The 123,656-nt window shown below is 48.4% G+C and overlaps 4 protein-coding genes across 5 annotated transcripts; 2 read left to right on the top strand and 2 right to left on the bottom strand.

Annotated features, from left to right (window-relative positions):
- Nucleotides 1-2,008: 2,008 nt before the first annotated feature.
- LOC133343449 (dipeptidase 1-like) lies at nucleotides 2,009-24,082 on the bottom strand. Of its 2 annotated transcripts, none has more exons than XM_061553077.1 (11): nucleotides 23,988-24,082; nucleotides 23,126-23,358; nucleotides 21,825-21,951; nucleotides 19,740-19,872; nucleotides 18,111-18,261; nucleotides 15,423-15,492; nucleotides 14,578-14,754; nucleotides 11,329-11,413; nucleotides 7,323-7,398; nucleotides 5,297-5,432; nucleotides 2,009-3,554 (listed from the first exon to the last, which is right to left on the bottom strand). In XM_061553077.1, exons 2-11 carry the CDS (start codon nucleotides 23,248-23,250, stop codon nucleotides 3,369-3,371), a joined length of 1,266 nt encoding a protein of 421 aa, XP_061409061.1. In that variant the 5' UTR covers nucleotides 23,251-23,358; nucleotides 23,988-24,082; the 3' UTR covers nucleotides 2,009-3,368. The 2 variants fall into 2 exon arrangements, with proteins under 2 accessions (XP_061409061.1, XP_061409070.1); XM_061553086.1 differs by having other exon boundaries at nucleotides 23,126-23,275; nucleotides 23,988-24,080.
- A 12,181-nt stretch (nucleotides 24,083-36,263) lies between these two features.
- LOC133343123 (calcium-transporting ATPase type 2C member 1-like) lies at nucleotides 36,264-96,478 on the top strand. Its single transcript, XM_061552628.1, is given in 28 exon segments — nucleotides 36,264-36,595; nucleotides 59,451-59,579; nucleotides 60,122-60,238; nucleotides 62,667-62,756; nucleotides 63,872-63,907; nucleotides 66,002-66,063; nucleotides 68,093-68,201; nucleotides 68,976-69,149; nucleotides 69,874-69,942; nucleotides 71,340-71,415; nucleotides 73,148-73,214; nucleotides 75,307-75,431; nucleotides 76,341-76,438; nucleotides 78,080-78,175; nucleotides 79,654-79,713; nucleotides 79,715-79,744; nucleotides 81,292-81,396; nucleotides 82,460-82,616; nucleotides 83,568-83,738; nucleotides 84,873-84,970; nucleotides 86,232-86,282; nucleotides 86,960-87,126; nucleotides 87,954-88,022; nucleotides 88,818-88,934; nucleotides 90,052-90,199; nucleotides 91,056-91,151; nucleotides 92,429-92,570; nucleotides 93,464-96,478. Coding segments are annotated over 28 exon segments (3,027 nt in total). The 5' UTR covers nucleotides 36,264-36,493; the 3' UTR covers nucleotides 93,730-96,478.
- An 11,818-nt stretch (nucleotides 96,479-108,296) lies between these two features.
- On the top strand, nucleotides 108,297-109,346 carry LOC133343540 (trace amine-associated receptor 9-like). The gene has a single exon (XM_061553220.1). The coding sequence runs from the start codon at nucleotides 108,297-108,299 to the stop codon at nucleotides 109,344-109,346; it is 1,050 nt and encodes a 349-aa protein (XP_061409204.1).
- Nucleotides 109,347-114,190: 4,844 nt separating this feature from the next.
- Nucleotides 114,191-120,046, bottom strand: LOC133341808 (histamine H2 receptor-like). The gene is made up of 3 exons (XM_061550560.1): nucleotides 120,029-120,046; nucleotides 118,941-118,950; nucleotides 114,191-115,197 (listed from the first exon to the last, which is right to left on the bottom strand). The coding sequence occupies exons 1-3, from the start codon at nucleotides 120,044-120,046 to the stop codon at nucleotides 114,191-114,193; spliced, it is 1,035 nt and encodes a 344-aa protein (XP_061406544.1).
- Nucleotides 120,047-123,656: the final 3,610 nt, after the last annotated feature.

Genomic DNA, 123,656 nt, shown 5'->3' with positions numbered 1-123,656 from the left:
AAAGAACTAAGAGTATGTTTGACCATACTTCGCCACGCTGGTCAGTGCGGGTCGGCGAAGAGTGGTGAGAGAAGGCCGAGGAGCGGCTCGGATGCCACCCGTTGTTGGCCGTGGACAGGTATCGAACTCGGGTCGCCCAGTTCACAGCGGTGGTGTGTTTCAATCACCGCACTAACCCCGCACCCACACAACAAAATGCTTGCGTAGGTATGAAGAAGTAATTTTCACCATCGCAGCTGATTAAAAGTGAAAATTGAGCGAGTTGTGTGGGAGTTGAATCGCAGAAAATTGAGATGAACGGCTTGGACTCAGCCACGATGACGAGACGTCATCTCCCTCACCTTTGCCTGTATATTTGGAGTTTGCGTGTCTCCCCGTGGTCGCGTGGATTTTCCCCCTCCGGCTCCTGTTTTTACCTCCACGTTCAGAAACATGCCTTTAGAATATTTGGCTGCAATAAATGTCCACGTGATAACCCACACTCCGTTGAGCTATCTTTTGTGGCCAAGTCGCTTCTGAAAAAGAGCTTTTTTTAGCTCAGTGGACCTTACCTGGTAAAATAAACATTTTCGACAGGTCTCTCTCCATGACCGAGCCATCGCGATGTTCTTTTCTGCGTGTTGCATAAACAAAAAAAATTACGTGCATTTGTAAAACGAGTTGGATTTTGAAATGGGTGAAAAATAAAATGTAGTTGCGTTCGCAAGCTGTTACGAATGTTGGCGTTGGATTGTGACCGTTTCGTCGATTCTGGCGACAATGTTGACAACAGCTTCACTCGTACGTTGGCAGAAAGTAAAAAGACTGTTTTGTGAAAACCGTACCGAGTTGCATTCAAATTCTTGCCCAGCGTGTGTCTGTGTGAAAACTGAATTTACTTCTTGAAAACGAATTTCTTTAGAACTGCTTTTTGTTTTTGGTTTGTTGTCCTTTCACCCCCCCCCCCCCACCAATTATCACAGTTGGCTACGTACGGCGCGAAAGAAGTTCAACATAAATAAGTACGTGTGTGGACGGTAAACACTTCAGAGCAAATTCAAGCTGTGCACCACGCCCAAATACTGCACTGGGTGTGGGCGGTTAATTGGTCGCGTCGGATATGTGACGACCGGATACGAGACGTTCTACTACTGTGTTAAATATATCGTTGAGAAAGATCTTTAAGCATAAGAATACAACTTAAAGGGAAGACTTTTTTCCCCCCACCACGTGTACGGTGCCGAGAAACCCACGAATTATTGCCCTTCGATGAAACCAAGCGAAGAAGCAACCGATAACCACTGCCTATGGATTAAATTGACCGGTGATTGACATCTTGGTTCTTTCGGTAAAGTCACGTAGAATGGAAATAATTAAATAATAACAATAAAACAATACAATAATTCTCGCGACGTTTCGGCCACAACGCAAGCAGCCGTCCTCAGGTGGAGAACAGGTCTGTCGAGAAGAAAGAGTCTGAATGACACACCCCAGGCTTGGAGCGTCTATTTAAGCTGGGATGATTGACAATTTACATGCTTTTTGTCGTGCGCAACTCCCCAAATGAACCGTCTCGCTCGGAATTGGAATATTAATACTGCAGGAGGAATCCGATGAGCCATGAAGCTCTTTTGCACAGGCGTCCACTGGTGCTCCTGAATCAGTTGTGGAAATTCCACCTTCCCTTGGGGTGGGTGGGTGACCATTGCCTCCATTGACCAACCACCGTCGCGACTTTTCACAAAGTGATGCGCGTCAAACCCACAGATTCACACAACGCACAGCGGAGTCTCTTCCTGTCACTGCAAGGGGCTACAAATGTAGCAAGTGGGAGAATTAGAATCGCAGTTTTTGTTTGCCGGGTCAAAAACATCGCCCCTCTAGGACCCGATCAGAGTGTGGTGGCTGAGACGCACGCAGTGACGGAGGGTGCGTTTTGCGTATCGGCCCCTCCTGGGCAGGTCCTCGTGTCGTCACGAGTGCTGTGTTCGTCGGCCTCTTTAAACACGCAACGATTCGAGAGTCAATCATCTGAAAATCTTTTTTATTTTTGATCAAAACACGTGCGATTACGTATTTATTAACCGATTCTACGTTTTTAAGATTAGTAATTTACCACCATCGCAGTCTACGTATGCAGAGTAAATACAGTACCCATCTTCTTGGTTCTTTCGGTAAAGTCACGTAGAAGGGAAATAATAAAATAATAAAAATAAAACATAAAATTATTCTCACGGCGACTGCTTGCGTTGTGGCCGAAGCGTCGTGAGAATTATCTTATTATTTTTTATTCTTATTATTTTATTTCTCTTCTACGTGACTTTACCGAATGAACCAAGAAGATGAATTCCTGCAGTCACGAAAGCTTTAAATTGAAATTTACTGTACCCATGTTTTAAAACAAATGTTCACCCTCTTTTATTTGTAACTATTGTAGAGATAACAAAAAAACATTTACTTTGTCTCTTTTACCCAGTTTAAAGTTAACCCGATATATATATTTTTAAAATTCTCAGAGCTGGTATTTAGACAAATTAAATACATAAGCAGAATTAACGTGGTGGTGGTGTTTTTTTCTTGTGCCGTCATTGGTGACCGGGCTGAGACCACCAAACTCGATGCACTCAAGGACCCAGGCAGGTTCACAGGTGGCTGAAACCTGGATTCAAACCTAGGCCCTTCGAGCCACCCGTGCCACCTCGGGACAGACATCAAATCACGGAGAATCACTCGTGGGGAGAACACATCGAGAGGACGGGATGACGGAGCGGTAGTGACGGAATGGAATGCGTTTGAGAGGATGTAGGTTGCTGGGGTGGGGGATTAGGGGGTTGTTGAACCGCGGGACCGTGAGAGATCGTGGCATCTTGGGGAGGCCCCCATCCAGCAGCGTGGCCGATGACGATGGTTAAGATGCATTCACCTGTGTGGTGGATGGACATGCCATCCCACGGAGCGATGGAATCGGACCGCTGGTGCAGCTTCTGAGCGTCGCAGGGTCATGAGCAGGTGGCGGCGTGGGCTGGGTGCAGGCCACTCGTCGACCGTCGGACGAGATTCGCGGCCGAGCGAGCGACATCGGGCCGTGGAGACGGAGCGATGGAATCGTGCACGCGGCGCAAGGAGGAGCGGCATGGATCGTTGCCTCATCGCAAGACCGTGGGATGGGGGCGAGGCGCGGTGGTGGTGACGGATTGGGAAGACCTCTATCCAGCGGTGGATCGAGTGGAGCTGATGATATCGACGATGACGATTGTACGTGCGTCGAACTTCTTTCGCGCCGTGCTAATCGGAGGTACGGCGGGATGGGTGGGAGGGGACAAACACGCACAGAGAAGCAGTTCGGTTCGTGCAGGGCCCGTGCGACGCGCCGCCCGTGCGACCTTCGCTCACTGCACGAGACGCGACAGCGCCGACAGAGCGAGCGAAACAGGGACGAGGAGGGGGGCTGCGTCTCGGAGGGGCGCCGACGATTCGCTCTTCAATTCGATGTCGGTTCTGCACCCGGTTTCAAGCAGTTCCTCTTCTGGAATCCGGCTGTCGTCCGGCAGTTTGCTCTTCTGAGAATCCCTCACCTGCAGAGCGGAGAGCACCGGAGACGTTGCTTAAGACACGGCGCAGATCAACGCCAACCAACAACCACAGCCGCCATTCGCCACCAAGTGGCAGGTGGCAATCGCAACAGGGGTGCACTTGTGCCATGCCACGTGGCCACAGCTGGTGAATCTGCCAGGCATCTCAGTCGGTCAACCCATTAACACCTAGGGCTGTCCTGTGACATCCTGCACCTAGCCTGGTACTGTGGGGAGCACAGGGGGTGCATCACGCATTATCTAACCAGAGGAATGTGGAATTTCCACTACCGGCTCTGGGGCTGTTAACCGGTGATGCGCACTGCCTTCTCAGTGCTAATTGGGTGCCACGGTGGCGAGGAGATGTTAACTACCTCGCCTGGTATACAGGAGGCCGTGGCTTCGATCCCGACCCTGACACCTGCTGCTGTATATTCTGAGTTTGCGTGTCTCCTCTCCCCGTGGAAGCGTGGATTTTTCTCCTGGTCACGTTTAAAATAAACATCACGCGTTTATGGAGTATTTGGCTGCTGTACATTTCCACACGACAATGAAAATCCACTTCGTTGAGCTATCATTTGTAAGTGGGTCGCATCTGAAAAAATTAACCCGTAAAAACAAAGTTTTTCACTATAAATCCTTTATATGCGTGGCGGCTAGAGTCCTCTCGTCCTCTGGCTTGAGATGGCTGCCACCTATGGGTTAGATGATTGCCTGCCACCATTAAGCAATTGGTAATTAAATTTTTTTTTTTAAATCCTCAAAAGTGTAAAGTTATGGAAATTTTTTCACGCAAATAAATTGTCACGCACAACGAGTCTGTGTGCAAAATGTCAGCTCGATTGGATCACGGGAAGTGGGTTAAAAAACGACCGAAAGATTTGCACGATCGTAAGCGCGCAAGCAAGCAAGTGAACTTAATATAAAGGATTTAAAAAGAGCTATACAGCTCAGTGGGCCTTGCCTGGGAAGATAAAAAAAATCGTAGAGTTTAATCAGCATCAAGCTTGCTTAGATTCTGAGATCTGATCGGATGCGTCCCTTGGTGATCGTATCTCGCGTCGCTGGGACCTGTGACTTGGTCCGAGGATGCTCGGACGAAAGGACACAAGATCGTGGGTGATGACGGGATTGTAGAAGATTTCATCCAGCAGTGGAACAGCGCATGGCTGCTGCTGACGATGACGATGAGTGCAATGGACATTGCTTATTAAGGCCTAATTCAGGTGTAAGTCATGAACATGAGAATCGAGGTGATACGGCGCCTTTCAGCTCGGAGGGGCGATGATTGTTGCGTGGTCTAGCCTAGGGGACCCCCCCCCCAGTGGCAGCTGCCCCTGTGTGGTAGAAGGCGACTTAGCAACTGGCCTGCAAGTGGGCATTAGTCCGTGTCAAATTCTGACTTTAAACTTTCGTGACTGCAGGAATTCATATTCTTTGGTTCTTTGGGTAAAGTCACGAAGATAGAAAAATAAAAAAATATAAAGTAAATAAAAATAAAATAATGAAAAATTAAACGATTTATTTTATTCTTTTTATTTGTATTCACTTTATTTTTTTATTATTATTTTTCTATCTACGTGACTTAACCGAAAGAATCAAAGACTATTACTCTGTCAGTCGGGGGCTATTATTGCTTTGAGGTCTCGCCTCGGGGACCACGGTGGCTCAGCACCTGGCGTGCGAGCAGTAGGGGGCCGTGATTTCCACCGCTGCTGCCGCTGCTGCTGTGTGTGTGTAACCACCTGCTCCACGGCCTTCATGACTCGCAGCAGATTTCCACCCAGCGCCAACTTCACTTCCGCCTCGGTCCAGTTCCTGTTCAGGAGCTCGGCCACCAGGTGTGGATATTTGGAAACGTCCTCCAGTCCCGTGGGCACCCTGACAAAGACAAGGATCACCCCACCCCGTATAGACTTTAACAGACCTTTGGGGAAAGTGCGGTTAGCGAGGAGCATCTTCTGAAGGCCACTATGTATGTGTGTTGAATTTCGTTTGGCACCGTACGTCAGGGGTCCCCAACCCCCGGGCCGTGGACCGGTACCGGTCACGTGGCCTGTTCGGAACCGGGCCGCACAGCAGGAGGTGAGCGGTGAGTCCGCGGGTGGGCCGTCCATTATTTTAATTACCGTCCGTGCCTCTTTCCTGCACTGCGCACTTGGCTCAGCAGTCACAGTGTTGGTAAGCCCACAAGCTGCTAACCTCTAGCCACAATGAGTAAAAAAGCAAACGTCGCTGGAGAGCTTCTTTGAAAGGGGGGAAAGATTTAGATTTAAAGCTTTCGTGACTGCAGGGATTCATATTCTTGGTTCTTTCGATAAAGTCACGTAGAAGGGAAATAAATAATATAAATATAAAACAATAAAAATTCTCACATTTCGACTGCAACACAAGCAATCATTATTACCAAGAAAATGCTCTTGCTGTGGATTTCACACCTGATGACGATTGCTTGTGTTGCAGTCGAAACGTCGTGAGAATTTTTATTGTTATATATCAATATTGTTTTATTATTTCCTTTCTATGTGACTTTACCGAAAGAACCAAGAATAAGGGGGAAAGACCCAATGATGAAACCCCCCCCACCCCGGTCCGTGAAAAAATTGTCTTCCACGAAACGGGTCCCTGGTGTCAAAAATGTTGGGGGCCGCTGACGTACGTAGCCAACCGTGCCAAGTCGTGGTGCTACCCAGGCAAAGTGGTGGGTGGCCCAACACCGCGCCTGACCGCCTTGTGCTCCCCATTGCTGATGTTTACACACAGCACCAGGTGCTCGTTTAAGGCCGAGTCGACCTAGGGGAGGCCCACGACCGGTCTCGCATCTCCCGGTTCGTAGCGCAGCGCGCTGAACAATGCGCCGCCGCTCCTCGACATCCAAAGACAAAGATCCCCCGTTTAGCCTTAGCAGACTAACCACGTAGATACTCTTTGGTTCTTTCGGTAAAGTCACGTAGGTATAAAATAAAATAAATCACGACGTTTCTGGCGCAGCGCAAGCGACGTGACTTTACCGAAAGAACCAACGAGTACGGTCCTGCAGTCACGAAAGCTTCAAATCAAGATTTAACCACGTAGACTTTCGCGACCAATATTATTCGCAATAAAGGTTTTTGGGTTCGATCGCGTAAGTATAAATGTGTCGTGACCCTCCACCACCCGACACGGCCAATCGGTAAGGGATTTGTCACGTAAACAAAACGCCGAATAGTCACCCCTTCAGCCCACCGGTGTGTTGAAGAGTGAATCCGCAACATTTACAATCTGAGTACGACGTTTCGCTGGTAAATTCCATCAACCAGCATCATTGGGCAATTTGCCAGAATAGTGAAGCAATCCACCTGCTTCCGGTCTTAAATAGAGCAGGATGACGTCATCACTGAACCCAATTAGGTGCAGAGATCAGATCTTAAATTTGGAGCTTTCGTGACTGCAGGAATTACTCTTTGGTTCTTTCGGTAAAGTCACGTATAAAGATAAAATAATAAATTAAATAATAGCATACGACGTTTCGATTGCAACACAAGCAATAATCATCAGGTATAAATGAAATAGCAACAAAAATCTAACCAGAAAACTATAGACAAGACATATAAGCAGACAGATATCATCAAGATACATAGAGAGAGAGTAACACATAGGCACACAGAGAGGGAGATCGTCTCTGTGGCGAGGCCTTAAATAGACAGAGGAGGCGGGGGCGGAGAGAGAGATCAGATCTGACTCCTCTTTATTTTTTTAGGTGCGTGACGTCATTTATGGACGGCCCCTTACCTCGGCACTCCGTCGTAATCCCCTCCAAAGCCCACCGACTCGTTTCCAGCGATTTTCTTGATGTGGTCAAAGTGGTCTAAGAGCGAACAGAAGGGACACACGTTGTGTTCAATCGCGATGCGTGCCATTCAGACTCTGCCTTCTCGACAGACCTGTTCTCTTTTTTTTCATTAACCGACTAGAAAAAATTGTAATCCTGCATAATGCACGGGCATAATATGACTTTGAAACCCCCCGCCCACCTCCTGCGCATTCCACAAGTAGTACTAATCCCATATCTGCATTTACCATAAATATGCTAAATTCCTCTTGATATGCAAATTATTTTGTCAAGGCGCTCTTCCCCTTCCAACCCAGCTTAAATATACGCTCCAAGCGTGGTGGTGTTTCATTCAGACGCTGTCTCCCCGATAGACCTGGTCTTCACCTGAGGACGGCTGCTTGCGTTGTGGCCGAAACGTCGTGAGAATAATTTTATTATGTTTTATTTTTATTATTTTCCTTCTACGTGACTTTACCGAAAAAACCAAGAACATGAACCCTTTGTTAATCCATTGCTGGATGACGACAGCCTCCCCCCCTCCCCCGCGCCGTTTCATATCGCGTTGCGGTGGTTTGACCATACTTCACCACACTCGTCAGCGCGACTATTGTATGTAGGGTGTGTAGGTATATATAGAGTCAATAGATACTACTGAGTCTATTGTATGTAGGGTGTGTAGGTATATATAGAGTCAGTAGATACTACTGAGTCTATTGTATGTAGGGTGTGTAGGTATATATAGAGTCAGTAGATACTACTGAGTCTATTGTATGTAGGGTGTGTAGGTATATATAGAGTGAGTAGATACTACGGAGTCTATTGTATGTAGGGTGTGTAGGTATATATAGAGTCAGTAGATACTACTGACTCTATTGTATGTAGGGTGTGCAGGTATATATAGAGTCAGTAGATACTACTGAGTCTATTGTATGTAGGGTGTGTAGGTATATATAGAGTCAGTAGATACTACTGACTCTATTGTATGTAGGGTGTGTAGGCATATATAGAGTCAATAGATACTACTGACTCTATTGTATGTAGGGTGTGTAGGTATATATAGAGTGAGTAGATACTACTGAGTCTATTGTATGTAGGGTGTGTAGGTATATATAGAGTCAATAGATACTACTGAGTCTATTGTATGTAGGGTGTGCAGGTATATATAGAGTCAATAGATACTACTGACTCTATTGTATGTAGGGTGTGTAGGCATATATAGAGTCAGTAGATACTACTGACTCTATTGTATGTAGGGTGTGTAAGCATATATAGAGTCAGTAGATACTACTGACTCTATTGTATGTAGGGTGTGTAGGCATATATAGAGTCAGTAGATACATCATACTACTGACTGGATTGTATGTAGGGTGTGTAGGCATATATGCCTACAAAATTACATAATTTTATTAAGCGGGGGGTAGGGGGTCGAAAAATGTTGGATCTCTGTTGGATCAACTTTTTACCACCAGATCTGGGGGGCGGGGGTCCACTTTCTATAACTTTTTTGGATTCAGGCCTTCTGAAAGTTCTCTTAATTTAGCTGACGGACAAACGTAACGCGGGGCTTTTATAATAAATATATAGAAGGGAAATAATACAATAATAAAAATAAAACATAATAAAAATTAAACAATAAAATACAATTCTCAGTGAGAATTGTATTTTATTATTATTATTTTATTATTTTATTATTTCCCTTCTACGTGACTTTACCGAAAGAACCAAGAAGATGAATCCCTGCAGTTACGAAAGCTTTACATCGAAAAATAAATATATCATTTTTATTTGACCAGGTAAGAGCTATGTAGCTCTTTTTGTTCAGAAGCGCCCTGGCCATCACAAATGCTTGCTCAACTAGTGGCTTATCATCATCATCATGTGGAAATGTATAGCAGAAGCTATGGCGATGTTGATTCGAAATGTGGAGGGGTAAAACCCGGAGGACGCGGAGATAAATCCACGTGACCACGGGGAGAGAGACACGCAAACTCTAAATGTAGAACAGACATCAGGGTCGGGTTTGAACCCACGACCTCCTTGCACACCAGGCGAGGTAGTTAACATCTCGCCACCGTGGCGCCCCACGCTACCCAGAGCGTGTCCCGATGTAACTCACTCCTCGTACTGTCCTGTGACTATGGCTCTCTCTCTCTTTCTCTCCCTCTGTGCGTGAGACGAGTCGCGTCTTGCTGGTGTTCTCGTCCCAGGCTCGGAGTTCACAGCGAACATCAAAACCATTTCGATTTAAAGCTTTCGTGACTGCAGGGATTCATCTTCTTGGTTCTTTCGGTAAAGTCACGTAGAATGGAAATAATAAAATAATAAACATTAAATAAAACATAATAAAATAAAATAATATAACAATATAATATAATAATCTAATAAAAGAAAAAATATAATAATATAATAATAATGTTTTATTTTATTTTATTATTTACATTCTACGTGACTTTACCGAAAGAACCAAGAAGATCAAAACCATTGAGAAGGAAGCTTCGGGGGGATTGTGTTAGCACGGACGTGTAGCACCAAAGAAAAACCCGTGCCTGGAGGGCCTGCTTTTAACAGGTTCTGCTTAAGTTAATTTATTTTGTTAACCAGTTAGAGAACTAAATAAGTATAACCCGTAAAAACAAAGGTTTTCACTATAAATCCTTTATATGCGTGGCAGCGAACTTAATATAAAGGATTTAAAAATATATTCGCCTGTGGAGGACGCGGGGATCGATCCCGCGACCTTTGGCATGGGAAGCGAGGGCGCTACCAACTGCGCTACTCCGCCACGGCCTGTGGAGGGGTTACGCTCTGGGCTCTTACACTCTGACGTTCAGCCAAAGCCATGAATGCGTTCTATTTGAATATATGTAAAATAAATTTTTTTTGCCTAAAAAGTGTAAAATTTTGGGAATTTTTTTTCACGAACAATAATTTTCTGGCACAACGAGTCTGTGTGGAAAATGTCAGCTCGATTGGATCACGGGAAGTGGGTTAAAAAACGACCGAAAGATTTGCACGGTCCTAAGCGCGCAAGCAAGCAAGCAAGCGAACTTAATATAAAGGATTTAAAAAAAGAACATCAATAGACCAGGATGAGTTTTATTTGCAAGAGTGATCTGGGACCAATTAGCCTGGCCAACAGGGGCAAGGTTGATTGATGCAGTGTTTAATCCAAACTGAGTAACTTTCTTTGTCAGTTCTAGATTTGAAGCTTTCGTGACTGCAATGATTCATACTCTTAGGTTTTTTCGGTAAAGTCACGTGGGTAAAAAATAAATAATACAAATAATATAAATAATAGAAATAAAATAATAAATCACGACGTTTCGGGCGCAACACAAGCGTCCGTCATCAGGTGGGACAACCATAGCACGAAACAATTGCTGAAGTGTGCAATTGTTTCGTGCTGTGGTTGTTCCACCTGATGACGGACGCTTGTGTTGCGCCCGAAACGTCGTGATTTATTATTTTATTTATATTATTATTTCTATTATTTTTTATTATTTATGATTTATTTTTACATACGTTTCTTTTTTCTTCTTGGTTCTTTCGGTAAAGTCACGTAGAATGGAAATAATAAAATAATAAAAATAAAACCTAATATTACGTTTTATTTTTATTTTTTATTTTTAAACGTAATATTGTTTTATTTTTTTATAATTTTATTATTTCCATTCTACGTGAACCAAGAAGATGAATCCCTGCAGTCATGAAAGCTTTAAATCGAAATGTATACTTTTCTTTGTCAGCCTGCATTAACGGTGATGGTGACGAGGTGTCTAAGACCGGCTCAAATATCACTCGCCGCTGGCCTTTTGGCGTGGCCGGGGAATTAAAACTTTGGTCGCCGGGTTTCATAGCGCAGTGCGCTAACCGTTGCGCCACCGCTCCAAGCACACGCAGAATGTGCTTGTGAGCAACGTCTCAACACGAGTGACGCCTTCGCTGTAGAATGCGTGAACGTACCTGCGACGTTTGACAGCGTGGCAGTCATTGAACAGGTGACGTAGGCATTGAAGAAGTTTACCATCACCACACTTTTCGTCTCTTTCTGGAATAAAAGACACAAAATAAAGACTTTTTTTGAATGTCGGGGTTTGTATTTTTTAAATCCTTTATTTTAAGTTCGCTTGCTTGCTTGCGTGCTTGCGTGCTTGCTTGCTTGCTTACGACCGTGCAAATCTTTCGGTCGTTTTTTAACCCACTTCCCGTGATCCAATCGAGCTGACATGTTGCACACAGACTCGTTGTGCGAGACAATTAATGTTCGTGAAAATTTTTTTCCAAAATTTTACACTGTTTAGTGAAAACAAATTAAATATTTAATTACCAATTGCTTAATACTGGCAGACAATCATCTGACGCATAGGTGGCAGCCATCTCAAGCCAGAGGACGAGAGGACTCTAGCCGTCACGCATATAAAGGATTTAGAGTGAAAAACTTTGTTTTTACGGGTTATACTTATTTACAGTTTCAGTCGTAAAGGCAAACTTAACACGTAGGGTTTGACGCAGCCAATATTACAATTCAGAATGAACGATTGGGTGAGGCCACGTAACGATCTGACCAAATTTGCGTCGCGCTGAATTTCTCCTGGAATAGTCCAGAACGCCGTCCGTTGAGACGATTTCGATTATTTTTTGTTGCTATAAATTTCCCAATGACGAGCCACTTTGTTGAGCTACGATTTGTGGCCAGGTCGCTTTTGAACAATAAGTAAATAACCTCAGTGGACTTTGTCTGGTCTGATGGGTATGGTGTAGTTTTATTTCAATCTGTTTCGAGTGATTTGTTGAACATTTCTTGTACTTTGCACTCCGATTGTGTGTTTTATTTTGTTTGTTTATTGCAACGTGTTTACCCGCCCCGACTGTAAATCCGTGAAAAAAGCTTAATAGCTCACCGGATTCCTCCAGTTTAAATAAAGACTCTGATTCTGACACCCATCTCGGGTCGATGTTGTCCTCGCAACGCCGCAGATTGTGTGATGTTTGCGTTTGTGCTTCGTTTGTTGCCTTTTTCCCCGACCCCCGATGAGCACGGTTGGCTATTTACATTGCGAAAGACGTTCAAAATACATTCGAACTCCTGCATGCCAGTGTGTCTGATCCTTGTAGCGTCGCAGACAAAATTATACACGGATTAAAATCTTTTTTTTGTTCCTATCGGTGCATTGCTGTGTTTGTTTTTCACGATCATGTTCAGTTTTTTTCTTCTTGGTTCTTTCGGTAAAGTCACGTAGAAGGGAAATAATAAAATAGTAAAAATTAAACATAATGAAATAATTCTCACGACGTTTCGGCCACAACGCAAGCAGCCGTCCTCAGGTGAAGAAACAGGTCTGTCGGGAAGACAGAGTCTGAATGTATGTCTTCCCGACAGACCTGTTTCTTCACCTGAGGACGGCTGCTTGCGTTGTGGCCGAAACGTCGTGAGAATTATTTTATGTTTTATTTTTATTATTTTATTATTTCCCTTCTACGTGACTTTACCGAAAGAACCAAGAAGATGAATCCCTGCAGTCACGAAAGCTTTAAATCGAAAGTTCAGTTTTAATTAAAAAAATTACTTCGGGTTGCCCCTCTTTATTCTGTCGTTCTGATCCTGGTCTATGGCTTCAATGACTTCAACATGTGAATATTGATTGTATAATGGAGGAATCCGTCCAGTCGGGACGGGTAAGAACGTTACAACAAATAAACAAACACGATAAGTACAAAAAGGTAAAAACAGATCACCCAAACACAAACAACAAGTAAAACTAAACCATCCCCATTCCACCAGACAAAGCGCACACTTCCCTAGGCACACACGTGCTCAAGATGTCATACAAAGACAAGGATCCCCCATATAGCCTTAACAGACTGTAGGGGCAAGTGCTGTGAAGGCCCGAACGGCACACGACGGGGTGGGTGACCAACACCACGCCCGACCGCCTTTGTCTCCCCAGTAGTGATGTTTACACACCGCACCAGGTACTTATTCAAGGCTGAGTCGACCTAGGGCAGGCCCAGGACCGCTTCAGATAATCGTCACTTTGGTGTTGGCCGTGAGCGGGAATCGAACCCGGGTCGTCGGGTTTACAGCGCAGCTCAGCTCAGCGCTAACCGCTACACTACCGCTCCCCACACACACACACAGGTACACACACACAGGCACAAACAAAGATCCCCCATATAGCCTTAACAGACTGTAGGGGCAAGTGCTGATAGCGAGCACCTATGAAGGCCGGAACGGTACACGAGGGGGTGGGTGGCCAGCACCACGCCCGACCGCCTTTGTCTCCCTAGTGGCGATGTTTACACACCGCACCAGGTACTCATTTAAGGCTGAGTTGACCTAGGGGAGGCCCGGGACCGGTTCAGATAATCGTCACTGGTGTTGGCCGTGAGCGGGAATCGAACTCGGGTCGCCGGGTTCATAGCGCAGCGCGCTAACCGCTGCACTACCGCTCCCCAATCCTGCTACGGGTGACCAGATGTTACCAGATGTTACTCGAATTCAACTTCTGGTTTCCTTTACGACGAAACCGTCCTTCAACGAGGACGCGGGCCTCCCGTGACGCCAAAAATCGCCCGACAGTCGATGCGACGTCGTGTCAGCCTATAGTGGCATTGGGGGTGGGGGGGGGGATGATTAACCGAGTTGAGTATATTTCGATTGAAAGCTTTCGTGACTGCAGGGATTCATCTTCTTGGTTCTTTCGGTAAAGTCACGTAGAAGGGAAATAATAACATAATAAAAATAAAACATAATAAAATATTGTATTTTATTATGTTTTATTTTTATTATTTATATCACGTAGAAGGGAAGTAATAAAATAATAAAAATTCAACATAATAAAACATTTTTACATAATAAAATATTGTATTTTATTATGTTTTATTTTTATTATTTATGTCACGTAGAAGGGAAATAATAAAATAATAAAAATGAAAAACAGAATAAAAAATAAAACGTAATAAAATATTGTATTTTATTATGTTTTATTTTTGTTATTTATGTCACGTAGAAGGGAAATGATAAAATAATAAAAATAAAGCATAATAAAAAATAAAACATAATAAAATATTGTATTTTATAATGTTTTATTTTTATTATTTACGTTTTATTTGTATTATTTTATTATTTCCCTTCCACGTGACTTTACCGCAAGAACCAAGAAGACGAGTTGAGTAAAATGCAGGTTTTTGTTTGGTGCCAGCGCTTCTCACCACTTTGAGCAGGAGGTCATCCGGCAGGTTGCGGTAGTGCTTGCAGATCTCGAAGGCCGAGGAGTGGCTGAAAATGATGGGGGCCTCGGAAACTTCGAGGGCGTCCCGAGTCGCTTTCAGGGAGACGTGGGATGCGTCCACCATCATTCCCAGGCGATTCATCTCCAGCACCACAAGCTGTGGACGGCAGCGGCGCACGCAGCGCGGTAAGGGGCCGCCCATAAATGACGTCACGCGGGTTTGTACGATTTTTGCCCCTCCCCCCCCCTTCGTCACACGGCGTCACAAAAAGTCAGACCCCCCCTCCCCCTCTCAAATATGACGTCACAAAGCTCTGCCCCCGCCCGCCCCCCCCAAAAAATAAAACACGCTTAAAATTGCTTTAAACTATTGTCATTGTAGTGCGTATTTAATGTGGCGCTGCGCTCTGATGTTGTAGGAGAAAACATTTATTAAACATCTTCTTGGTTCTTTCGGTAAAGTCACGTAGAACGAACCAAGAAGATGAATCCCTGCAGTCACGAAAGCTTTAAATCGAAATTTATTAAACAGTCTATTTAATTAAGTAGAACGTGTTGTCTATATTCATTTAAAGTTGCGCATTTTGATGTGACGCCACATTTCTCAACCCCCCGACCCCCCCTCGTCACACATCGTCACAAATGTCTGACCACCCCGCCCCTGTAGGTGCGTGACGTCATTTATGGACGGCCCCTAACGAAAGAAGTCGATAAGAAGAAGAAAACGAGCTGGTCACAGCGTCCCGTCTCACACGGAGACGGGACCGCTGGGTGTGTGGAGGCGATGCCAGATGATGGTCGGGTCACCGAGGTGCGTCAACTTACTTTTCCGAAAGGAGAGAGCCCATTGGAGTGTGACGGATCCTCGCCACTGTCCACACGCCAGTTGTCCACCCTGCGCCAAGAATGCAAACATTTTCTAGTCGTCTTCTTGGTTCTTTCGGTAAAGTCACGTAGAAGGGAAATAATAAAATAATAAAAATAAAACATAATAAAATAATTCTCACGACGTTTCGGCCACAACGCAAGCAGCCGTCCTCAGGTGAAGACCAGGTCTGTCGGGGAGACAGCGTCTGAATGAAATACCACCAGGCTTGGCAGCGTATATTTAAGCTGGGTTGGAAGGGGGGAAGGGCGCCTTGACAAAATAATTTGCATATCAAGAGGAATTTAGCATATTTATGGGAAATGCAGATATGGGATTAGTACTACTTGTGAAATGCGTAGGAGGTGGGCGGGGGGTTTCAAAGTCATATTATGCCCATGCATTATGCAGGATTAGACATTTTTCTAGTCGGTTAATGAAAAAAAACCTACTAACTATTTATTTTTATTTTACCAAGGTAAACCCCACCGAGCTGTTAGGTATTTTTTTAAGAAGCGAAATGGCCACAAATGAAAGCTCAACGAAAGTGGCTTATCATCACGTGAACATTTACACCATTGGAACCTCATTTTCCAGTAAAAAAATATGATAATTGGTTTTTTACCCTTCTATCCGGCAACAAAACTGACACTTTTTTTTACGAGGAGTCATGTTTGCATAGACCACAATACCTGCAGTCGTAATGCAAACAAAAAACACAACTCTGATAATGTATGCACTGTCCTTTTGGCGTCATCTGGTCCAACACCATGTGAGACTAGGCTCTAAGGAAAGCTGACTTGGGTGTGGACCAATCAACTTCAAGGACAGTGCATACATTATCAAAGTTGTGTTTTTTGTTTGCATTATGACTGCAGGTATTGTGGTCTATGCAAACATGACTCCTCGTAAAAAAGGTGTCAGTTTTGTTGCCGGATAGAAGGGTAAAAAAAACAATTATCATCACGTGGACATTTATAGCAGCAGACATATACTCTAAACCAGGGGTGGGGAACGTCCGGCCCGCGGGCCGGACGAGGCCCACGAAATCATTTGGTGTGGCCCTGCCAAGGCAACTGCAGGCGGGACTCGAAATTCAATAAATGTAGGAGCAAACCTGCAAAAGCAGTTGCGAGTAGCAGCAACATCATCAATACCAGCTAACATCACACGCCTCGCCAAAGAGAAGCAGTTCCAGCCATCGCATTAGGGGCGAGTTAATTAAATGTTTGGCCAAATATAACAGGCTAATTTTTAAGTTGATAATTTTGTATGGCCCGCGAATGATGTTATAAATATCCAAATGCCCCTTGGCAGAAATAAGTATAACCCGTAAAAACAAAGTTTTTCACTCTAAATCCTTTATATGCGTGGCGGCTAGAGTCCTCTCGTCCTCTGGCTTGAGATGGCTGCCACCTATGGGTCAGATGATTGTCTGCAGTATTAAACAATTGGTAATTAAATATTTTATTTGTTTTCCCTAAACAGTGTAAAATTTAGGAAATTTTTTTTCACGAACATTAATTGTCTCGCACAACGAGTCTGTGTGCAAAATGTCAGCTCGATTGGATCACGGGAAGTGGGTTAAAAAACGACCGAAAGGTTTGCACGGTCGTAAGCAAGCACACAAGCACGCAAGCACGCAAGCAAGCAAGCGAACTTAATATAAAGGATTAAAAAAGGTTCCCCACCTCTGTCTAAACGGACGTTGATTCTAAATGTGGAGGGAAAAACCGGACGATCCAGAAAAAATTCCACGCGACCACGGTGAGAGAGAGAGAGAGAGACAGAACACGCAAACTCCAAATATATGACAGGTATCAGGAACCGGATCGAACCCACGACCTCCTGCATACCAGGTGAGGGAGATGACATCGCGTCACCGTGAGGCGCCTCGTTGTGACTTCGTTATCTCCCCGGCTCTGAATCGGCTGACTCGATTAATCACCAGGTGAGACAGACCCACTCTCCCCCCCCGCCTCCACCAAAAACAAAGACTACCCAGTTAAATGTGTGTCGTACACCCTCCGCCACTCGACACAGCCAATTAATAAAGTTGTTCACGTGACAACTGTATTGATTGGCTGCGGTCAGGCGGCAAATCAAATAAAATCATCTTCTTGGTTCTTTCGGTAAAGTCACGTAGAATGGAAATAATAAAATAATAAAAATAAAACATAATAAAATAATTCTCACGACGTTTCTATTTTATTATGTTAAATTTTTATTATTTAAATATTTCCATTCTACGTGACTTTACCGAAAGAACCAAGAAGAAACATAAAATCAATTTGCCCCGTATCATCTTAACAGACTGTTGGGGCAAGTGCTGTTAGCGAGTAGCACCGATGAAGACCGGCAAGGCACACGAGGGGGTGGGTGGCCAACACCACGCCCGGCCGCCTTTATCTCCCCAGTGGTGATATTTACACACCGCACCCAGGTACTCATTTTAGAGCTGAGTCGACCTAAGGGGGGCCCAGGACCGGTTCAGGTAATCGTCACCGGGGGACTGCAGCCAGTGACAACCATCCCGAGTTGGCCGCCGTCTTCATTGCACGGCTGCTCAGCTAAATGGGACCTGCTCCTCGCCAGCTGAGCAAGAAAAGGGCCCCGAGTTGTCTTGATGGGTCTCGACTGCGACTCACCATGGAGTGTTACAGCTGTGAGTCAGGGTCATGTATCGAACCCCCAGGTTGTAGAAGAGGCGCAGAGTCGCCAGGCTGCTGTCGATGGAGTGACCGCCCTCCACTCCGATGAGCGAAGCGATTTTCCCAGCAGCGTGGGCATCTACGATCTCTGCAACGAGAAGACGAAAACAAAATCAAGAAAATAAGTATAACCCGTAAACACAAAGTTTTCCCACTCTAAATCCTTTATATGCGTGGCGGCTAGAGTCCTCTCGTCCTCTGGCTTGAGATGGCTGCCACCTATGGGTCAGATGATGTTAGCTCGATTGGATCACGGGAAGTGGGTTAAAAAACGACCGAAAGATTTGCACGGTCGTAAGCAAGCAAGCAAGCACGCAAGCACGCAAGCAAGCGAACTTAATATAAAGGATTTAATAATGACTACGGTGCCTTTTCGGCCCAGAAGATCACAGGGCTTCATCTTGCACGAAGCTCACCGCGCATGCCCACTGCACAAACCCTGGCGGCAGCAGATGCTGATACCTGATGATGCACAAATGGAAAATAAAAAACTCCCCAGACGCGATAACGACGTATGACGACGCAACGGCCCCGGTCCACAGATACGAAGGAGACATCGCAGCGACGATGATGTCTCCTGACGAGGTTGACCACTGTGAATGCGAAATCGTAGTTTCTTTCTTGATTTGAAACTTTCACGGTAACGCGGAAAGCGCGCCCCGTTATAACGCGGTTTCTGAGCGGTCGACGGCGAACTACTTTCTCGAGCTGCGCAGGCTGAGCGGAGTGATACGGGACGCGGCGGAGTACCCCCTCGGTGCTTTGTCCCGCCATCTCGCCGTGTGTGGTGTGCCCGGTAGTAGTAGTGGTGCTGGTGGTGTTTACAGCGTATCTCCCTTAATTTGGAGCTTTCGTGAATGCAGGGATTACTCTTTTGTTATTTCGGTAAAGTCGCGTATAAAGATAACATAATAAATTAAATAAGCAATCGTCATCAGGTATAAAAGAAATAGCAACAAAAATCTAACCAGAAAACTATAGACGGACATATAAGCAGACAGATATCACAAAGATACACAGAGAGAGAACATCGTTACACGTGACTTTACCGAAAGAACCAAAGAGTACAGCGTATCTCGCCAAACATCATCGGGAAAATTTCGATTTAAAGCTTTCGTGACTGCAGGGATTCATCTTCTTGGTTCTTTCGGTAAAGTCACGTAGAAGGGAAGTAATAAAAATAATAAAAATTAAAACACTAATAAAATAATTCTCACGACGTTTCGGCCACAACGCAAGCAGCCGTCCTCAGGTGAAAACCAGGTCCGTCGAGGCGACAGAGTCTGAATGAAACAGCACACGAGCTTGGGGCATTTATATATAATCTGGGCGCCTTGACAAAGGAATTTGCATATCAAGAGGAATTTAGCATATTTATGGGAAATGCTGCAATGTCGTGAGAATTATTTTATTATGTTTTATTTTTATTATTTTATTACTTCCCTTCTACGTGACTTTACCGAAAGAACCAAGAAGATCATCGGGAAACTGACGTTTTCGCTGAACGCGTTTTTGCGCTCAGGCTCGGCACTCTCCCAGGAGTGCGATCTGCCACGTCTCGCTCACCTTGAGCCGTGGTGGCGAACGAGAAGGCATCGGGATATTTGTGGCACATTCTCTGGATGACGTCGATCTGCTCCAGTGTTTGCTGCACGGAGTCCTTGTACTGGGAGTCGCACGGCACGTAGGCTGCCCAGAACTGCACGGACAAAGACCAAGATCCCCAACCATCGTATAGCCTTAGGGGTTGTCCATAATGACATCAAGCAATTTTAGACGATTTTTGACCCCCCCCCCCCCGTCGTCACACGGTGTCACAAAAAGTCAGACCCCCCCCCCTCAAATATGACGTCACAAAGCACTGCCTCCCCCCCTACCCCCCCAAAAATAAAACATGCTTCAAATCGCTTTAAACTATTGTCATTGTAGTGCGTATTTAATGTGGCGCTGCACTCTGATGTTGTAGGAGAAACATTTATTACAGTCTATTTAATTAAGTAGAACGTGTTGTCTATATTTATTTTAAGTTGCGCATTTTTACGTGACGTCACATTTCTCAAACCCCCCCCTCCCTCGTCACACATCGTCACAAATGTCTGACCTTCCCCCCCCAGGTGCGTGACGTCATTTATGGACGGCCCTTTAACAAGACTGGTGGGGCAAGTGCTGGGAACGAGTAGCACCTGTGGAGGCCGACATGGCACGGCACACGAGGGGGTGGGGTGCCCAACACCACGCCCGGCCGTCCTTTGTCTCCCAAGTGGCGATATTTACACACCGCACCGGGTACTCATTTGAGAGCTGAGTCGACCCAGGGGAGGCCCCAGGACCGGTTCATATAATCGTCGCTTGTGTCGGCCGTGGGCCGTGAGCGGGAATCGAACTCGGGTCGCCGGGTTCAGGAGCGCAGTGCGCTAGCCACCACACTACCGCCCGCTCCACACACACAGAGATACATATTTCACCCGTATAGCCTCAACAGACTGTAGGGGCAAGTGCTGTTAGCGAGCACCTATGAAGGCCGGCACGGCACACGAGGGGGTGGGTGGCACCACGCCCGGCCGCCTTCGTCTCCCCAGTGGCGATGTTTTACACAGCGCACCGGGTACTCATTTGAGGCTGAAGTTGACCTAGCACAGACACGTGCACACACGGACACAGATTCCCAGGAGCCTCGGGCCATCGGGACAAGTTCTGTTAATACATGAAAATCATCAACTGGATGTAAGCGAGACCAGGCGGACTGTATGGGGTTGCCTAGGGTCGGATCACACATCACTCGCGTCACTGGCCTAGAATTGAACTCGAGTCGCCGGGTTCGTAGCGGAGCGCGCTAACCACTGCGCCACCGCTCCCCAATGATAAGCACAAATACAAAGATCCCCCGTGTAGCCTTAACAGACTGTTGGGGCAAGTGCTGTTAGCGAGTAGCACCTATGAATGCCTGAACGGCATACGGAGGGGGGGGGGGGAGGGGGGGGGTGGCCAGCAACCACGCCCGACCGCCTTTGTCTCCCCAGTGGCGATGTTTACACACCGCACCATGTACTCATTTGAGGCTGAGTTGACCCAAGGGAGGCCCAGGCCCGGCTCAGATAATCGTCACACTGGTGATGGCCGTGATCGAGAATTGAACTCGGGTCGCCGGGTTCGTAGCGCAGCGTAGCGCTAACCGCTACACCACCGCTCCCCCCCCCACACACACAGGTACACACACACAGGTACAGACACACACGCACACACAGGTACACACACACAGGTACACACACACAGGTACACACCCACACACACACGCACACACAGGTACACACACACATAGGTACACACATACACAGGTACACACACAGGTACACACACACAGGTACACACACACAGGTACACACACACACAGGTACACACACACACAGGTACACACACACATAGGTACACACACAGGTACACACACACACAGGTACACACACACAGGTACACACACAGGTACACACACACAGGTACACACACACATACACAGGTACACACACAGGTACATACAGGTACACACACACAGGTACACACACACATACACAGGTACACACACACAGGTACACACAGGTACACACAAACACGCGCGCGCACGCGCTCACGCAGTGAGGGTTTGTGGCCGTCTCACACCTGGGCCCCGACGTGTCCGCTGCGGAGTTTGTCGATGTTGGTGTGGGTGGTGTTGATCGTGACGAGGTCGATCTGTCCCAGCTGGTTTTTGACTTTTGCTCGAATCTGCCAAGGGAGGTCGTTGTGCCTGGGGGGGGGGGGAAACAACAACGATCCGTCATCAGTGTCGCATCGAGCCCGACGCTGACGATGCCTGCTGCTGTATATTTGGAGTTTGCGTGTCTTTCATCATCATCATCATCACCACGGTGGCGAGATGTTAACTATCTCGCCTGGTGTGCAGGAGGTCGTCGATTCGATCCCGACCCTGACGCCTGCTGCTGTATATTTGGAGTTTGTTTGTGTCTCTCTCTCATAATCATCACGGTGGCTAGGAGATGTTAACTACCTCGTCTGGTGTGCAGGAGGGCGTGGGTTCAATCCTGACCCTGACACCTGCTGCTGTATATTTGGAATTTGCGTGTCTCTCTCTCTCTCATAATCATCATCACGGTGGCTAGGTACACACACACACACACACAGGTACACACACACAGGTACACACACAGGTACACACATACACACATACACAAGTACACACACACAGGTACACACACAGAGGTACACACACAGGTACACACATACACAGGTACACACATACACAGGTACACACACACAGGTACACACACACAGGTACACACACACAAGTACACACACAGGTACACACACACAGAGGTACACACACAGATACACACACACAGGTACACACACACACAGGTACACACACACAGGTACACACACAGGTACACACACACACAGGTACACACACAGGTACACATACATAGGTACACACACAGGTACACACACACACAGGTACAAACACACAGGTACACACACACAGGTACACACACACAGGTACACACACAGGTACACACACACAGGTACACACACAGGTACACACACACAGGTACACACACACACACAGGTACAAACACACAGGTACACACACACACACAGGTACACACACACACACACAGGTACACACACACAGGTACACACACACAGGTACAAACACACAGGTACACACACACAGGCACACACACAAACACACAGGTACACACACACAGGTACACACACACACAGGTACAGCTCGCAGCAGACATCGCAGCTGTCGCGATTCTCACCTGAAGACGAGCGCTCGTGTTGCGTCCGAAACGTCGTGATTTATTTGAGTTCATTTCTACCTTCGTGACTTTACCGAAAGAACCAACGAGTATGGATTCCTGCAGTCACGAAAGCTTCAAATCAAGGTTGTAACTTACCCGTCAATGAGTGGAACTTCCTCCATGAGCCGCACCGCCCTCTCCAAGTCCGTCTGTGCGTTTGTCGTGCCGCAAAAGAGAATCAGCGTCGTCGTCAGCAGCGTCCCGAAGTAGAACGCAGACATCGCGGCTTCAAGGTGTCCGAATCCTCTAAAATTGGGCGAACAAATTGAACCAAGGCTGACCACGAAATTCGTGTCGGTTATGAGTCCTTCCGCACGGATGTGTCCCCTCTGTGCAAAGACAAAAAAACACGAAGATTTCTCCCGTATAGCCTGTAACAGACTGTTGGGGCAAGCGCTGTTAGCGAGCACCTATGAAGTTCGGAACGACACACGCAGGGGATGGGTGGCCAGCACCACGCCCGAACGCCTTTGTCTCCCTAGTGGTGATGTTTCACACACTGAACCAGATACTCATCGGAGGCTGAGTCGACCTAGAGGAGCCCCAGAACCGGTTCAAATAATCGTCACTGGTGTTGGCCGTGAGCGGGGCTCGAACTCGTGTCGCCGGGTTCATTGAGCAGCGCTCTAATCACTCTACACGCACACACATTATATAGGCGGCGGTGCTGTTTCACCTCTAAGGCTGCGTCGTAAACAATTATCTTTCTCCGTTAATGTGTTATCCATTTATATACATCGCATGGGCTGTGGATTGTCCATCGATTGCAAATTTAAGTGCATGGGCGGACGGGTGAATGTGTAACGGGTTCCGGAGACACTTGTAGAGGTAACTTCTTTATTACAATCCAACACTCCAACTCCACAACACTCCTGATACTCTGTTACAGCCTAGGTACACAGCCTAGGTACACAGCCTAGATACTCTACTCTGGCTACGCTCTGGAACTCGCCCTCACAAGGTCGTAGCGTCGGGAGTTCCAGAGTCCCACCACCGGCTCTCACAACATCCCAGGGTCCTCAGATGGCTGGTCTTGTGTCTTGGGTCTTGAGCTACGACTGGACCTGATTCGTCCAGGGAGCTCCCCCTTTTATGCCTAGTCCCCAACGAGGGGTGGGGCCGTGTGCGCCCCCAGATATCCCACAGAGCACACACAGCCCCCCCCCCCCCGTTGGTGGCGCCAAGCGGCTTAAGCGCCTGGGCCGCCCAGGGTCCCAGAGCCCCCAGCAGCTCCTCCCTTCTTATGTCACTACAAATGTATCACAAGTCCCCGTGCGGAGGGAGGACTTCTTCTTGTTCTTTCTCATGGATTCAGAGCAGCAGATTCGAGATGTGATTGTAGACGTTGTTGACAATACAGGTTGCTTCGGGTTAGATCGCGTTAATGTATAAAAGTGTCGTTAAACTCGCCACCACCCGACACAGCCAATTTAGTAAGGTTTGTCACGTAAACAGAGCGTGTCTTATTCGTCACTAGCACACCGCTGTGTTGGAGAGCAAAGCCACAACAACGTTTACAATCATTGGAAACTCCTTTGTCAGTAGCAAAATATGATAATTGGTTTTTTACCCTTTTATCTGGCAACAAAATTGACACCTTTTTTTACAAGGAGTCATGTGTGCATTGACCACAATACCTGCGGTCAGAATGCAAACAAAAAACACAACTCTGATAATGAATGCACTGTCCTTGAAATTGATTGGTTCACACCTGAGACAGCTTTTCTTAGAGCCTAGTCTCACATGGTGTTGGACCAGATGACGCCAAAAGGCGCACAACTCAAAGACAATGCACCATCAGAGTATGAGAGCTCGGGGTAAGCATTTACACCATTGGGACCTCCTTTGCCAGTAGCAAAATATGATAATTGTTTTTTCTACCCTTTCATCTGGCAACAAAACTGACACCTTTTTTTTACAAGGAGTCATGTTTTCATTGACCACAATACCTGCGGTCGGAATGCAAACAAAAAACAAAAAAGTGTCAGTTTTGTTGCCAGATAAAAGGGTAAAAAAAACAATTATCATATTGCTACTGGCAAAGGAAGTTCCAATGGTGTAAACGTTAACAATCTGGAGTACGACGTTTCGCCGGTAATTACAACCAGCTTCATCAGGCAACAGTCAGGTGTTGTTACCCACTCAATTGTCCTGGTTCAGACGCCGAGTGGAACTCGTCTGTCCCCCCCGTTAGAGGAGTGAATGTGGCAGCGGCTGGTTGCGATTCGGGTCGATCGTTCGGGATTGTCGAAATTCCACATTCCTATGGATGGAGAAAGGTCGTTTTTAAATCCTTTATATTCAGTTCGCTTGCTTGCTTGCGTGCTTGCTTGCTTGCTTACGACCGTGCAAATCTTTTGGTCGTTTTTTAACCCACTTCCCGTGTTCCAATCGAGCTGACATTTTGCACACAGACTGGTTGTGCTAGACAATTAATGTTCGTGAAAAAAACATTTCCAAAATTTTACACTGTTTAGGGAAAACAAATTAAATATTTAATTACCAATTGCTTAATACTGGCAGACAATCATCTGACCCATAGGTGGCAGCCATCTCAAGCCAGAGGACGAGAGGACTCTAGCCGCCACGCATGTAAAGGATTTATAGTGAAAAACTTTGTTTTTACGAGTTATACTTATTTGTTGTTTTTCTCTCTGCCATATGTGTTTTTTTGGGCACAAACCCCAGAACCAGTGCAACTGTGCTCACTTTTTACTGCGCAGGAGTCTGGGACAGGTTTAACGTTCCGTAAATGCTACGACACAGTACAGAACACACCCATTTAGGACTCCCAGTTTCTGAAATAAAATCGCTTTTACGGTGTGCGCTATTACGCCATCAAAAGAAAGGCATTTAACGCGGTTTGGGAAGGCTGTCATTTACCGTAGCCTTGAAAAGGTAAAAAAAAAGGTTCCAATTGTTTAACGCGCACGGATACGTACATTCAGAGGCGTGGGAAACCACGGGCGAGTGGCAGCCCTAACCAGCGCCAACAATCGCCCAAGCTCTGCCATCCTATATTAGGACGTTTGACCAACTCCATGAATGTGTGAGGAAATCCGAGTGACCAGGTTAAAAACCCACGGGGATATGAAAGCGGGACCCCCCATCCCCCGCCTCTGTCTCGTACAGCTTGAACAGATGGAGATTAGTCCACTTTCACCTGGTAAGCCGCCAGGGTTGGTATGGCCACGCGAGTTTCACGAGAATCTGTGCGATGAGCCACCAACCATGGCTGCCGCATCCACAGTGCTGGGTTACAGACAGCCACGTTCAGCGTAGGCCACCACCACGACCACCACCACCACCACCACCGCCACCACCACCACCACGACCACCACGACCACCACGACCACCACCACGACCACCACCGCAACCACCACCACCACCACGACCACCACCACCACCACCACCACAACGACCACCACCACCACCACAGCCACCACCACCACCACCACCACCGCCACCACCACCACAACCACCACCACGATCACCACCACCACCACCACGATCACCACCACCACCACGACCAGCACAACCACTACCACCACGACCACCACCACGACCACGACCACCACCACAACCACCTCCACCACCACCACCACCACCACGACCACCACGACCACCACCACCACCACCACCACGACCACCACCACCACCACGACCACCACCACCACCACCACGACCACCACCACCACGACCACCACCACAACCACTACCTCCACCACGACCACCACCACCACGACCACCACCACAACCACTACCACCACCACAACCACTACCACCACCACCACGACCACCACCACAACCACTACCACCACCACAACCACTACCACCACCACCACGACCACCACCACAACCACTACCACCACCACGACCACCACCACCACGACCACCACCACAACCACTACCACCACCACCACGACCACCACCACCACGACCACCACCACAACCACTACCACCACCACCACCACCGCCGTATTATTCAATAGGCGACAGTAGGCACCGGGCCTCGGGTCTACGAAAACCGAAATGGACTACGACATTTTTGTTGTTGTTTGTATGATACATTTATTTTTTTTAACCAAGATATCTTCTTGAATAACGATAGGCACAGAGTAAATACAAAGAGGCAGAGTCTTACCAATGTCAATCTTTTTTTTCTGAAGATCAGAGAAATTAAGCACGGGTCGATTAACTTTTCGAGATAATTAAAATGCAAAATTCGCAACAACAACTTCAAATGATGTTATTTTTCCCCCGCACAATCAAGTGACAGCGGCGGTCATCGCAGTGACATATGGGGCAGCAGCAGCACCGATACTCTAGAGGGTTTATCACCGAACGCCACAGACTTGCTCTAGGGCCCACAAGAACATTTATCCGGCCCTGCCCGAAGCCGCCTCCCCGTGCTTCAGAAAATTCAAGACGCTTCAGACGGGTTTACAATGGCTAACCGGGAGATGCCGAGCCGGGCACAGCAGCTGAAATCCTTGGATCCGAATCCAGATTTAAAATATTCCCCAGCGCGATTGAAACCGGCCCCTTTTCGAGTGCAGCGAAATTTTGACCGGTCACCTGAAAATGCCCACGTACCCGAATGTTACTAATAGGGGTTTCCCCCTTTTTTTCTGGCAACAAAACTGACACCTTTTGCAAGGAATCATATTTACATAAACCACAATACTTGCAGTCAAATGCAAACGAAAAACAATACTCTGCTAATTTATGCACTGTCCTTGAAACTGATTGGTCCACACCAGAGACAGCTTTTCTTAGAGCCTAGTCTCATATGGTGTTCGACCAGATGACGCCAAAAGGCGCACGCAAGTATTGTGGTTAATGTAAATATGATTCCTTGCAAAAGGTGTCAGTTTTGTTGCCAAAAAAATAGGAGAAACCATATTAGTATATTTTGGTACTGGCAAAGGAGGCCTCATGATGATACCCGAATGTTACTTAAAAAAATTAACCCGTAAAAACAAAGTTTTTCACTATAAATCCTTTATATGCGTGGCGGCTAGAGTCCTCTCGTCCTCTGGCTTGAGATGGCTGCCACCTATGGGTCAGATGATTGCATGGCACCATTAAGCAATTGGTAATTAAATACAATATTTTTGTCCTAAAAAGTGTAAAATTGTGGAACAAAAATTTCACGAACATTAATTGTCACGCACAACGAGTCTGTGTGGAAAATGTCAGCTCGATTGGATCACGGGAAGTGGGTTAAAAATACGACCGAAAGATTTGCACGGTCCTAAGCAAGCAAGCGAACTTAATATAAAGGATTTAAAAATAAACCACAAGCCACCCGTCTACTTATCTGGCCAATCTCTTAAGACGCGTTCACAAATGACAATGTACTAAACTTGCCACAGCCAGTGCAAAGGGCACGCTCGAGATTGGGGCGATGGCGCAGTTAAATTGTTCCGACCTCGACTCGAGTTCATCTCCTGGCAATGGCTGCGATTCGTTGGGTGCCGAATGGCTTTAATCTAAGTTGTCTTGTGGTTGTTGTTGTTTGACTTGCATCCCACTGGGATTTTTGCACACAGCGTTGGTGTACGGTGCCTTTTTTCTGGAAGACTTTGCAGTTTTTTCCTGGCATTTTCTGTTTGCGCATAGTCACTTTAAGATGTTTTCTTGTTCATGTTTTTGTTTTTTGCTTGTTGCGGTTGCACCCCATTCAAGAGCCGAATGGCTCACAGGGCTAGGCCTAATAAATGAAACTTAAAACTGAAACTGAGTGACATCTGAACCTCTTCTCCATTGACCGTCACCATCACCGCCCCCGCAGCGACCAGCAAAACGTCACTCGGTTGTGAGCTGATGCGGTCTAGGCCCAGCCGGATCAATCGATCGATCAATACAATCTAGACTTCTCATCGCTTCACCAGAGGTTCCCCCCCCCCCCCCCCCACCGCTAGCCGTCGCCAATTGTGCAGCGTTACATTTGGGAAGTTCGCTTCATCTGGCAAACCCCAGCTCCCGAGAATTCTAAAGCTCGGTTTGATCGGTTTGACCGCCAGCCACGCGATGAACATTTCTCTCCGTGGCAGCGGCGTGGGGTTGGGCGTGTGTGAAAGTGTGCAGTGCCCATCGAGTGTGACTGGAAGGTTCGACCTCAGACGTAGTTCCGTCATATCTCCTTCTTCGCGAACTCTGCGACTGTTCCGATGGAAGTCCCGAATGTAAGGTATCCGTACGTGTAGCCGGCTTGACGTGTGACCGCACGCACGCACGCACGCCTGATCACATCCGATGACCGAACACGTGTGCGCAGTGATACGCTGCGTGAGCAGGAAAAAGGTTCCGCGGGAATAGCCATTGTTGTACTGCACTTCTGTGTGCCTTCCCCAAGACGTGCTGGCCAGCGAAGAAGAAAAGCCTCCCTCTAGCTCGGCAGATTTTTCATCTTGACTGCGGCCTTGCACCCCTCTGGTTCTTAATCGTTAAACAAACGTACAATGTTAATACATGCATAGAGGGGGTGTGATGAAACAAAGTAGTTGTATCTTCTTGGTTCTTTCGGTAAAGTCACGTAGAAGGGAAGTAATACAAAAATAAAAATAAAACATATTAAAATAATTCTCACGACGTTTCGGCCACAACGCAAGCAGCCGTCCTTCACCTGAGGACGGCTGCTTGCGTTGTGGCCGAAACGTCATGAGAATTATTTTATTATGTTTTATTTTTATTATTTTATTACTTCCCTTCTACGTGACTTTACCGAAAAAACCAAGAAGATGAATCCCTGCAGTCACGAAAGCTTTAAATCGAAAAGTAGTTGTACTTACGTGCCCGTGTCTAACTTGTGTTTCGATTATTCACCTTCTACAATACAAACCTGGCCGTGTCTCGCAGCCCCCTCTCCTCCCCCCCAGAAAGGGCATCTCGCACCCCCAGGGTGTGGCGTGCAACCCAGGTTTAGAACCACTGATGTAGTGTATAGCGTAGTGTATAGTGTAGTGTATAGTAGTGTATAGTGTAGTGTATAGTGTAGTGTATAGTAGTGTATAGTGTATAGTAGTGTATAGTAGTGTAGTGTATAGCGTAGTGTATAGTGTAGTGTATAGTAGTGTAGTGTATAGTGTAGTGTATAGTGTAGTTTATAGTAGTGTATAGTGTAGTGTATAGTAGTGTAGTGTATAGTGTAGTGTATAGTAGTGTATAGTGTAGTGTATAGTAGTGTAGTGTATAGCAGTGTAGTGTATAGTGGTGTATAGTGGTGTAGTGTATAGTGGTGTAGTGTATAGTAGTGTAGTGTATAGTAGTGTAGTGTATAGTAGTGTAGTGTATAGTGTAGTTTATAGTAGTGCATAGTAGTGTATAGTGTCGTGTATAGTAGTGTAGTGTATAGTGTCGTGTATAGTAGTGTATAGTAGTGTAGTGTATAGCGTAGTGTATAGTGTAGTGTATAGTAGTGTAGTGTATAGTGTAGTGTATAGTGTAGTGTATAGTAGTGTAGTGTATAGTAGTGTAGTGTATAGTGTAGTTTATTTTATAGCGTAGTGCGTTCATTATGAGCACACCGCTGGCAACGATTTACCGGTTTCCCCGACTTTCAGAACCGGCAAAAAAGATTCTGAAAACGGTTACCGGTTGCAAATATTCACTTTGAACGACCTCCCCCCCTCCTCCTCCTTCACATACTCCTCATCACAGAGGGCTTATGCCATTGTGCCCTCTGCTGGCCCGGAGAAGGAACAGAGGCAGCATGAGGAGGAGGTCTTCTCAAATGAACGAATCTTCAATGATCCTGCAGAAGGATGCCCTGGACCCAAAGCGTGACCAATGTAGAATTAAGAAAACAATAAAAATAAAACATAATAAAATAAAATTCTCACGACGTTTCGGCCACAACACAAGCAGCCGTCCTCAGGTGAAGACAGAGCTGTCTGAAAGACAGCACTCCAATGAACACTGTCTTCACCCGAGGACGGCTGCTTGCGTTGTGGCCGAAACGTCGTGAGAATTTTATTTTATTATGTTTTATTTTTATCGTTTTATTATTTCCCTTCTACGTGACTTTGCCGAAAGAACCAAGAAATGAATCCCTGCAGTCACGAAAGCTTTAAATCGAAAAATAAAGTTGCGCCATACCTGATGATGCAGGCAGAGACGAGAGGGAACCTGCGACTGGACGGACACACGTGCAGGATGGACAAACAACAGGGACATGGGAAGTGTGTTGTTTGTTAAAAATTAATGGACGGAACCCGATGGGGGAAGAGCTAACAGAGAATGGCTTGACAGCGATATCGCAAGAGATTTGGTGACCGAAAGACGTGGCCGTTTTCTTGAGCATATTGGCACAAGAGAGGAAAGTGGCATCGAACTAGGGCGTGAGCAGTGTGGACACAGCCATTTCAGTTGCGAATGCTGAATTTGTATTTGTTGTTAGACTTGTAAAATACAATTTTATTTTTCTTGAAATTTGTTTTTCCTCTTCTTGGTTCTTTCGGTAAAGTCACGTAGAAGGGAAATAATAAAATAATAAAAATAAAACATTATAAAATACAATTCTCACGACGTTTCGGCCACAACGCAAGCAGCCGTCCTCGGGTGAAGGACAGGTCTGTCGGAAAGACAGCGTCTGTCTTTCCGACACACTATACTATACACTACACTACTATACACTACACTATACACTACACTACTATACACTACACTATACACTACACTACTATACACTACACTATACACTACACTACTATACACTACACTATACACTACACTACTATACACTACACCATACACTACACTACTATACACTACACTACTACACACTACACTACTACACACTACACTACTATACACTACACTATACACTACACTACTATACACTGCACTACTACACACTACGCTACACTACTATACACTACACTACTACACACTACACTACTATACACTACTATACGCAATACACTACACACTAGTGCTGTACCAGTGACGAATTGGCCACGTTCTGTTGACGTGACAGCCCTCACTAGTCGGCTGTGTCGGGTGGTGGCGGCTTTTAACGACGCATTTATATACTTACGCGATCTAACCCTAATAAACAAATACTTCGTACAAAGAAGTCTGCAAATATTGCACCCGCTACAGCGTGGGATCTACTGACGGAAACTTTAATTTTTTGTTAATGTGCGAAAGAAGTTGAACAAACGCGCGTGGGTGCCATGCACTTGAAAGTGTATTTGCTTTGTCTAATCATCCTCCTCAAATAGCACCTGCACACTCATTTGCAGCGGGGGGGGGGGTATTATAATTTACGGATCATTAGAAATACGCATAAAAAAATATTTGAGCTGCTTTAAATTTCCATTTGAAAGGCCAATTTTGTTGAGCAATCATTTGTGGCGTGGTCGCTTCTTTACTTGGCAAGACTTTTAAAAAAACTTCGTTTTATTTTAATATTTTTTTAAAAAGTGATTTGATTTACCTTTCCTAGACTTTGCTCTTCCATCGTGTTTTTTTTTGCTTGTGTTTGTTGTTGTAACCCTCTGACCCGCCCGACTGGATATCTGTTTAAAAAAAAGAGCTTTCATAGCTCATCGGATTCCTCCAGTAAACAATAAATATTCCTGCGGAGGGAGCTGGTAGGAACGTTGGATTGCTCGGTCAATGGCCAGGGTCAACGGCGGCGTGGTGTATTCCGCAAATATGCCCGACTGTGAGAGCGGGTACAATCCGGCGTGAGTAGGTTTAACGTTGAGTTTTATAAGGGCACCACGGGGTGACCAGGTGGTTCCTACCAGTATAACCTCGCATCAATTCAAGCAACGCGTCACATACTCCATTTTTCCTGTTTAAATAAAATATGTTTCATTCCCCGTCTTCCCTCATACATTGCGTTCATCCGAACGCTCTGGACCGCATTACCAGGGACATCTACAGCATCAGGCGGGGGGGGGGGGCTAGAGGAAAGGATCTTCTTTGGGGCCGTCCATAAATGACGTCACGCACCTGGGGGGGGGGGGGGTCAGACATTTGTGACGATGTGTGACGAGAGGGGGGGGGGGGGTTGAGAAATGTGACGTCACATCAAAATGCGCAACTTTAAATAAATATAGACAACACGTTCTACTTAATTAAATATACTTTTTAATAAATGTTTTCTCCCACAACATCAGAGTGCAGCGCCACAATTAGTGTATAGTGTAGTGTATAGTAGTGTATAGTGTAGTGTATAGTAGTGTATAGTGTAGTGTAGTGGTTCTTAACCTTTACTGCAGCCTTGCACCCCTTTGGTTCTCAATAATATTTAAAACGTGTACAATGTTAATAAATACATAGGGTTTGATTAAACAAAGTAGTTGTACGTACGCGTCCGTGCCTAATTTGTGTTTTCGATAATTTACAAAAAAAAAATCTGGCCGTGTTTCGGACCTCCCCCCCCACCACCCCCATTGGGTGCAAGGAAGGGGAATATTCCCGAGAGAGAGAGGACGTCCTTTGCGGAGATGGAGCGCAACGCGGTCAGCGATGGTGACAGAATCAGAGTCATCAGAATATTTACACGCACAGGAGCCCCATGAGCTATGAAGCTGTCCCCCCTTCCCCCAGAGATGCCCAGTAATGTTCACAGATGTCCCCGTGACGGCGTGCGGAGAGGCCTTCATCCAGCAGTGTGTAGACCATGGCTGCTGCTGCTGCTGATGATGGTGATGATGGTGGTGATGGTGATGATAGTGGTGATGGTGATGATGGTGATGATGGTGGTGATGGTGATGATGGTGATGATGGTGGTGATGGTGATGATGGTGATGATGGTGATGATGGTGGTGATGGTGATGATGGTGATGATGGTGATGATGGTGATGATGATGGTGATGCTGGTGATGATGGTGATGATGGTGATGATGGTGATGATGGTGGTATGCAGCACAGTGACTGCGCACTTGCTTGCAACGGAATTAACGATGCTAATGGTGGTGTCGGTGCGTGGGTGGCTTCGGTCAACACGCACACGGTGTGTGCCGAACGGTTTAATGCGGCGCTGTGAGTGGGAGCGGTGGCGCAGCGGTTAGCGCTACGCTGCGCTACAAACCCGGCTGACCCCGAGATCGATTTGCCACTCGCTGCCAACGCCGATGACGATTATCCGAATGAGTAGCTTGTGGAATGAGTAAAACATCTCGATTTAAAGCTTTCGTGACTGCACGGATTCATCGTCTTGGTTCTTTCGGTAAAGTCACGTAGAAGGGAAATAATAAAATAATAAAAATTAAACATTATAAAATACAATTCTCACGACGTTTCGGCCACAACGCAAGCAGCCGTCCTCAGGTGAAGAACAGGGCTGCACGGAAAGACGGCGTCTGAATGAGCACCACCAAGCTTGGCAGCAGTATATTTGCATTTTCCTTTGTCAAGGCGCCCTTCCCCCTCCAACCCAGCTTAAATATACGCTGCCAAGCTTGGTGGTGTTCATTCAGATAATGTCTTTCCGACAGCCCTGTTCTTCACCTGAGGACGGCTGCTTGCGTTGTGGCCGAAACGTCGTGAGAATTGTATTTATAATGTTTTATTTTATTATTTTATTATTTCCCTTCTACGTGACTTTACCGAAAGAACCAAGAAGCAGTAAAGCATCGTCACTGGGGAGACAAAGGCGACCGGGCATGGTGCTGGCCACCAACCCCCTCGTGTGCCGTGCCGGCCTTCATAGGTGCTCGCGAACAGCCCTTGACCCAACAGTCTGTTAAGTCTACACGGGGGACCTTTGTCTTGGTACAAAGTGTACCTTTTATGTGTGAGTGGGTGTGTTTGGGAATGCGTGAGTACGTGAGTGTGTGTATGTGTGTAAGCACATGGCGTGGTGTGTAAACATCGCCACTGGGGAGATAAAGGCGGCCGGGCGTTGTGCTGGCCACCCACCCCCTCGTGTGCCGTGCGGGCCTTCATAGGTGCTCGCTAACAGCACTTGCCCCTACAGTCTGTGAAGGCTATACGGGGCATCTTTGTCTGTGTGTGTGCGAGTAGGTGAATGTTTTTGTGTTAGTGAGTAGGTGTGTCTTTATGTACGTGTGTATAGGATGTGTGTGTATGTGTAATAGGTGTGTGTGTGTGTATAGGTGTGTGTGTGTACGTGTGTATAGGTGTGTGTATAGGTGTGTGTGTGTGTACGTGTCTAGGTGTGCGTGTGTACGTGTGTATAGGTGTGTGTATAGGTGTGTGTGTGTACGTGTCTAGGTGTGTGTGTGTACGTGTGTATAGGTGTGTGTGTCCGTATGTGGGGAGCGGTGGTGTAGCGGTTAGCGCGCTGCGCTATGAACCTGGCGACCCGGGTTCGATTCCCGCTCACGGCTAACACCAGTGACGATTATCTGAACCGGTCCTGGGCCTCCCCTAGGTCGACTCAGCCTTAAATGAGTACCTGGTGCGGTGTGTAAACATCGCCACTAGGGAGACAAAGGCGGTCGGGCGTGGTGCTGGCCACCCACCCCCTCGTGTACCGTTCTGACCTTCATAGGTGCTCGCTAACAGCACTTGCCCCTACAGTCTGTTCAGGCTATACGGGGGATCTTTGTCTTTGTGTGTCCGTGTCTACGTGTGTATAGGTGTGTGTGTATAGGTGTGTGTGTATAGGTGTGTGTGTATAGGTGTGTGTACGTGTGTGTGTACGTATGTATGTGTGTATGTGTTGTGTATGTGTGTATAGGTGTGTGTGTATGTGTGTATAGGTGTGTGTGTGTGTGGCGCAGTGGTTTGAATGGAACTCGGAGACACCAGTTCGAGCCCTGCTCACGGCCAATGTCAGTGACGAATATATGAACCGGTCCTGGGCCTCCCTTAGGTCAACTCAGTGTGAAAACACCAGGACTGGGCAGAGACAAAAGCGAGGTGCACGTAAAGCAGCACTTGCCCCAACAGCCTCTTCGGCTTATACGGGCGGGGGGGGGGATCTTTGTCTTTGCTATGCCGCACGTGGGTGGCTTAGCTGAACCGGTGTGTTCCGTGTGTGTGTGTGGGGCTTCCTCTCTGTGTGTGTGTGTCAGTGTGGGTGTGTGTCAGTGTGGGTGTGCGTGCGCGTGTTGCACTTTTGAGTGCAGCGAAGTGACGTGACAACGTGAGCCACCCTCTGCTCTCACTTCCACTCCTTCTCCTCCTCGTCACCGCCTCCCCCCCCCCGAGACCTCCTCCTCCCCCCTCCTCCTCCTCCTCGTACGTCTTTAATCTCCACCACCTTCAGTAACCTCCCCCCCCCCCACTTCCTCCACTACCGCCGTAACTCTCCTCTCATCCACCCAATATCTGCTGCTTCTACAACGCCTCCTAACTCGTTAACTTTCCTCCTCCTCCTACTCCGACCCTCCTCCTCCTCCTTTACCTCTTGCACCACCACCACCTCCACCTCCTTCTCTCTTTCCTCCTCAACCTGCTTCATCAAATCCACCTCCAGCCCTCCTCTGAACACGCTTCTCTCGATCGATCGATCGATCAATCGATCTGCCCGCGATGGCTCCTCTCGACAAGTTGCTGGCGACAGTCGCGAGACGCTTGGGTCGCGTGTGGCCCGGAGCGAGGCGCGAGTACACGCGGGTGGGCAGCGAAGACGCGGTGAGTGAGTGTGTGTGTGGCTGTGTGTGTGTTTGTGTGTGTGTCTGTGTGTGTGTCTGTGTGTCTGTGTGTGTGGCTGTGTGTGTGTTTGTGTGTGTGTCTGTGTGTGGCTGTGTGTGTGTGGCTTGTGTGTGTGTGGCTTGTGTGTGTGGCTGTGTGTGTGTGTGTCTGTGTGTGTGTCTGTGTGTGGCTGTGTCTGTGTGTGTGTGTCTGTGTCTCTGTGTGTCTGTGTGTGTGTCTGTGTGTGGCTTGTGTGTGTGTCTGTGTGTGTGTCTGTGTGTGGCTTGTGTGTGTGTCTGTGTCTCTGTGTGTGTGTCTGTGTGTGGCTTGTGTGCGTGTCTGTGTGTGTGTCTGTGTGTGTGTCTGTGTGTGTCTGTGTGTGAGTCTGTGTGTGTGTGTCTGTGTGTGTGTGTGTGTCTGTGTGTCTGTGTGTGTGTCTGTGTGTGGCTTGTGTGTGTGTCTGTGTGTGTGTCTGTGTGTTTGTGTGTGTGTGTCTGTGTGAGTGGCTGTGTGTGTGTGTCTCAGTGTGTGTGTCTGTGTGTGTGTCTGTGTCTGTGTGTGTGTGTCTGTGTGTGTGTGTCTGTGTGTGTGTCTGTGTGTGTGTGTCTGTGTGTGTGTCTGTTTGTGTGTGTCTGTGTGTGTGTCTGTGTGTGTCTGTGTGTGTGTCTGTGTGTGTGTGAGTATGTCTCTGTCCGTGTGTCGGTTAGCGCTGCGCTACGAACCCGGCGACCCGAGTTCGATTCACGTTCACGGCCACCAACAGTGACGATTATCTGAACCGGTCCTGGGTCTCCCCTAGGTCGACTAAGTCTCAAATGTGTACCTGGTGCGATGTGTAAACATCGCCACTGGGGAGACAAAGGCGGTCGTGCGTGGTGCTGGCCACCCACCCCCTCGTGTGCCGTGCCGGCCTTCATAGGTGCTCGTTAACAGCACTTTGCCCACAAAGTCTGTTAAAGTTTTCCGGATGATTCTTGTCTTCGTGTGTGTATGCCTACGATCCATCCCGAGTTTAACCAGGCTGTATTGTGCGTGGTAAACATAACCCTTGAAAGATCTGGACACGGTCCCATCGGTGAGCTCCTCCGGCAGGTGAGGCTTGCATTTGGCTGGGTCGCGTAACACGCGTGCCCAGCCACCGCATGCCCCAAAGCAGCTTTTGTTCGACCGGTCAGAGGTGGGCTTAAAGAACACGTCGTGGGCTAGGGAGTAGATGGAGCTGATGCGGTACAGGAGGAAGTGAAGCTGAGTGCACTTGCCGATGATTGATACCAGCGGTGTCAAGACCCGGCCTCTGTAGAGGACCCTGCTGCTGCTGCTACTGGGCAGTCGGAGGCAGTCGCCCTCCAGCAACAACGGAGGGCGGAGGAGCGACGCTCATAACAACGAGCGGAGCGCAGGGCGATTACGACGCTCACACATTGACACACACACACGGATGAGGCGTGGAGCGTGTGTGTGTGTGTCTCTGTGTGTGTGTCTGTGTGTCTGAGCGGTAGTGCGCTATGAACCCGGCCACCCGAGTTCGATTCCCGCTCAGGGTCAACACCGTCAAGGCCGGCACAGCCCACCGAGTAAGCTGGGTGGTCAATAACCACTCCCGGCCGCCTTTGTATCCCCGAGTCCTCATTTAAGGCCGAGTGGACATAGGGGAGGACCCAGTGTCAGGTCAAATGCTCGTCACCGATGTTGGCCGTGAGCCAGAATCGAACTCGAGTCACCGGGTTCGTATTGCAGTGCGCTAACCACTGCGCCACCGCTCCCCACTCTGTACACTTACGAACAGGGAGCTTCCGTCACCTGTGTGGGCGATGATTCATAAAGCAGCGCACGCACACAGAGACAGGTGCACTCTTAGAGAATGATGGATAACACAGTCACACATAGACACATAGACATGCTCACACACACACACCATAGAGACACACCGAGACACAACACAACACGCACGCACACAGACACAGATGCACTCTTAGAGAATGATGGATAACACAGTCACACATAGACACATAGCCATGCTCACACACACACACGCACCATAGGGACACACCGAGACACAACACACACGCACGCACACAGAGACAGGTGCACTCTTAGAGAATGATGGATAACACAGTCACACATAGACACATAACCAGGCTCACACAGACGCCATAGAGACACACTGAGACACAACACACACGCACACAGAGACAGGTGCACTCTTAGAGAATGATGGATGACACAGTCACACATAGACACATAGACATGCTCACACACACACACACCATAGAGACACACCGAGACACAACACACACGCACGCACAGACAGGTGCACTCTTAGAAAATTAAGGAATAAAACAGTCACACATAAACACATAGACATGCTCACACACACACGCCATAGAGACACATCGAGACACAACACACACGCACGCACACAGAGACAGGTGCACTCTTAGAGAATGATGGATAACACAGTCACACATAGACACATAGACATGCTCACACACACACGCCATAGAGACACACCGAGACACAACACACACGCACGCACAGAGAGACAGGTGCACTCTTAGAGAATGATGGATAACACAGTCACACATAGACACATAGACATGCTCACACACACACGCCATAGAGACACACCGAGACACAACACAACACACACGCACGCACTCAGACAGATGCACTCTTAGAGAACGATAGTGAGAGGTACACAGTTACGCACAGATAGACATACGACAATGAGACACACGGACATACACACATAAGCACGCAGACACTTATTGAGAGAATGCGGAGCGAGACACACAGACACACGTAGACACAGAGACAGAGATTCCCCGTGTGGGCTTGGACAGACTTTTTGGACAGAGCTTCTGAGTTGATTTTTGGGCAAAGTGCTTCTGAGTTGATTTTGATTCCTTACACCGATGTCGTCTGCCCGTGTCACCAGTGTACCGGCATATTTTTTGTTTATTACTCTTTGCAAAGCAAGATCCGTGGTGCCGCGCGTGTATCAGCAGCAGCAGCGCCAACAACAACAAAGACAACAAAATTCAATATCACGCAGAACGAGTGCAGAGAATATCGCAACAACTAACAAACGTAAAAACAAAAACATCAAAACAAACCCAGTGCCAATGTAATATCAGAGCAAGAAGTTAGGGATCGTCGAACAAAGACAAAGACCCCACCCCCCCTCGTATAGCTTCAACAGACTGTTGGGGCAAGTGCTGTTAGCGAGCAGCACCTGTGAAGGCCGGAACGGTACACGAGGCGGGGGGTGTGGGTGGCCGGCACCACGCTCGGCCGCCTTTGTATCCCCAGTGGCGATTAAATTTACACGCAGCATCAGGTACTCATTTGAGGCTGAGTTGACCTAGGTGATGCCCAGGACCGGTTCGGATGTTGGCCGTGAGCGAGTTCGTAGCGCAGCGCAGCTAACCACTACACCACCGCTCCCCACCAGCAATTCAGAGAGAGAGGGACACGCAGAGGGCGGCCTTGCTTAGGCTACGTCCATCTCTGAACCTTTATAAACATATTCTTAGGTGTTTTCGGTAAAGTCACGTAGGTAAAAACATCAAAATTAATAAAAATAATAAAATAAAAATAAAGATCACGACGTTTCGGAGGCAACACAAGTCTCCGAAACGTCGTGATCTTTATTTTTATTTTATTATTTTTTTATTAATTTTGATGTTTTTACCTACGTGACTTTACCGAAAACACCTAAGAATATGATTCCTTGCAGTCACGAAAGCTTCAAGTCTACCTTTATAAACAGTTTGCCTTTAGAGGCTAACCCCCCTTTTCCTGATGATAAACTAACCCGATCGAAACGTCGTGGGGTTTTTTTTACTATTATTATTTTTATTAACTTTATTTTATTACTATTTTTCTATCTACGTGACTTTACCGAAATAACTAAAGAATATGAATTCCTGCATTCACGAAAATTTTAAGTCAAAATTCAAAACCGGTGTCAGCCAGTGGGGATTATGAGCCCTCTGGAGCCCGAATTCAGAAACTACCATTGGGTGGGTGCTGGGTGGGTGCCCCTCCCCTCCACCCGTGCACCCCCACCCCCACCTCACTTTCAAATGTATAAACCCACGGAGAGATGGCAGAAGAGATTGAGAAAAGATACAGAGACGTAGCCAAGCAAAGAGAAGAGAGATGCCGCTCAGACAGAGACGTGGCGGGGAAGTGAGAGATAAGGGAGATGCAGGCAAGACAGATATTAGAGTGCGTCCATCACTCGTCTGAGTATGTTTACTTAAAAAAAAACCACTCACAAATTTAATCGGATTTAGTTTTATTGTGTTTTATTGCGACTCAACTCGAGCCCGGTACAAAGCGCCGGTCACGGGGGGCTGAGTGTGGGGGGGGAGGCTGAGGGTGGGGGGCTGAGGGTGGGGGGGGCTGAGGGTGGGGGGGATGAGGGTGGGGGGGCTGAGGGTGGGGGGAGGGTTGAGGGTGGGGGGCTGAGGGTGGGGGGCTGAGGGTGGGGGCTGAGGGTGGGGGGGGGCTGAGGGTGGGGGGGCTGAGGGTGGGGGGCTGAGGGTGGGGGGGGCTGAGGGTGGGGGAGGGCTGAAGGTGGGGGGGCTGAGGGTGGGGGGCTGAGGGTGGGGGGCTGAGGACAGAAACTCCACGTGCTAAATCCCGAGAGATCGGTGCGCCGGTGGCTTCGCGAAGGGGCGACATTCGTGCTCCCTGCAATGTTTACTACGATTCGAACTCGAGCTCTTATTCGGTTCCCCCCGTCGGGTTTTTTTCTTAACTCTCTCCAGAATTCGGGGGTCCCGTTGCTCCTCACTCGTGCCTCTAGAGCAGCGGTCGGGAACCTATGGCTCGCGAGCCATATATGGCTCTTCCAGTGACGGCATATGGCTCCCAGACAATTTTGAGTTGAAAAAAATAATAATAATAAAAAAATAAAAAAATCAGTTTGGAACTGATTTTAAAATACTTGTGATATTGTTTAATAATACTGTGTCATTTTAAAGTAAACAGAAATTAGTTTTGAAGATAAATTTCACGGGTCACGCCTGCACGAAGCTCAACCTCACCACGTATGAACCAGACTACAAGGCCATCAGCAAAACCACGCAGCACCAGAAGTCGCATTAAAAGTAAGACATATTTCATTTATTATACGTTAAAAATACTATATGGCTCTCAATGAAATATATTTAGAAATATTTGGCTTTTATGGCTCTCCCAGTCGAAAAGGTTCCCGACCCCTGGTCTAGAGCACCCTTCCTCTACCCCTCTTGCCCCTTGGGTGCGACGAGAGGGCTCGCAGCAGGCAGCAGAGGGATTTTGACTTAAAGCGGTCGTCCTGATGACGACCTCTTGTGTTGCGATCGAAACATCGTAGTTTTTTGTTATTTTATTTTAACCTCTCTACTTGAAACGACATATCTCGGACCATGTTCGCGAGCACAAGTCAGATCTGAAAAACGGCAGGACGAATACCTCCGCCATGGCTGACCATTGCTATAACGCTGTGGGCTCTCGTAATATTGTTTTTCCCAATACCAAGGTGCTCTGAAAGCCTTCAGGCTACGATCAAAGGTTCGTTCATGAAGCCATCCAGATATATAACCATAGACCTAACTTCAACCGAGAAGATTGATACAAATTGAGCAATCATTGGAAGGATGTTATTAACCAGGTAAAACCTTAACTACTTTATAGTTTGCCTTCATATTCGCATCTCCAGTTTCTTCAGCCTCCTACCCCCAGCCCTGCTCACTTCCCAGCCCCGGCATTTTTAAATCCTTTATATTAAGTTCGCTTGCTTGCTTAGGACCGTGCAAATCTTTCGGTCGTGTTTTAACCCACTTCCCGTGATCCAATCGAGCTGACATTTTCCACACAGACTCGTTGTGCGTGACAATTCATGTGCGTGAAAAAATGTTTCCAAAATGTTACACTTTTTAGGACAAAAATATTATATTTAATTACCAATTGCTTAATGGTGCAATGCAATCATCTGACCCATAGGTGGCAGCCATCTCAAGCCAGAGGACGAGATGACTCTAGTCGCCACGCATATAAAGGATTTATAGTGAAAAACTTTGTTTTTACGGGTTATACTTGTTATCGTCTTGCAGCTCCCCACTCTCCCTACCCCACATCCCCCTCTCTATCTCTCCTCCCTTGCTCCTCCCCCCTCTCTTACCTATATAGCCTATTGTTACAAGCAGCCCTTTTTCCCACTTCAGCAATTGGTTCTTGCTGTGGTTGTCCCAACCTGATGACGGACGCTTGTGTTGCGCCAGAAACGTCGTGATTTTAATTATTTTATTTTATACTGACGTGACTTTATTGAAAAACCCAAAGAATATATAGCAGAGGGATTGTAAATGTCGTGGCCTTGACTCTCCAACACACCGGTGTTGCTGTACTCGTAACGAATTGGCCACGTTCTGTTTACGTGACAAACCCCTTACTAGTTGGCTGTGTCGGGTGGTGGCGGGTTTAACGACACATTTATATATTTACGCGATCTAACCCCAAGCCTCCTCACCCCTGTGCATACTATTAACATTCCCTCCCTTTGTTAATGCTACCCCCTGCCCCCTCCCTTTGGTGCTGCTGATCCTGCATAATGCAGTGGCATAATATGACTTTGAAACCCCCCCGCCCACCTCCTACGCATTTCCTATGAATATGCTAAATTCCTCTTGATATGCACATTCTTTTGTTAAGGCGCTCTTCTTCCACCTCCAACCCAGCTTATATATAAGCTCCAAGCTTGGCAGTGTCTCGTTCTTCACCTGAAGACGGCTGCTTGCGTTGTAGCCGAAACGTCGTGAGAATTATTTTATTATGTTTTATTTTTTATTATTTTATTACTTCCCTTCTACGTGACTTTACCGAAAGAACCAAGAAGATAAGAAGAGACGGGGGAGTTGGTGTTGTTGTTTTTGCCGGCTCCTCCTCCTCCATCGAAGGAGCGCTGAATCCTTCCACGTGGGTTTATCGCACAATCCACAGTATGGGTTGGGTTGTATTGATCCCCCCACCCCGCACACGATTTAAAAACACGACCACTGCTGTATCTGCGACGTCACGCGCGAAGATAATTAGATCCCCACTTTGAGTTATGGGTCGTCTGCCTTCACGTGTCCTGTCTGTGTGTGGTCACGTGCTTGCGGTTAGCGCTGCATTCGCGCTCACGGCCAATACCACAGTGACGATTATCTGAACCGGTCTTGGGACGCCCCTAGGTCGACTCAGCCTTAAATGAGTACCTGGCGCGGCACGTAAACATCGCCACTGGCGAGACAAAGGCGGTCGGGCGCTGGTGTTAGCCACCCACCCTCTCGTGTGCCGTGCCGGCTTTCATAGGTGCTCGCTAACAGCACTTGCCCCGACAGTCTGTGAAGGCTTCACGGGGGACCTTTACCTTTGTCTTTACCTCCCTCCCATTACTCTAGCCCCCATCCCCGCCGCCGCCGCTTTTTCGACTTAAAACTAAATCCGCCGGTGCCCGAGCTGCCGTGGGTCAGGTAGCAGGCGTCCTAGGACGGGAACGTCGTCTTGTTTGCTCGGTCGCGATGTGGAGTCCGGAAAAACTGGAACATCCGGACGGTGTTGCGTTGCGGTGCGCGCGGGTCTTGCTTCATCAAGCTCGTCGTGACGTGCGGGTGGCTGGGTGGATGTTGATGTGTGTGGGGTGGGTGTGGATTTTGATGTGTGTGGGATGGGTGTGGATGTGTGTGGGGTGGGGATGTTGATGTGTGGGGTGGGTGTGGATGTGTGTGGCTGGGTGGATGTGTGTGGGTGGGTGGGTGGATGTGTGTGGAGTGGGTGTTGATGTGTGTGGGGTGCGTGTGGATGTGTGTGGGGTGCGTGTGGATGTTGATGTGTGTGGGGTGGGTGTGGATGTGTGTGGGGTGCGTGTGGATGTGTGTGGCTGGGTGGATGTGTGTGTGGCTGGGTGAATGTGTGTGGCTGGGTGGGTGGATGTTGATGTGTGTGGCTGGGTGGATGTGTGTGTGTGGCTGGGTGAATGTGTGTGGCTGGGTGGGTGGATGTTGATGTGTGTGGGTGGATGTGTGTGTGCTATATTTTTTATGTCCGTCTGCTACAGCAGACGTGTAGGGAATTCCAACAAGACCTACATCTCTGCTTTATTGACCTGTTCAAGGTCTATGATACCATCAGTAGGCCTGGGCTCTGGGTTGTTCTTCGTGCTTTCGGAGTCCCTGACCCTCTGCTCACGAACATTAAGGATCTTCATGATGGTGAGCGGGCCCGGGTAAAACTACGTGGCCGGGAGTCAGAGCCATTCTCTGTACACCTTGGGGTGCGACAGGGATGTCCTCTGGCTCCCACATTATTTAACATATATTTTGACCACGTAGTTCGTGAAGCCTTCAATAGCTGTACCGGGGGAATTTCCATTTGGTACAGATATAATGGGAGGCTGATCGATGCCCGGGTGCGATCAAGGGATGGCTCCCTATTGGTCAACCACCTTTTGTATGCCGATGATTTGGTAATAGCTGCTCATTCAGAGGATGAGTTGGAGACGCTACTGTTGAGACTGGAGCGTGCCACTAAGAGATGGGGCCTTACCATCAGCCCCACCAAAACTAAGCACCTGCCTGGGTATTTTGTACCATCAGACACTCCACCCACACAACTCCCAAAGACGCTCACAATAACGAGCGGAGCGCCGGGTGGCTAAAGCACAGCAATTTGGCACAATAGGGGGCACAGGTGGTGCATCAGCCAGTCATCTCGGTCATCTCAGTCAGTCGACCCGTGGCACCTGGGTCTGCCCCGTGACCTCCTGCCAGCGGGCGTTCGACACTTCACGTGGCCTCAAGGTGCACACGGCCTGGCACAAGCGTCGTGGTGACGTCACCGCCACTTAGTGGTGAATGACGGTTGTTGTTGTGTGGGTGGGTGGATGTGTGTGGGTGGGTGGATGTGTGTGGGGTGGGTGTGTATGGATGTGTGTGGGTGGGTGAATGTGTGGTGGGGTGGGTGGGTATGGATGTGTGTGTGTGGATGTGTGTGGCTGGGTGGATGTGGATGTGTGTGGCTGGGTGGATGTGTGTGTGTGGGTATGGATGTGTGTGTGGGTGGATGTGGATGAAACCTAACACCACCCTCCTGTCCCTACTCCTCCACCCGCCAGAAAAAAATGTTTCGTGATTTTTGCTGTTCGCTCTCTGCAAATGCCAAAGTAGGCTGTCGACTTCTTGTTGCGAGATAACAACAATAATTTAGCAGAATCTTTATTTAGATCGGAGGGAGGAATCCGATGAGCTATGAAGCCTTTTTTTTGTTACAGATGCCCAGTATGGGAGGGTCTGCAAGTTGCAGAGGCAAACACAACACAGAGAGAACAATTTGTGTTTACATACAGCAGCGCCCTGACAACGTGAGATCACAAAGCGCTCTGTACTCCTGCAAAAATGAACCCTTCCGGCGAGATCCAATTATGCATGAAACACAAGTGCCTTTAAAGACAGTGTTAACTACCTCGCCTGGTACGCAGGAGATTGTGGGTTCGATCCCGACCCTGACGACGCTTGCTGTGTATTTGGAGTTTGCGTGTCTCTCTCTCTCTCTCATCATCATCACGGTGGCTAGGAGATGTTAACTACCTCGCCTGGTACGGAGGAGGTTGTGGGTTCGATCCCGACCCTGACGACGCTTGCTGTGTATTTGGAGTTTGCGTGTCTCTCTCATCATCATCACGTTGGCTAGGAGATGTTAACTACCTCGCCTGGTACGGAGGAGGTTGTGGGTTCGATCCCGACCCTGACGACGCTTGCTGTGTATTTGGAGTTTGCGTGTCTCTCTCTCATCATCATCACGTTGGCTAGGAGATGTTAACTACCTCGCCTGGTACGCAGGAGATTGTGGGTTCGATCCCGACCCTGACGACGCTTGCTGTGTATTTGGAGTTTGCGTTTCTCTCTCTCTTTCATCATCATCACGGTGGCTAGGAGATGTTAACTACCTCGCCTGGTACGCAGGAGATTGTGGGTTCGATCCCGACCCTGACGACGCTTGCTGTGTATTTGGAGTTTGCGTGTCTCTTTCTCTTTCATCATCATCACGGTGGCTAGGAGATGTTAACTACCTCGCCTGGTACGCAGGAGATTGTGGGTTCGATCCCGACCCTGACGACGCTTGCTGTGTATTTTGAGTTTGCGTGTCTCTCTCTCTTTCATCATCATCACGTTGGCTAGGAGATGTTAACTACCTCGCCTGGTGTACAGGAGGTTGTGGGTTCGATCCCGACCCTGACGACGCCTGCTGCTTTATATTTCGAGTTTGCGTGTCTCTCTCTCTCTCATCATCACGGTGGCTAGGAGATGTTAACTACCTCGCCTGGTACGCAGGAGATTGTGGGTTCGATCCCGACCCTGACGACGCTTGCTGTGTATTTTGAGTTTGCGTGTCTCTCTCTCTCTCATCATCATCACGGTGGCTAGGAGATGTTAACTACCTCGCCTGGTACGGAGGAGGATGTGGGTTCGATCCCGACCCTGACGACGCTTGCTGTGTATTTGGAGTTTGCGTGTCTCTCTCTCATCATCATCACGTTGGCTAGGAGATGTTAACTACCTCGCCTGGTGTACAGGAGGTTGTGGGTTCGATCCCGACCCTGACGACGCCTGCTGCTTTATATTTCGAGTTTGCGTGTCTCTCTCTCTCTCATCATCACGGTGGCTAGGAGATGTTAACTACCTCGCCTGGTACGGAGGAGGTTGTGGGTTCGATCCCGACCCTGACGACGCTTGCTGTGTATTTGGAGTTTGCGTGTCTCTCTCTCATCATCATCACGTTGGCTAGGAGATGTTAACTACCTCGCCTGGTGTACAGGAGGTTGTGGGTTCGATCCCGACCCTCTCAGCGCCTGCTGCTGCTGTATATTTGTAGTTTGCGTGTCTCTCTCCACGTGGTCGCATGGATTTTTCTTCGGGTCCTCCGCTTTTTTCCCCCTCCACGTTCAGAATCAACGCCACGCGTTTGGAGCATGTGGCTGCTAGACATGTCCACGTGGATAAGCCACTTTCGTTGCGCTGTCATTTGTGAGAGCCAGGTCGCTTCTGAAAATGAACCGTATAGCTCAGTGGGACCTTACCTGGTAAAAGTAAAAAAAGCAAAGCAAAGCTAAAAGCAGCGGTACTCAGAATCAGAATCAGAAAGGGTTTATTCGCCATGAAAGTTTGCACAGACAAGGAATTTACTATGGCAGGAAGGTGCATACATTCAACATGTAGGAATCTTAAAACTTAAATAAGTGGTATACAGTCTAACTATACTAAAATTACAAACTCTAACTAATACTCAGGGGCTAAAGTATGTAAAATTTTGAATAAGTTAACAATATAAAATGTAAAACTAGCCGTAATATACAATCTTAAAATACTAAAATACAAATAGGGTAACATGTTGTAAATATGGCAAGGTGTAATTTTGTAGATAAAATGTTAAAGTAAGTGTAAAAGTCATTTTAAGCCCTTGGCCAAAAGGAACAGAGGGCGAGTTTCCAGCCGTCACTTCAAAGACATGGACAGTGCCCGAAGCACACACACGTGGCCACGTTCCACAGCTTGGTCAGGGGGTGTGAACTTGGTGACAGCTTGGCCTGGTCACTCCCGGGTGACACTGCAATGGATTTTCAGGTAGTGGGGGGCGGCAACCCCTCCAGCAATGAGAAATGATAGAGGAGTTGTTAGTGAGTCAGGACTTGTCCCTTGCTTTATTATTCGACGCGTGTGCGGCGATGGCGCAGCCATCGATCGAGGGTCGAATTCGAACCGCGTTGTGTGATCGGCATCGCGCTCGCTGAAGGTGAATGCCTTCAGGGAAGTCGTGTGGACTGTATACGCAACTGCGCACAATTCCGTGAGTCACTTATAATCGCTTTGCCGTTACTTATCGCCAATTATGGACTATTGTCCTATCATCTCATAGAGTCCCTGGCACGTCATAATATGCTACACAGTGGCAATGGGGGTCGCAAAATGCCGATGTATTACTAATAAACCCCAATGATCCGATCGAAATTAGGGATTTCGATCAGATCATTGCGGGGGGGGGGGGGGGGGGCACGTGCCACCCCACGTGACAGGCGTTGTGGGTAGAATCCGTTTGGGTCGCACGCATTAACCACACGTCTCACGGGCTGTGTAGTCATCGTCTCCTTGACCCCTTGACCAGGAGATGAAACGTGAGTCGCCAAGTGGCGCTGTCGGGGTCTAGGTTCTAGAAGGTCCCTTTGGGCCGACACAAAGACGCCGTTCCTCGGGAAACATTCGCCACGTTCCTCATCAGAATTGGTCTTAGCAAGTCCAGCCTCCAACTCTCAAGAGCCACCCCATCTCTCTGGCCGCTATGTGCGATAAAGGAGGCCCATTGCCCGAAACGTCGCCAATTCTACATATATTTTGTTATTTTATTATTTTATTTATTTTATTTCTATTATTGCTTCTATTAATTTTATTTTTATTTTTTACCTACGTGACTTTACCGAAAAAGCCTTAAGAGTATTTTTTTAAAGCCCAAATCGTTATTGACGAATGCGTTAGCGCCCGTTTTTTTGTTACGACCTGTAGACAGATAACACTGGTCAAAAAAAAAAAAACATTTTTTCTGGCCTGGACTTTTGCAGCTGTTTTAGACTAATTTCAGGTGCCGATTTCAAATCTGATCTCAGATTTGCTCTATCACATCTCATTTTATGCTATCGGCATACCCCATTTTCATTGATTTTACCCGAAATTAACTCTGTCACTTATGATTGCAAGTTGTTGCGAGTCAGTGACTGCTTTAGTGTTAAAATATGGTGCTGTATTTTACGGATAGTGTGTTTATAATATCATTTTATGTAGATATCCACATTTATTTAATATTTTTCTTCTGCAGTTTTATTGAAAATGCAATATTTGATATCTCAAAAACCTGATGTGATAGACAAAAACTGATGCCAGATTTGGAATCAGCACCCCAAAATTACCTTACAACCGTTGGAATACCTTATGCCAGAAAAAGTGTGTTGACCAGTGTAATAAAACCTTCATCGCCGCACTGTAACCATAAACCCCGAGCTCCATGAAAGGCTGTGGCCAAAGCTGTATCCTCGACGCTTGCGAGAGAACGTCCTGTCTCTTCCTCGTTGTGCAATTCCCCTAAAGGCAGCGTTCGAAAGTGTTGCTTAACTATTCACATAAACCACAGGTGGGCCCGGTGGTTCGGATGTCAGAGGATGTCAGAGCGCTGAGCCGGTACCCATAATTGAGGTTTTTTTTAATATGGGTCCTTTCTTGCCAATTTCAAAAAAATAGGAAGAAAAAAAACATGCTCTGATAATATATGCATTTTGATTTAAAGCTTTCGTGACTGCAGGGATTCATATTCTTGGTTCTTTCGGTAAAGTCACGTAGAAGGGAAATAATAAAATAATATAAATAAAACATAATAAAATAAAATTCTCACGACGTTTCGACTGCAACACAAGCAATCATCATCAGGTGTGAAATCCACAGCAAGAAAATTTAAATTTTTTTGTGGATTTTCTTTCTGTGGATTTCACACATGATGATGATTGTTTGTGTTGCAGTCGAAACGTCGTGAGAATTTGTATTGTTTAATATTTATATTATTTTATTATTTCCCTTCTACGTGACTTTACCGAAAGAACCAAGAATATATCTTCTTGGTTCTGTCGGTAAAGTCACGTAAAAGGGAAGTAATAAAATAATAAAAATAAAACATAAAATTATTCTCACGACGTTTCGGCCACAACGCAAGTAGCTTTAAATCGAAACCTATTTCCCTTCTACGTGACTTTACCGAAAGAACCAAGAAGATGAATCCCTGCAGTCACGAAAGCTTTAAATCGAAACCAAGAATATAAAATATGCATTGTCTTCAAAACTGATTGGGCCACGTGTTAAGTTGTCTCTGCTCTGGACCAATCAGTTTCGATGACAAATATCTGAGAATGTTTTTTGTTTGCATGCTCACCACAAGCACTACGTGTGGTTAATGCAGCAACTTGCTTCCTTGCAAAAGGTTTCTGTTTGGTGTTTTAACATCTTAACACACCTTAACACCTCGATTTAAAGAGGACGGCTGCTTGCGTTGTGGCTGAAACGTCGTGAGAATTGTATTTTATTATGTTTTATTTTTATTATTTTATTATTTCCCTTCTACGTGACTTTACCAAAAGAACCAAGAAGATTCTAGATTTGAAGCTTTCGTGACTGCAAGGATTCATACTCTTAGTTTTTTCGGTAAAGTCACGTAGGTAAAAAAATTAAATTAAAATTAATAAAAAAATTTATTTTATTTTTATTAATTTCAAATTTTTACCTACGTGACTTTACCGAAAAAACTAAGAGTATGAACCAAGAAGATCTTAACACCTCTTGTTTTATTGCCAGAAAGGGTAAAACCGATTTTTATAAATTAAGTTTTTAATGTTGTTGTATTTTGTTGTTGTTGTTTGTGTACAGGCAATTAGGATCAGCCCATTGGTTTTGTTGTCCAGCCTCAGACCATCGACCCGCGAATATCGATTAACTCCGTTCAATGACAGGGCGGTTGATTAGCCTGGCATTTGAATCCAGGATGTCAGCAGGCTGATGTGTCTCTGACGTCTGAGCCATCCGACCACCACCTATTTTTTTATTTTGCTCACAGACTTCGCCAGCTTCTGAGACGGCGCACACGTCAGAGATTCCGAGTCAGCGCCACTGAGTCCCGAGGTTTGAGTCCGCTTGTCAGCCACCCCTCGAGCGATCACACTGCGTTCTCAGGTCTACGTGCGTTGAACTTCTGTTCCGCACCGTGGCAAGTTGACCGCCCAAGTTCAAGCCACGAATGGAATGACTCCACGAACAGAGCTGCTCCGTTGTCGAATGCAGTCTTGGAGATATTTTTGGCCGAATTTCAGCTGTGAGGAGATAAAAGAAAATCAGCGGTTTGACTGTCGCGTGACAAACATTCTCATAGCAGAGTGCGTGGGAATGTGCGTCCTCTAGCGGTCAAAAAGATTAAAATGCAATTTGAAGGATTTTTTCTTTTTTTTTTACAGGAAAGTCCTTTTTTAAAAATCTTTCCGGCAGCCTCTCTCCGAAACACGAAGTCCATGGGCCGGAGTATAAAATTGGTACCACCTTTAGTCGTACCAATGTATATATATAGATTTAAAGACGGTCACTGCATCACGCGCTTTTCAGATGCTCTTCTTTGGCCGCCTGGAGTTTGGCACTTTTGAATATAGATTTAAAATGTATTTCTTTAGAACTGCTTTTTGTATTTAGTTTGCTGTCCCCCCCGCGCACCTCCGATTCGCACGGTTGAATACGTACGGTGCGAAAGAAGCTCAATGTATGTACACGAATAAGAATTTTTTTCATTTATTTTTAATTCAATGGTATTGGCCACTTACAGTCATTGGAAGCCACTAAAGTTGATTCCACCTCGGGTGGTACAGAACGTGCGAGGTTTCTGGTGCGGACTCGTGGACTCACGCAGGCGAGCGCACCGATCTGGGAGATTTTGTTTTTTCGCGAATCACCGTGGTCGCGATGCGGACAGCCCGTTCGGGAATGACGGCGACGATGGCGGCGGCGACAACAATGACGACGATGATGACGACGACGATGATGACGACGATGATGACGACGACAGCACCAATGATGACGACGGCGGCGGCGACAACGACGACAACAATGACGACGACGACGATGATGATGACGATGACGACGATGACGACGACGATGACGACGACGATGACGACGACGATAACGACGACGATGACGACGACGATGATGACGACGATGATGACGACGACGCTGACGACGACGACAACGACGCACTGTCACCCGTCGACTGAACTGACTTTGACGCGCGCGTGAGGCGACGTCTGTGGGCCTCCAAGACGTCACAAATGGGCCTGAGCTGAATACCAGAGAGTTCAGGGAACACCTGGGGGGGGGGGGGGGGGCATGAGGGAGAGAGGGGGGGTTGCGGGTGGCCATAATTGCATCACCTTCAACAGCGCGCTGACATTTGCGATGTAGCAGACAGAGCACAACCCCCCACCAACCTCCAGCCCACGGCTCGCGCGTCAGCGATGGAGACGCACGCACGGAAAGCGCCGACTTGGCGAATGCAGAGTTCGGTGCCGCGGTGGCGAAATGTTAACTACCTCGCCTGATATGCAGGAGGCCGTGGGTTCGATGGTGATCATCCTGACACCTGCTGCTTTATATTTGGAGGTTGCGTGTCTCTCTCTCATCATCATCACCACGGTGGCTAGGAGATGTTAACTACCTCGCCTGATATGCAGGAGGTCGTGGGTTCGATCGTGATCCTGACGCCTGCTGCTTTATATTTGGAGTTTGCGTATCTCTCTCTCTCATCATCATCATCACCACGGTGGCTAGGAGATGTTAACTACCTCGCCTGATATGCAGGAGGTCGTGGGTTCTATCGTGATCCTGACGCCTGCTGCTTTATATTTGGAGTTTGCGTCTTTCTCTCTCTCATCATCATCACCCACGGTGGCTAGGAGATGTTAACTACCTCGCCTGGTGTGCAGGAGGTCGTGGGTTCGATCCCGACCCTGATGCCTGCTGCTTTATATTTGGAGTTTGCGTGTCTCTCTCTCTCTCTCCCCGTGGTCGCGTGGAATTTTCTCCGGGTCCTCCGGTTTCTTTCCCTCAACATTTAGAATCAACATCACCACGTTTAGAATATTTGGCTGCTTTAAATGTCCACGTGAATGAGCCCACTTTGTTGGGCTATCATTTGCGCTGGCCAGGACGCTTCTGAAAATGCGCCACATAGCTTATTTGGGCCTTACCTAATAACAAACAAAAAAGTAAAATTTCGATTTAAAGCTTTCGTGACTGCAGGGATTCATCTTCTTGGTTCTTTCGGTAAAGTCACGTAGAATGGAAATAATAAAATAATAAAAATAAAACATAATAAACGTCGTGAGAATTATTTTATTATGTTTTTTTATTTCCATTCTACGTGACTTTACCGAAAGAACCAAGAAGATGAAAACAAAAAAGTTGTTAGCAGTGCTCCAGGAGCAAAGGAACAGGGGTGAGGTTTGAGCCGTCACTTACAGACATCACGAGGCTCGCGTGGATTTATTGTTTTATCTTCCGGCTCCACTCCGATGTTTCCCCTCTCCCATTGAGGATCAACATCAGCGCGCGTTGAGATTACTTGGCTGGAGACAACCCCATGCCTGAGACGGCGGGAGGGGAGCGTGGGTGGTGGTGGTGTAAATGTTCTTTCCCCTTTTTGCTTTAATGCTTTCCTCCCAGTGCCGGATTAAGCTTGTGCGAGGCCTGATGCAGATGTCATAAAGTGGACCTAAATTACATATTTTTTATTAAAACACGATTTTTTTTACTTGCACAGTAAAGTAATTGCATTTGTTTCATGTGCTATACAGCCAGATAATACGACAAATCGCTAAGCCTAAACACCCGGTCGTTCATAAAAGTTGAAGGCGGTATAGTACTATAGTAATAGTGCAAGTGCAGAATCACTGAAACGGAATTGATAGCTTGAAAGCATTTCGCGCGGGGCCCTTGAAAGTGCGGGGCCCGTAGCATCTACATATGTAAGCTCCTACACGTGTAGCTCCTACACGTGTAGCTACTACACTGCAGCTACTACACTGCAGCTACTACACGTGTAGCTCCTACACGTGTAGCTACGACACTGCAGCTACTACACGTGCAGCTACTACACGTGTAGCTACTACACGTGCAGCTACTACACGTGCAGCTAATACAGGTGTAGCTACTACACGTGCAGCTACAACACAGGTAGCTACTACACGTGCAGCTACTACACGTGCAGCTACTACACGTGCAGCTACTACACGTGCAGCTAATACAGGTGTAGCTACTACACGTGCAGCCACAACACAGGTAGCTACTACACGTGTAGCTACTACTAGTGTACTAGTGTAGTAGCTACTACACGTGTAGCTACTACACGTGCAGCTACTACACGTGCAGCTACTACACCATCTACTACACGTGCAGCTACTACACGTGCAGCTACTACACGTGCAGCTACTACACGCGCAGTCACTACACGCGCAGTCACTACACGTGCAGTCACTACACGTTTAGCTCCTACACGTGCAGCTACTACACATTTGGCTCCTACATGTGCAGTCACTACACACGTAGCTACTCCACATGTAGCTACTTTTGCTACTTTTGGTACTCGGATAATCCATCACTCCCCGGCCGCTGCACTGCCGCTCACCCCACTCTGCACGGTTAGCTCGCTCTACCCCCACCCACCCGACCTCCTCTAAACTTTACCAAAAAGGAGGAATGCAAACTCGGCTGCATTTAAAGGGCACCAATGAAATGTTTTTTTTCGTTGTTGTATATAATCAAAGTCCAATTGACGCCGCGGGCGTGTGCCGTGCCACGATGGTTGGGGAATGAGTGGATGGTGGCGATGAGATTGGCCGATGTGCGTATTTATTCGAGACGTGTGTTTTTTGGTTTTTTTTTTACACGCAGGAGGCTTTCGCGACCAATATAATCCATTATAGAGGTTTTTTGGGGTTAGATCGCGTAAATATATAAATGTGTCGTTAAACCCGCCACCACCCGACACAGCGAACTAGTAAGGGTTGTCACGTAAACAGAACGTGGCCAATTCGTCACTAGTACAGCACTAACCGGTGTGTTGGAGAGTCAAGCCACAACATTTACTAGTGACGAATTGGCACTTTCTGTTTACGTGACAACCCTTACGAGTTGGCTGTGTCGGGTGTGGCGGGTTTAACGACACATTTATATCTAGATTTGAAGCTTTTGTGACTGCAGGGATCCATACTCTTTGGTTCTTTCGGTAAAGTCACGTAGGTAGACTTTACCGAAGGAACCAGAGAGTATGGACACATTTATATATTTACGCGATTATCTTAGTAGCAAAAGTAGCTACACGTGTAGTAGCTACATGTGTAGTAGCTACACGTGCAGTAGCTACGGCCCCCGCACTTTCAAGGGCCCCGCGCTAAATGCTTTCAAGATATCAATTCCGGTTCAGTGATTCTGCACTTGCTCTATTACTATAGTACTACACCGCCTTCAACTGTTATACACGACTGGGTGTTTAATGTTAGCGATTTGTCGTAATATCTGGCTGTATAGCAAATGAAAAAAATACAATTACTTTACTATGCAAGTTAAAAAAAACATTTGTGTTTTAATATTTACGTGGTTTTTTTAGAGCCCCTTTATGACATCATGCTACTCGCTTCATCCGGCACCGCTCACGCCACGTACATCAACCCCGCGCTGAGACGTAGAACGCGGCACCACGACCGCCCCCCCCCCTTCGGCGCAGATGGGTGGGTGGGCGAGGCCTTAATGCAGCATGGGTTGTGAAATGCGTGTTTGAGAACAAAGCCAAAGACAAAGATCCCCGCCGTATAGCCTGTAACAGACTGTTGGGGCAAGTGCTGTTAGCGAGAACCTATGAAGGCCGGCACGGCACACGAGGGGGTGGGTGGCCAGCACCACGCCCGGCCGCCTTTGTATCCCCAGTGGTGATGTTTAAACATCACACCAGGTACTCATTTGAGGCTGAGTCGACCTGGGGGAGGCCCAGAAATGGTTAAAAAAAATCGTCACGGGAGTTGGCCGTGAGCGGGGAATCGAACTCGGGTGGCTGGATTTGTAGCGCTGCGCACGAATCGCGACACTACCGCTCCCCACCCTTACTCACCCACCCACCCAACTACCCACCCAACCACCCACTCACTCACCCACTCACCCACCCACTCACTCACTCACCCACCCACCCACCCAACCACCCACCCAACCACCCACTCACTCACTCACTCACCCACTCACCCACCCACTCACTCACTCACCCACCCACCAACCCACCCAACCACCCACCCAACCACCCACTCATTCACCCACTCACCCACCCACTCACCCACCCACCCACCCACTCACTCACTCACCCACCCACCCACTCACCCACCTAACCACCCATCCACCCACTCACTCACTCACCCACCCACCCATTCACCCACTCACTCACTCACCCACTCACCCAACCACCCACTCACTCACTCACCTACCCACTCACTCAACCACTCACTCACCCACCCACCCACTCACCCACTCACCCACCCAACTACCCACCCACTCACTCACCCACCCACTCACTCACCCACCCAACCACCCACCCACTCACTCACTCACTCACCCACCCACCCACTACCGTCCCGGTGTGAGTGAATCATTTTTACGAGGTTTCGATGCAACGAGGAGGCAAGAAGGTTAGTGGTGAAGCTGCGTGGAGCTTTGAGTCTTGTCTCTACCCCAGCACTTGCCCCGACAAGTGCTCTGGATTCTCTGTTTTTTTTACCACAATTACATAGGACTACTACTCCAGTCCAAAATGTGTCGTTAAACCCGCCACCACCCGACACAGCCAATTAGTAAGGTTTGTCACGTCAAAAAATAAAGTGCCAATACGTTACTAGTACAGCACACCGGCGTGCTGGAGAGTAAATCCACCACAACATTTACAGTTTGAGTACCGCGCCGTTTCGCCAGTAATTACAACAACAACAGCCAATTTCGATTTAAAGCTTTCGTGACTGCAGGGATTCATCTTCTTGGTTCTTTCGGTAAAGTCACGTAGAATGGAAATAATAAAATAATAAAAATAAAACATAATAAAATAATTCTCACGACGTTTCGGCCACAACGCAAGCAGCCGTCCTCAGGTGAAGACCAGGTCTGTCGGAACGTCGCGAGAATTATTTTATTATGTTTATTTTTATTATTTTATTGTTTCCATTCTACGTGACTTTACCGAAAGAACCAAGAAAAACAGCAGCCAGCATCATCAGGTGACAGCCGGAGTTGTGGAGAAATCCTCCTCCTGGTTCGGTCTTAAATAGACGCGGGTGGGGGGGGGGGGGGTAATTGTGATGTCATCACGTGTGAACCAATCAGGTGCGAACGTCAGAGGGGCCTTCGCTTCTGATTCGCTCACTGCTTGTGCACGTGGCTTCTCGCCGGTTGTGCTGTGACAGCTCCTCCGTGAGCTTGCAGTTTGTACCACGTGCTGTTTGGCACGATGTCTCACCTCGAATTTAAATAAAAAAAATTCTTTTACTTTTCCAGGCAATGGCCCACTGAGCTGTGTATCTCTTTTTCAGAAGCAATTTGCCCATCGCGAATAATAATAATAATAGCAAAACGAAGCGGCTCATCATCATGCATGCATAATTTATTACAAGCCAAATACTCTAAAAACACGTTGATTCTACAATGTGGAGGGGAAAAATCGGAGGACCCGGAGAAAAATCCACGCGACCACGGGGAGAACATGCAAACTTCAAATATACAGCAGGCATTGTAAGGGTCAGGAACGAACCCAAAACCTCCTGTATACCTATCGAGGTAGTTAACATCTCGCCACTGTGAAAATATCGGACGACGTGCCAAACAACACGCCGGTACGTCCCACTACTTAATTGGGAACTGGTCAAATATCTCAGAACGGGACCATGACCCAATTGGGAGCACTGAGACTCAGTAAAGACCCTCACGGGTAAAGTTGAAAACGTTAAAGTTATTCCCTCCCGCCGGTTTCACGCGATCCGTGTCGTCTGATGGAACTCCTTCGCAGAATCCATCCAGAATTCTCGGCGCTTCGTGTTTGAGGACGGCTCGCGGAAGCGGATATCGCAGAGCCACTGCTGAGATCCCTTCAAGTGACCTCTCGTCCAACGCACATTAGGGAGGCAGCCCTCTTCCCGCTGGGCCCGCCATGACAGCAGAGCTGGAATTTGGCCGTGGGGTTTCGTCTCGCCGATGACCGAGTGACAGTCCAAAACTTGGAACGTGTCCCGAGAGGGAGGACATCCATCCGCGGAGACGAAGCGATGAAGCCGTGCGCTGCTTGGATTGTCGTATCGTAGGATCGTCAGAAATCGCGGGCAGCTTGCGGAAGCCTTCATCCAGCAGTGGATTGATCATGATTTATTCACCACCGCGATGAGGATGTGCGTGCACGTACGTTGAACTTCTTTCGCACCGTATGTAGCCAACCGTGCTAATCGGAGGTCGCGGGGGAAATGACGATGATGGTGGATAAACACGCGGCGTGAGCAAGGTTCTGAGTCAGTCGCAGAGTGAACTCTGGACCGGTTTCGACTCTCCGCGCGTCGTCAGCAGGGTACGGCCCGCTAGGCAAACGCCGCCGAGATCAATCTCGTGCGGAGCGTTGGGCGGTGGCGAGGGCCAGGCGAGTTGAACGAGTGGCGAGCGGTGAGCATCGCGTGCGTGACGAGGGTCAGGTGAGGGTCCTCGGAGCAGAGGTCGCAAACGGGTTTTGATTCCTTACCCGTACCCGGCCGCACCAGGGTCACAAACGGGTACCCGTACCCTACCCGTACCCGGCCGTGTATGGGTCGGGTACGGGTATTTGGTACCCGGATGCGACCTCTGGGATGAAGCCATGTTGCAGGCGCGGGTGGGTTGATTCTAGGAACTTGAATTGTGAGAAGAGACAAGACGTTGAGAAATGAGTGACAAACGGTGACTCACCAGTGACTCACGGCATACCCGTACCCGGCCGCACCAGGGTCGCAAACGGGTACCCGTACCCGTTCCCGGCCGGGTACGGGTAGCCGGGTATCGGGTAGGGTACGGGTAGCCGGGTACCCGGTTGCGACCTCTGCCTCGGAGCGACGTGTCACCTCGTACCCAGGACGGGCTGCCCACCGGTTGTTCATGCTCTCGCCGCGTCTCTCCGCGTCTCCCTCTGCGTCTCCGCCGATGCTGCGCTGCAGGTGGAGCTTGGGAGCGTGAATCGCGACGAGGAGCAGGAGGAGGAGGAGAAAAAGAGGAAGCGCAAGGGCAGCCTCTCCACGCAGGAGGCCAGCGGGCTGGACGTGCCCGAGGTGACGCGGGCGCTAAAGGTGACGGACGCACTCGCTCGACGCTCTTTCCCACGCACGCACCGGGGGACAGGAGGGCGCGGGTGCATTTTTTTCGCCGCCGGTGTTTTTTGCCGAGCCGATTCGGAACCGAGCCGGAACCGAGCTGGAACTGAACCAAAATCGAGCCGGAACCGAGCTGGAACCGATTCGGAACCGAGCTGGAACCGATGCCGGCATCACACGACGATGTCGTCTGAATCTGGCTCGGGGCCAAGTAGGGCCAGGGAGCGGGACCAGTACGGAATGCAAAAACACCGCGTTCCTCCCGACGTCACGTGTTGCAACGTGACGCCGTGGTGAGTCGGCATCGCCGCGTCACCAGCGCGGCTCGGTTTTTGGGCGGTGGAAAAAGCAAACCGATGGCGCCTCCGCCCGTCGCACCTCCGATCCGCGCGGTTGGCTACGCACGACGCGCGAACGAAGTTCAACATCCACGCATTACATACCTGATGACGGATTGGGGGGGCACTTAGTCCGTCGGCGGGATGCAACACGGCCGACGAATGCCTTGCGTGCCGCAGACGGACATCGACGCGGGTCTGGACGCCGGCGAGGTCCTGCTTCGACGGGAGGTGCACGGGGCCAACGAGTTCGAGCTGGGAGAGCATGAGCCCGTGTGGAAGAAGTACCTGTCCCAGGTGAGTCCTCCAAAGATAAAGGTCCCCCTCACCCACACTCCGTATAGCTTGTAACAGGCTGTCGGGGCAAGTGCTGTTAGCAGCGCCTATGAAGGTCGGCACGGCACACGAGGGGGTGGGTGGCCAGCATCCAGGCCCGGCCGCCTTTGTCTCCCCCAGTGGCGATATTTTACACGTCGCACGGGGTACTCATTCGAGGCTGAGTCGACCTAGGGGAGGTTCAGGGCCGGTTCAGATAATCGTCACACGGGCGTTGGCCGTGAGCGGGAATCGATCTCGGGTCGCCGGGTTCGTAGCGCAGCGCGCTAACCGTTGGACTACCGCTCCCCACAACCACCACCAACAACCACAACAACCGCCATTCGCCACTAAGTGCCGGTGACGTAACCACGGCGCTTGTGCCAGGCTATGTGCACGTTTAAGGTCGAACGCCCGCTGGCAAGACAGACCCAGGTGCTATGGGTTGACTGAGTGAGATGACTGGGCGATGCACCACCTGTGCCCCCTGCCGTGCAAACTCGCTGCGTCTTAGCCGCCCGCCGCTCCGCTCGTTGTCGTGAGCGTCGCTCCTCCGCCCTCCGCTGTTGCTGGAGGGCGACTGCCTCCCAACTGCCCAGTAGCAGCGTCCTTCACCACCAACAGCACCACTCAACACCGCCATCACCACCAACTACTAAAACAACACTCCCAAAGCCACCAACGACAACTGTAACAACACCACCAACAGCATCACCACCAACAACAACATCACCACCAACAGCATCACCACCAACATCATCACCACCACCACCAACATCACCACCACCACCAACAACAACATCACCACCAACAACAACATCACCACCACCAACATCACTACCACCAACAACATCACCACCAACAACAACATCACCACCACCAACAACAACACCACCACCACCAACAACAACATCACCACCAACAACAACATCACCACCAACATCACCACCAACATCACCACCACCACCACCAACAACAACATCACCAACAACAACAACACCACCACCAACATCACCACCACCACCACCAACAACAACATCACCACCACCAACATCACCACCAACAACATCACCACCAACATCACCACCACCACCAACATCACCACCAACAACAACATCACCACCACCACCAACATCACCACCACCACCACCAACATACACCATCCCACCACCAACATCACCACCAACACAACATCACCACCACCAACATCACCACCACACCAACCATCACCACCAACAACAACATCACCACCCACCACCAACATCACCACCAACAACAACATCACCACCACCACCAACATCACCACCAACAACAACATCACCACCACCACCAACATCACCACCACAACAACATCACCACCAACACACATCCACCACCACCAACATCACCACCAACAACAACATCACCACCACCACCAACATCACCACCAACAACAACATCACCACCACACCAACATCACCACCAACAACAACATCACCACCACCCACCAACATCACCACCAACACAACATCACCACCACCACCAACATCACCACCAACAACAACATCACCACCACCACCAACATCACCACCAACAACAACATCACCACCACCACCAACATCACCACCAACAACAACATCACCACCACCACCAACATCACCACCAACAACAACATCACCACCACCACCAACATCACCACCAACAACAACATCACCACCACCACCAACATCACCACCAACAACAACATCACCACCACCACCAACATCACCACCAACAACAACATCACCACCACCACCAACATCACCACCAACAACAACATCACCACCACCACCAACATCACCACCAACAACAACATCACCACCACCACCAACATCACCACCAACAACAACATCACCACCACCACCAACATCACCACCAACAACAACATCACCACCACCACCAACATCACCACCAACAACAACATCACCACCACCACCAACATCACCACCAACAACAACATCACCACCACCACATCACCACAACAACATCACCACCAACAACAACATCACCACCACCACCAACATCACCACCACCAACAACATCACCAACAACAACATCACCACCACCAACATCACCACCACCACCACCACCAACAACATCACCACCACCACCAACATCACCACCAACAACATCACCACCAACATCACCACCAACATCACCACCACCACCAGCATCACCACCAACAACATCGCCACCACCAACAACATCACCACCACCAACAACACCACCAACAACAACATCACCACCACCAACAGCCCCGTCCAACAACCTACAGCACCCGCGGTAAGCGGTCACTGCCCGGGCTTGACTTGACCCTCGGCAGCTGTAAGGGACGGGCTGTGAGGCTGAAGGTCACGGACGTTCCAACGTTGCCCCCGTTGCCCTCCTGCAGTTCAAGAACCCCATGATTCTGCTGCTGCTGGCGTCCGCCGCCGTGAGCGTCATCACGAAGCAAGTGGATGACGCCATCAGCATCACCCTGGTGAGTCCATGGGTCTCTGTGTGAGTCTGTAGGTCCGTGTGAGTCCACGGGTGTCTGCGTGAGTCTGTAGGTCCGTGTGAGTCCACGGGTCTCTGTGCGAGTCTACAGTCTGTGTGAGTCCATGGGTCTCTGTGCGAGTCGAAATGTCCGTGTCAGTCCACGGGGTCTCTGTGCGAGTCTGTAGGTCCGTGTGAGTCCACGGGTCTCTGTGCGAGTCTGTACGTCCGTGTGAGTCCATGGGTGTCTGTGTGAGTCGAAATGTCCGTGTCAGTCCATGAGTCTCTGTGCGAGTCTGTAGGTCCATGTGAGTCCATGGGTCTCTGTGTGAGTCTGTAGGTCCGTGTGAGTCCACGGGTGTCTGCGTGAGTCTGTAGGTCCGTGTGAGTCCACGGGTGTCTGCGTGAGTCTGTACGTCCGTGTGAGTCCATGGGTCTCTGTGCGAGTCTGTTGGTCCGTGTGAGTCCATGGGTGTCTGCGTGAGTCTGTAGGTCCGTGTGAGTCCACGGGTCTCTGTGCGAGTCTGTAGGTCCGTGTGAGTTCATGGGTCTCTGTGTGAGTTGAAATGTCCGTTTCAGTCCATGGGTCTCTGTGCGGGTCTACGTCTGTGTGAGTCCATGGGTTTCTGTGCGAGTCTGTAGGTCCGTGTGAGTCCATGTGTCCCTGTGCGAGTCTGTAGGTCCGTGTGAGTTCATGGGTCTCTGTGCAAGTCTGTATGTCCGTATGAGTCCATGGGTCTCTGCGTGAGTCTGTATGTCCGTGTGAGTCCACGGGTCTCTGCGTGAGTCTGTACCGCACGGGTAACGCACCAGCGGTGATCAACCGCACAGCTGCTGGGCCTTCCCTAGGTCAACGTCAACCTTGCACGAGCACGTGGTGCGCTGTGTAAATATCAGAACCCCGGGGCAAGACGTAGGTGCTGTTGGGCTAGTGCTGACCGCCTCCGATTCGCACGGTCGGCTACGTACGGCGCGAAAGAAGTTCAACGTACACACGATCAACACTGGTCCGCCTTAATAGGCGCTCGCTAATAGCACTTTCTCTCTCTTTCCCACGGTCTTTGCGGCTACACAAAGGGTGTTTGTTGTTGTCCGTGTGTGTGTGTGTGCGATTTGCAGGCCATTGTCATCGTGGTGACGGTGGCCTTTGTACAGGTGAGTCTTTACCGCCCACACTTTGCACGCCAGCTGTGCACCGACTTGGGACGCACACACCCAGAGCAACGCAGTGCGTCGGGGAGACGTTTTTCGCATTACCCCGAGGCTAAAACTCAAAACTGTGTATTGTGTACTGTTTGGGTCTTTCGGTAAAGTCGCGAAGATATAACAAGTATATTCCCGTAAAATCAAAGTTTTTCACTATAAATCCTTTATATGCGTGGCGGCTAGAGTCCTCTCGTCCTCTGGCTTGAGATGGCTGCCACCTATGGGTCAGATGATTGTCTGGCAGCATTAAACAATTGGTAATTAAATATTTAAAAAAATGTCCCTAAACAGTGTAAAATTTTTGAATTTTTTTTCACGAAAATGCATTGTCACGCACAACGAGTCTGTGTGCAAAATGTCAGCTCGATTGGATCACGGGAAGTGGGTTAAAAAACGACCGAAAGATTTGCACGGTCCTAAGCAAGCAAGCGAACTTAATATAAAGGATTTTTAAAAAATATATCACGACGTTTCGATTGCTAACACAAGCAATCGTCCTCAGGTGAAGAAAATATATTTTTTGCGTCAGTCTGTACGTCTGTATATTTTTTCACCTGAGGACTTGTGCAAAGTAGAAAACATATATATATAAGTGCAATTGTAGACTGACATTTTGAAATCTCGATTGAAAGCTAATTTCTTCAGGACTGCTGTTTGCGTTTCGATTTAAGGCTTTCGTGACTGCAGGGATTAATCTTCTTGGTTCTTTCGGTAAAGTCACGTAGAAGGGAAATAATAAAATAATAAAAATTAAACAGCGTCTGAAGACGCTGTCTTTCCGACAGACCTGTTCTTCACCTGAGGACGTGAGAATTATTTTATTATGTTAAATTTATTTTATTATTTCCCTTCTACGTGACTTTACCGAAAGAACCAAGAAGATGCTGTTTGCGTGTTTAGTTTGTTGTCCTTCCCCCGCACCTCCGATGTAGCACGGTTGGCTACGTACGGTGCAAAAGAAGTTGAACAACACACGTGCACAACATGTGTCCGCGGTCTTTTAATCGAATCTTTTAATCGAATCGAAAACGAAGTAAGAGCGTCGAGACGCGTGAAACATCGCCGCCCCCATTTGTGAGCGCGACCTGAGTTAGCATCAAGTCGCTTTCTTCAGCTACAACAGTTTTAGTAATAATACTGGTAGGAACATCCTGGTTACACCAGCCCACAGGGGATTATTGTGTCCGTCCGTCCGTCGTGCATCCGAAAATGGGAGGGGTGGGGCTGGGTGGAGAGGGGAGGGTGGGGAGGGGAGGATGGGGAGGGGCTGGGTGGGAAGGGCTGGATGGGGAGGGGAGGGAGGGGCTGGGTGGGGAGGGTGAGGGAGGGGCTGGGTGGGGAGGGTGGGAGGGGCTGGGTGGGGAGGGTGAGGAGGGGCTGGGTGGGGAGGGGCTGGTCACCCCGTGGTGCCCTTATAAAACTCAACGTTTAACCTACTCACGCCGGCTTGTGCCCGCCCTCACAGTCGGGCATATTTGCGGAATACACCACGCCGCCGTTGACCCTGGCCATTGACCGAGCAACCCAACGTTCCTACCAGCTCCCTCCGCAGGACAATGTGTTAATAACAACGATAGCAATGATCTGCGGCCCATAGAGCCGCTCTGCTCCACGCCGCTGTGAGTCTCGTCGTGCTGTGCGCGCGACGAGGGACTGGCATCCCAACCCAGACGCATTCGCAAGGGCACCCCCGGTGGCAGCTGTCGCTGTGCGGCACCAGGTGACTCGGCACCGGGTCTGGGAGCGGGCGTTACTTTTGTCGGGAGGGGGCGATGGTTGCTTCCAAGGTGGCTTGTCTAGGGGACCCCCCAGTGGCATCTGTCCCTGTGCAGCAGCACAATGTTACTCGTGGCACATTGCTTGCAGGTTAATCATTAGGCTTGCCAGTAGAAAGGCGGGGGGGGGGGGAGGTGGTTACGCATACATAACTCCCTGCCGATGTTTCAACACTGAATGCAAACATTTACCTAATCTGCGGCGGCGATCTGCATGCGTTGTACGTGGCGTTGATCGAGGATTCTTTTTTCTGTTTGAACCCGACAGGAGTATCGCTCAGAAAAATCTCTGGAAGAACTCAACAAACTGGTTCCCCCGGAATGCAACTGGTGAGGAGTGGTTTGCGGGGGGGGGGGTGGGGGGGGGAACTGGGGTTGGGCAAAGTTCGCATGACCAGTTTGTACGACACGCAGAGTCATTGCACACACAACAACAACAACACCCGACATTCGCCACTAAGTGGCGGCGACGTCACCACGGCGCCTGTGCCAGGCTACGTGCGCGTTGAGGCCACGTGCAGTGTGGAACGCCCGCTGGCACGAGGTCAAGGGGCGGTACCCAGGTGGTGCCACGGCTCGAATGAGCGAGATGACGGGCCTGATGCACCACCTGTGCCCCCCTGCTGCGCCAACTCGCTGCGTTTGATCCGCCCGGGGCTCCGAGCGTCGCTCCTCTGCCCTCGGTTGTAGCCGGAGGCGCGGGGAACTGCCTCCAACTGCGCAGCAGCAGCAGCGTCCTTCACGAGCCTACTCCACACGCGCACGCGTGCGTGTGTGTGTGCACGTGTGCGTGCGTGTGTGCGTGTGCGCCGAGATGACCGAGTCATCTCGGTCATCTCGGCACACATCTCGGTCATCTCGGTCAGTCGACCCGTGGCAACTTGGTTTGCCCCGTGACCTCCTGCCAGCGGGCGTTCGACACTTCGCGTGGCCTCAAGGTGCACATGGCCTGGCACAAGCGTCGTGGTGACGTCACCGCCACTAAGTGACGAATGGCGGTTGTTGTTGTGTGTGCGTGCGCACGTGCACGCAGCCACACTTGGTCATAGTCAGGAATGGAATTTCAGGTCTCCAGGTTCGCTGAACAGTGCCCACACCACTGCGCCACCACTCACCACGCACGCGCGCGTGAACGCGCGTGAACGCACGAAGACAAAGATCCCCCGTGTAGCCGAAACAGACTGTTGGGGCAAGTTCTGTTAGCGAGCACCTATGAAGGCCGTCAACGGCACACGAGGAGGGGGGGGGGTGGGTGGCCAGCACCACTCCCGGCCGCCTTTGTCTTCCTAGTGGCGATGTTTACTTCACACCACGCCGGGTAGTCATTTGAGGCTGAGTCGACCTAAGGGAGGCCCGGGACCGGTTCAGATAATCGTCACCGGTGTTGGCCGTGAGCGGGAATTGAACTCGGGTCGCCGGGTTCGTAGTGCAGCGCGCTGACTCCCGCTCCCCATAAATGCACGCAAACATGAACACCTGAACACCTGGACATCTGAGACGGCACACAGAGACAATGATGCCCCTTACGTGTGTCTGCAAGTCTGTGCGTGTTTCTGCATGTCTCTCTGTTTGTCTGCAAGTCTGTGTGTGTTTCTGAATGTCTTCTAATCTGCTTGCATTTCTGTGTCTGTATGTGTCTGCATGTCTGTCTGTGTATATGTCTGAATGGCTGTGTGTGTGTCTGCAAGTCTGTGTGTGTTTCTGCATGTCTATCTGTTTGTATGTATGTATGTCTATCCGTGTGTGCGTCTGCATGTATATCTGTCTGTCTGCATCTCTGTCTGTCTGTGCATGTCTGCATGTCTGTGTGTGTATGCATGTCAATCTGTGTGCGTCTGCATGTCTATCCGTGTGTGTGCATGTCTATCCGTGTGTGTCTGCATGTCTGTGTGTGTGTCTGCATGTCTGTGTGTGTGTCTGCCTGTCTGTATGTCTATCCGTGTGTGTCTGTATGTATATCTCTCTGTCGGCATGTCTATATGTCTGTATGTCTGCATGTCTCTATGTGTCTATGCATGTCACTCCGTGTGTGTGTCTGCATGTCTATCCGTGTGCATCTGCATGTCTGTCTGTCTGTCTGCATGTCTATATGTCTGCATGTCTCTACGTGTCTATGCAAGTCACTCCGTGTGTGTGTCTGCATGTCTATCCGTGCGTGAGCATGTCTAACCTGTCTGTCTGCATGTCTGTCTGTATGTCTATCCGTGTGTGTCTGCATGTCTGTCTGTCTGCATGTCTATATGTCTGCATGTCTCTACGTGTCTATGCATGTCACTCCGTGTGTGTGTCTGCATGTCTATCCGTGCGTGAGCATGTCTAACCTGTCTGTCTGCGTGCCCTCGTGCGTCTGCGTTCCCAGTGTCCGAGGGGGAGCGACAGAGCGTCTCCTGGCGAGGGAGCTCGTCCCGGGGGACCTCGTGTGCCTCGCGCTCGGAGACCGAGTGCCGGCCGACCTGAGACTCACCGAGGTGTCACCGCGAGCTTACACACGCCGGGACATTATGATCCACATCGCTGTTGTTGTTGTGTGTGTGTGTGAGCGAGTATGGGGTGAGCTCGTGGGGAGCGGTAGTGCAGCGGTTAGCGCTACGCTGCGCTACGAACCCGGCAGCCCGAGTTCGATTCCCGCTCACAGCCAACGGAGGGCGGAGGAGCGACGCTCACAGCAACGAGCGGAGCGCCGGGTGGCTAAAGCATAGCAGATTGGCACAGTAGGGGGCACAGGTGGTGCATCAGACAGTCATCTCTGTCAGTCGACCCGTGCGTGGCACCTGGGTCTGCCCCGTGACCTCCTGCCAGCGGGCATTCGACACTTCACGTGGCCTCAACGTGCACATGGCCTGGCACAAGCGTCGTGGTGACATCACCGCCACTTAGTGGCGAATGGCGGTTGTTGTTGTGTGTGTGTATGTGGGGGAGCGGTTGCACAGCGGTTTAGCGCGCAGCGCTATGAATCCGGCGACCCGGGTTCAATTCCCGCCCATGGCCACCAACACCAGTGACGATGATCTGAACCGGTCCTGTGCCTCCCCTAGATCGGCTCGGCCTCAAATAAGTACCTGGGTGCGGTGTGTAAAAAACATCGCCACCCGGGAGACGAAGGCGGCTGGGTGGGCATGGTCGCTGGCCACCCACACCACTCGCATGCCACAGTGGCGGCCTTCATAGGCTGCACTGCTACTCGCTACCAGCACTTGCCACAACAGTCTGTTAACGCTACACTGTGGGCCTCTTTGCGCCAGGCTGTGGAGCTCACGCTGGATGAGTCGAGCTTCACGGGCGAGACCCAGCCGAACGCCAAGACGGTGGACGCGGCTCACCCCGGCCTCGACGGCAGCTGCGGTGGCGGTGGCAGCAGCAGCAGCCCCGTCAACATCGTGTTCATGGGGACCCTGGTGCGGAGCGGTCGCGGCAAGGTGAGCGGTGGGGTTTCGGGGTTTTTGCTCCGAGGAACAGCGGAGTAACGAGCGTGGGGGGCAGGCAGGGGGTGCCTTGTCCCCACTGCGTGCCCCCCCCCCCAGTGGCCAAATCTGTGAGATTGGGGGGGGGGGCCCCCTTGACAACCACCATCATGAAATGTTTGTTCCACATTGTGCAGGATCGAAAAACGTATTTAAAACGCGGTTAACATTTTTTTTTATGAAAATACTTTCATTTTCGTTCCCCTTTCTATTTTTATTCAATCAGAACAGGAATGTAATATTTCAAAAGAGGTAACTACTACGGAGCTGTAGTGGGCTGCATTTTGTGAAGACAGAGCGCCACGGACAGCGTTAAATGTACGAGACCGTGAGCGTAATGACGACGCAAGATGACGCCAAAAGGCGCACAACTCATCTGGTCCAACACCATGTGAGACTAGGCTCCAAGAAAAGCTGTCTCGGGTGTGGACCAATCAATTTCAAGGACAGTGCATACATTATCAGAGTTGTGTTTTTTGTTTGCCTTCCGACCGCAGGTATTGTGGTCTATGCAACATGACTCCTTGTAAAAAAAGGTGTCAGTTTTGTTGCCAGATAAAAGGGTAAAAAAACAATTATCAATGACGGAGATAATGCAGGCCACCGACGACGGTGGTGCTGATGGTGACGATGACGATGGTGAGGTCTCACGGCACTGTGTTGTGACGTCATGGTGCAGGGCATCGTCGTCAACACCGGCGAGAACTCCCAGTTCGGCGAGGTCTTCCGCATGATGCAGAAGGAGGAGGTGAGAAAACGCTGCCGCTGCTGCTGTACTTGCCTCTATAGCTGCTGTTACTGCAGCTGCTGCTGTGCTTGCCTCTATAGCTGCTGCTGTAGCTGCTGTAGTTGCTGTTGTAGCTATTCCTGTTGCTGCCTTTGTAGCTGTTGCAGCAGCTGCTGCTGTAGCTGCTGCTGTAGCTGCTGCTGTAGCTGCTGCTGTGGCAGCTGCTGCCTCTGTAGCTGCTGCCGCTGCTGTTGCTACCCTGTAGCTGCTGCGTTAGCTTCTGCTGCTGTTGCTGCTCCTGTAGGTGCTGCTTTATCTGCTGTAGCTGCTGCTGCTGCCGTATCTGCCGCTGGCTATTCACTCGCTTGCCAGAGGTCGCAGATCCCAGGTTAGGGGCTGCGATTGGAGCGAACGCCTCCCCCACCTCCCTCTCTCCCATTCTTAAAGCGCAGTGAGATGACCGTGACCGCCAGTGACTGCAAGGACAAATCAAACCCCGTCGCCATGAGTGCATTGGGTTCCGCACTCAAATTCGTGTCCATTCCAAATCAAACGATTCGTCTTTTGGGCAGCTTCGTCGTTCGTGTACAATTGCGTCGCACGGTCGCCGTGGACCACATAGGACCAAGCTGGATGGTTTTGCACCAACAATTGCTCTGCAGTTCTGCACATATTAAGATGTTCCCCAGCCAATTTGCGAGCGTTTGTGCATGTGGGGGCGGAGGGAGGGGGGTAACCTGTAACCGGAGCACCCGAATTACAACCCAACATGTGCGAGGGGGCAACGCTCTATCCCACACAGAAGGGGACACGATGATATTAGGAAAAATAAGAATAGTTTTTTTTTACCCTTTCTGGCAATTAAACAGGAGGTGTTAAGATGTTCAAACACCAAATAGAAACCTTTTGCAAGGAATCAAGTTACTGCATTAACCACACAAAGTACTTGTTTCAGTTTGAACATCTTAATCTTAATGCCTGTTTTATTGCCAGGAAGTTTAAAACCTCTTCTTACTTTTCATCCACTTTGCCTCACTGCCTTCCGCTGAAAAGGCCCAGGGCATGGCACCATATTTGTATGAAATAACCAACCCGAGCCTCCACAGTTCATGGGTTAGAGTGCTGGATCAGGTTGACCGTCGCGCAATGAACCCTCGGCTCGAGCGGAGAAGAAAGCGCTGCCCCTCTGCGGACCAGAGGTCACCGCCTGAAGATATCTCCGGGAGGTAGTTCTGCAATGTCTACTTTCCGTGGGCCGTCCTCTAAACACGGGACGTCGTTGCACTGCTCGCGTGAGACTTCTGCGTGGGCAGTTCTTCTGGTGACGCGACGCCGACAGCACAATCGGGATTTTAGAAAAGTAAAAAAAAATGTTGCGTGCGACAGATGGCTGACTCTACACTTGTTGACATTTGCAGGCGCCAAAGACTCCCCTGCAGAAAAACATGGATCACTTGAGCAAGCAGCTGTCCCTGTACTCCTTCGGGATCATCGGTGAGTCATCGATGGAATTGTACGCGAGGCAGTCGGCTTCATCGACGGCCCAGCAATCGCTCTTTTCACTCCAGTCACTCGCTCGCTCGCTGGCGGTCAGTCGCATCGTGATCACTCTTCTCTTGCTGCTACCATGGCGATACTCTGCACGTGAACTTCACTCGTCGATTCCTCCGCCCATGTTGGGGGACTCGGTCGATATCAGACTGACTGTTTGGTGTCATCCACCACGCTGTGTGTAACCACCACCACCACACATTCTCGAAGAGATGATTCTGACTGGCTGGTGTGGTGTCTGGGTGAACGTCCATGTATTGCTCGGGAGAGACCATGTTCTGGAAGGTGTTTCCGAACAAACCAGATGAAAAGACACCTTCTGGAAGACACGCACACTCTGTATTGTAACATGCACAGCTGATACTGGATGTGGTGTTCCGTGTGAGAGATATTACACTGGTCAACACACTTTTTCTGGCATAAGGTATTCCAACGGTTTTAAGGTAATTTTGGGGTGCTGATTCCAAATTTGGCATCAGTTTTTGTCTATCACACCAGGTTTTTGAGATATCAAATATTGCATTTTCAATAAAAACTGCAGAAGAAAAATATTAAATAAATGTGGATATCTACATAAAATGATATTATAAACACACTATCCTAAAAATACAGCGCCATATTTTAACACTAAAGCAGTCACTGACTCGCAACAACTTGCAATCATAAGTGACAGAGTTAATTTCGGGTAAAATCAATGAAAATGGGGTATGCCGATAGCATAATAAGTATAACCAGTAAAAACAAAGTTTTTCACTATAAATCCTTTATATGCGTGGCGGCTAGAGTCCTCTCGTCCTCTGGCTTGAGATGGCTGCCACCTATGGGTCAGATGATTGTCTGCCAGTATTAAGCAATTGGTAATTAAATATTTAATTTGTTTTCCCTAAACAGTGTAAAATTTTGGAAATTTTTTTCACGAATATTAATTGTCTCGCACAACGAGTCTGTGTGCAAAATGTCAGCTCGATTGGATCACGGGAAGTGGGTTAAAAAACGACCGAAAGATTTGCACGGTCGTAAGCAAGCAAGCAAGCACACAAGCACGCAAGCAAGCAAGCAAGCGAACTTAATATAAAGGATTTAAAAATGAGATGTGATAGAGCAAATCTGAGATCAGATTTGGAATCAGCACCCTGAAATTAGTCTAAAACAGCTGCAAAAGTCCAGGCCAGAAAAAAATGTTTTTTTGTTGACCAGTGAATTATCCGTGTCACTGGTAGAATGGAGTATGTAGCACGTGATTGCGAGCCATAGTCGTATCTAAAGGTATACTGGACGTGATGTGCCGGGCGTGGGAATATTTTACCGATAAATCACACTGTTAAATTTCGATTTAAAGCTTTCGTGACTGCAGGGATTCATCTTCTTGGTTCTTTCGGTAAAGTCACGTAGAATGGAAATAATACAATAATAAGGCGCTATTCCCCCTCCAACCCAGCTTAAATAGACGCTCCAAGCCTGGGGTGTTTCATTCAGACTCTGTCTTCTCGACAGACCTGTTCTTCACCTGAAGACGGCTGCTTGCGTTGTGGCCGAAACGTCGTGAGAATTGTATTTTATTATGTTATATTTTTATTATTTTATTACTTCCATTCTACGCGACTTTACCCAAAGAACCAAGAAGAAATCACACTGTGTGTGTGTGCGTGCGCGTGTGTGTGATCGTGCTCCCCAGGGCTGATTGCACTGGCCGGATGGCTCCAGGGGAAGTCTCTGCTCAATATGTTCACCATCGGCGTGAGGTGCGTATGTAATAAAGGTCGTGGAAGCGACTTCTGGAATCCGGTCTTTATTTGTCTTTCGTTCACAACACTCCCATCTTACTCCTTCACGCTGCTGACAGACAGCGTGAGAGAGAGAGAGAGACACGCGCGGCCACGTGGCAGCCTGGACCCCGCTCCAACATGGCCTCACCCTCCGTTCGTTCCAGATCTGACCACGTGTTGTTCGTCTCCACCCCTTTTAATACCCGGGTCGCGTGGTACCTTTCCACCAATCCTGGTTAGCCTCTATGGAATCTTCTCGACTCCATCGTACGCTCCCAGCACCACGCCCCTGACTCGTCCCCCCATTGGCTGTGGCTAAAGCCAGCAGAACCAATCCTCTACTTACAGATGTCACCTTCCCATTACGTTAGAGCCACGCCTCTAGACTTCACCCCATTGGCTATGGGCCAGGACCGGCAGAGCCAATCATCGTAACGAGGTGTGATACATCAGCGACCCGGATATATCCTCACATTACACATACACACATTATCGGGAAGCCACTGGAGCTATGCACTTTTAAAACTAGATTGAAAAACTCTTTTGTTTTTTTTGGAATTGCTTTTGTTGTTTAGTTTGTTGGCCCTTCCCCTGCACCTCCGATTAGCACGGTTGGTCACGTACGGTGCAAAAGAAGTTCAACATACCTCCAAAATAAACCTAAAAGAGACGAAGATCCCCCGTATAGTCTTGGTTCTTTCGGTAAAGTCACATAGAAGGGAAATAATAAACTAATAAAAATATAAAACAATAAAAATTCTCACGAAGTTTCGACGGCAACACAAGCAATCGTCGTCAGGTGGGAAATCCACAGCAAGAAAATTTTCTTTGTGTTGCAGTCGAAACGTCGTGAGAATTTTTATTGTTTCATATTTATATTATTTTATTATTTCCCTTCTACGTGACTTTACCGAAAGAACCAAGAATATGAATCCCTGCAGTCACGAAAACTTTAAATCAAGATTCCCCGTATAGTCTTAACAGACTGTTGGGGCAAGTGCTGTTAGCGAGCCCCTATGAATGCCAGCATGGTACACGAGGGAGTGGGTGGCCAGCACCATGCCCGACCGCCTTTGTCTCGCCAGTGGCGATGTTTACACACCGCAGCAGGCACTCATTTGAGGCTGAGTCGACCTAGGGGAAGCCCAGTACTGATTCAGGTTATTGTTACTGGCGGTGGCCGTGAGCGGGAATCGAACTCGGCTCGCACTAATTTTTAGTGCCGCAAGCTAACCACTACACTACCGCTCCCCACTAGCATAAAGACACATACACACGCACATCCGTGGGTGCACACAAACTCATACATATACCTAATTGTTGTCCTGTACAGCACTTAGATTTTTTCTTAATTTGTGGAGTGTTGAAAATTTCCCGTGTACAGCGCTTTGTGATCTTTTCATTGAGAGGTGCTGTGTAGACATAAATATGAATGATCATTATTACTGACGACTTGTCTCTCTGACCAGGGTATCTGTCTCACTGATCCCTGACGCCTGTGTCTCCATGTCCCCTGTATCTCCCTGACTCCTCACGCCCCGCGTATGCCTGACCCTGACCTCCATGTCTCCCTGACCCCTGTGACCTCCTGACCTTTGGGTATTCCTGACCCATGACCCCCATTTCCTCCTGACCCCTGTGTCTCCCTGACCTGTGACCCCTAGCCTGGCTGTAGCAGCCACCCCCGTGTCCTCCTGACCCCTGACCCCCGTGTCCTCCTGACCCCTGACCCCCATTTCCTCCTGACCCCTGTGTCTCCCTGACCTGTGACCCCTAGCCTGGCGGTGACAGCCACCCCTGGTTCCTCCTGACCCCTGACCCCCGTGTCCTCCTGACCCCTGACCCACGTTTCCTCCTGACCCCTGTGTCTCCCTGACCTGTGACCCCTAGCCTGGCGGTGGCAGCCACCCCCGTGTCCTCCTGACCCCTGACCCACGTTTCCTCCTGACCCCTGTGTCTCCCTAACCTGTGACCCCTAGCCTGGCGGTGGCAGCCACCCCCATGTCCTCCTGACCCCTGACCCACGTTTCCTCCTGACCCCTGTGTCTCCCTGACCTGTGACCTCTAGCCTGGCGGTGGCAGCCATCCCTGAGGGGCTACCCATCGTGGTGACGGTGACGCTGGCGCTGGGCGTGATGAGGATGGCCGCCAAGAACGCGGTGGTGAGGAGACTGCCCACGGTGGAGACGCTTGGTGAGGTCGCCCGCTCATCAGAGACTCACCCGCTCAGAGGCTCACCCGCTCAAAGACTCACCCACTCAGAGACTCACTCACTCAGAGACTCACCCACTCAGAAGCTCACCCACTCGTAGACTCACCCACTCATCGGAGACTCACACGCTCAGAGACTCACCCACTCGTAGACTCATCCACTCAAAGACTCATCCACTCAGAGCGTCACCCACTAATCAGACTCACCCACTCGTAGACTCACCCACTCATCGGAGACTCACCCACTCAGAGACTCACCCACTCGTAGACTCACCCACTCAGAGACTCACCCACTCAGAGACTCACCCACTCGTAGACTCACCCACTCAGAGGCTCACCCACTCAGAGGCTCATCCACTCAGAGACTCACCCACTCAGAGACTCACCCACTCAGAGACTCACCCACTCAGAGACTCACTCACTCAGAGGCGCATCCACTCAGAGCCTTACTCACTAATCAAACTCATCCACTCAGAGCCTTACTCACTAATCAGACTCACCAACTCAGAGCCTCACCCATTAATCAGGCTCACCCACTCAGAGACTCATCCACTCAGAGACTCATCCACTCAGAGCCTCACCCACTAATCAGACTCACCCACTCATCGGAGACTCACCCGCTCAGAGACTCACCCACTCAGAGACTCACCCACTCAGAGACTCACCCACTCAGAGACTCACCAACTCATCCGACACTCACCCACTCGGAGACTCACCCACTCGGAGACTCACCCACTCAGAGACTCACCCACTCAGAGACTGACTCAACCACTCAGAGACTCACCCGCTCATCGGACACTCGCCCACCCCGACGGGGCAGCGTCTTGTTGTTGTGGCACCGACGCCCGAGCTGGCGGCTGACTGTTTGCCCTTTGCCCTTTCACCTCTCAGGTTGCTGTGATGTCATCTGCTCCGACAAAACCGGAACGCTCACGTCGAACGAGATGACCGTCACCCGAGTGTTCACGTCAGAGGGGCTGCTGGCTGAGGTATCCACATCATCGCCACCGCCGCCACCGCCATCATCACCGTTATCATCGTCGCCATCATAATCATCATCGGCAACATCATCATCAGCAGCATCGGCACCATTACTGTTGTCAAGGTTATGGCGACTGTCATCATTGTCATTGTTTGTCGTAGCATTATCATCGTCGTCATCGTCGTCATCATCATCATCTTTATCATCAGCATTAGAAGCAGCAGCATCATCAGCGCCACTATCATCATCAACACCACTATCAGCATCATCACCATTATATTCATCATCATCATCTTTATCATCAGCATTAGAAGCAGCAGCAGCATCAGCACCAACTATCATCATCATCAACACCACTATCATCATCACCATTATATTCATCATCATCTTTATTATCAGCATTAGAACCAGCAGAATCATCAGCGCCAACTATCATCATCATCATCAACACCACTATCATCATCATCATCACCATTATATTCATCATCATCTTTACCATCAGCATTAGAACCAGCAGAATCATCAGCGCCAACTATCATCATCATCAGCACTACCGAGATCACCGTCGTGGCTGTTATCATCACGAGAGCCGCCTCCACTCGAGGCCCTTCCGGCAGCAGTGGCGTGAGCCGGCAACAGCAGGGGCTGCGCCTTTGCCTCCACCAAGTTGCCCGCGCCAAATGAACTCGAGTTCGCCTCTGGGACAAATGAACTCGGCCGACAGCCACAAGCCGACAGCCACAAGCCGGGTTCCGCCTCCGGTTTGTCTGCGTCCCCCGCGGGGCAGGACCCTGGCGTGGCCGGATGACGCTCGCACGCGAGCCGGGCTGCTGCTGTTGCTGCTGCTGCTGCTGAGAGCTGCTGCTGCTGAGTGCTGCTGCTGCTGAGAGCTGCTGCTGCTGCTGCAGCTGGTGCTGCTGAGTGCTGCTGTTGCTGCTGCTGCTCCTGCTGCTGCTGCTGCTGCGGCTGCTGCTGCTACTGCTGCTGTTGCTGCTGCTGCTGCTACTGCTGCTGCTGCTGAGAGCTGCTGCTGCTGCTGCAGCTGGTGCTGCTGAGTGCTGCTGTTGCTGCTGCTGCTCCTGCTGCTGCTGCGGCTGCGGCTGCTGCTGCTACTGCTGCTGTTGCTGCTGCTGCTGCTGCTACTGCTGCTGCTGAGTGCTGGTGATGCTGAGTGCTGCTGCTGCTACTGAGAGCTGGTGCAGCAGTGGCGCCGTTCACTGCGTCTCGTGAAGTCTTCTCGCGCGGAGTGGGGGTCGTGTTTCTCTAAGCCACGGGAGGGTAACAGGTCGAGAGCAAGGGGAGAGCATTCCGTACTCCACGCGCCAAGAGCGGCAGTCGTCGTTGGAGTTCGTAGGTTCTCGCCCGGCTCCGCAGAGCGTTGTTGAGTCTTTGCTTTGTGCGATGTTGTGCCGGTGACGATTATCTGAACCGGTTCTGGGCCTCCCCTAGGTCAACTCGGCCTCAAATGAGTACCTGGTGCGGTGTGTAAATATCACCACTGGGGAAGCAAAGGCGGCCGGGCGTGGTGCTGGCCACCCACCCCCTCGTGTGCCGTTATGGCCTTCGTAGGTGCTTGCTAACAGCACCTACCCCAGCGGTCCATTGAAGGCTATCCGGGGGATCTTTGTCTTTGTGTCTGTCGACGCAGGTGAGCGGCGTGGGCTACTTCACCCGCGGGGAGGTGACGATCGACGGGCAGGCGCAGACCGCGTCGTCAAACGCGACGCTGACTAAGCTGTGCGAGGTTCGTGTTGCCGGATGAGAAAAAAAAAACCACCCCACCCCTCTCTCTCTCTCTCGCGCGCGCTTCTTTTACCGCATCGCACCGGTTGTGTGCAGGTGATGTCACAGTCGAATGTCGGCGACTCGTTGATTTTACCGTTGACGGAACGACGTTGGACGCCGCGCATCTGCCGTGCTGCGTCCGAGCACGGTTCAGTGTGGTCCACGGCCTTCCGTCGTCCGGATACTCGCCCCTATTATCTGGTTTGACGTTTCGGTGAATTGATTTTCCAATCGAACAGCGACTCTTCGACTTACGAACGAGTTAGGGTTCCAGAGGTCTGTTCGTAAGTCGAATTGTTCGTAAGTCGAATTGTTCGTAAGTCGAATTTGTTCGTAAGTCCAACCCGTGCAGTAAAACATCGCCACCGGGGAGATGAAGGTGGTCGGCCTTCGCGCCGTCCACGCACCCCCCCCCCCCCGCCAACTCGTGTGTCACCGTGCGGCCGTCGTAGGCACTGGCCGCGACGTCTTGTGAAGGCGACACATTGGGGTGGGGCGGTGGTGGAGGATCTTTGCGGAGAGTCGGGCTCCAGGCCAACGGGCTCCAGGCCAGACGTCGTAACCGAGGCCGGCGGAGCGAGAGGGGCCGCCCCGCCGTTTGTTCGCCTCGCCGCCGCTTTTGCCCGCCGGGCGACGAGTGGCGACGCGGTGCCCAGGCACGCCGAGCGGAGGACGCAGCGTCCGCTGGCACTCCCAAAGCCGCCAGCGAGTTCCACGTCCCAGCGTAGCCAGGGCCCATCTTGGCCCATTAGTCTCGTGACTCAGTGGGTAAATGTGTGTGTGCGCGTGAACTTCGTTCGCACCGTACGTGGCCAAGCGTGCGCATCGGAGGGCATTAGCGTGTTTATTATGAGACAAAAATAGCGACACACTGGCCAACTCCCACCCCGCGTGTGCCGTGTCAGCCTGAATGTCCTGTTAGCACGCTAACAGGACTTGTCCCAGCAGGCTGTGTGTGGGATCTTTGTCTGTGTTGTAGAGGGAGATGACAGGGGGAGAGGTGGGAGAGTGCGTGGAGGGGAGTGAAGTGGTGGAGAGTTCGTCAGGCACGAATCCATGGAGGATCTTCGGATTGGCGAGTGCCACATTGATTTTTGGTTCAGGATTGCACTTAAACAGACGCGTTTTCGTATGTAACTCTGCGTGTGTGCACGTTTGTGTGCGAATGCGCGTCTGCGTGCATCTGCGTTTGCGTGCATCTGCGCGCGTGCGTCTGCGTGTGTGTGCTTCTGTGCGTGTGCTTCTGTGCGTGCGTCTGCGTGTGTGTGCTTCTGTGCGTGCGTGTGCTTCTGTGCGTGCGTCTGCGTGTGTGTGCTTCTGTGCGTGCGTCTGCGTGTGTGTGCTTCTGTGCGTGCGTGTGCTTCTGTGCGTGCATCTGCGTGTGTGTGCTTCTGTGCGTGCGTGCGTCTGTGTGCGTGTATGCGTTTGCGTGCGCAGGTCGCGTGCGTGTGCAACGACGCCGTCTTGAGAGACGGGGTGCTCCTGGGCGCGCCCACAGGAGGGGGCGTTACTGAACCTGGCAGCCAAGGTAAGATATTGCTTCTGAAACCGGCGGCGGTGGCGGTGGCTTTTTTCTCTCTCCCCCTCAACTTTTTTTTTCTGACTGCCAATTCGCGTAACGAGATGAAGATTCCGGCCGTGACCTCTCCCAGAGGTGCCGCGACCCCATTCGTGCGTTCACGGAAGCAGATTTCGCAGAGCAGCCTCCTTGAGTCGGCCCGCGCGCGTTGGGCCAGACGTTAGCTACCTCGCCTGGTATGCAGCATGTCGTGGGTAGATCCCGACCCTAACGCCTGTATGCAGTAGAACCCCCTCGTAACGACGGCGTTTGGTTCCACGAAACCGGTCGTTGAGTGATTTGGTCATCGAGCGAGCGTAGGAGATGCAAGTTCAAGGCTTAATTCGTTCCGATGGCATCGAAAGTTAACCTTTTTCACCCAAACAACGTACTTGATGACATTTAAACAATGGATATTAATACGTGAAGACACTAACAACATTATACACACATAGCTTGGAGGAATTCGATGAGCTATAAAGCTCTTTTTGACAGATGTCCAGTCGGGGCACCGTGTCAGAACGTGACACCAATAAACAATACAAAACACGGAAGCAGTGCAAAGTGTAGGAAAGGAAAATCATATTCTTAGGTTTTTTTAGGTTTTTTTCGGTGAAGTCACGTAGGTAAAAAATTAAAATTAAAATTAATAAAAGTAAAATAAATTAAAAATAAAAAAACCAGTATATATAAACCAGTATATATACGGGGTAGTATTTCTTGGAATCTCTCATTTACTTGATACAGCAATCGTGCTGTGGCGGTTCAACCTGAAGACGGAAGCTTGTGTTGCCTCCGAAACGTCGTGATTTTTATTTTAATTTTATTTTACTTTTATTAATTTTTTACCTACGTGACTTTACCCAAATAACCTAAGAATATGAATCCTTGCAGTCACGAAAGCTTCAAATCTAGAATTAAGTGAACAAATCACTTTAAAAAAGTATACAGAAAACACTTAACAATTTTATTTTATATTACCAGGTAAAGCCCGCTGAGCTATTAGCCTCTGTTTTCAGAAGTGATCTGGCCACAATCCACACCTCCAATTAGCACGGTTGGCTACGTACGGTGCGAAAGAAGTTCAACGTGCACGCGTGCAAGTGACAAAGTGACAGCACACGTGGAAATTCATTGCGTCAAAATGATCACAAACAATCTCGATGCATGTAACCCAGGTCGCACTCTTACCAAAAGGGGGGTGGGGGTGAGCGGGGGGCAGAGCTGGCCCAGCCACTAAGCGACCCTTGCAATTGCAAAGGGCCCCGTGGCCAGCAGAGGGCCCCCTAGAGTCACTGCTAGCTAGTGGGTGAAAAAAATCATACATCAAAGGGGCCTCCAACCAAATTTTGCTTAGGGCCCCCAAAGGTCTAGGGCCGGTTCTGGCGGGGGGGATCAATGACGATGTTTCACGCATCTCGACGGTTTTATATAATTTCCGGGGGCCGATTATAAAACCAAACGACCGCTCCGACCGATACCCCGTGACGGTTCCCCGTGCATCTGTTCCCCCGCAGCTCGGCGTCGGAGGCGTGAGAGATGAACACGAGCGCATCGAGGAGGTCCCGTTCAGCTCCGAGCGCGGGTGGATGGCCGTGCGCTGCATGTCCACCACACAGAGGGTGAGGCGATGTGGCGGCGTCGTCGTCGAAGTCGTCGTCGTCGTCATCGTCATCATCTGCATCCTCATCGTCGTCGAAGTCGTCGTCGTTGTTATAGTCATCGTCATCGTCGTTATCGTCATCATTGTCGTCATTGTCATCATTGTAATCATCGTCATCTGCATCATCATTGTTGTCGTTGTCATCATTGTTATCGTCGTCATCATTGTCGTCATTGTCATCATCGTCATCATCGTCGGCCGCATCCTCATTGTCGTCGTCGTCATCGTCGTCATCGTCGTCATTGTCGTCATCGTCATCATCGTCGGCCGCATCCTCATTGTCATCATCGTCATCACCACCGTCCTCATCGTTGTCATCATCATCATCATCCGTCATCATCTGTCACAATCAATCTACTGCTGGACAAAGGCCCTAACCCGAAACGTCGCCATATCTCATCACGATCCCGCGATGCAGTAATCCACACGGCAGCTGCACATTGCACTGATTTTGTCGCTTCAGCTCCCTGGTGGCAGCACTCGAGGAGACGTTTCCCTCCTTTGTCTGCCACTCTGTTTTCATCCTTGACCATCAGCCACCATCTACTATTTAGTTAATCAAACGGATACACTGGGGCACCTGTCGCTGAACTGACCCGCTGTTCAGAGGACGTGCTTTGAGTGACATTGCAAGCTGTGGACGGGCTACAATGCCCCTTCGTGTAAATACCGGGATTGTTGTTGTTGTTCTTCTTCTTGGTTCTTTCGGTAAAGTCACGTAGAATGGAAATAATAAAATAATACAAATAAAACATAATAAAATAATTATCACGACATTCAGACTCTGTCTTCTCGACAGACCTGTTCTTCACCTGAGGACGGCTGCTTGCGTTGTGGCCGAAACGTCGTGAGAATTATTTTATTATGTTTTATTTTTATTATTTTATTATTTTCATTCCACGTGACTTTACCGAAAAAACCAAGAAGATGAATCCCTGCAGTCACGAAAGCTTTAAATCGAAATGTTGTTGTTGTTGTTGAGAGCACGGACATACGCCGCTCTCTCTCTCTCTGTGCTGCAGGCTCCGCGCGGAGCGTTCTTCGTGAAGGGAGCGTGTGAGCGCGTGCTGGAGCAGTGCCGCTCCTACAGCAGCCACGGGCTCGCGGTGGCACTGACGCCGCAGGTGTGCGAGAGCTTCCACCGGCAGAGGATCGCCCTTGGCAGCCAGGGCCTCCGAGGTGACGGCGGCACGTACGCGCACACACACGCACTCACGCACACGCACGGGCATGCACACACGGACACGCACACACGGGCACGCACACACGGGCATGCACACGCACGCGTACGAACATGCACACTCGCACACACACGCAAGCACACACGCGCACTCACACACACGCACTCACGCACACGCACGGGCACGCACACACGGGCACGCCCACACGGGCATGCACACGCACGCGTACGAACATGCACACTCGCACACACACGCAAGCACACACGCGCACACACACGGGCATGCACGCGCACACACGTGCACTCACGCACACACGGGTACGCGCGAGCACACATGCACGCACACACGAACATGCACACTCGCACACACATGCAAGCACACACGCGCGCATGCACGCACGTACACACACACATGCATACACATGCATGTGCACCCGAGTTCGAATCCCGCTCACGGTCAACACCGATGACGGTTATCTGAACCGGGCCTGTGCATCCCCTAGGTCGACTCAGCCTCAAATGAGCACCTGGTGCGATGTGTAAAACATCGCCACTGAGGAGACAAAGGTGGGCGGGCAAGGCACTGGCCATCCACCCCCTCGTGCGCCATACAGGCGCTACTTCATAATCAACGTTTTTTAGGTTTAGATCGCGTTATTTATAAATGTGTCGTAACTCTCCACCACCCGACACGGCCAATCAGTAAAAAAAATGTCCCGTTGACAAAAGACAAATAGTTCACTGCTTTAGCCCCACCGGTGTGTTTGAAGAGTGAAACCACGACATTTACAATTTTTGAGTACGACGTTTCTCTGGTAATTGCATCCAGCATCATCGGGCAATTCGCCAGAATGGTGAGGCTCAGCTCTGTCTCCAACACAAGGCGCTACTTGCCAGCGGCACCAACAGTCTGTTGAGGCTACACGGGGCACCTTTGTCTTTGTGCGCAGTGCTGGCACTCGCGAGCGGGCAGGAGCTGGGCCGCCTTACCTTCCTGGGCCTCGTCGGGATGATGGACCCCCCACGGCCCACGGTCCCCGACGCCGTCGCCACCCTCCAGCGCTCCGGGGTGACCGTCGTCATGGTCACCGGCGACGCCATGGAAACCGCTGTTGCCATCGGTAACCGCGGGCCGGCTGGACGTGAACGCATCGGCTCTGTAACGGGGATCGCGATGGCACCCGCAGAGTTCGTTGAACGTGAACAAAACTTGAGTGCGAAGTTCCGTTCGCTATTCGGGACTAACCCTGTTGAAAATCGGCCAAATTGATCAAAGTGGTTGCCCAGAACTTTGGGGGGGGGGGGGGGGTGGTGGAACAAAAAAAAAACAAAGCAAAAAGGACTCACCTCGGTGCAGAAGTCGCAACCGGGTACCCGATACCCGTACCCTACCCGATACCCGGCTACCCGTACCCAGCCGGGTACGGGTACGGGTAGCTGTTTGCGACCCTGGTGCGGCCGGGTACGGGTAGGCCGTGAGTCACTGGTGAGTAACCGTTTGTCACTCATTTCGGGTAGGGTACGGGTACGGGTAGGGAACGGGTACCCATTTGCGACCCTGGTGCGGCCGGGTACGGGTACGGGTAAGGAATCAAAACCTATTTGCGACCTCTGCCTCGGTGTCAAAGCCCTGCTGTGATCCCAGCCCCGTGGGACAGACTGCTCCATGCGTGCCTGGTACGAGCGCGACTCTTGTCGTCATTGTCACCATGAACTACTTCCGACCCTCGATGGGGAGCATTCGACCTTATCTTCATCGTCCACCTAAACGACACCATTTTTTATTCTTCTTGGTTTTTTCGGTAAAGTCACGTAGAATGGAAATAATAAAATAATAAAAATTAAACATAATAAAATAATTCTCACGACGTTTCGGCCACAACGCAAGTAGCCGTCCTCAGGTGGAGAACAGGTCTATCGAGGAGACAGAGTCTGAATGACAAGCCCCAGGCTTGGAGCGACTATTTAAGCTGGGATGGAGGGGCAAAGAGCGCCTTGACAAAATAATTTGCATATCAAGAGGAATTTAGCATATTTATGGGAAATGCAGATATGCGATTAGTACTACTTGTGAAATGCGTAGGAGGTTTGGCGAGGGGTTTAAAGTCATTATGCCCGTGCATTATGCAGGATTAGCAGCATCAAAGGGAGGGGATAGGGGTAGCATTAAGACACCCTTTTTCATTGGCGGACTCTCGCGACGGCAACCGTTCGGTAACCGCCGGTCCCTGCCTGGTGTACGCATGCGTGCGAAGGGAGGTCGATAGGCTTGTACGGCGAGGGCAATCGCAAGATGTCCGGGGAGGACATAGACAACATGGAGCTCCCGGAGCTGGCGGCTGCCGTCGAGAAGGTGGGTCGCGCCCTTCCCGGCACCGTCGCTCTCTCTCTCGCGCGCGCGGGGACACGCGGTCGGCTCGCTCGATCGACGGCCGAGGGGGGGGGGGGGGGGGGCGGGGGGCTGAAGCTTGCACCAGTTAACGATTGGGATAGAGTCAAGAGCCTCGTTTTTAATAATAATTCATATTTAGAATGCGCATTTTATCCCACGATTTCAATGCAGAATGCACGGAACGCAGGAAACCGACCAAACTAAAGAGGGAAGGACACTTTTAAGAGATGGGTGTTCAAAGCGGATTTGAATATAGCTACCGACTCCGATTGCCTGATGTCGAGCGGCAAGGCGTTCCATAGCTTGGGTGTCACGCTAACAAGAGCCCGATCGCCAAGAGAGCGCAACCTCGACCTGGGAGTATTGAGCAGTTGGAGATCAGAAGGTCTTATGGACCTTGATGGAGCAAGCGAAGGAGCAACGTGGCAGTCGTGAACCGGGTTGACATTCGTCAGGGATCATCGGTACAACGCTGCCCAGGTGCCAGGGTCTCCGTGTTTGCACGATGGGGTTGCGTTCACGATGCTGATCGTAACGATTAGTTTTATTCTCATGTAAGCAGCGAATTAAGTTGCACAAGCACTACGAACGATTGGAAACTTTTTTTTTACTTTATCAGATAAGGCCCATTGAGCTAAACAGCTCATTTTCAGAAGCGACCTGGCCACAAATGATAGCTCAACGAAGTGACTTATCTTGCGGGCATTTGTTGCAGTCAAATTATCTGAGCGCGTGATGTCGATTCTAAATGTGGAAGGGAAAAACCGTAGGACCCAGGAGAAAAATCCACGCGACCACGGGGAGAGAGGCACGCACACTCCAAATATACAGGCATCATCAGGGTTGGGGTCGAACCCACGACCTCTTGCATACTAGGCGAGGGAGTTAACATCTCTCCCCGGGGAAAAATCCACACGACCACGAGTAGAGAGAACACACAAACTTAATTTCTACAGGCATCGTTGGGGTCGGGATCGAACCCTCGACCTCCTGCATACCAGGCGAGGGAGTTAACATCTCACCACCGCGGTGCCCCTCACGTTGCTTAAATAGGGGTGGTGAACTATGACCTCAACTTGAAACTTCCCAAGGAGGTCGGCGGTCCAGAACTTTCTTGCATTTGAAATCGGCTCTTTCACGAATGGCAGAGATTCTGAATTCTGCTGGGAACCCGTGAGTTCACGGAAGCCACGACTCGGAATCTAACTCTTTCCGCTCGCAGGTCACGATCTTCTACCGCACGAGCCCTCGTCACAAGCTCAAGATCGTGAAGGTGAGTTGAGTTTGCTCCGTGCTCCTGGGAACGTCGATTCACACTGACGCATTTGGCCCATGGCATGATTGGATTTTTTCCTCAATTTTTCTTTCAAACCAAGTAAAGTCCGTCCACTGAGCTGTGAGTTCTTTGTCAGAGGCGACCTGGCCACACGCGATTGGTCATCGGCGTGGCTTATATTATCGTTGTCATCGCCACATGTAAGACAGACAGCCGCGTGCGAGGCCACCACCGCCCGACTATCTGCACATACAGATCTGGGGTACAGCAGGCGCATAATGCCAGTCATTTCAGTCAGCCAACCCATGGCACCGGGGTCTGTCCCGTGAACCTCCTCTCAGCGAGCTCTTCGACACATCACGTGGCCCAAAAGTGCACCTGGCCTGATACAGGCGCCGTGGTGACGTCACCGTCACTTAGTAGGCAAACGGTGGGTATTGGCATTGCAGCGCACACGTGTCCCACAGGAGCGGCAGCGTGGCGGCCCGCCGCGCCGCGCTACGAACCCGGCGACCCCGGGGTTCGATTCCCGCTCACGGCCGCAAAAACACCGGCGGCGACGATTATATCTGAACCGGTCCTGGGGCCTCCCTCCCCTAGGCCCTGCTCGCTCGCGGCACTTGCCCCCGCAGTCCGTTAACGGTCACGTGGTGGCGGGTCTTGGCGTTCCGCAGGCATTCCAGCTGAGGGGCGCCGTGGTGGGCATGACGGGCGACGGCGTGAACGACGCGGTGGCGCTGCGCGCGGCCGAGATCGGCGTCGCCATGGGCCTCTCGGGCACCGACGTGTGCAAGGAGGCGGCCGACATGATCCTCCTGGATGACGACTTCAGCACCATCCTGTGAGACACAGCTACCCCCCGCCCCGGCTCCCCCCGCCCACCAACCCTTACCACCCCCACCACCACCAACCACATCGTTATAGCGAGCAAACGCGCCCCCCCCGGCTCCCCCCCCCTCCTGCCCACCAACTCCTACCACCCCCACCACCACCAACCACATCGTTATATTTCGATTTAAAGCTTTCGTGACTGCAGGGATTCATCTTCTTGGTTCTTTCGGTAAAGTCACGTAGAATTGAAATAATAAAATAATAAAAATAAAACATTAAATAATTCTCACGACGTTTCGGCCACAGACCTGTTCCCCACCTGAGTACGGCTGCTTGCGTTGTGGCCAAAACGTCGTGAGAATGATTTTATTATGTTTAATTTTTATTATTTTATTATTTAAATTCTACGTGACTTTACCGAAAGAACAAAGAAGTCACATCGTTATAGCAAGCAAACGCGCCCCCCCCCCACCAACTCCCACCCCCGCTATTATCGCCATAATACATCGATCACCATCATCGCCGCTCACAAGCAGCGATCTCCATCGCCGCCATCATCGTCACCGCTCACAAACGACGATCGTCTTCTGGAAGAGACGATTCTGACCAGTGGGTGGTGGTGGTGTCTTTTGTCCTTTGGGTGGAGGCCATACATTGCTGCGGAGACACCGTTCTTCTGAAAGAGATGAATCTGAACAAACTGGATTCAAAACACTCCTTCGAGAAGACACGGCGCATTCACAACTTTTGAAATCCACGGAGTGTGTCGTGGTCTGTAGAATACGGTTAAAACTTCATCGCGATTTCTGTAACAAACCTCGTTTTTGTCCTCCTCAGGTCCGCGATTGAGGAAGGCAAGGGGATTTTTCACAACATCCGCAACTTTGTGAAGTTTCAGCTCAGCACGTGAGTGCCAGCGAAAATTCCATGTTACTATGGCGGGGACCAGCTTACCTACAGGACGGCTACTGATTGACTCATTGATTCATTAATGTAGTGACGGATTTATTGAATGACTGAATGAATTATTTGATGACTGATTGACACGGTAATTAATTGACTTAATTACTCTATCAACTGCCCACCTGACTCACTCACGTACTGATCAATAATTATTGATAACATCAATGACCCATTGACACTACTGACTGAGATATTGATTCAAAGAATGACACATTACATTCAAAGATGAAGGAATTCACTGATTGTTGATTAAATGAATACCAATACCCGCCATTCGCCGCTAAGTGACGGTGACGTCACCAAGGCGCCTGTGCCAGGCCAGGTGCACTTTGAGGCCACGTGATGTGTCGAAGGCTCCCTAGCAGGAGGTCACGGGACAGACCCAGGTGCCATTTCTTGGTTGACTGAGATGACTGGCAGATGCACCGGCTGTACCCCCTCTTGTGCCAACTTTGAATTCAACGAATAACCCATTCTACTCACCCACTCATTATTTCAACGATCCATTGCCTCACTCAACCACCAATTGATTATTGATGATTATCCAATCACTCGCCAACTAGTCGTTGATTAATTGAGCGACCCACTGACTCACGTGCCCTCTGATTATTGCTTAGTTTAATGACCGGTTGACTCGGTCACTCCCTCACCCACATGATTGATTACGGACGAAGTGAATGACCTCGATGAACGACTCACAGACTCACTCTTCTCCCTCCGTCGCTGTCTCGCCGGCAGGAGCATGGCTGCCCTGAGTCTGATCGCCATCACGACGCTGCTCGACTATCCCAACCCACTCAACGCCATGCAGATCCTGTGGATCAACATCATCATGGACGGACCCCCCGCTCAGAGGTACGGATTCTGGGCCCTCACCTTCTTAGGGGTAGGGTAGATGGGGAGTCGTGGCAGACGGCCAGAGTCACGGGGCCATTGCGGTACGGGTGGTTTTTCCACTGGCTATTTGCCGAGCTGAGCCAGAACCAAGCCGGGCTGCGTATGTATGTTGTTGAACTTCTTTCGCACTGTACGTAGCCAACCGTGCTAATCGGAGGTGCTGGGGAAGGACAACAAACTAAACACAATACGCAGTTTTAAAGAAATTAGTTTTCAATCTCGGCTTGAAAGTGCATAGCTCTAGTGGCTTCCTACGATGTACAAATCTGGCTCGGGGCCCAGCAGGACCGGGCGGGGGGGGGGGATAATGACCCGTTGACTTGCGTGCGACATTAGCGGCGCGGCTTCTGCAGTGGAAAAACAGCCGGGAGCCTGCTGAGCCGAGCCGGGCCCGGCTTCCAGCGCGGCTTGGTTGTTGCGCAATGGAAAAGATGTAAAAGTGCACCTGTGTATGTACGTGTGTGCATGTGTGCGTGTGTCCGCTTGCGCACGTGCCGTACTGTGGGGAGAGGTAGTTGTCGCGGCTAGCGCGCTGCGCTACAAACCCGGCGAACCTGAGTTCGATTCCCGATCACGGCTAACGCCAGTGACGATTATTTGAACCGGTCCTGGGCCTCCCCTAGGTCGCCTCAAATGAGTACCTGGTGCAGTGTGTAAAAATCGCCACTTGAGAGACAAAGGCGGTCGGGCTTGGTACTGGCCATCCACCCTCTTCATAGGTGCTCGCTAACAGCACTTGCCCCAACAGTCTCTTCAGGCTATTTGAGGGATATTTGTCTTCGTGTGCGGTTATGCGCGTGCCGTACTGTGCGACTCGAGTTCGATTCCCACTCATCACCTATAACGGTGGTTGATATATATATATATGAGCCGGTCCTGGGGCCTCCCCTGGATCGACTCAGCCTCAAACAAGTACCTGGTGCGACGTGTTAACAAAGGCGGCCTGGGACAGTGCCGGTAACACCCACCCCCTTGTGTGCTTTCATAGGCGCTGCTACTCGCTAACAGCACTTGCCCCGACAGTGTGTTAAGGCTATACGGGGGGGGGGGGCATCTCTGTCTTTGTGCGCCACAGTCTGGGCGTGGAACCCGTGTGTGCCGACGTGGTGCGGCTGCCCCCGCGACGCCGAGGGGAGCGCATCATCACGCTCAGCCTCCTCTTCCGCACACTCATGTCGGCTGCCATCATCACCAGCGGGACCCTCTACGTCTTTTGGAAGGAGGTCAGCTGACGTGCGCGTGTGTCTGCGCGTGTGCGTGTGTGCGTGGGGAGCGGACAGTCATCTCGGTCAGTCAACCAATGGCACCTGGGCTCTGTCCCGTGACCCTCCTGCCAGCGGGCGCCGTGGTGACATCACAGTCATACTCTTAGTTCTTTCGGTAAAGTCACGTAGGTAAAAAATGAAATTTTAATTAATTAAAAATAAAAACAATAAAATCACGACGTTTCGGAGGCAACACAATCTTCAGGTGAAACTGTCACAGCAAAACATCCGTATCAAGTTTGCTGTGACAGTTTCACCTGAAGACGGAAGCTTGGGTTGCCTCCGAAACGTCGTGATTTTTTTATTAATTTTAATTTCATTTTTTACCTACGTGACTTTACCAAAAGAACTAAGAGTATGAATCCTTGCAGTCACGAAAGCTTCAAATCTAGACATCACAGTCACTTAGTGGCAAATGGCGGCTGTTGTTGCTGTTGGAGCGGTAGTGCAGCGGTTAGCGCGCTGAACTATGAACCTGGCGACCCGAGTTCGATTCCCGCTCACAGCCTACCAACACCAGTGACGATTTGCGGAACCGGTCCTGGGCATCCTCTAGGTCAATTCAGCCTCAAATGAATGCCTGTTGCATGCTACGTGTAAACATCGCCACTGGGGAGACAAAGGCAGCCGGGCGTGGTGTTGGCCACCCACCGCCTCATGTGCCGTACCAGTCTCACACAGGTGCTCACTAACAGCACTTACCCCAAAAGTCTGTTAAGGCTATACGGGGCATCTCCGTCTTTGTTATATTTCCAGCTGCCAATCTCACACCACTGCTCATTCTCTCGCTGTCTCTCTCGACCTCCCCGCACAGATGCAAGATGGTCACGTGACGTCCCGCGACACCACCATGACCTTCACGTGCTTCGTGTTTTTCGACATGTTCAACGCGCTGGGCTCCCGATCGCAGGCGAGTTTCCCCCCCCCCGCCTCCCGGCACCGCCGGACGCTCGGTGAAACATTGACGGCAACCGTTTCCCAGGCAACTGCCACCGGCGATGAAATTCTATCGTGGTCGGCTACGGGGACGGGGTCGGCAAGCTGCGGCTCTAGAGCTGCACACATCGGCTCTTCGAGGACCCGCTTCGTCACGTTACTTACGGGGAACCTCCGTCTCCTTTGCACCACGGTGCATTGCGGTACCCTGAAATGTAACGTTTTTGTTTTTTCTTCTTGGTTCTTTCGGTAAAGTCACGTGGAAGGGAAATAATAAAATAATAAAAATAAAACATAATAAAATCATTTTCACGACGTTTCGGCCACAACGCAAGCAGCCATCCTCAGGTGAAGAACAGGTCTGTCGGAAAGACGCTGTCTTGTTCTTCACCTAAGGACGGCTGCTTGCGTTGTGGCCGAAACGTCGTGAGAATTATTTTATTGTTTTATTTTTATTATTTTATTATTTCCCTTCTACGTGACTTTACCGAAATAACCAAGAAGATGAATCCCTGCAGTCACGAAAGCTTTAAATCGGAAGTTTTTGTTCACCAAATTCGAAGAAAAAAAATGGTTCTTCTTGTTATTTCGTTGCCGACCCCAGAGCTGCGGCAACTGGGTAGGGCAGTGGCATAGATCCGGATTGGCTGAGGATGACCCACGACTTCATACGGCCACCAATTCATTTGACGTGACCGGCTGCCCCCATGAGGCCTACTGCTTGAACAAAAATGGCCGACAAACCCCGTCTGTGACTTCAAGCACTAATCTCCGATTAGCAAGGTTAGCTCCGTACGGTGCGAAAGAAGTTCAACATACATACGTACTAAATGAAGGAAGATCCCCATATAACCTGTAACAGACTGTAGGAGCAAGTGCTGTTAGCGAGCACCTATGAAGGCCGGAACGGTACACGAAGTGGTGGGTGGCCAGCACCACGCCCGACTGCCTTTGTCTCCCCAGTCTCGATATTTACACACTGCATCAGGTACTCATTTGAGGCTGAGTCGACCTAGGAGAGGCCTAGGACCGATTCAAATATTCGTCACCGGTGTTGGCCGTGAGCGGGAATTGAACCCGGGCCGCTACACTGCAGCTGCCCACACACACACTCTCCACACACACTCTCCACACACACTCTCCACACACACTCTCCACACACACACTCACACACACACACTCTCCACACACACACACTCTCGACACACACACGAACACGCGTGCGTGTGCTCGTGCGCTTGACTCCTGCAGACCAAGACGGTGTTCGAGATCGGGTTTCTGACCAACAAATTCTTCCTGGTGTCGGTGCTGGGCTCGCTGCTGGGACAGCTGGCTGTCATCTACCTCCTGCCCTTGCAGAAAATCTTCCAGACCACGTACCTGTCACCCCTCGGTGAGTCCCACGCCCATCCACTTCCTGTGCATCTTCTTATCTTATCATCTTAAAGGAATTGAATAGATCGCCGACTTCTCCACGGCGCTTTGCAAGGAATTGACAGTGTCTTCTTGGTTCTTTCGGTAAAGTCACGTAGAAGGGAAGTAATAAAACAATAAAAATAAATCATAATAAAATAATTCTCACGACGTTTCGGCTACAACGCAAGCAGTAGACGGCTGCTTGCGTTGTGGCCGAAACGTCGTGAGAATTATTCTATTATGATTTTTTAAATTATTTTATTACTTCCCTTCTACGTGACTTTACCGAAAGAACCAAGAAGATGAATCCCTGCCGTCACGAAAGCTTTAAATCGAGAATTGACAGTGGTGCACGTGAATGAGTAGTGGTGGAGATGAGGCGAATGAAATAGATGAGAGGAAGGAATGGGGGGCAAATCTGTGATGCGTGAATTTGGTGGAAGCGAAATTGACGTCGGTAAATGGTGATGAATGGATTCAATGAATGGGGAATGAGTGATAGCCTTATAATTAGATGATGAAGAGGGAAAAGTAGCGGTGGCAGGTTATGAGGGAGAGATTAAGGGATCGTCAGGTGAGCTTGGGAAAATAAGTGAGTTTTGAGTACAGAGCGGAAACTAGTGAGCGAAGGTGACCCCAAATCCCTTCTCCCCAATTCTAGATTTGAAGTGAATCTCTCACTTGATACAGCTATCGTGCTGTGACGGTCCCACCTGAAGACGGAGGCTTGTGTTGCCTCCGAAACGTCGTGATTTTTACTTTATTTTTTATTTAACTTTTATTCATTTAATTTTTTACCTACGTGACTTTACCGAAAAAAACCTAAGAATATGAATCCCTTCTCCCCGCAAACAAAAAATAAATCCGCAGACCTCCTGTTCCTCGTGGGAATCTGCTCGTCGGTGTGGATCGCCAACGAGCTGGAGAAGAAGATGGAGTGCTTCGTCAGGGATCGCTGGTGCTGCAAGCGAAAGGGGGCGGCCAGCGGTGTCAAGGACGACGACGATGACTCTGCTGCTGCTGCTGCCGCTGCGGCCGCTGCTGCTGCTGATGCCAGAGGGAGCTCGAACGGCTCTCCTGCTTCAAACGCAGCGGGGAGCAAAGTGCACATCGCCGTTCCGATACTGTCAGCTTGAGCCGGGGCTCACTCAGCGTGCGGTTCTCAGGAATTTGCGTGCGACGTGAAGGCCGTGCCGCCGTGACCACTCGCACGTGCCCGTTTCTCTTCCTTCTTTTTGCCGCATCCTGCAAGATGCTGCGTAGGTGACGTCAGACCTTCAAGGACCTTACGGTCTTATCGCTGCCATTTGTGTCGGTTTTTTTCAACGGTTTTACCCTATCTTGACTCCTATGTTTGTCGTGGTCAAATCTTGTCATCGAAATTTAGTCGCCTTCCTGTTGTCCAATCAATTCCAAATTTTGCACACGTACTCAGATCAGGGTGACGATGCATGCCCGCATCAATGAATTCGCTACTTTAAAGCAATTGACATTTTGTATGGAGGCCTTATTATTTATATAGATATTTATGTAGGTGAAAAACGCTGCGGTCCCTAAACGCTGGAATCGCCTCGCCCAAGATGCAGGCGCCACGTGTCTCAGGCGCGCCTGCTCCGCGTGAACGAGTTACAGAAGTAATTGATTCAAGTAAAAGCGTTGATGTGGGAGCAGGCGCCGTATCATTGACGTACTTCTCGACCGTGAGTTAAACGAAGTTGTTCATGAAACCGTTGTTTAAAAAAAAAAAAACTTTTTTTAAAGGAGTTTATTAATTGTTCAAAAGTCATGGTCCTCCGAGGATTGCACTTAAAGACTCATGATCATATCTTCACCACCGCCACCACAATCTGGCTTGAGGTCTTCCCATTGTTACACGGTCGACATGTCCTTGAGGGACCTCTAAGCCTTCCCCTTGATCGCCAGCCACTGAGCGCCGCCCCACTGCCGATCTTGTTCACCTGCCCCTCTCATCCCTCCCCCTCCACCCCTCCCTCTCCTCCACACCCCGAAAACACGGGCCGACGTTGGCGTGTGCCATGGACGCGTCGCCAGGACCCGTCATGTTTCCGTGCCGAGCAAAGCGGAGATTTCGGAAGCTGTGATGGCGCCGTGCTCCATCGAGCCATTCGGATTCCATCGTGGGAGCTGAACTGGCAACACCTCGCCACAGCACCTCCGTTGCTTTTCCCCCTCCGCTTTTCCCGACCATCGACGCTCTCTCCAGGCGTGTTCCCGTCACACCCCGAGCTACTTGTCCAAACTACCGTTGTTTCTGTCCATCTCTTGCGCTGAGCCGTCGGTCGATCTTGCTCTACAGGTGATATCCAAGAGTCGTATTCGAGGTAGCAGCACCCTCCTGAAAAGGAGAGTTCATGAGAATCGGTGAGGAATTTCCTGGGTAAACAAAGGAGACATCGATCGGTTGGATGGCATACGGACTTCAGACATTTTTTTGGCCCATGGGAGACCTGGACGAATAGAAGAAGCCTACAGGTGCATTGTCACGATCATCATCGGCCACGGTCCGTCCACTGCTGTGGGTTGGAGGATTCCCCAAGCCGTCGCCATTTCTCACAGCGGTCTCATGAATCAGCAATCCACATCGTTCCCTACTTTGGCTGCCACTCCATCCTTGGTCTTGACCACTGGCCTGCCCCGCCGTACCTTCAGGCGTCGGGTCCTGCCCAAGTCCACTCACTCGCTCGCTCTCTCCGTGTTTGTTTACAGTTGATGTGGTGTCTCCCGACTTGTGCGTTCTTCAAGACACGTGTTGCTCTTACCGTCTCTCGCTGTAATTCCCAGCATGCACTTCTCAACGCATCTCTGTGCACTTTTCAGATTTGGTTCCGGTTAATTTTTTGTCGGGGATGCAAATGTGCAAAGGGGGAAAAAAAGAACATTAATGTGGGAGGAAAAAAATATTAAAATGATAAAATCTACAAATATATAATATATTCACTTGATTACAAAAAAAGGTGTATTATTTAAGAGCAGTGGCTCAGGAGTGTGATCCAGTACTTGATAGGCAAGAGCTGGTGGATCATCTAGGGCTTTGTGAAGCTACCGATCCCACTGGGGCTGGGATTTGGCCAGGAGGTGGCTGTACGGTCAGTGGGTTTGTGAACCTCATTCGTTCGTATCTCGGCATGTTATTCCCTCATAAGGTTGGTGGGTATCCTCCGGGATCTTCTCTTTTTTCCTCCCACTCGATGCTAAGCACTCCTTAAAGCGGAATTGGCCAAACATCCAAATGTAGCAGGACCCTGCTGAAAAAGAGTCTTGCGATTCAGTGAGGCTTTTCTATGGTAAGTAAATGGCCTGTATTATTTAATGAGCACAAAAGTGTATTTTATGAAAGTAAAGATGAAAAAAATTGAATAGTTCTTCTTCATACAAAGGAGGTTGATTAAAATGTTTTTTTTATTATAGTCCATTGGTCAACTACTGCTGGATTAAAGCCTCCCCATCCCGTTGGTCATGGCGGTTGTTTGACCATACTTCACCACGCTGGTCAGTGTGGGATGGCGAAGGTGGTAGTGGCACTGGATCCGTTCTGATTTGACGTGGTACTGAAATTAGCCCTGGCCAGGAATCGAACTCAGGTGACCGGGTTCTTAGCACAGTGCACTAACTACTGCACTACCACCAGTCAAAGTGGCAAAAATGGTCAAATGTTTACATTTGTACAGCTTAAGTTAAGCAACGAAAACATTTTTGGACCAACATTTGCCGTGGCTTTTTGGAAGACTTTTTTAAAATCGCTGTTCAATGAATGGAATGTGTGACTTGAAATAGAAATTCTGGGAATGAAGGGACAGATATTTTGCTATGTTAAACCGTGCCAATGTTTACACGCTCGCATAAAAAAATAAAGGTGTCAAAGTCTTAACCCATTCACCGTCTCGGCAGTGTACTTATACTTAATTGTTGACACTTATTTAACTTGCTCTATTGTCTGTTGATATTCTTTCAAATATTTGACGCTTAATATATTCTGATCTACGAAGCATAACGAGCTTAAATGTTGTACACAGAAATCGCCTCGAGTGACAATTCGAGATTTCATTTAAAGAACCGGTCCATGTCCCGCCGATCCTGGGCCTCTGCGTGTTCTATACTTACATTTTAATTGCACAATTTCCAATATGTTAGAATTACCTTGACAATAATTAACTATTGTTATTGTCTGGATTGAGATGTTAGAATGAATACGTACATTCGTAAATTATTTTTACCTGACTAAAATGAAATTATACTCTCTGGTTCATTCGGTAAATTCGCGTCGGTATAAAATAAAAATAAATCACGACGTTTCGGGCGCAACACAAGCGTCGTGATTTCCCACCTGATGACGGACGCTTGTGTTGCGCCCGAAGCGTCGTGATTTATTTTATTTTCTACCCACATGACTTTACCGAAAGAACCAAAGAGTATGGATTCCTGCAGTCACGAAAGCTTCAAATCAAGATTAAAATGAAATTGTGTAAGAATTTGGTACAAAACTAGTTTTACAATCCACACACTTTTATTTGCACTCAAAAGTAGAAAAACCTCATTTTGACCCCTGAATTAATCAAATTTGACGTGCTGAATAAAAGTGGGTGGCTTGAATAAAGAAATTAAACATATCGAAAGGAAAACATCCACTTTAGGAGTGATTACAAACGAGTGTTAAGAATCCCGAAGCCATTCACGAACAGTTGGTAAGATGAACTAGTGACATGATTTCAGGTATGGAAGATTATCGACTGAGGAGATGGAGCGATGAAAACCACTCGCGTTCCGGTGGTTGGGTGGATTAAGTACATCGCAGGATCGTGTGAGGTGGCAGGTGTCGCTTGTTGGGGAGGACTTCATGCAGCTGTGGATTGATGATGGCTTAATGGGGAGGCTTTTCATGTAGCAGTGCATTGACGATGGCTGATGATGATTACTTAATGGGGAGGCACTTCATGCAGCAGTGGGTTGAGCATGGCTGATGATGATGACTTCATGGGAAAGGATTCAGGATCCTGTTGACATTTTTGGTAAATTTCCTAGGGACAAGATTAGGAAGATACATTCCCACTCAGTGGTAATTATTGTATAAATTAGTTTTTATTCTTCTTCTTGGTTCTTTCGGTAAAGAATCAGTCAGACTGTCTTCCCGACAGACCTGTTCTTCACCTGTGGACGGCTGCTTGCGTTGTGGCCGAAACGTCGTGAGAATTATTTGATTGTTTTATTTTTATTATTTTATTACTTCCCTTCTACGTGACTTTACCGAAAGAACCTAGAAGATGAATCCCTGCAGTCACGAAAGCTTTAAATCGAAATTTAGTTTGTATTGTTAAAGCTGAATTGTTTTGAAATTGGGTTCGTTGTTTTGGTTAACATTTTACGTTATGATGATGATGATATTGCTGCTGTTGATTCTGCTGCTGACGATGATAGAAAATTACGTTGCTGCTGATGATTATATTATTGCTGTTGATGATGATTACGAATTTAATTTTTAAGCTAATTGAACCAACGATGCCGCTAAATGAAGGCGACTCTAAAAGCATTTCACGCTCGCCTCAAAGTTCATAATCATCACGAGTGGAAAATAAAATTAAGCCGCTGTGTATTTTAACAAATTCACAGCAAAACACCTCCAGGGTATGAGGTGTGAGTTTAGCACCTGTAATTGGCACGGCCAACAGAGACTTCCAATTCGTTAGCCCCAGGGGCAATATTGGGGATTTGCTTGCGAGTATAAACATCGGTGAGACGAAGCCGTTGCCTCAGAGTAATTTGATGTTCTTCATCAGATGAGATGCACCAAAGTTTCGTTGAACTCTGAAGTTATAAAAAAAAAAAAACTCACGCCAAAATTAGAAGCCGTTGGATAATTTACGGTGAGTGACCAAATATATTTCGTCTTTTTTTTAATTTCATATATAAACATTTAACATATATGAATGGTAGTTTCAGAGGTGTGGACTCGAGTCATGTGACTTGGACTCGAGTCAGACTCGAGTCATGAATTTTATGACTTCAGACTCGACTTGGACTTGCATAACAATGACTTTGTCCCACCTCTGAGGTGTGGACTCGAGTCATGTGACTTGGACTCGAGTCAGACTCGAGTCATGAATTTGATGACTTCAGACTCGACTTGGACTTGCATAACAATGACTTTGTCCCACCTCTGAGGTGTGGACTCGAGTCATGTGACTTGGACTCGAGTCAGACTCGAGTCATGAATTTGATGACTTCAGACTCGACTTGGACTTGCATAACAATGACTTTGTCCCACCTCTGGGTAGTTTTACAGCTCTCTGACGCGTTCACGGATTGTGCCGCGTGATTCGTCGAGGCTGTCTAAAGCGAATGGAGTTCCTGCAGGAGTGGCGCGAAACGTCGGACAACGTGCCGATCAACCTACGCCGTAGAGTTCACGCTACGTCGCTCTCCACTCCACTGCTAGATGAAGTCATCCCGTACGCCGTCGTGAGCGAGATGGGGTTTATTTCACTGTAGCCATACTTCACCGCGCTGGTCAACTCTAATCGCCTCTGAATAATCATCATCATGATCTCTCTCTCTCTCTCTGAGAGAGTATGCAACCTCCTGGTATTACAGTTTAGACATTTGTATGGTTATTATTATTGTAATGACGATATATTTGGTTTCGATTTAAAGCTTTCGTGACTGCAGGGATTCATCTTCTTGGTTTTTTCGGTAAAGTCACGTAGAAGGGAAATAATAAAAGAATACAATTTTTTAACATAATAAAATACAATTCTCACGACGTTTCGGCCACAACACAAGCAGCCGTCCTTGTGTTGTGGCCGAAACGTCGTGAGAATTTTATTTTATTCTGTTTTTATTTTTATTATTTTATTCTGTTTTTATTTGTATTATTTTATTATTTCCCTTATACGTGACTTTACCGAAAGAACCAAGAAGATATATTTGGTTTTCGTTGCACGAGCCACAGGTGAGATATCCAACAGGTTGAGAGAATGGGCTGCTCGCAAACGCATTGTGTAGGTAATGATTCTTGAATAGTTAACCACGCACATGTTAGCTTGAAATAGGGTAAAGATGTACGAGTGGAATATCCATTTAAGAAATTTTGTTTTGTTTGTTTGTTATCACGTTCGCTGAGGACCCTGGCCCAAAGGCCAAGCGGCCAGTAACAGGCAGCACTATGAACGTCCCTGTGAACTGAGCGAGGTTATTGACGATCGGAGCCGAGTGTCAAGGACGCGGCGATTGGGAGGGGATTCCACAGTGGAGGCGAGTGGGTGGGTGAGTGGGTGAGTGAGTGGGTGAGTGAGTGGGTGGGTGGGTGGGTGAGTGGGTGAGTGGGTGGGTGGGTGAGTGGGTGAGTTGGTGAGTGAGTGGGTGAGTGGGTGAGTGAGTGGGTGAGTGGGTGAGTGAGTGAGTGGGTGAGTGGGTGGGTGGGTGGGTGAGTGGGTAGGTGGGTGGGTGAGTGGGTGGGAGAGTGGGTGAGTGAGTGGGTGGGTGAGTGGGTGAGTGTGTGAGTGAGTGGGTGGGTGGGTGAGTGGGTGGGTGGGTGGGTGAGTGGGTGGGTGGGTGGGTGAGTGAGTGGGTGAGTGAGTGAGTGAGTGAGTGGGTGGGTGAGTGAGTGGGTGGGTGAGTGAGTGGGTGAGTGGGTGGGTGAGTGGGTGAGTGGGTGGGTGGGTGGGTGAGTGAGTGGGTGGGTGAGTGAGTGGGTGAGTGAGTGAGTGAGTGGGTGGATGGGTGGGTGGGTGGGTGAGTGGGTGGGTGAGTGGGTGAGTGGGTGAGTGGGTGGGTTGGTGGGTGAGTGGGTGGGTGGGTGAGTGGGTGGGTGGGTGAGTGAGTGGGTAGGTGAGTGGGTGAGTGAGGGGGTGGGTGAGTGGGTGGGTAAGTGAGTGGGTTTAGTGAGTGGGTAGGTGGGTGAGTGGATGGGTGAGTGAGTGAGTGGGTGAGTGAGTGGGTGGGTGAGTGAGTGGGTGAGTGGGTGAGTGGGTGGGTGGGTGGGTGGGTGGGTGGGTGAGTGGGTGGGTGGGTGGGTGGGTGAGTGGGTGAGTGAGTGGGTGAGTGAGTGGGTGAGTGGGTGGGTGAGTGGGTGGGTGGGTGGGTGAGTGAGTGGGTGGGTGGGTGGGTGGGTGAGTGGGTGGGTGGGTGGGTGGGTGAGTGAGTGGGTGGGTGGGTGAGTGAGTGGGTAGGTGGGTGAGTGGATGGGTGAGTGGGTGAGTGAGTGGGTGAGTGGGTGAGTGGGTGGGTGGGTGGGTGAGTGGGTGAGTGAGTGGGTGAGTGAGTGGGTGAGTGGGTGGGTGAGTGGGTGGGTGGGTGGGTGAGTGAGTGGGTGGGTGGGTGGGTGAGTGGGTGGGTGGGTGAGTGGGTGGGTGGGTGAGTGAGTGAGTGGGTGGGTGGGTGAGTGAGTGGGTAGGTGGGTGAGTGGATAGGTGAGCGCCGCAGTAGCGAGACGTTAACTCCCTCGCCTGGTATGGAGGAGGTCGTGGGTTCGATCACGACCGTGATGCCTGCTGTATATTTGGAGTTTGTGTGTGTGTGTCTGTGGTCGCGTGAATTTTTCTCCAGGTTCTCTGGTTTTCCCTCCACATTTAGTATTAACATGCGATTCGAGTATTTCGCTGCTATACATTTCCAGATCATGATAAGCCACTTCATTGAGCAATAATTTGTGGCCAGGTCGCTTCTAAAAAAGAGTTACATAGCTCAGAGGGCCTTACTTGGTAAAATATAAATATTGCATCTTCTTGGTTTTTTCGGTAAAGTCACGTAGAATGGAAATAATAAAATAATAAAAATAAAACAATAAAATAATTCTCACGACGTTTCGGCCACAACGCAAGCAGCCGTCCTCAGGTGAAGAACATGTCTGTCAGAAAGACAGCGTCTGAATGTCTTCCTGACAGACCTGTTCTTCACCTGAGGACGACTGCTTGCGTTGTGGCCGAAACGTCGTGAGAATTATTTTATTATGTTTTATTTTTATTATTTTATTATTTCCCTTCTACGTGACTTTACCGAAAGAACCAAGAAAATGAATGAATCCCTGCAGTCGCGAAAGCTTTAAATCGAAATATAATTAGTTTAGTTTAACGCGGGTTCTTGAGTAATTGTGTGAGTGAGTGGTGGTGGGTACGCTGTCACCTCCAGTGTGGCGAGTGGGTGAGTGAGTGAATAAATGAATGGGAGAGTGTTGACTGTTATGTTATCCGACTCTCTGTTGTATTACAATACATTTCTAAGTATACTAGATTTGTGTTTCTATTTCATTTATACCTGATGATGACTGCTTGTGTTGCAATCGAAACGTCGTATACTAGTAATTAATTAATTTATTATTTTCTCTTTATATGTGACTTTACCGAAAGAACCAAAGAGTAAATTTCGATTTAAAGCTTTCGTGACTGCAGGGATCCATCTTCTTGGTTCTTTCGGTAAAGTCACGTAGAAGGGAAGTAATAAAATAATAAAAATAAAACATAATAAAATAATATAATAATATAATAAAATAATATAAAAAAAATTTATTTTATTTTGTTATGTTTTATTTTTATTATTTTATTACTTCCCTTCTACGTGACTTTACCGAAAGAACCAAGAAAATGGAACCAAAGAGTAATTCCTGCAGTCACGAAAACTCCAAATTAAGTATAATGGGAGAGTGGTTGGTGAGTGTGTGTGGTGGTTGGTGGTGGTGGTTGTGGGGAGCAGTAGCGCGCTGCACTACGAACCCGGCGACCCAAGTTCGATTCCCGCTCATGGCCAACACGAGAGAAACAGTCTGACACAGCGACAGTGAGAAAGACACAGAGATAAAGAGGACGACACAGTGAGACACGCATGAAGGTACACATAGAGACAGACAGATAGATAGACGCACAGTTACAGCAAGAGAGATGGAGAGATACACACACGGCGACGTGGAGAGAGACAGAGAGACACGCACAGAGTCAAGGAGGCTGTCACGGAGACAGAAACACGAGAAAGACTGAAAACAAGAGACGCAAACTCAGAGAGAGAATCAGACGTAAATACAACAACAAAAACAATACTAGGGCAATGGAGAGAATGAAACAGATCCACAGAAAGACGCACAGGGTATTTCTTACTTATTATTGTGGTGAGACTTTTAGATGTTTATTTACGTGAATATTATATTGTGTATGAATCGCACTTAGGATAAGATTCCATCACGTGACGGTATGTGTGAGTCTCGAACTTGGTCGAATGGAAAAACTCGTATCATCACCATCATCGTCGTCATTATAACCAGCCATGGTCTATCTACTGCTGGCTGAAGGCTTCCCCTTCACGATCCCGTGACGCCAACAATCCGTCTTGCTTCCGCGCACCGGGTGATCTCATCGTTCCATCTCCGCGGGGAACGTCCACTCGGACGCGTTTTCACCTTTGGCTGCCACTCCAATATTAGCCTCGACCCGAGCCATCGCCCCCTTCTCGAGCGATGTGGTCTGCACAATCTCGCGGCTTTTAGTTTTAATTACAGGCAATAAGTCTTCAATGTGCGTGTTTACTGCGGTCTGTGGAGTAAACACGCACGTTGTTTAATCGGCTGAATGTCTCTCATCAACACAGCCGCTGCTGCGGGAGCCGTCTCACATTGACGAGCTAATCTCTAATCGCGAGCAATGCAATGGCTTCTTCAGCACCGTAGCCGTGGGGTTACATTAACAGATTGACATGCTAATCTCTAGCAACACAATAGCCGAGGTATTCCCAGCTCTGCGATCTTACATTTACAGTAAAACCTTGGATTGCGAGCATAATTCGTTACGGAAACGTGTTCGTAATCCAATATATCAAAGCGAATTTGGCCATAAGAAATAACGGAAACTCAGATGATTCGTTCCACAACCCAAAAATACTGTATTCATATAAAATGATTAATACAAAATCTATTTTTATATGTTTATTAGTTAAATTAAATATAAAGTGATCAAATGTATTAATTGAATTTGATCGTGGCTGGTGTGAGGGAGACGAGAGAGAGGAGAGGAGGGTTATTGTGAAGGACGACTTCCACTTGCAGTACAGCTACTAAAGAACAGTCACTACACTTGGACACAAAATAAACAAAAAATGCTTTACGCACACACTCGTGGTCACAACACTATACAGTACTTGCTAATTCCATCTCTAGCCCTGCCCACTTACCCTTGGGTTGTACCCATCTCAAACCTATATAAAACCTATATTATAATATTATTTTATTATTTTATTATATAATATTAGGTTATTTTTTTTATTATGTTTTATTTTTATTATTTTATTATTTCCATTCTACGTGACTTTACCGAAAGAACCAAGAAGATATATAAAACCTATATAACCTCTGGCTGCAGTAGCTCTCTCGCTACATTTATTCCTGCTTCAGCAGTCCGCCTGCTGTATTTTTTTCACCTGAAAGACGATTGCTTGTGTTGCGATCGAAACGTCGTGATTTTTTTTATATATATATTTTTATCTACGTGACTTTACCGAAAGACCCACAGAGTACTCTATATCCTATTTACACATTAGCACGACAGCCAACGTATGGCTGTTTCTGGTTCAATGTCTATCTGTAGCCGAGTTTTTGTTATATACAAAATTATAGGCATTACCCTTTACATCAATAACAATAATAAAATCACGACGTTTCGGGCACAACACAAGCGTCCACCATCAGGTGGGAAAACTTTCCCATTGGATTGACAGCTTTGCCACCTGATGATGGACGCTTGTGTTGCGCCCGAAACGTCGTCATTTATTTTATTTTCTACCTACGTGACTTTACCGAAAGAACCAAAGAGTATGGATTCCTGCAGTCACGAAAACTTCAAATCATAATAATCATTATTATTACGTAATATTATTATCACGTAATATTACTAATCATTATCTACATCCAGCCCCTGTACCAATTTACTGCTGGATTAAGGTATCCCAGAATTCTGTCGGTCATGGCTGTTGTTTGACCATACTTCACCACACTGGTCAGTGCAAGCAGGCGAAGGGATGTGGGCTCCGATCAACGGTTTATTAACGTAATACTTATTATTGTCGAGAGCACAATACAATGCAACACAGATTGTCAGAACATGCAAACAGATATCACAGCAGTTGAAGGTATACATGTTTTACAACGTTAGGGGAAATGGACACTCACACCCACAGCCCTTTTGTCAATCCCCTGCTGTATTGATGGGCCTCCCCACACCCCTCTGATCGTGGGGGTTATTTGACCACGGCTAGGAACCTAGGGGTTCATGGCGAAGTTCGCGAAACCACTGCGCCACCACTCCTCCACCACCACTGCCACCACTCCACCACCACCACTATCCCTCTCTCCCTGCGTTAGTTCTGAAATGCACTGAACTGCTGTCACCTGTCCACCCCGTCACCGCCTTTCCAACGAGACGTCATCCCAAGGGTTTCCCCGCCTGCGGGAACACGGTCTATTCGCGTGATGTGTTTTAATATTGCCGAATCCATGGAGAGCTGAGTGTAAATTAACACCTTTAGGGTACCCGTTCCACCGAGGAATGAAATGTAATTGATGCGCCGATTGATAGGGAGTAGTGCCGGATGATCCTAGTGGCAAAAGCTACATGTGTAGTAGGTGCATGTGTAGCAGCTGCACGTGTGGCAGCTACTACACGTGTGGTAGCTACTACACGTGTAGTAGCTACCACACGTGTAGTAGCTACTACACGTGTGGTAGCTACGTGCCCCGCACTTTCAATGGCCCCGCGCTAAATGCTTTCAAGCTATCAATTCCGTTTCAGTGATTCTGCACTTGCTCTATTACTATAGTACTATACGGCCTTCAACTTTTATGAACGACTGGATGTTTGAGGTTAGCGATTTGTCGTATTATCTAGCTGTCTAGCCAATGGAAAAATACAATTACTTTACTATGCCAGTTAAAAATGTGTTTTAATATTTGTGTTTTTTTTTATTTAGGGCCCCTTTATAACATCATGCTACAGACCCCGCACTCGCTTCATCAGGCACTGATAGGGAGTTGTGACGCAGCTAGCGCACTGCCCGAGTTCGAATTCTGGTCACGCCATCATCAAGGGGCAAAGAGTGGTATACCAATGGGACCTGGGTGGTGAAGTATGGACAGACAACCCTATGGGTGGAGTTTGCGGGGCGGGGGGGGAGCAACGCCCTTGCCAAAACTGGACGCAATTATTAATTTATTTTCAGTAGTTTACAATTAATATTATAGATTTATTAATTATATGCACCTGCGATTCCTAATGTGAGTGACAAAGCCAAACATCGAAGTCATTGGACTGGCTGTAAAATAATAATAACTAATTGGTTGTTTATTATTTTGTTAAACGCTATAACTGTTTTTGTTGTTGTTAGTGCATTTTTTGGTGCCATTCCTTGATTAGTTTATTCATTATTTGCTTTGTTTGGTAGTCGTAGGAGTTTGTCATTTGGTTGGTAGTGGCTGTATAATGGGATGTGGTCCTTGCATATATAATTAATGTACAGCGTTGTGGGATGCTATTAGGATTAATGACCGCCATATTAAATTAAAGTATTATTATGTTGTATGGTTTAGAGCGTTGGACTTGAATGAAGCAATCATGAACAATGATTTCGGTCTGGGTGGGGAGGGGAGGGTGGGGAGGGGCTGGGTGGGGAGGATGGGGCTGGGTGGGGGGTGGGAGGGGTGGGGCTGGTCACCCCGTGGTGCCCTTATAAAACTCAACGTTTAACCTACTCACGCCGGCTTGTGTTTTTGTTGTGCGCGCTTCTAAAGGGCAAACCCCCGCGGGGAGGTTACACATTTTGCCAGTTTTGTGGAGGAGATTTCATCGGGGAAATCCGTTTTACCGCATTTATGAAAACGTAAACGTTTATCATGAATCTTGATTTGAAGCTTTCGTTACTGCAGGAATCCATACTCTTTGGTTCTTTCGGTAAAATCACGTAGGTAGAAATAAATTAAAATTAAACATATCACGACGTTTCGATCGCAACGCAAGCAATTATCATCAGGTGGGAAAACCACAACAATAATTTTTTTTCTCTCTCCCACTTCAACAAAAAAAAAATTCTTGCTGTGGTTTTCCCACCTGATGATTGATTGTGTTGCGATCGAAACGTCGTTATTTGTTTTATTTTAATTTATTTCCAACTACGTGACTTTACCGAAAGAACCAAAGAGTACGTTTATAATCGTGAACCCGCCCATGCGCAGTGCACGTCTGTGTGTGTGTGACGATTATCACAACACCAGTGACGATGATCTGAATCAGTCCGGGGCCTCCCCCTAGGTCGGCTCAGCCTCAAATGAGAACCTTGTGTGGTTTGTAGTAAACATCACCACTACAGATACAAAGGCGGTCGGGCAAGGTGTTGACCACGCACCCTCTCGTCTGCCGTGCCGGCCTTAATAGGTGCTCGCGAACAGCACTTGCCCTAGAAGTTTGTTAAAGGCTATATGGAGGATCTTTATATTTAATCTATGTATTTGTGTGGGGAGCGGTAGTGTAGCGGTTAGCGCACTGCGCTACGAACCGAGTTCGATTCCCTCTCACGGCCAGAGATTTCAATTCAACTTTAGGCAACTTAACTCTGAAACGATCTCATCCCAACAATACTTGTGGTTTTCGAGCTCCAAGCAGAATTATCTCCAAACATATTTCAACACACCAGTAACCATTGACTCATGATGATGCAAATAACATAAACCGATAGTGCCTTATGCTCTGGATGATACGACGTTGCGGAAAGTATGACGCACCCCCCCCCCCCCCATGACCTTGTTGCCAGTGCCAATATGGTGACACAATTGCTGGTCGCACACATTTGCACTCGCACGGATATCGCATTAGGGGCCGTCCATAAATGACGTCACGCACCTAGGGGCGGGGGGGGGTCAGACATTTGTGACGATGTGTGACGAGGGGGGGTGAGGGTTGAGAAATGTGACGTCCCATCAAAATGCGCAACTTTAAATAAGTATGAAAAACACATGTTTTTTGTTTGCATTTTGACTGCAAGTATTGTGGTTAATGTAGACATGAATCCTTGTAAAAAGGCCAGACAAAAGGGGAAAACCCTATTATTATTATAATAGACAACACGTTCTACTTAAGTTAATAAGACTTTTTAATAAATGTTTTCTCCTACAACATCAGAGTGCAGCGCCACATTAAATACGCACTACAATGACAATAGTTTAAAGCGATTTGAAGCATGGTTTTTTTTGGGGGGGGGAGGGCAGAGCTTTATGAAGTCATTTTGAGGGGTGCAGTGTGACGAGGGAGGGGTCAAAAATCGTCCAAAATCGCGTGACGTCATTTATGGACGGCCTCTTGTAAGACGGTGTAATAATATTGATGGCGCATACGGCGTTGAAAACGATGTTGCTTTCGAAATGTCGTAAATCTCGGACGTGCGTTCCTCCGCTCTCCAGGCCATCTCGAAGAACAACACAAAAAAGGCGACGTTGATTTGCGCGAGGAAACTCTGACGATGCTCGGGTGTTGAACAGCTCGCTCATTCTCGTGGTGCGACCGGCGCAACATCGCTCAACACGCCATGCGAGTCGCGGCACACGACAGCAAGCGAAGGCATTTCAATTGAATTTCCACGCCGATGAAATACTTCTCAACAAATCTATTTTTTTTTTAAAAGGCACCCCGTCCGCTCTTGATAACCTCGTGGCAAACTTGACCGTGACATGTACAACAACACCGGCAATCGCTGCGCGGAGCTCTACCACGGATACAACTGCACGGGTCCCAGCCTGACGCCGACGAATCTGTGCGCCGTGGTGATCCTCCTGTCCTCCTTCATCGTGGCCACGGTGCTGGGCAACCTTCTCATCATCTGCTCCATCGCGTTCTTCAAGCAGCTGCAGACCTTCTCGACGACGCTCGCTCTCTCCCTGGCTCTCTCCGACTTCCTCGTGGGCCTCGTCATCATGCCCTTCGCCGTCATGAAGACCGCCTACCGATGCTGGTTCTGCGCCGGCGCCTTCTGCAACGCGCACCACTTCCTCGACTACATGTTCACCAACTCGTCCATCTTCCACATCACCTGCATCGCCTTCGAGCGCTACGTGGCCATCAGTGACCCGCTGCGTTATGGCGCCAGGGTCACGAGGAAGACGATGGCGGCGATGCTGCTGCTGTGTTGGCTCGGATCGGCGCTCTTCTCATCGCCCAGCCTCGTGAGCTTGCTGAGCAAAGCCGTGTCGGGGGGGCTCATCCAACGGGTGCGCTGCCCCGACGACTGCGTGTTCTCCGTCTACATCGGCATCCAGGCGGTGATCGGCATCTCGCCCTATTTCATATCCCTCGTCGTCATCGTCCTGGTGTACGGCAGGATCTACTCCATCGCCAGGAGGCAAGCGCAGAAGGTCAACTCGGAGGGGTCAAGACGCAGGGGGCAGGAGGCAGCGGCGTGCACGGACACCTTGCACAAGTGGAGGGCCATGCGGAGGGAGCACAACGCCACCAAGACGTTGGGAGTTATCATCTTTTTCTTCCTGCTGTCCTGGCTGCCCTACAACGTGACGGTCATCGTCTTCGAGTTTGTTGCCTACGCGTCGGACGTGTACCAGGTCACGCTGTGGATCGGCTACATCAGCTCGGCGTTCAACCCCATCCTCTACGCCTGCTTCAATCGCCCCTTCAGAACCGCCTTCCACCGAATATTGCGCCTGAAGGTCTTCACGTTGGCCGAGCGGGATTTCGCATTGTCCACCGTTCAGGATGGAGGACACTGAATATTGTCCACAATGGAGAGTTGTCGGGGTTGTCTCGCGTAAATGTAAATGCGTCGTGAAACCCGCCACCACCCGACGAAGCCTTATTGGAAAGGTTTGTCGCGGAAAACAGAAGGTGCCAATTCGTTACTAGCACAGCAACACAGATGCGTTGGAGAGTAAACCCACAACGTTTACATTTCGAGTACGACGTTTCGGCAGTAATTGTAACTAGCATCATTTGATGGTGCCGGGTTTCACGACACATTTATATTCAAGCGATCTTACCCAAAAAGCCTACGTGTTAATAACTGAATACTGTAAGGGGGGAAATACATAATATGTGTATTTAATATTCTTGGTTATTTCGGTAAAGTCACGTAGAAGGGAAATAATAAAATAATACAAATATAAAACAATACAATTCTCACGACGTTTCGACTGCAACACAAGCAATCATCATCAGGTGTGAAATCCACAGCAAGAAAATTTGAAAAAAGTGGCGTTAAGAAAAAAACGCCACTTTTTTCCCTTCTACGTGACTTTACCGAAAGAACCAGGAATATGAATCCCTGCAGTCACGAAAGCTTTAAATAAAAAAATGTGTATTTAATGTTTATTTTTAACCAGCCCGCAGCTTTGAGACGTACACATGCATATATATTTATTGAATGCAGAGGTATACAGTATACAAATGAGCGAAATATTGAACGATTGTATAGGGCAAGTGTTGGTATAATAATTTAAGTAATAAGGGCCAATTTTACCCAAGGAAAGCCCTCAGTCAGTCTCAAGACTATAGGTTTACCACCTGTCCTGGTTTTTCCAGGATCGTCCTCATGATGAGGAGGCAGCAGCAGCAGCTGTTGTTGTCCTGGGAAATCTGTAAGTCTTCCCGGAGCATTACAAGTTTTTTTAGTCATTTGCGTGACAATAATCATCATAACAATGTACCACCAGTGACAATACATTTTTGCAGTAGTTCGCTCCGGGGCATTGGCGACATATTTTTTCTTCCATTTGAATCTCATTTGCCAGTAAAAAATATGATAATCGTTTTTTTACCCTTCAATCTGGCAACAAAACTGACACCTTTTTTACAAGGAGTCATGTTTGCATAGACCACAATACTTGCAGTCATAATGCAAACAAAAAAATAACTCTGATCATGTGCACTGTCCTTGAAGTTGATTGCTCCACACCCGAGACAGCTTTCCTTAGAGCCTAGTCTCACATGGGTTGGATCAGATGACGCCAAAAGGCGCACGTGCGCCTTGTAAAAAAGGTGTCAGTTTTGTTGCCAGATGGAAGGGTAAAAAAACAATTATCATATTTTTTCTTGCTATTATATGCCACGGCTGTTGTTCTTTGTACCTCCGGAGGTGGCAACTCTACTCAAGACTCTCTTTCAGGAGGTTCCTGCCACGGGATGTTTGGCCAGTTCCTTAGCGAGCGAGTGGTTCACGTGTGAGAGGAAACGTGAGTGTCTGAAGAAGACCCGCGCGTGTATCGAATGTGTGGGCAACCCAAGATGCTGCCCTGCCATCTACCGACAGTAATAAAGAACTCGAACGCAGCAAAGTAGAATTTAGAAAATGGACGCTACAAATAAAAATATTAATCAGCTAAATAATGAATGTAATGCAATCAATCATCTGTTTTATTTAAGGAGTTGTGTTTGTGTTTTGTGTCACATGTTTGAGATTGTTAACCCGTGAAATCGTTGTAAATCTTCACTAAAGATTATGTGAATCACTTCTGCGTGTTTAGGGGCCGTCCATAAATGACGTCACGCGTTTTTGGACGATTTCTGACCCCAGCCCCCCCTTGTCACACGGCGTCATAAAAAGTCAGACTCCCCCCCCTCAAATATGACGTCACAAAGCTCTGCCCCCCCCCCTCTCCAAAACAAAATAAACATGCGTCAAATTGCTTTAAACTACACTCAGATGTTGTCGGAGAAAACATTTATCAAAACGTCTATTTAATTAACCAGAACGTGTTGTCTATATTTATTGAAAGTTGCGCATTTTTACGTGACGTCACATTTCTCACCCCCCCCCCTCGTCACACATCGTCACAAATGTCTGACCCCCCCCGCCCCCTAGGTGCGTGACGTCATTTATGGACGGCCCCTTATTCATCCACTGAGATTCATTGCTTTTTGCAATAAACACCTGCAGAATTGTCAGTTTGACCTGCGTATGACCCATCTTGACCCATCTTGGGCTGAACCAAGCTGGATTGCGAAGCTCATAGATCAGATATAGACACAGTCCCATGGGTGGGCTCCTCTGACAGGTGAGTCTGCGTTGGCTGGATCACGTAGCCCACACGTCCAGCCACCGCATGACCAAGCAGCTTCTGTTTGACCGGATGGAGGGGGCTCAACGGGCAAAGGATCGGGCTGAAGAGGGAGATAGGCTGCTGTGGTGCAGGTGAACTTTGACATGAGTGGCCTTGTCGGCGACTGGTACCAGTGGTATCAAGATCGGTCTCTGTGGAGGAGCCTCGTGAAGGACGCTGCTACTGGGCAGATCGAGGCAGTCGCCCTCCAGCAACAACGGAGGGCGGAAGAGCGACGCTCACAACAACGAGTGGAGCGTGGGGTGGCTAAAACACAGCAAGGTGGCAGAGTGAGCAACACAATTGGTGAATCTGTAATGTCAATTAACCCACAACACCTGGGGTTATAACTGTATGTGTGGCCTCTGACTGAACAACTAGATTACAATGAGAATAGGGTTTCGCCTTCTTTTCTGGCAACAAAACAGGTGTTAAGATGTTAAAACACCAAACTGAAACATTTTACAAGGAATCATGTCTGCGTTAACCACAATACTTGTGGTCAAAATAAAATAAAAAAAACTCTTATAATATTTGCATTGTCTTTGAAACTGATTGGTCCACACCAGAGACAGCTTTTTTTGGAGCCTCGTCTCAAAACGGTGTTAGACCAGAGGACGCCAAAATGTGTATAGCACAAAGACAATGCACTATCAGAGTAATGAGAGCTCGGGGTGAGCAGCTACATCATGGGACCTCCTCTGGTCTGACACCGTTTGAGACGTGGCTCAAAAGAAAGCTGTCTCTGGTGTGGACCAATCAGTTTCAAAGACAATGCATATATTATCAGAGTGTGTTTTTTTTGCATTCTGACCACAATCATTGTTGTTAATGCAGACATGATTCCTTGTAAAATGTTTCAGTTTGGTGTTTTAACATCTCAACGCCTGATAATTGGTTTTTTACCATTCTATCTGGCAACAAAACTGACACCTTTTTTTACAAGGAGTAATGTTTACATAGACCACAATACCTGCAGTCACAATGCAAACAAAAAACATAACTCTGATAATGTGCACTGTCCTTGAAGTTGATTGGTCCACACCCGAGACAGCTTTCCTTAGAGCCTAGTCTCACATGGGTTGGACCAGATGACACCAAAAGGCACACGGACCAATCAACTTCAAGGACAGTGCACATTATCAGAGTTATGTTTTTTGTTTGCATTATGACTGCAGGTATTGTGGTCTAATGTAAACATGACTCCTTGTAAAAAAAGGTGTCAGTTTTGTTGCCAGATAGAAGAGTAAAAAACCAATCATCATATTTTTACTGGCAAATGAGGTTCCAATGGTGTAAATCTCAACGCCTGTTTTGTTGCCAGAAAAAAGGGAAAAACCTATTCTGATATTTTGGGACTGGCAAAGGAGGTCCCATGATGTAGATTACAATGCATCTTCGTCTCAAAGGCAATGTATTCTCTGGATTATAAGACGCACCCCTAACGATCTCTTTAATATTCGGGGGAAAAGAGTGCATCCTGTACTGCTGAGAATACGTTAAACATACTGGGCTCATGGGCTGTCAATCACAGCGATGTACAATCGGGACTCCTGCAACAGGGAATTAAAATATTTTATTGCAAGAATGTTCACAACTCTTTTGACAAAGCATATATCATTTAAAGCTGTTTGGTATTGTAATATGATAGATTCATATACGTATCTTTTTGTAAATATTACACATTATGTACAGCAGATAAAGCATGCAACTCTGAGCTCCCCAGGCAATTCGGTGCAATTCACGGTGGGGTGATTCGATTCAAGATGCGATTCATTTGAAACATTGTGGTGATTGTAGCGGCCACTAGTGGCTGCAAGGATCAATACAACTTGTCGTATCATCTACGACAGAAAAAAAAAAACATCGGTCCTCATGCAAGTGCGATTCAACGCAAGCATGAGGATTCTGTGTTCATCGATGCGTCCGTGCACGGAATCATCATCAGCCACTGTTGGAAGAATCAAAGAGTATGGATTCCTGCAGTCACGAAAGCTTCAAATCAAGATCGAATATGAATAAGTCAATAAATAGACTTTTTGAAAAATCTTTCAACGCACACGTATCCTTCATCATCATCATCATTCTCAGTTATTTGAACTTCGCCACATGGAATCGTATCCAGCACATGAACTGATTTACACGATGTTAATAATGCACAAAAATATTGACAATTAATGGTAAATCAATAGAGGCGCAACAATGTCATTGATTCATTGATTGATATCGATTCTGAAACTCATTGCACGCGATTTCCTCCCATCTGCAGTCAAACTCCGATTTGATGATAGCTGGCCCACACATCCCAATCAGAGGTCGCAACCGGGTACCCGATACCCGTACCCTACCCGATACCCGGCTACCCGTACCCGGCCGGGTACGGGTACCCGTTTGCGACCCTGGTGTGGCCGGGTACGGGTACAGGTAGGCCGTGAGTCACTGGTGAGTAACCGTTTGTCACTCATTTCGGGTAGGGTCCGGGTACGGGAACGGGGGGGTGGAGGGAGTGGAAACGGCCCTCAGCGTTCCGAGTCGTCGTAGTTGAAGAGGTCAGTGGCGCGGAAGCCCGGCGCGAACACCCTGCAGGCCACCGTGGCCCTGAACGCGTTGCGGAACGAGCGGTTGAGGGCGACGATGAGCACCGGGTTGAGCGTCGAGTTGACGTACGTGAGCCAGTTGGAGATGTCGGCCGCGGCGCGTCTCGTCGCGTCGTCCAGCATCGAGTCGGTGGCCGAGAGGACAAAATAAGGCACCCAGCAGAGGACGAAGACACCCGCGATGATGCCCAGCGTCTTGGTGGCGTTGTGCTCCCGCCTCATCGCCGCCTTCCACCGCCGGCCGTCGCCGTCGACCCCGTCGGCTGGGCCCCGCCGCCTGAGGCCCGCGGTGGCGGCGTCGATCTTGCGCGCCTGGGCCCTCGCGAGCCGGTAGATCTTGGCGTAGGTGAGCGACATGAGGAGCATCGGCGCCGCGTAGGCGCACAGCATGTTGGCCAGACCGAAGGCCGCGCTCACCGACACGGGGCAAACTTCCCGGCAGCCCGCGAAGGCGCCGGGGCCGTCCGGCACGCCGACGCTGTACCAGCCGCTCATTACGGGCCACGAGTAGACGGGCACGCTGAGCCAGCAGCAGAGCAGGAGGAGGGCCACGGCGCGCCGCGTCACCCGCTGGGGGTAGCGCAGCGGGTCGGCCACGGCCACGTAGCGGTCGTACGAGATGCAGCAGAGGTGGACGACGGACGAGGTGGTGAGGGAGAAGTCGAGCCACGTGTGCACCCTGCAGAAGACGCCGCCGTAGGGCCAGCAGCCGTCGACGCTGCGCATGGTGCTGTAGGGCATGATGAGGAGGCCCACGAGGAAGTCGGCGAGGGCCAGCGACAGGGCGAACGCGTTGGTGCGGGTCTGCAGGTGCCTGAAGTAGGCGATGAACGCCACGACCAGGAGGTTTCCCGCGATGGTGCACGCGATGAGTGTGGTCATGACGGAGAGGGCCACCAGCCGCTCGGACGGCGACATTGAGGCGGCGGCGGCGGTGGTGGCCGAGCGGTTGGCGTCAGTCGTTTGGTTGCGAGGAGAAAGGAGAGTTGGAACGTCCGGCGGTGGTGACATTGGGAGTGGTCTTGAGGGGGGCGAGTAGAGGTGCTGCGGTTGCCACCTTCTGAGGTACAAAATAACGGGAGAAATGGGAGAGGAGGGAGGATACGCATCTCAACAATGCTGCACTGGAAGAGCACGTGGCAACTGCATGACCGCTGTTGCGTGCAAATGCGTTGTCTTGAGCGGTGTACGTATTGATTTGAAGCTTTCGCGACTGCAGGAATTCATACTCTTTGGTTCTTTCGGTAAAGTCACGTAGGTAGACAAATAACGAATACATCAGGACGTTTCGATAGCAACACAAGCCATCGTCTTCGACAGGTGAAACAACAGCAGGCTGACTGCTGAGGCGGGAGGAAATGTAGCGGGAGAGAGCCACCGCAAGCCAGACGCCACATACGTGCTTGGGGTTAGGGATGGAATTTGCAAGAAAATGCAAGATCGCAGAGCTCGCAAATGTTCCAATTAAGATTGAACCATCTTCTTGGTTCTTTCGGTAAAGTCACGTAGAAGGGAAGTAATAAAATAATAATAAGTAATAACATAATAAGTAATAAAACATATTATGTTGTATTTTTATTATTTTATTACTTCCCTTCTACGTGACTTTACCGAAAGAACCAAGAAGACGAATCCCTGCAGTCACGAAAGCTTTAAATCGAAATTTAAGATTGAGCCACCTCTACGGGGAAGATTTCCACACAACTCAGACATGACTTCAACCGAGAAGATGGATGCAAAATTTAGCAATCTTTGGAAGGACGTTGATCAACGAGATAAAGTGTTAACTGTTGTGTGACTCTCTGAGCTGCATTACATTTTTAAGTTTCCTAAGTTTGATATATTTTTTCTTTCTCTATCACCTTGTTCCTTCTGTAAATTTCACCCTCTCCCTCTCGCCCGTTGCGGTGGCCCCTCCCCCTCCCCTCCCTCCCCCCCTCGGCCGAGGTGTGCGAGCTCTGCGATCCTGCATTTACTTGCAATTTCCATCCCTAGGCCCGCCCACTTGCCCTTGGGTTGTGCCCACCACAGGCGTATGTGGCCTCTGTTTTTTTTGCGGTGGCTCTCTCGCTACATTTCCTCCTGCATCAGCAGTCCGCCTGCTGTGTTGTTTCACCTGTCGAAGCCGATGGCTTGTGTTGCTATCGAAACTTCGTGATTTATTAGTTATTTGTCTATCTACGTGACTTTACCGACAGAACCAAAGAGTATGGTGTACGTATTGTTACGCAGCTTCGCAACATTCTTGACTTTTAGTGGAACGGGGAGACTTACAGAAGCAGCTACCTCAACAAGAGGACAATATTGGAAAACCCCGAGCAGGTGGCAAGCCTACTCTGGGAAGACGAATTTATTTCGAGATTTGAAGCTTTCGTGACTGCAATGATTCATACTCTTAGGTTTTTTCGGTAAAGTCACGTAGGTAAACATAATAATAATAAAATAATAATAAGTGAAAATAACTACATTAAATCACGACGTTTCAGAAGCAACACAAGCCTCCATCATCAGGTGTAACTGCTCCAGTAAAATGATTCACACGCTACAATAATTTTATTGGAGCAGTTACACCTGTTGACGGAGGCTTGTGTTGCTTCCGAAACGTCGTGATTTAATTGAGTTATTTTCATTTATTATTATTTTATTTTATTATCATTATTTTTACCTACGTGACTTTACCGAAAAAACCTAAGAGTACGAATTAATTTGATTGTGACGTTTTTTTTTCGGAAAGGAAATACTCTAGACGCGGCCCAATTCGTACAGCCCACACTCGGGCTGATAACGAGGGCAAGTCAAATATTACCTCTTATGGAAATTGATCGCTGTCTGATGCCAGAGCTGTGTTCCACTAGGTCAACTTAGCCTAAAATAAGTAATATTAAAAAAAAACTTTTTTTTCAACACGCTTCAATGAAATGTACCGTACTAGCAATGGAAGAATTTCACAACTCCAGGAAATGGCCCCGAAGCTTGCCATAACGTAAGGGACCGTGGCCAATTACAGCCAACGTCAGTTGAGCGTGGACAATTAGAGCTAAGCCGAAACATAACATCTAAACAATAATGTTTAAAAATACATGTATATTTTATTTTTTATGATAGAATATAGTATTGTCATCAGTATGACATAAGTATACCAAGTTTGCAGTCGATACCACATTGGGAAGTGGGTTAAAATTTAGTTACAACATTTGAGGATACAACAACAACAGACAGAGTGAGTTAAATTAAAGCGTGCAATAAAAAACAGAGAACTCGATACACTGACGGTGTCAACTTCAGCATTTTGTAAAAACGGCCTTGGCTATACCAAGGGCCTTGCGTGCCAGGCCTTAATAGGTGTTCGCCAACAGCACTTGCCTCGCTACAACAGTCAATGGAGGCCAAATTGTGATGTTTGCCTTTGCCCGTGTTTGAAAATTGTCACCATGCGTTTCTGGACTGGGTATTTTCAGGGTGTGCTGGTCCTAAAATGAGTAATACCTGCAGGTGTGAGTGTGCGGTGGTCATAGACACGAGAGACGGAGAGACAAAGGTGGGCGGGTGTGTATTGAGATACCTTCGTAGCCTCAGCACGGTGCTACTAATCTTTGTCTAACAGCACCTGCCCCACCAGGCCATACTGCTTGTTGGAGGATATTTGTATATTGTGTCCGTCTTTGTCAAAATCTTACAAACTAAATGTTACTTTTCGATTTAAAGCTTTCGTGACTGCAGGGATTCATATTCTTGGTTCTTTCGGTAAAGTCACGTAGAAGGGAAATAACCAAGAATATAAATGTTACTTGTCCATATGTGATGGATTTTGAGTAATATATTAATTATTTTTCCTGAAACAGAAAAACATTTTCAATGGTCATTCATTAATGAAGTATTTTCACGTAGAGCAAACAGCACGCATTATTAGGACATTGATTAAAAAGCACATTTTAAAAATGACTTTAAAAGTGACGTAAATATTTCCTATTTTTCAATTTTATTATCGCTGCACTGTATTCAAATTGGAATGTCATTCGATTTTTGAAAGTTAAATTCCAGTTTATTTTCTTGCACCAGCTGAGAATTCAAGAGACCAGTATTGACCCGCTGCAAGAGTGACGTGATTCATCAGTAAATTTTAGAAAATAAAAAACAAACACTGAAATGAAAAAATACAACGAAATCAGAGCAGAATAACCGCATTACAGAATGACAGCCCAAAACATAAATATCAATAATAAATAAATAAAAATCTCCGTAACATAAGTGCCTATTAATATTATCGTATTATTATTTCAGTACTACAGTAATGTAAAGAATGACAGCAAAATGTTTTTTAATTCTAGATTTGAAGTTTTCGGTAAAGTCACGTAGATGAAAAATAAAAATAATGATACAAATAAATACACTGAAAAGAACTAAATTAAATCACGACGTTTCGGAGGCAACACAAGCTTCCGTCATCAGGTGGAACAGCCACAGCAAAATTTACTTCTCACGACAGTAATTCTGCTGTGGCTGTTCCACCTGATGACGGAAGCTTGTGTTGCCTCCGAAACGTCGTGATTGAATTATAGTTATTTTCATTTTATTATTATTATTATTTTCATCTACGTGACTTTACCGAAAGAACCAAAGAGTATCAATGTTCTTACTTTTTTTTAAAAATGCCACATTCCCATCTCATTCGTGCACGCAATCTGATCTCGTCAATGGTGTCATCAGTTGGAGCGGAAAATGGCAGCCGTCACGTGGTCCACCGTGTTAAGTGACAAATCGCGACGAATACCATCGACTCTGCGACCGAACATCGATCATCGATCTCCCGGTCTCCAGAGCAACAGCGCAAGTGTTCGTAACCGTCGGGCAGACACGTTCGCTCCTTGTTATGTCATTTCATCACCAGTCTCGTCCAGTGGACAGAATACCTTCTCTATGTACGTATAAGTACGTTGAACTTCTGTCGCACCGTACGTACGTCAAGACGTGTTCTGCTTAAGATCACTCGCTTTAATGAGCAGTCGATATGTATGTATGTTGAATTTCTGTCGCACCGTACGTAGCCAAACATGCTAATCGGAGGTCCGGGAGAAGTACAAAAAACTGAACGCAAAAATCAGTTCTAAAGAATTTTGTTTTCAGTCTAGATTTAAAGGGCATAGCTCCGGTGGCTTCCTAATATCAGGAGAAAGAGGATTCCAGACGACCGCGGAAGGGCATCTGAAAGCGCGCGATGCGGTCACCGTCTTTGTTTCATGGCCAGCCAAAAAAGACGCTGCTGCGAGGATGACCGGAGTTCGCGTGATTCTTCTTTATGCTTCTTGACCAGATCAGCAATACTCTTAGTTCTTTCGGTAAAGTCACGTAGGTAAAAAATGAAATGAAAATTAATAAAAATAAAACAATAAAATCACGACGTTTCGGAGGCAACACAAGTCTCCGTCATCAGCCGGATTTGCTGCAGCAAATCCGGCTGTGACGGTCCCACCTGATGACGGAGACTTGTGTTGCCTCCGAAACGTCGTGATTTTATTGTTTAATTTTTATTAATTTTGATTTCATTTTTTACCTACGTGACTTTACCGAAAGAACTAAGAGTATGAATCCTTGCAGTCACGAAAGTTTCAAATCTAGAGATCATCAATGTGTTGTGGTTCCTTTGTGGTAAGCCACTCTGTGTGTGTAATAAGTGCGACCTTATACGATATGACGGCTAACATGCATTTGCTGTATGATCCATGCGTTCTTCCTCAAAATAATACAATAATACACACTAACTATTCTCAGCGAAGCCATTACGACATATACTGTAAACAAACATGCAATGTCTAGATTTGAAGCTTTCGTGACTGCACGGATTCATACTCTTAGTTCTTTCGGTAAAGTCACGTAGGTAAAAAAAAAACGTCGTGATTTTATTGTTTTTATTAATTTTAATTTCATTTTATTACCTACGTGACTTTACCGAAAGAACTAAGAGTATAAACATGCAATGGCCAAATAACCCACGTCTCATTATTTAGTTAAACATTTGGCAAAATGTATGGGTATTGAATGAAAAGGCGGTTATGCTTGTTAAAGCCTTCTCTGCATGCATGGGTTTTACAGGTCTTACCTCGATAACGCCTTCAGAAGTGTTTCGGAGTCTAGGTGGGAGTGTTTATGTTTCCATTTTAAGTGACCCTCTTAGAACTCACAGCACAGATTGTGCTCTGCTTTATATATGGGTGGTGTGTGCGTGTGTTTGTGTGTATACCTAACATCAGGGGGGCATATAATACCACCCCCTCCAAACCTGTACCTTCCCTCATTTACAATATTTTGGGGGTGGAAGATATAATTATATTTTGTCACCCTGGAAACAAATTGCCCCTCAAGAATAAGAATCTTTATTTTTAAATGTTAAATAATTCCAATATTACCCACCAATCATCCGTAGCAACACGCAGTTTCATGGCCACACATACTGAATAATTTCCATGTAAACTTTATTACAGCTTAGAGTACATACAAAATAATACGTGTGGACATTTTTACATTATAGTTTAAAACTAATATAGTTAGTTGGTTGATATATTAATACGTATGAGATTATTGTGCTCCCTTGCGAGTGGTGAGGTTATTCCCTATAGGGCAGCGAAAATGGTAATGCTCACACCTGGGCCGCCCGGTGTTAATGGTGAGGGGAAATGGGGAGTTAAATGTGTTAAGCAGTGTGTATTTATAACAAATGCCAATTTATCAACAAATGCCATCAAGCCATGCCAATATTCAAAGTACAATCTAAGCTGACAAAGCGTAGGATTACGTCGGATTAAATTAATCTAATGCTCAAATCCAAACTGGATATCATTGATGCAGAATTATATCCGGTTTGGATGTTAGCATGAGATTAAGTTTGAATTCAAGCACAAACTATACTTTTAAAATGTGTTAAAAAGTATTGTGATACAGTCAAGTATGCTGCTCAGTCTACTGCCATAATTATAAACAAATCACTTTGTGTTGACCTTTGAGGGAAAACACTCACTGGACAACAACGTTTAAATGTTTCGGAACAATCATAGGCTTCTGGTCCTGTATAATATGTATTCAATTTAATTTGAACGATGACAATGGAAGTAAGGATGGTGTACCCTGTTGGAACAAAACAAAATTCGCAAATCGTGGTTAGAAAATGTACTTTTTCATGTTTTAAATTAGACATTCGAACAATATTAGCTTGAGATGTATTTTTAACGGTATCTTTGCATTGCAAAAACCTTTTATGCTTCAAACCACAGTTCCTGATGTACATCAGTTATCTTATGAGCAGAAAGATGCCCCCTAGAGAATACCATCTCAATGAGGAATTACTTTTATTACACACAAACAAGTGTGTTTGAGGAGGCACTTGGGAATATACTAAATTAATTGGGGCATATTTCTAGTCAGTAGAGGTTAACACTTGTTCATATGGTATTATAAACTCTAAATATATAAATGGAATTACTGGAAATTAGGCAGTTAGCTGGCAGATGCTTCGTGATCCTGGTCAACATTTCAGAAGACAACATGAAAGCGTTCCATAAGTAGAGATTTAAAAAGTAAACTTAATCGCTATTATGTTGTAAAGTTACGTTCACACTTAAACTTGGGTGATTTTAATAGTCAGTTTAAATTAGGACAGATATGGCAGAATGGAGATGCCAATAGACAAAACTAGGTGGTCCCAAACACTGTGAGGCAGCTACATTAATTGGTTTTGAACCCAGATTGTGTGCAAAATCCAGGAACCATTAATAGAAAATTATACGCACGATATGATGATTGGTTTTTTACCCTTTTATCTGGCAACAAAACTGACACCTTTTTTACAAGGAGTCATGTTTGCATTGACCACAATACCTGCGGTCGGAATGCAAACAAAAAACACAACTCTGATAATGTATGCACTGTCCTTGAAATTGATTGGTCCTACACCCGAGACAGCTTTTCTTAGAGCCTAGTCTGACATGGTGTTGGACCAGATGACGCCAAAAGGCGCACAACTCAAATACAATGCACCATCAGAGTATGAGAGCTCGGGGTAAGCATTTACACCATTGGAACCTCCTTTGCCAGTAGCAAAATATGATAATTGTTCTTTTTACCCTTTTATCTGACAACAAAACTGACACCTCATTTACAAGGAGTCAAGTTTGCATTGACCACAATACCTGCGGTCGGAATGCAAACAAAAAACACAACTCTGATAATGTATGCACTGTCCTTGAAATTGATTGGTCCACACCCGAGACAGCTTTTCTTAGAGCCTAGTCTCACATGGTGTTGGACCAGATGACGCAAAAAGGCACACAACTCAAAGACAATGCACCATCAGAGTATGAGTCAGATTTATTTCCAGATAAAAGGGTAAAAAAGCAATTATCATATTTTTCTACTGGCAAAGGAGGTTCCAATGGTGTAAATTAGACGCACGTCGAAGATTATTTGGATTGTTTATGGCCTTCTTTCATATGGCTGATGCAGATGCCGAGCAACGACCAGAATTTCGCATTTAGGTGGTCAGTCAGATATCCGTGCCAGGAGCAGTGGAGTGTATCGCTGTGATGTCTCCTTTATATTTGTGGATCGGGCATTGCGTCAGTGATATCTTGTACGGTCTGTTTTCGATGATGACAGTCGCACACTGTAAATTTTATTTATTTATTTTCCATATATGAGACCTTTTTGCCAGTATCAAAATTATGAAAAATAAAGGATAGGTTTAACCCTTTCCGGCATCAAACAGATGTTCAGATGACATTGCATATATTATCAGAGCATGTTTGTTTGCATGTTTTTCCAAAAGTATATGTGGTGAATGCGGACTTGGTGCCTTGAAAAAGGTATCTGTTTGGTGGATTTACACCTTTTTAAATCCTTTATATTAAGTTCACTTGCTTGCTTGCTTGCGCGCTTACGACCGTGCAAATCTTTCGGTCGTTTTTTAACCCACTTCCCGTGATCCAATCGAGCTGACATTTTGCACACAGACTCGTTGTGTGTGACAATTTATTTTCGTGAAAATCTTTTTTCCATAACTTTACACTTTTATGGGAATTTTTATTTATTTAATTACCAATTGCTTAATGGTGGCAGGCAATCATTTGACCCATAGGTGGCAGCCATCTCAAGCCAGAGGACGAGAGGACTCTAGCCGCCACGCATATAAAGGATTTATAGTGAAAAACTTTGTTTTTACGGGTTAATTTTTTATTGCCATAAAGGCTCAAACCTATTCTTATTTTTCATCATTTTAATTTTCCATTTGTGTATCAGGTATTCGCATCTGCCATGGTTTGTACAGTGGATGCGATTTTGGGTGGACCATGAGCTTCGTGGAAGATAAAACCCAGGGATTTTCTTCACTTCGAGGTAACTG

The sequence above is a fragment of the Lethenteron reissneri genome, chromosome 2 (assembly GCF_015708825.2).
Source record: "Lethenteron reissneri isolate LAM-NWPU_2019-01 chromosome 2, ASM1570882v1, whole genome shotgun sequence".
NCBI classification, from domain to species: Eukaryota; Metazoa; Chordata; class Hyperoartia; order Petromyzontiformes; family Petromyzontidae; genus Lethenteron; species Lethenteron reissneri.
This window is presented reverse-complemented; position numbering and strand designations above follow the sequence as displayed.

Coding starts and splice junctions, on each gene's coding strand:
- LOC133343449 (XM_061553077.1), bottom strand. CDS start 23,250: ATGTCTGCGTTCTACTTCGGGACGCTGCTGACGACGACGCTGATTCTC. Junction 5,433..7,322: donor GATTACGACGGAGTGCCGAG/GTAAGGGGCCGT, acceptor TGTCTTTGTCAG/GGTGCCCACGGGACTGGAGG. Junction 3,555..5,296: donor TCATGAAGGCCGTGGAGCAG/GTGGTTACACAC, acceptor TCCGCTCTGCAG/GTGAGGGATTCTCAGAAGAG.
- LOC133343540 (XM_061553220.1), top strand. CDS start 108,297: ATGTACAACAACACCGGCAATCGCTGCGCGGAGCTCTACCACGGATAC.